General features: G+C 47.3%; 3 protein-coding genes and 1 pseudogene across 7 annotated transcripts; 3 read left to right on the top strand and 1 right to left on the bottom strand.

Annotated features, from left to right (window-relative positions):
* The first annotated feature begins 21,815 nt into the window (after positions 1-21,815).
* Positions 21,816-78,610, top strand: acap1 (ArfGAP with coiled-coil, ankyrin repeat and PH domains 1). Of its 2 annotated transcripts, XM_068023627.1 has the most exons (23): positions 21,816-21,986; positions 22,234-22,417; positions 33,414-33,471; positions 34,910-35,029; positions 37,102-37,155; positions 40,858-40,916; positions 42,212-42,395; positions 44,631-44,675; positions 45,583-45,678; positions 48,757-48,831; positions 51,852-51,964; positions 53,774-53,825; positions 55,525-55,625; positions 59,981-60,089; positions 63,766-63,971; positions 67,760-67,829; positions 68,544-68,638; positions 68,768-68,967; positions 69,213-69,409; positions 70,769-70,878; positions 75,008-75,118; positions 77,112-77,173; positions 77,796-78,610. In XM_068023627.1, exons 4-23 carry the CDS (start codon positions 34,931-34,933, stop codon positions 77,900-77,902), a joined length of 2,145 nt encoding a protein of 714 aa, XP_067879728.1. In that variant the 5' UTR covers positions 21,816-21,986; positions 22,234-22,417; positions 33,414-33,471; positions 34,910-34,930; the 3' UTR covers positions 77,903-78,610. The 2 variants fall into 2 exon arrangements, with proteins under 2 accessions (XP_067879728.1, XP_067879727.1); XM_068023626.1 differs by lacking the exon at positions 22,234-22,417.
* Positions 78,611-94,893: 16,283 nt separating this feature from the next.
* On the top strand, positions 94,894-138,641 carry LOC137357292 (monocarboxylate transporter 13-like). Of its 2 annotated transcripts, none has more exons than XM_068023519.1 (5): positions 94,894-94,971; positions 116,424-116,646; positions 119,793-119,936; positions 131,910-132,698; positions 138,075-138,641. In XM_068023519.1, exons 2-5 carry the CDS (start codon positions 116,442-116,444, stop codon positions 138,344-138,346), a joined length of 1,410 nt encoding a protein of 469 aa, XP_067879620.1. In that variant the 5' UTR covers positions 94,894-94,971; positions 116,424-116,441; the 3' UTR covers positions 138,347-138,641. The 2 variants fall into 2 exon arrangements, with proteins under 2 accessions (XP_067879620.1, XP_067879619.1); XM_068023518.1 differs by lacking the exon at positions 94,894-94,971 and adding an exon at positions 101,784-101,930.
* Positions 96,472-96,846, top strand: LOC137357575 (small ribosomal subunit protein eS12 pseudogene; annotated as a pseudogene).
* Positions 121,074-131,567, bottom strand: LOC137357294 (uncharacterized). Of its 3 annotated transcripts, none has more exons than XM_068023522.1 (2): positions 128,621-131,567; positions 121,074-125,617 (listed from the first exon to the last, which is right to left on the bottom strand). In XM_068023522.1, the coding sequence occupies exon 2, from the start codon at positions 125,275-125,277 to the stop codon at positions 124,048-124,050; it is 1,230 nt and encodes a 409-aa protein (XP_067879623.1). In that variant the 5' UTR covers positions 125,278-125,617; positions 128,621-131,567; the 3' UTR covers positions 121,074-124,047. The 3 variants fall into 3 exon arrangements, with proteins under 3 accessions (XP_067879623.1, XP_067879622.1, XP_067879624.1); XM_068023521.1 differs by having other exon boundaries at positions 121,074-130,238; positions 130,360-131,567; XM_068023523.1 differs by having other exon boundaries at positions 130,743-131,567.
* Positions 138,642-140,149: the final 1,508 nt, after the last annotated feature.

Below are 140,149 nucleotides of genomic sequence, written 5' to 3'. Positions count from 1 at the left end.
AAGACTTGCAGGTTGCTAGGTAAATTGGCCATTGTAAATTGCCCCTAGTGTAGGTAGATGGTAGGAAAATTGAGGGAAGGTGGGGATGTAGTAGGGAATATGGGATTAGTATAAATGGGTGGTTGCTGGTTGGCACAGAGTCGGTGGGCCGAAGGGCCTGTTTTAGTGCTGTATCTCTATAACGGAGTGGAAAGAGAAGCCATTCCAAATGTTACTTTGGCTATGAAACTAGGCTATCCTAATAAGAGAGCCTAAAAACAAATAGTGGAAGAGTTATTCGGATTAAAATTTAAACAATTTGAGATTGTATACATAACTAGCTGTGGCTCAGTGGGTAACACTCTTGCCCCCAAGAGGGAAGTTTCTGCATTCAAATCCCACTTCAGGGACCGAACACAAAAATCAGCTGCCACTCCAGTGTTGTATGCACCAGAGGTACCCATCTTTCAGCTGAGACATTACACCAAGGCCCCTTCTGCCTGGCACTATTTCAAAGGAAAATCAGCAGTTAAATTCCCTCAGTCAACATCACAGACCAGATGCTCAGGTCATTACCACATTGCTGATTGTGGGAGTTGCTATCAGCAAATTGACTGCACTTTTTGAAGTACAGTCACTGAATGAAGTAAAGTGTTTTGAAATGACTTTCTTTGGCCTCCTTGTCTCAAGAGACAATGGATAAGCGCCTGGAGGTGGTCAGTGGTTTGTGGAGCAGCACCTGGAGTGGCTATAAAGGCCAATTCTAGAGTGACAGACTCTTCCACAGGTGCTGCAGAAAAATTTGTTTGTCGGGGCTGTTACACAGTTGGCTCTCCCCTTGCACCTCTGTCTTTTTTCCTGCCAACTACTAAGTCTCTTCGACTTGCCACACTTTAACCCCGTCTTTTTTTTTAAGATTAGATTAGAGATACAGCACTGAAACAGGCCCTTCGGCCCACCGAGTCTGTGCCGAACAGCAACCACCCATTTATACTAATCCTACACTAACCCCATATTCCCACCAAACATCCCCACCTGTCCCTATATTTCCCTACCACCTACCTATACTGGTGACAATTTATTTTGGCCAATTTACCTATCAACCTGCAAGTCTTTTGGCTTGTGGGAGGAAACCGGAGCACCCGGAGAAAACCCACAGACACGGAGAACTTGCAAACTCCACACAGGCAGTACCCGAAATCGAACCCGGGTCCCTGGAGCTGTGAGGCTGCGGTGCTAACCACTGCGCCGTCTTTATGGCTGCCTGCCAGCTCTGGCGAACGCTGGCAACTGACTCCCATGACTTGTGATCAATGTCACAGGATTTCATGTCGCGTTTGCAGACGTCTTTAAAGCGGAGACATGGATGGCCGGTGGGTCTGATACCAGTAACGAGCTCGCTGTACAATGTGTCTTTGGGGATCCTGCCATCTTCCATGCGGCTCACATGGCCAAGCCATCTCGAGCGCCGCTGACTCAGTAGTGTGTATAAGCTGGGGATGTTGGCCGCCTCGAGGACTTCTGTGTTGGAGATACGGTCCTGCCACCTGATGCCAAGTATTCTCCGGAGGCAGCGAAGATGGAATGAATTGAGACGTCACTCTTGGCTGACATACGTTGTCCAGGCCTCGCTGCCATAGAGCAAGGTACTGAGGACACAGGCTTGATACACTCAGACTTGTGTTCTGTGTCAGTGCGCCATTTTCCCCACTCTCTTGGCCAGTCTGGACATAGCAGTGGAAGCCTTTCCCATGCGCTTGTTGATTTCTGCATCTAGAGACAGGTTACTGGTGATAGTTGGGCCTAGGTAGGTGAACTCTTGAACCACTTCCAGAGCGTGGTCGCCAATATTGATGGATGGAGCATTTCTGACATCCTGCCCCATGATGTTCGTTTTCTTGAGGCTGATGGTTAGGCCAAATTCATTGCAGGCAGCTGCAATCCTGTCGATGAGACTCTGCAGGCACTCTTCAGTGTGAGATGTTAATGCAGCATCGTCAGCAAAGAAGAGTTCCCTGATGAGGACTTTCCTTTTGAAATGACTAGGGGTTGTGAAAGTTTAGTAGGCTTGATACTATTAAGTTTAATGGATCAGAAAACATTAAGTGACAGGTGTGCAGAATCAGTGTATGCAGGGTGTGAAAAGGAATTATGTATTTGACTTCAACTGTTTGCCTCAGTGTGCAAGGGGTAGTAAAAACAAGTGCATTACAGAAGCAGCAGCCTTTTAATTAAGTTTTAAAAGCATGGCATTGCAGAGGACATCTGTCAGATTAGAGTCAATCTGGATCAGTCACCCCCATACCCCCAAAAAAGGAGCACAAGCCACAGTTTTCTTTGATGAAAAGCTCAATACAGCATTGCCATTCCACATAAAGCCTGACTGGGACAGGCAGGGCTGGTTGAGTGATGCCCCAATGACACCTCCTGCCATCATCAGGAACATTCTACACAGAATCATCTCCAGCAAACAGGCCCCCCATCATAATCTTGCAGCTAAATGGAGGGTTTGGCTAGCTTGTTGTACAGATTAAAGATAGTCAAAGCCCCACAGATTACAGCCCCTCCCACCACCAGCCCAGACAGCACAAGAGCCACAGCCCCCACAATCCCCACCAGGATCAGCAAGGTCTTCAGGTCCACACCATCTGAGAAAGGAAAACAGGAAAGGCTGGTTAGTTCTGTGAGTAGGGAAGATGTGAGCAAGCCAGTGATACTCCATCCTTACTGTGCTCAGAAGCCTCCTGCCCATTTGACACATTTTGGCTTGCGACCTGCACTTTAGGAGCTGGGTCTCTAGGAGCAGCTGTCAGGATTACCAAGGGTCCCATCTGAATCTCTCCTTCCTCCTTTAATTGGTCATCCTCAAATGGAGACACTAAACAACAACAGGCATTTATTATTTGTTTGAGGGATCTGGATATCATTGGCTAGGCCAGCATTTGTTACCCATCCCCAACTGCCCTTGAACTGAATGAAATGGCCGAGCAAGCCAGAGGGCATTTGAGAGTCAACCACATTTATACAGGACTTTTAACATTTACATTTGTATAAAAAAAAACTACTAGACCAATATCTGAAATGGGTGGATTGTCTTATGAGGAAAGGTTGGACAGGCTAGGCTTGTATATGCTGGAGTTTAGAAGAGTAAGAGGCGACTTGATTGAAACAAGATCCTGAGGGGTCTGGACAGGGTGGATGTGGAAAGGAGGTTTCCTCTTATGGGAGAATTTAGAACTAGGGGTCACTTTTAAAATAAGGGGTTGCCCATTTAAGACCGATGAGGAGAAATTTGTGAGGGTTGAGTCTTCAGGACTCTTCCTCAGAAGGCAGTGGAAGCAGACTCTTTGAATATTAAGGCAGAGGTAGATTTGATAAGCAAGGGGGTGAAAGGTTATTGGGATAGGCAGGAATGTGGTGTTGAGGTTACAATCAGATCAGCCATGATCTGATTGAATGGCAGGCTCAAGGAGCTGAGTGTTCTACTCCTGCTCCTAATTCATATGTTTGTATGTAAAAAATGTCTGTTTCAGAAGGAGTTAGACAAAAACAAACTTGAGCAAAACCTGAGATGTTAGGGCAAGTGAGCAAAACCTTGGTTAAAAGAGGTTTTAAAGAGCACAAGTATGAGGTAGAGGGGCTTCAGGAGGGAATTCCAGAGCTCAGGCAGATTGAAGGAACAGCTGCCAATCATGAAACAATTAAAAATCAGGGTGCACAAGAGTCCGGAATAAGAGCAAGAGTTCAGAGAGTTGTGGAGTCAATAAGCACATGGGTCATTATTCTATATTAACTCATCCTCCCTCCAGAAGGGCCTACCTACCAGCTGCTCTCCCAGGGAAGTCAACACTCCGCTGCCTTCTGCTACCTCTGCAGTTTCCATGGTCACAGCACAGACAAATCTCACTGGGTCCTTCTACTGGAGTCCACCTAAAAAAAGGAGAAAACAAACAGGAGGCTTGAGAAATTATCAAGTGATCTGCAGAAATGCTAGAGAGATAGAGGCACTTACTCATTGGCCTGTTTCTGGAAGAAACAAGCCTTGTTGACTGGATCTGGCACTCCATCTGATTCAGCAACTTTTAAATGGCAGGTGATGAAAATCTGAGATGCAGAAAAAGGAGGCCATTCAGTCCAACAAGACTGCACTGTCTTTATTCAATTATTCCCACTTCCCTTCTCAAATCCCTGAAAATATTTGCCCTTCAAGTATTAAGTCAACATAACACAAAAGAGGCCATTTGACCCATCAAGTCTATGCCAGCTTTATGGACAATCCAGACAGTCACATTTCCCTGCTATACCCCCATAACCCTGCAAGTTTATTTCCCTCAATTATCCATTCTTAAAATTATTACTGAATGTGCTTTCACTACCTTCAGGCAGTGTATTCCAGATCATAAAAATAAATTTCCTCATTTCTCTTGTGCTTCTGTTAATGATCTTAAATCTGTGTCCTCTGGTTATCAACACTCCTGCTAGTGGAAAGTTTCTCTATAGAAACTTCAATTTTGAGCACTTCTATTAAATCCCTTAACCTTCTCTACTTGGAGAACAATCCCAGCAATGTATTGGCATGACTGGAGGTGTTAATTAAGCTTCCAATACAACCTCCTTACCAAACTCCTGACATTCAAGAATCTGAATGCACCAAGCTTGATCTGGAGCTTGTCCTGACGAGTTCTCGGAGATACAAAAGATGAACTGGAGTCACCAGCTCTTCTGTCCATCAGGCAGCTGGAAGGAAGTGGACAGAATGAGTCAGTGTGCTGACAAAAGACTAATTAGCAGGTTATTTGCCCAATAATCAACTGGACAGGCCCTCACCCATTGAAGTCAATGAAGTGGTATCTGGGTGTGGAGTTCTTGTCTGGAGTCAGTGTCACCACACAGTTGTCAATGTAAAGCCTTAGTGGCACAGAACTCTCAGTCATGACAGAGGCCTCAATGTGGATGAATTCTCCCAGATAGTAGACATTGGAGTCACGTTCTGCATTCCAGTCATCTAGAATGGAGGAGAAAACCAGAGAACTACTTAACTAGTTAAAACTCCTTAACCAGCAACTACTCTGAAATTTCAGCTACAATTCAAACATCCATTTTAGTCCTTACCATTCATCTGGCGCAGGGAATAGGACGCAAATCTTCCTCCAGTCAGCAGAGAGCTAAATGGGGCCCAGGTGGGCCAGACAGCCTGGCTGTTGACATTATCCTCCCTGACAGAAGAGTTTAAAGACTAAAACTTCCCAATTTATACTTGGTGACTAGAATCCAATACTCACAGAAAGGGCAGTGAGATTACCTGGGATAACGGCACTCAATGAGGACAATGGCCAAACTGGTTCTCACAATGGCTGATCTAGGTGGCCTTGGCGTGTAGTACAGGTAGGTAGAGTAGAGGACGTGGTGCTCAGTTACCTGAAAAATACTCACTGTTAACCTACAGCAGCCAAAACCAACTACAAATTTAAAAAGTGGAGAGAGAATCAATCATTACAGCACAGAAGGCAGCCATTCGGCCCATCGTGTCTGCACTGGCTCTCCAATCAGCCTTCTCCCTGTAAGTCTACACATTTTTTACGAGTCTGATTCTCTTTTGAATGCCTCGATTGTGCCTGCCTCCACCACATTCAGGCAGTGCATTCTGGACCTTAGACACTCACTGCATGAAAGTTTATCACGTCACTTTTGGCAATTACTTTAAATCTGTGCCCTCATTCTCGATCCTTTCATGAGTGGGAACAGTTTTTCTGTTTACTCTGTCCAGACCCATGATCTTGAATACCTCTATCAAATCACCTCTCCACCTTCTCTTCAAGAGGGATGAGGAGGAGCAATTTCTCCAGTCTTTGTAAGTGATGTTCTTCATCCCTGGAACCATTCTTCAATGCTTCCACATCTTTCAAGTGTGGCACCCAAAACTGGACAATACTCCAGCCAAGGCCAAACTAGTGTCTTGTACAAGTTCAACATAACCTCCTTGCTCTTTTACTCTATGCCCCTATTAATAAAGCTAGGTTACTGCATGCTTTATTAACCACTCTCAACCTGTCCTGCCACCTTCAATGACTTATGTGCACACCCAGGTCCCTCTCCTCCTGCACCCCTGTTAGAGTTGTACCCTTTATCTTCTATTGTTTCTCCATGTTCTTCCTACCAAAATGAATCACTTCACATTGAACTTCATCTGCCCATTCCACCATCATGTCGATGACCTTTAAGTTTGACACTATTCTCCTCAGTTCACAATTGTGCCAAGTTTCATATCAACTTCAAATTTTACAATTGTGCCCTGTACACAAAGGACTAGGTCATTAATATACATCAGGAAGAGCAAGGGTCCCAACACTGACCTCTGGGGAACTCTAATACAAACCTTCCTCCACCCCAAAAAACATCCATTAATCACTGTTGCCTGTCAGTGAATTCCATATTTGCTACTGTCCTTTTATTCCATAAGCTACTGCTTTGCTCACAAGTCTGTTGTGTGGCATTGTATCAAATCCCTTTTGGAAGTCCATGTACATCAGATCAACAGCATTACTCTTATCAACACTCTTTCCTCTTCAAACAACTCCAGCAAGTTAAATACAATTTTCCCTTGACAAATCCATGCTGGCTTTCTTTAACCTGCATTTGCCCACGTGCTTATGAATTTTGTCCCAAATTATTGTTTCAGGAAATTTCTCCAAAGTTAAGCTGACTGGCCTGTAGTTGCTGGGCTTATCTTCACTTTTTTGTAAAAAAGGGTAAAACATTTGCAGTTCTCCCGTCCTCTGGCACCAGCTAAGTCCAAGATGGGAAAATTATGGCCAGTGCCTCTGCAATTTCCATTCACTTCCCCCAGTATCCTTGGATGCATCTCATCCAGCTTTGATGCTTTTTCAACTTTAAATAGAGAGAACCTATCCAATACCACCTCAAATTTAAAATCCTTCTGTATTAATTACCTCCCCTTTCACTGTGGCCCATGTAGAATCTCCCTCAGTAAATACAGATGCAAAGTATTCATTTAGCACATCAGCTAGTCCCCCTGCCTCCATGTGCAAATCCCCTTTTTGGTCCCTAATCCACCCTACTCTTACCACCTTTTTGCTATTTATATGCCTATACAAGACTTTGGGATTCCCATTTATGTTAGCTGCCAGTCTCTTCATACTCCCTCTGCTTCTCCCATTGGCTTTTTCACATCCCCTCTGAACCTTCTATATTCAGCCTGGTTCTCCATTGTATTATTCAGCCAACATCTGTCATAAGCCCTTTCCTTCATCTCGATCTCTTGTCATCCAGGGAGCTCTGGATTTGTTAGCCCCACCTTTCCCCTTTAAAGGGAATATACCTTGACTGTGCCCAAATTCTAAAGAGAGCCCATTGTTTAGTTACCTTTTTTCCTACCAACCCTTGATTCCAATTTCAATTCAGATCCATTCTTACCTCATGGCAGTTGGCTTTCCTCCAGTTAATTATTTTGACTCTAGATTTTGTCCTTTCCCATAGCCAACGTAAATCTTATGCTACAATAATCACTATCCCCAAAGTGTTTTCTTACTGATGTTTGATCCACTTCGCCCACCTCATTCCCAAGAGGGAGTCCAGCAGTGCCTCCCCTCATTGGACTGGAAAGGATGTGGTAGAAAGTTTTCCTGAACACTCGAGGAACTCTTGAACCCCCCCCCCCCTCCTTTTACACTACTAACCCAGTCTATATTTGGATAATTAAAGTCCTCCATTATAACTACTTAATTCTTACACTTCTAATTGCCTTGCAAATTTGTTGTTCTACACACTTTCCACTGGTTAGTGGCCTACAGACTACACTAAACAATGTAATTATACCTATTGTTCCTCACCTCTAGCTAAAGATTCTGTCCTTCATCCCTCCTGGATATCCTCACCAACTCAATACCACCACTCCCACCACACCTTTTTTCCTTCCTTTCCTAAACACCTCATATCCAGAAATTTAAACATCCAGTCCTGCCCTTCTTTGAGCCAAGTTTCTGTAATAGTCAGATCATATTTCCATGTCACTCTGTACCTGTAATTCAATCTTAACCACACTCCATACATTCACATTAACCCTGATTTAGACTTTATTTCTTTCTCCCTTACTGTGACCTCACCCAATAACTTACTATTCCCTACTCTAGTAGTATTTATCTCCTAGTATTGTGCATCTTAGTATTCCTGCTATTTCCTCCCAGTTCACACACCCCTGCCAAGTTAGTTTAAACCCTCCCCAATAGCACTAGCACCCTGCAAGGAACACAGTCCCAGATCTATTTAGGGGCAACCCATCTGGCCTTAATGGGTCCCATCTTCCCCAGAGTCAGTCCCAATGTCCCAAGAATCTAAAGCCCTCCCTCCTGCACCACCTTTCCAACCACACATTTATCTGCATTATCCTCTTTTTAATACTCAGTTGCATGCCATACTGGGAGTAATCTGGCAATTACCACTTTTGAGGTTCTGCTTGCTAATTTCCTACCTGCTCCCTAAATTGAATGTAGGACCACATCCCTCTTTCTGACTGACTGTCATTGGCAGAAGTGTGTACCACAACAGCTGGCTTTTCACCCTTCCACCCCCCTTCAGAGTGCTCTGCAGCTAGTGACATCCTTGACCCTGACACCAGCAAGGCAACACCATTCTGGCATCCCACCTGCAGCCACAGAAACACCCATCTAATCCCCTAGTTATCAAAGTATCTATCACTATTACTCTTCCAGTCTTCCTTGTACATTGCCCCACCCACCCCCCCCACACACACACACACACAGTTGAGCCACCCATGGTGGCATGGGCTTGGCTCTGGCTGCACTCAGATGAAATCAGAAGTGAATACTGACTGGAGAGTGGGATGTGTTCAGGAGACTGCTGCACTACTTGCCTGTTTCTACTGGACAGTCTGGTAGTCATCCATTCCCTCTCTCCATACATACTCTTGAGCTGCAGGTGATATCTATAAACATGCTATCCAAAGCTCTCAACCTCATGGACACACCACAATAATACTAGTTCCAAAACCTAGAGCTCAACCTGCAACTAACAGTTCCTGTCCATGGTTAGCCCCACACCACCTCCCCCAAAAGAGGGGAAGATAACCTCCAACCACCCTACCAAAAAAAAAAAAACAGGGACCCAAAAGAAAAAGGCAGAGATAAGAGGGGCCCCAAAGAGAAAAGGGTGGGGGGAAAGCTCCCCAATACACTAGTGTTCCACCAGACACCATCTTCTCACCATTACAGTAGTACCACATTCAGAGAGGCCACAGTGAAAGAGCACAGTGTTCATCCAAGTGTCAAGTTGAGTGAAGAGGCAACCCAGAGGCCCTAGAGTCAGGTCCACAGCCTTGTTCAGGTTGCCAGTTCCAGACAAGTCCAGCTTGGCAATCACCAACAGTGTCTCCTCCCCACACAGAGCAGTGACAGTCTGCACAGGGGAGGAGGGAGACCCTACAATAGAGGCAAGAGCCCAGCCACCAGCAATCCTGGCAGGGTCATGGGTGGCCCTGAACCTGGCCTTCAGAACCCCCTGATGCTTCAAGCGCTCCCAATAATTAGAGTAAACTGCTCCAACTAAAAGCAGCACTGAAACAAACAACCACATGATTAATCACCCTCCCCAACCACTGCTCAATGTAAACCTGTAATCAGCCTGCCTTATATAGTCAGGTCATCCCCACAAAACCCATTAGACCCTATCCAATAAGAAGCTGCTAAAGAACTCTCAGACCAATGGAACTATTCACAGCTCATACTGGGTGCATGAAGGGTGCAATTTATTCTTTCAGTTAATTGATAAGCATTATTAAATAGTCAAATGGGAACACTTAAGCACTTAAACCATTAAGTGATCCTTTTTAAAAGGCCACAAGTAATAAGTTCCAAATTATGACAAAACTAACTTCAAAAGCTTTTCAAATTATATTTCTGTTCCTTCTATCCACTATGCTCTCCATTCTGTCTGGAGAGAGCCTCAAGCAGACACAGCAGGCTCCCTTTCCAGGGACACATAGATGCAGACATAGCTGCAGCAGAGAGGCAGTCAGCCTGGCTAAACGCCCCTAATGACTGTCCTCCGTCTGGACCTGTGGGTGCCACCATTGCCAGGCTCAGGAGCAGACCCACAAAGTGGCTCTCTGACCTACCAACTCAGGGTAGCCAAACATCAGGAGCATGGTACTGAAGTGCAACCTCTAATAGAGGAGCAACTCTCCCCCCCTCAAATAATGAAAGAGACGCTGGACCCCTGACATTCAACATATACATAAAACCTGGACTTAATCAGGCTGCAAAAATTAAAGGCAGCATGGGACTACCTGAATCAGCTTAAAAGCCTATTAGACGCAACTGCTCCGGGCACCAATAAGGTGGCAGTCTGAAAGTGTGTAAATGGTGCATTCTGAGAGAAAGGATTTTCTACAGTTAGACTCAATGAATGAGAAATTCATCTCCACAGTGGTGTTTTGCAGGGGCATGCTGCCCTGCCAGCACAACACACCCTCTTGAGAAGGGTGCCTGTGCCAGTATCCCCAGCGTGCACTGGAAGGCTGTGAATACATATTATCCTGAAGTCACATATCCAAACGACTGTTGCGATGCCAGATTACCAAATTTGGACCACACAATTGCTGTGTTTATTTTAAGCAATACAGATACTGGTACAGTGTGGCACAACCTGTATGGGCACAACTCCATGGGTTTCTGTTTAACTCGTGACCAAACAATCACCGACTTCATGGCTCCAATCTTCATCTTTTTAAACAACCTTTCAAGTCCAATTAATTACTGTGTGTGTCCAACCTGGACCCGGCCCGACCTGGACCTGGCCCAACCTGGACCTGGACCCGGCCGAAGCCCGAAAGCCACACCAGGAAGAGCAACCCGATCCGAACCCGACGCATGTCGTCGGGTTCGGGTCGGGGAGCAGGCCTTTAGGCCCTGCACTCGTGTTCCTTAAAGGGCCAGGAACCAGAATTGCAGGTAAGGTAACTTTTAAGAATTTCTGCTATTGTAAAGTGTCTGGAAGTACCCTGGAGTGTTTCTGGAGATTCTGTGTTGATTTCCTGGATTTACCAGAGCAACCACATGCCTGCAGGGATGGCAGAGGAGTAGGTGACCTGTACACACAAAGGCTGCAACAGGTATGGGGGCAGCATTGACAGTGGTTCTGTGTCTGCACCATAACATGGATATTAAAGGAGCCTGGGGTATAAAGGCCACCTTGAAATAAAAAAAAAATAACAGGGAGATTGAGCAGAGACTGCAAAGTGGGCAAGCTCTGCACGATGCCCTTTGCCAACTTGGATCCGGATTCCTCCAAGCACCTTAACAGTGACAGGAGGCTGTCTGGCAGGCACAGAGGTCCTCAGCTGAGTCCTCCGTAGCAGAACTCATCTGTCACCTTGCTCTCCAGTGAACTACAAACAAACCATCCCTTCCCCTTGGCCTGGCTGCAGCTCACACGTGTCTGGATGGTTTACCACATGCTGATTCTAACTATATTTGCCTCTAAGGTACGTGCAGTGCCAGTATCTGAGCTGTGGCTGCGAGGGCCTCTTCATTAACTTTTTGTTATTCTTTCATGCGATGTGGGCGTCGCTGGCTAGGCCAGAATTCGTTGCCCATTCTCAACTGCCCTGAGAAGGTGGTGGTGAGCTGCCTTCTTGAAATGCTGCAGTCCTTGGTGTGTAGGTACACCAACAGTGCTGTTAGGGAGGGAGTTCCAGGATTTTGATCCAGTGACAGTGAAGGAACAGCTGATATAGTTCCAAGTCAGGATGGTGTGTGGCTTGGAGAGGAACTTGGAGGTGATGGTGTTCTCATGCATCTGCTGTCTTTGTTCTTCTAGGTGGAACAGGTCGCGGGTTTGGAAGGTGCTGTTGAAGGAGGCTTGGTGAGTTGCTGAATGCATCTTGTAGATGGTACACACTGCTGCCTAAGGAGCCCGGTGGTGGATGGAGTGAATGTTTAAGGTGCTGGATGGGGTGCCGATCAAGCGGGCTGCTTTGGCCTGCATGATGTCGAGCATCCTGAGTGTTGTTGGAGCTGCACCCATCCAGGCAAATGGAGAGTATTCCATCACACTCCTGACTTGTGCCTTGTGGACAGGCTTTGGGGAGACAGGAGGTGAGTTATTTGTCACAGAACTCCCAGCCTCTGACCTGCTCTTGTAGCCACAGTATTTATATGGCTACTCCAATTCAGTTTCTGGTCAATGGTAACCCCCAGGATGTTGATAGTGGGGGATTCAGTGATGGTAATGCCATTGAATGTCATGGGGAGATGGTTAGATTCTCTCTTGTTGGAGATGGTCACTGGACTTGTGGTGAGAATTTTACTTGCTATTCATCAGCCCAAGCCTGAATGTTGTCCAGGTCTTGCTGCATATGGACAAGGACTGCTTCAGTATCTGAGGAGTTGTGAATGGTGCTGAACATTGTACAATCATCAGCGAACATCCCCACTTCTGACCTTATAATGGAGGGAAGGTCATTGATGAAACAGCTGAAGATGTTTGGACCTAGGACAGTACAGTGAAGAACTCCTGCACCAATGTCCTGAGGCTGAGATGATTGGCCTCCAACAACCACAGCCACCTTCCTTTGTGTTTGGTATGACTCCCTTGATTCACATTGACTTCAGTTTTGCTAGGGCTCCTTGATGTCACCGTCAGTCAAATACTGCCTTGATATCCTGGGTAATCACTCTCACCTCACTGTGCTGTTGCTCTCCCTTTTTCTCCCTGGGCTGCTGTGGCTGTGCAGGCTGCAGTTCTTGGATGTCTGAAAGCAGGAAATCAGAAGGGAAGTTGTTGTGAGGGAAGGGAGGTGGGGTGGGAAGCAAGAGGCCCACAGTAACACCATCAGCTGCTTGCTCATCATGCCAAATCGCAAAATTAGGGTGTGCCAGGAGTTGAGAAAGAGCATAAGGCAGGAATATACCATCATCCTCAATGCTCTCAGCAACATGAGATGCCGCAGGCCCTGTCGCAGCATGCCCCATAATGCTGAGAGCCATCTCCCCCATGGGGTTCAGGAGTTGCAGGTGTCCTTGTCCCCTGCCAGTTGAGGATGCATTCACTGACCTTGACGACCCACGTAGGTAATTAGACTTCTTGCAGTAATGCTGCCAGGTCCTCAAGCTCAGACTCCGGATTTGACCTCCCTGGCCACCTACTCCTACTCACTTCTGAGGTTGGTCCTTGAGGACCTCCTGGACCCGTACAACACAAAAACAGGCCCTTCAGCCCATCGTGTCCATGCGGCCATCAAGCATCTAACTATTCTAATCCCATTTTCCAGCACTTGGCCCGTAGCCTTGTACGCTATGGCGTTTCACATGCTCATCGAAATACTTATTAAATGTGGTGAGGGTTCCTGCCTCTACCACCTCTTCAGGCAGTGTATTCCAGATTCCAACCACCCCCTGGGTGAAAAAGTATTTTCTCAAATCCCCTCTAAACCTCCTGCCCCTTACCTTAAATCTATGCCCCCTGGTTATTGATACCTCCGTTAAGGAAAAAAGTCTCTTCCTATCTAACCTATCTCTGCCCCTCATAATTTTGTGTACCTCAATCAGGTCCCCCCTCAGCCTTCTCTGCTCTAAGGAAAACAATCTTAGCCTATCCAGTCTCTCTTCAAAGCTGAAATGCTCCAGCCCAGGCAACATCCTGGTGAATCTCCTCTGCACCCTCTCCAGTGCAATCACATCCTTCCTATAGTGTGGTGACCAGAACTGTACACAGTACTCCAGCTGTGGCCTAACTAGCATTTTATACAGCTCCCATCATAACCTCCCTGCTCTTACATTTTATGCCTCGGCTAATAAAGGCAAGTATCCCATATGCCTTCCTAACCACCTTATCTCCCTGTGCTGCTGCCTTCAGTGATCTATGGACAACCATGGCATCTCTCCTCCTGCCCACCTCCTCTGCTAATGCCTCCAGCACCATATCCATCACCCTGGAGCCTTCTCTGTGCTTTGGTGTTCCATTTTCCAGCTTTCAAATTCCAGCAAAATTATTCAGTACAGCTTTCCTTTAAAAGGGACAGCCTGCCTTTAAGTAGAGAGTGCTAGCTGCACCATATGCTCAAATGATAATGCTGATCAGCCCCCAGCTGAGCACAGAGGTAGCCGGCAGCACCAACAGGACATCAGCTGGCAAGAACCCGCTCAACCCTACACTATAATGCCGTAAATGAAGTGAGAACACCACGTTTGTGTGCTGCCCATCTCCAACGGAACATGCGCTGGCAGGTCGTGAATCGCCACACCTTGCAAACAAAAAATGAGACAAATGAATTTTTAGCACCCCAATTCCCTGAGAGTGTTTGATGGGGACAGTGTAGAGGGAGTTTTACTCTGTATCTAACCCCGTTTTTTTTTTTTTTTTTATGGGGACAGTGTAGAGGGAGCTTTACTCTGTATCTATCCCCGTTTTTTTTTTTTGGGGACAGTGTATAGGGAGCTTTACTCTGTATCTAACCCCGTTTTTTTTTTTTTTTTTCCCACAAGGTGACCTTTATACCCCAGGCCCCTTTTATATTTTTTCAGATCGAGGGGGCCTTTATCCCTCAGGCCCCCTTTATGTACATATTTATATTTTTAAAATAACTTTATTAAAACAGATAAATAAACAAAAAACTCAAATTAAAATGCCATTCTCGGCGTCGACGATGCACTCCAGTCCCTGCGGTGCCCACCGGTCGCGGAAGGCCTCAAGCGTACCGGCGGACACCGCATGCTCCTTTTCCAGGGACACCCGGGCGCGAACGTAACCGCGGAAGAGGGGCAGGCAATCGGGGAGGACGGACCCCCCGACGGCCCGCAACCTGGACCTGTGAATTGCCACCTTGGCCAGGCCCAGGAGCAGACCGACGAGGAGATCCTCCTCCCGGCCCAAGCCCCTCCGCACCGGGTGCCCAAAGATCAGGAGCGTGGGACTGAAGTGCAGCCAGAATTTGAGGAGCAGCCCCTTCAGATACTCAAATAGGGGCTGCAACCTCGCACACTCCGTATAAACGTGGAACACGGACTCGTCCAGGCCGCAGAAAGTACAGCTGGCCTGGGAGTCCGTGAACCTACTTAAAAGCCTATTGCACGGGACTGCTCTGTGCAGCACCCTCCACCCCAGGTCCCCGATGTAAAGGGGGAAGACTCCCGCGTAGAGAGACCTCCATCGGGGTTTCCCCTCGCCGCCAGATGGCAACGCGGACCGCCAGGGCGTGTCCGGCCGGCTGACGAGGGCGAGGAAGTGGAAAGTGTGCAGGAGCAGCCCGTACAGGAAACCCCTCCGCGCCGATTGGAATGGCACGGAGGGCATTCCCGAGAGGCGGCTCGGGTTGTGCGGGACCGGCTCCCGAGGAGGGTTTCGGGGCCTGGGTCCGATGAGCAGTTCCGGCCCAGCGGGGGTCAGCTCGGCCGGGATCGCTCCGCACTCCCGAGCCCCCTCGCCACCCGCAGTGAGGGGCGTCCCGGGGGTTTCGGCTACTCCTCTGCCCGCCGGACCGTCCCCGGAGTCGGCCGCCCGGACAGCCGAGGCGCTCTCCTCCGCCGGCGGGGGAGCGCCCTGACTGGAGGCGACCATGTTCCAGACTCGGAAAAGATCCCGGTAAAAGACAGGCAACTCCCTCAGAGAGGCGCGGCTAACGGACTCCACCGGGAGCTGCGTGTCGTCTTGAAGGCAGTGACACTGGCGGAAAAAATACGTCGCCAGCGCACACCATCTGGGAGGACGCTCGACGTACAGGTATCTCTGCAGGGTCCGAAGGCGGAGAGTCGCAGCCTGGGTGCGGACGCACACCAGCGACTGACCGCCCTCCTCGATCGGGAGACTCAGGACCGCGGCAGAGACCCAGTGTTTCCTCTTGCCCCAGAAGAAATCGACGAGTTTCTTCTGGATCTTGGTGGCAAATACAGGGGGCGGGGCCAAAGTGACCAACCGGTACCACAGCATGGAGGCCACCAGTTGGTTTATGACCAACGCTCGGCCCCTGTAGGAAAGCACTCGGAGCAGTCCTGTCCAGCGCCCCAGCCGAGCGGTGACTTTCGCCTCCAACTCCTGCCAGTTTGCCGGCCAGGCTTCCTCAGCGGGGCTAAGGTGGACTCCCAGATAGAGGAGGTGCGTGGTGCTCCACGCAAAAGGTGTCATCTCCTCCGGCAGGGAGTCCACCCGCCACTGACCAACCAGGAGTCCGGAACATTTCTCCCAATTGATCCTCGCGGAGGACGCGGCAGAAAAGGTCTGCTGGCAGTCGCGCATCCTCCGCAAGTCAACGGGATCTGTGATTGCGAGGAGCACGTCGTCGGCGTAAGCCGAGAGGACGACCCGCATGGCCGGCTCGCGCAGAGCCAATCCCGTCAACCTCCTGCGAAGCAGGCACAGGAAGGGCTCCACGCAGATGGTATACAATTGGCCGGACATGGGGCACCCCTGACGCACTCCTCTCCCAAATCGAAGGGGCGCCGTCAAGGACCCGTTAACTTTGACTAGACACTCTGCGGCAGCGTATAAAAGTCGGACCCGGGCCACGAAATGCGGCCCGAGTCCGAAAGCGCGCAGAGTCCCGAAAAGGTAATCGTGATCCACCCTGTCGAACGCCTTCTCCTGATCGAGGGAGAGAAAGGCGACCGACTGACCAGTCCTCTGGGAAAGATGGATCAGGTCCCGGACCAGGTGGATGTTGTCCTGGATGGACCGGCCCAGGACCGTGTAGGACTGGTCGGGGTGGATCATGTGGGCCAGCACGGAGCCCAGGCGGGTAGACATAGCCCGGGCAAAGATCTTATAATCCGTGCTGAGGAGGGAGACCGGACGCCAGTTTTTAAGCAGGCGGAGATCGCCCCTCTTCGGCAGCAGGACGATGACCGCCCTGCGCCACGAGAGGGGCATCTCCCCGGTCGCCAGGCTTTCCCCCAGGACCCGCGCGTAATCGTCCCCCAGGACGTCCCAGAACGCCCTGAGGAACTCCACGGTCAACCCATCCAGCCCTGGGGATTTGCCCCTCGAGAGCTGGTGGAGGGCGCCAGTCAGCTCCGCCAACGTGAGCGGAGCCTCCAATCCTTCGGCGCCCTCCGGGCTGACCTGCGGCAGGTCCTCCCACAAAACTCTGCGCGCATCCTCGCTGGACGGATCCGGAGAGAACAACGCACTGTAATACGTCCGGACCAGGAGGCCCATTCCCTCCGGATCCGTGATGGAGGATCCGTCGTCGGCCAGCAGCTCGACGAGCTGCTTACGGACCCCCCGCCATTTTTCCAGCAAGTAGAAGAAGGGTGAGGCGCGGTCCAAATCTTCCAGGATCTGGATCCGCGACCTCACGTACGCGCCTCGGGACCCTATGAGCTGCAGGTTCCTCAGCGCGCCCTTCTTCTCTTTGTACGCCTGCCACAGGGCCGGGTCCGCGACGGCATGACCGAGGCGGGATTCCAAGTCGAGCACCTCCCTCTCAAGGCACCCGACCTCGGCTTCCCGCCTCTTGGTCGACCCCTTCGCGTACTCCTGACAGAAGACGCGGATGTGAGTCTTGCCCACATCCCACCATAGCCTCAAGGAGGGGAAGCCCCCCTGCTTCCTTCTCCAGTCGGCCCAGAATCGACAGAACGAGTCCCGAAATCGCACGTCCTCCAGCAGCCGGTTGTTAAAGTGCCAGTACGCAGACCCCGCCCGCGTGCGGAGCGGAGTGAACTCCGCCCACACCAGGCGGTGGTCCGAGCACGGCACCAGCCGCATGGAGGCCGCCGAGACACGGGAGACGTACGCCTGCGAAATGTAGAGGCGGTCGATTCGCGACCCCCCTCCTCCAGACCTCCACGTGAAGGCGCTGGAGTCGGGATGGAGATTCCGCCAGACGTCCACCAAGTTAAGGGAGCTGATCAGTCCCCTCAACTTCTCCACCGACGCTTGGCCGCGCTGGGGACCGGAGCGATCCCCCACCTCGAGGGTGCAGTTAAAATCCCCCCCGAGGATGATGCACTCGCCGCTATCGATGGAGCTCAAGAGAGCGGACACTTCTTCAAAGAAGCGCGCTTGCAAAGCGCCGGGCCTGGGCGCGTACACGTTCACAAAGTGGAGCGGCACGCTACCCAGGCGAACGGCGAGGTGGAGCAAGCGGCCCGGCACTAGCTCCTTGACCCCCAAGATCTCCGGCTGAAAAGTCGGGGCCAACAAGATAGCCACCCCACTAGAAATAGGGGTGAGGTGACTCATGTAGACCCCACCCTGCCACTCCAGGAGCCAGGTGGCTTCGTCTCCCGGAACGGTGTGGGTTTCCTGCAGAAAGCTCACCGCGTATCTCCCTTCCCTAAGGACTGAGAGATTGTGAAATCTGCGGTGAGCCCCTCTGCTGCCGTTGATGTTGAGGCTGGCTATGGTTATCTTCATGTCAAAGGTACGTAAAACCCGTCACCAACAGCTCACTGTGAGGAGGGAGTGGAAGTGCACCTGGCCCTCCACTCCCCCAGCAACCCATTGAGGAACACATTAAAACGGCGCCTCTCAACCAGTTTCACGTCCGCGCGCTTGCCCGCTATCTTAAGGGCGGCACGGACGGACTGGATGATCAGCGCCAGATTCGACCAACGGTCGAGGGCCAGCTGAACTTTATTGCGGCAACCTCTGCAAGCCGCGAGGAAATCCCGGAGCTCCGCCGTGGGGATGAGAGGAGATTCGGTGGGAGGCACGAGGGACTCCACCACCTCACTGGCGATGGAATCAAGATCATCCTCCGTGCCCCGCACCGAATCCCCATCCTCCTCCGGGTCGTCACCGCCAGCGGCCGACACATCCACCACACACTGTGGGGCGGACGTCCCGGCCGCGCCAGCTGGTCCCGCCTCCGTCACGATCCCACCCCCAGGATCGATGGCGGAGGAGTCCTCTCTGGGTTCTATTGTGAAACTGGAGCCTGTGGGCGCCAGCGGTTCAGGACCCCCCTCCACCTCCATCCCCAAGCCAATGACTGGTCCAGGGGAGACAGAAGTTCCGGACTCCGGGTAACCAGCCGGAGCCGAGACTGGAGGCGGCGAGAGGAGGCCATCTCCCGCTCCGCCAGCACCCACAGGCCCAGCAGATGGGGCAGCATTCTCAGTTATAACTGGGTCGGGTGTCTCCTGGTTGGTGGTGGACTCCGGCTGGGAGGCCCGACCCTCTGGGGCCTCGCCCTCCCCTTCATTCAGGACACCCGACCCAGTAGCAGTGGCGGAATGGGCGGTTTCCCCAGGCTCCCCCACCACAAGCAGGGCCCCACTTACTCCTTTAGGAGGGGCCTCACGTACCGGGGCCATCCCCTCCCCTCCATCCTGAGGAATAGGGAGCACCTGCCCGGACTTTGCAGCCTTGGTGGTGGCGGTAGGGGGCACCTGAGGACCAGAAACAGGAGGCAGCTCCCCTCCAACAGATGGGCCCTGCACTTCAGGGCCCTGTGTTATTTCTGTGGAGGGGTGCCTTCTCCTCTTTTTCGCACTTGGGCGCGGAGACTCAGAGACCTCCATGTCATCAGAGGCCTCCGCCTCCGCACCCTTTTTTCCTTTTTTAGTCACCCTGGGCCTGAGCCCAGCCCTGGGACAGGTGGATTCCATGGGAATGGGCTTTGGGCTGAGCTCAGGCTCGGGTTGAGTCAAAGTGTCCAGGGGACGCGCCTCACGATGTTTCTTTTTTCCCCGCGTCTTCCTTCCGCTCTGACGGACGCTCCCCTCCCCGCCAGAGGCTGTGAAAACCACAGCCTCCGGAACCGACTGAGCGGTGTCGGTTGGATGTGCGGGGGGAGTGGGAGGAGGTGCTGTGGAACCACTCTGGGCCGCCGAGGTGGAGCTGGCGGCCGGGAGGTTGGGGCAGTTCTTCCGAACATGCCCCACCCCCTTGCAGACGTGGCACCGCGCCCCGTCCGAGGTCCAAAAGACGCGGTAGGCCGTCCCCTGGAACTCCACATTAAATTGGCCCTCCGTGTCCTCCTCCCGCGCCAGCTGCATAAATAACTGGCGGCGGAAGGAGTAGACATGTTGGAGGCTGTGCTCCCGAAGACCAAGCCGGACTGGGGTGATCCCCGACCTCACCTCCCCCAGATGGTGCAGGTGGGGGAGGAGGAGCTCACTGGGAATGAAGGGTGGGACGTTGGACAACATTATCCGATGCGCAGTGGCCCCCAGAGGGTCCACTGGCAGGAAGGTCCCCCCCACAGTGAGCCCTTTACTCAGGGCCAGGGACACCGCCCGCTCGGTCTTCAAAAAGAACACAGCCTTCCCATACATCTTTGAGGCCGCAACAATGGCCGAGGGGCCGACAACCACGGCCATTGCCTTAACGCAGGCCTCAATAGACATGTTGGGGTGGGGATAGCTCTTCACCCCATGGCTGCATGTCAATAATTTAAAGGGTGACGGGGCCACGTGGGCAGCCACAGAAGCTGCAGCTGCGTAGGTAGTAGAGGGCCCCGCCACCGGTGATGAAGGGCTTGCCATGGGTCCAAGAGCTAAACCCACCCCAAATTGTGGACTTGCACACTAAATAACAGATTCACAGAAAAATTTGAAAAGACAAACAAACAAACAACAGGTTAGTGGAGAGGCTGAGGTAAGAGAGGAGAGGCAAAGGCAGGCTGGAAGGGATGACTTGCTTTCTGGAGGTGGTGCTCACAGTACACTTAAAACAAACAGTCTTTGAAGTTGATCTTCCGGTCTTCTGGTTGGGGGAGTCGTCTTCACCTGGGTCAGCTGAAGCTGCCCAGGCACTATCTATCCCCTTCCGTCTGTTTAGCTGGGCAGCTTCAGCTGACCCAGGCTTGGCAATTGGGGTGGGGAGGGAGCTTCCCTGTGTGCTTTTGCAGCAGCACAGACTCCTGTTGAATTGGCAGCCCCACCCCTTGTTGTTCCAGCCACTTGTTCCTCCCCCAACAGTCCAAAGTAAATTACTGGTGTTCAGCACCCACCTCCAGACAAAGCCTTGTTTCCAACAAAAAAAGAATGTCACTTTCTTCTCTTTTAAAGGTGATTGTTGTTGGAGTTTTCCTCTGCTTGTTTGTAGAAGCTCTCCCTTGCTCAGTGTAGCTCCTCTCTCCACCTCTGCAACCTCCAACTGCCACCAGCACTGTCAGCTGCACCTCGTTGATGCACTCAGGCTCCCAAATCAGTGGGCAGCCAATCCCCGTGCTGTACCTGTCCTGGGAGTGTTTGATGGGACAGTGTAGAGGGAGCTTTACTCTGTATCTAACCCCCGTGCTGTACCTGTCCTGTGAGTGTTTGATGGGGGACAGTGTAGAGGGAGCTTTACTCTGTATCTAACCCCCGTACTGTATCTGTCCTGGGAGTGTCTGATGGGGGACAGTGTAGGGGGAGCTTTACTCTGTATCTAACCCCGTGCTGTACCTGTCCTGGGAGTGTTTGATGGGGGACAGTGTAGAGGGAGCTTTACTCTGTATCTAACCCCGTGCTGTACCTGTCCTGGGAGTGTTTGATGGGGACAGTGTAGAGGGAGCTTTACTCTGTATCTAACCCCGTGCTGTACCTGTCCCGGGAGTGTTTGATGTGGACAGTGTAGAGGGAGCTTTACTCTGTATTTAACCCCGTGCTGTACCTGTCCTGGGAATTCTCGCTGTTGACCCTGTCCAAGTCTCCAGTACTGACATGTTCCACTTTGAGGAGCCCAGAGATGGATGTTGACTGACTAAACCCTAGTGGTATTGAGCTCCACATTGAGTGGCTGATTTCTGAGGCAGGTACGATAGGTGGCACTGTCTTTGTTCTATCTGAAAATGGTTTAGATCGTTTTACTAAATTGATTCTGTATTTCCAGGATGTGGTCACCAGCCCTGCTCCGCCCACACTTCCCTTCCTCTTGCAAGAAACTGATCAACGCCTAGAACCCACACTCTACAATCTCTCTCTGGAGAAGATGGACCATTAAAGACAGAAGACCTCCGCCATTGCCTCTTTGTCCCCACATAAGCTGGCCAAGATGACCATCTCCGTGGACTTCGAGGAGTGTCTGAAGGACTCCCCAAAGTTCAGGTAGGACCGAGTCGTATTAAGCATCAGGTTGACAGGCTGACAGCTCGGTAGTATGTCGCAACCTCAGCCACCCTCTCTACTGTCTGCTGCACTCTTTTTGTGAAATGCTGCTGTTAAAATTGTTTCTTTGCCCCACTCCAAAATCATTTAAAAAAATTTAGACCAAATATTTCAAGTTATTTGTATTTTAGTCCGACAACATTTTGTTTTAAAACTAATCACTTGGACAAACCTCTTTTTGGTTCAGGATGATCAACCAGGAAAGGGAATTAAGAACATCTTAATTATTGACTCTCTGACCTCAAAGAATTACAGAATAATTCCTCGCAGAAGGAGGCCATTCAGCCCATTGTGCCTGTAATAGCTCTTTGAAATGCCTGAATGCTAAGTCTTAACTAAATGACGTAGGAAGGTGCATTTCCCACTGTGTGGTGAGTAATGCAAATATCGGTCCACTTGTTTTGTTGCCTTATACTTTGCATCACACTGGCTTTATTTGAAGGAAGTGACAGACGCGTCACTGAATTGGTCTAAATTTTTAGCGGGTCCGATTGTGCTGTCGGTCAAAAGTGCAATAAAAATGCAAGTTTGTTCTTTTTTCTTCTTTTCTCGTTTGATTGGTCTTCTAGACAGCACTGCTCTGAACTCTCTCGTGTTCTTTCTACACTCCAGATATCCCATCTTGCACACTCCTTTTCCTCATTGCAGCAGCTTCTACTTTACCTCACACTTTTCCAGGATCTTAAAAGAGTGGAATTCTTCACCTCCCTCACTCTTTCAGTTCCTCAAGATGGTTAATTATGGCTCAGTTGGTTGCACTCTGGCCTCTGAGTCAGAAATTTTGGGGTTCAAATCCCACTCCAGAGACTTAAGCACAAAATCCAGGCTGACTCTCCCAGTACAGTACTGAGGGAATGCTGCACTGTCGCAGGAGCCACCATTCAGATGAGACGTTAAACCAAGGCCCAGTCTGTCCTTTCAGCTGGAGTTAAAATATTTCATGGCACTATTTGAAGAAGAGGGGAGCTGTTACACTGGTGTCCTGACTGTGATACCCTCTGTGCTGGTATATCCTGGCTGTTTAGGCTCACAACTAAAGAAGCAGTGATGAATGTACTCTCACGGAAATCAATGAATGTTATTTTGGTTATCTCCTTTAGACTGGAGCTAGAAGCAAGATCTCGTGAAAATTATAGGAACAATAGGGACATTAGGAGACCATTCGACCCTCGAGCTTATTGCGCCATTCAAATAGATCATGGCTGATTTGCATCTCAACTCCATTTACTCACCTTTGCTCCATATCCCTTGATACATTTGAAAGTAGTAAACAATGAGGTGTATAGTAACAGACACACGGAAGATAAAATTTACATAGAAACATAGAAAATAGGAGCAGGAGTAGGCCATTCGGCCCTTCGAGCCTGCTGCACCATTCATTACGATCATGGCTGATCATCCAACTCAGTAACCTGTTCCCACTTTAACGCAGAGAATGGTGAAATAATTCACTTTGGTAGGAAGAATGAGGAGAGGCAATACGAACTAAATGGTATAATTTTAAAGGGGGTGCAGGAACAGAGAGACCTGGTGGTGTATGTACTCAAATTTTTGACGGTGGCAAAGAGAAATTGAGAAGGCTGTTAGAAAAGTATATCAGATCCTTAGTTTTATCAATAATTAGACAACAAAGGTAAAGAAGTTACACACAGAAGTTTATGAATCATTGTTTCCAGTGGCAGAAGGGTCGGTAACTACAGGACACAGATTTAAGGTGACTGGCAAAAGAATCAGAGGTGACATGAGGAGACTTTTTTCTTACAGCGAGCTACTGAAGGGGTGAAGGAAGCAGATTCAATAGTAACTTAAATACTTGAAGGCAAAAAATGTATGGAGCTATGGAAAGAGTGAGGGAGTGGGATTAATTGTATAGCTCTACCAAAGAGCCATACAGGTGCAATGGGCTGACTGATCTCCTTCTGTGCTGTATCATGCATGAAAAATCTATCAATCTCAGTCATGAAACTTGCAATTGGCCCCAAGCCTGTACGGCTTTTTGAAGGAGAGAGTTCCAGATTTCCACTACAGTTTGCGGGAAAAAGTATATCCTAAGCTTCCGAATGTCCTAGCTGTAATTAAAATGTTTTCCCCTTGTTCTGGATTCCCCCACCAGAGAAATTAGTTTCTCTACCCTGTCAAATCCTTTGAGCATTTTAAACGCCTCGATCATATCGCTCCCTCGTTCGTCTGTTGTCAAGGGAATACTGTTACGACCAGGTGAGAAGGGGTCTAGGGATTCCCTCTCAGTCTTTGCCTGGTTCAACCATAACAGGGTTTAATTTTAGAAATACCGTGTTTTTAGCTCCCCCTCAGTGATTCCTTGTTCACTGCTCCATTTGTAAGGCAAAGGAATCAGACAGGTTTACTTAGATTTAAACAGGAAAGGTGGAAGTTTATTAATCTTAAACTCTAATCCCGTTAACGACTACAAATATGTGACACGACCACACTAGCATGCATATGCAAAAAACACACACGCAGATAGAGACAGAAAAGTAGAAAAGAATAAAGGGGAAAAGTTTGAGGCAATATCGGGATTATAATTACAGTCCTTTAAGTTCAATGTGGAGTCTTTGGTTGCCAGTAAGTCCTGCAATTCGTTGGGGCCCAGTGCACACTTCCACTTGTTTTGATGTCGGAGTCTTTTCTCTTTTGAGGTTTACGTGTCTCCCGTGGGTCCGGTGGCTTGGGAGAAAGTGAGAGAGAGAGACAGCCAGGAGAGAGGCTTGCTTGTTCCAGTTTCAGTTGCAAACTCTAGTCTGTTCCTTTCTGTGTGGCACAATTCAAAACTCCAAGTTGACCAGCAGGTTAGTCATGTGACTAACTGGCTTAACCACTCCTGCGTTTGTGGATTTCAAAGCTCTCGGTGGGGGTGGGTAGTGCTGTCTCTTACCAACAAGATGTGGAACCATTGCCCAGACTAATCTCTGTTAATTGAATCAGTGAGCAATTCTTTTGGCTCTCCAAGCACTGTCTCTTAGTATGCAAATGTTCTTCCAGCCAAGTGTCTGGTGATCTTCAAACAAGTCATTTCTTCACTCCAGCAACAGTTTAAAATCAATGTTCATATGACCAAATTAATATGCCTCATTCTTGGCAGGGTTTGGGGGTCTGCAGGACAATCCAAACTGAGTTTATGCAGCCTATCCTCATAATTTAACCTTTTTGGTTCTGGTATTGTGGTGAATTTGCACTGCATGACCTCCAAGGTCCCACGAACAACATTGAATAAATAAGCAGAATCTGTTTTAATCCCATTGCCCTGCTCTCTCCCCATAGCTCTGTATCAATCCAAACTAATCCCACTGCCCCGGTCTCTCCCTATTGCTCTGTATCAATCCAAACTAATCCCACTGCCCCGGTCTCTCCCTATTGCCCTGTATCAATCCCAAACCAATCCCATTGCCCTGCTCTCTCCCCAATAGCCCTGTATCAAATCCAAACTAATCCCACTGCCCTGCTCTCTCCTCATAGCTCTGTAACAAACCCAAACTAATCCCATTGCCCTGCTACCTCCCCATAGCCCTGTATCAAATCCAAACTAATCCCACTGCCCTGCTCTCTCCCCATAGCCCTGTATCAATCCCAAACTAATCCCATTGCCCTGCTACCTCCCCATAGCCCTGTATCAAATCCAAACTAATCCCATTGCCCTGCTACCTCCCCATAGCCCTGTATCAATCCCAAACTAATCCCACTGCCCTGCTCTCTCCCCATGGCCCTGTATCAAACCCAAACTAATCCCATTTCCCTGCTCTCTCCCCATAGCCCTGTATCAAATCCAAACTAATCCCACTGCCCCGCTCTCTCCCCATAGCCCTGTATCAATCTCAAACTAATCCCATTGCCCTGCTCTCTCCCCATAGCCCTGTATCAAATCCAAACTAATCCCACTGCCCTGTTCTCTCCCCATAGCCCTGTATCAAATCCAAGCTAATCCCACTGCCCTGTTCTCTCCCCATAGCCCTGTATCAATCCCAAACTAATCCCATTTCCCTGCTCTCTCCCCATCGCCCTGTATCAACCCAAAACTAATTCCACTGCCCTACTCTCTCCTCAAAGCTCTGTATTTGAAATATTTATCTGTTTTCCATGCTTGCTGTGTAAATAAAATTTTCCTAACCTCTGTTACTAACAATTTCCAATTGATGATCCCTCATCACAGATTCCCCAACCAGAAGAACAAATCTTTCCTCATTCACAACTACCAAATTATTATTTTAAAAACTGCCTTTTGGCCTTTTCTGCTCCAGTAGAAATAGTCCCAGTATCTCTAAAGAGAACTGGATAAATACTTTAAGGGAAAAAAATTGCAGGACTATAGGGGAATGAGCAGGGAGACTGGGACTAATTGGGTAGCTCTTTCAAAGGCACAATGAGCGGAAAGGCCTCATTCTGCACTGTATCATTCTATGATTCTATGAACTGTCTCTTCATAACTCGAGTTTCCCATCCCGAGCATCATCCTGGTGAATCTATACTGTACTCTCTCTCTCTCTCTTTCTCTCTGGCTTTAATGCCTTTTCTATATCCAGGTATCCATAGCTACACCCATGCAAGTGAAGCCTCCTTAAATCTAGTTAATTGTCACGTAGCACCGCTTCTAGTGACGCTACGCAGCTGTGTCCTCTGCCTGCGCCTGAACCCATTGAATTGTCACTATCGTGACATCCCATAGCCGAACTGGCTGATATGATGCCAGGATTCTAAAATTGGACAATGCAGGTCCTAGTCACACCTGCACTGTTCATTCCTGAAAAAAGAAGTGTGAAGCAGCAAGATGGGCCCTGCAGTAGTGTTATTTAAAGGGCCAGGCACCTTGATTGCAGCTCAGTAAAATTTATGGAACTTTTTCGATTTGAAAGTGTCTAAAAGAACTTTGAGTGTTTTCGGAGGTATTTTCATCCATCTGCCAGAGAGCGTTGACACATCCTCACAGGGATGGCAGAGGAGTAAGAGACCTTTCCACACAAAGGCAGTCACAAGTATGGGGGCAGCAGTGACAGGGCGATACAGTAGAGGTTGTAGGGAGGGCAAGCTTTGCACCATGCCCTCTGCCAAGTCGGATCCGGACTCCACCAAGCTCACTGACATTGCTCCCTCCCTTCCTACTTGGGCTGCTGTTGCAGTGCGGGCTGCAGTTCTTGGGTGTCTGAAAAAGGAACTCAGAAGGGGATGATTGTTGTCAGGTAGGGAGTAGTGGGGTGAAAAGCAAAAGCTCCAAGGGTAACACCATCAGCAGCTTGCTCATCATGCCAGCTAGCAGGATGAGGATGAGCTGGGAGTTGAGAAGGGGAATAAGGCAAGAAGATGCCCTCACTCTCAATGTTCTCAGCGACATCGGACACTGCGGGACACGTCGCAGCTGGCCCCATAATGCAGAGAGCCCTCTCCTCCATAGGGCTTAGGAGATACAGGAGTTCTTGTCCCCCGCTGGTTCTGCTCTGCACCCTTCTATTGTGTCCCACCTTGTCCTGCAAGAGATCAGGCAGAATGTCAGTGATTGTGTAGCACTTTGTTTGGATGATGTTCCTACCATTGCTGAATAGGTGAAGGTATGTGGAAGCAGTGAGATGCGGATGTGAGGCTGGCAGCATTGGTAGGTGTGTGAGGGTGAGGTGGAGTATCTGGATGTTAGGTGTGAATTCTGAGTGTAGCGAGTGCTGCTGGGTGAGTGATGGGAGTGTAGTGCATTGAGCAGCATGAGAGGTAGGTGTTGTAGCGGGTAGGAGATATCATGTGAAGATTCATTAACTGACCTTGACCACCACACATGAAGTCATTAAGCTTTTTCTGGCACTGCTGCCAGGTCCTTGGGGAGAGACTTGAGGGGTTGACCTTGCCAGCCACCAGCTCCCACTCCCATCTGAGGAGGGTCCCTGTAGGGTCTTCTGACCGCCTGCGGGACTACGACATACCTCCTCCTGCCCACCTATGCCACTAATGCCTCCAGCACTGCCTCTGTCAGTCTGGATCCCTCTATGTGCCCTGGTGATCAGTTTGCAACAATTTCCATTTTCATTTTTATTCCACTTTCCCTTTAAGAGGCAGCCTGCCACCTGTACTACGTGGTATGTAGCAAAGATGCCACACCCTCCTGCTGTGCGCAGAGCTCGCCAGCAGTGTGTTGAGAAGAGGAGATCAGTGCTAGAGGCTCAGGAACTTGTGCTACAATCATTCGGATGCTGGGGGTAGATGAATATTCTGTCTTACCCACCTTGATTTGAACGGGCGTTTGTACGCTGCAAATCGTTACCTCTGTGCCCAAAAAGCTGGGTAAATTAATTTCGTGCCCTAGGTAACTAGGTTGCCAATTCTGGACGGACATATTCCCAGAGATTTAATCACATGACACCCTGTCCTGTCTCCCAATGTTCCGCTCCCACTGCCCCACAGCCCCCTCCACCCCCACCAAAGCTCCCACCATTGGATGCCTGACACCTTCATCCTCACATTGCCTCGCCATCCAGCGGTCAATTGGAACGTGAACAGACTCTTCTTGATTTAGTTGACCGTCAGTCAAACAGCACTTTTTCCTGAACTCTAATATTTCTATAACCAATAAGTGAAAGCATTCAAAGAAACAGTGGGAAAACGCTTCTTTAATTCCCCCCTATGATTTTTCTCCTTTTTGCTCCAGTATGCTGGAGATTGATCTTCAAAGCTTGGAGGCTTCAGGATAATCCTGGAGAATTGGCAACCCTATACAGACTGGAAGGTCCCAGATTCAGTCCCTGGTCTGTCTGTGGTTACTTGAGCACAGCTGAGATGCAGTAGAGGCAGGATCACAGCACTCTTGGATAAAGGAGGGAAAGAAAATCATCCAGGCTTCCTGCCCCTAATCACCATTGAATGACCTTTGCTGAAAGGGGGCTTTGTGGGGAGAACAGGTTTGGGCCCGGATGTGATGCCTCTTACAATCAAGTAGCTCACTATTTCGTTGACCCATGAAGAGTGGCTAGTTGGGGAGATGGCAGCAGATGGAGCAGTGCAATGAATGTGTTCTGGAGAGGAGAGGAAGGAACGCCATTAGCAGAAACCAAACTGAGATGGAGTGATATTGGCCAGCCGTCCCGATCATTGCCCTGTCGACCTCGCTGAAATTCTGCCCTAGTGTGCTGTGTGCCGGTTGTAGACTGCGGTGGCCTTCAGTCAACCGAGCACGGCTGGAAGCTGTACTATTGGCTCCATGCAGATTCAATCACAGGATGTTGCGAGTTGCACTGCAGTGCTTCAGCAGTAAAACCACAGGCTGCCTTGGGTGAGTTTCTCGCACTTTGACAGAATCAGTGGGAGTTGTGCCTTTGTTTCCACTAATGCAGGTGCGGTGAACATTCTCCTCGGTATGGCAGCTGTCCATTTTCCATTCCTTTCTGAGAATACTCCCATTCTCTTTAAATTTAGTCTTAGTGTTCCCTTGGCTTGTTTTTCTCCATTCTGGTCTCCAGATCCAATGAAGGGAAATCAGGCTGTCACTTCACTAAGCTGACTCCTGAGATAGCTGTGGTTCAGTGGGTAGCACTCTCCCCTCTGAGTCATGAGGTTTTGAGCAAAAGTTCCACTCAGACACTTAACCACATAATCCAGGTTGACACTTCTAGTGCAATACTGAGGGTGCCACCTTTTGGATGGGATGCAAACAGAGGCCCTATTTGTCTTTTCAGGTGGACGTAAGAGATCCCACAGCCACTACTGGAACAGGAGCAGGGGAGTTCCTCCCAGTGTCCGGAGGCTATTATTTATCCCTCAATCAACATCAGGAAGAAAACAGATTATTTGGTCATTGTTGCACTGTTTGTGGGAACTTATATGCAAATTGTCTGCTGCATTTCCTACATTGCAACAGTGACTAGACTTCAACAAAAGTACCAAAAAATTGGCTGTAAAGCACTTTGGGAAGTCCTGAGCTGAAAGGCACTGTATAAATACAAGTCCTTCTTTCCATCTAATCTTGAATAGTAACAAGAAATGCTGGAACCACTCAGCAGGTCTGGCAGCATCTGTGGAAAGAGAAGCAGAGTTAATGTTTCGGTTCTTCCGAAGAAGGGTCACTGACCCGAAACGTTAACTCTGCTTCTCTTTTCACAGATGCTGCCAGACCTGCTGAGTGATTCCAGCATTTCTTGTTTTTGTTACTGCAGATCTATGTTGAGTTATTGCTAGCTCCATCAATTGTTACCAGTCTGTCGGAGCTGGGTTGATACTGCCCTAATATTATTTCATGTAGTACTTTGACAACATGATGTTGTAGGAGTTGGAATGCAGGTCCAGAGTGAAAGAACCTGGACTAACCCTCAGCCACAGGTTTGTTGCCTTGCCAGTGGAAATCACTGGACAATGACCAGGAGCGGGAACCCTGGCTTATTCTTCAGAGGTGTGCAAAGCGAAACAGAGGGCAACGGTAGCAGTGGAACGATTGCCCAGGCTGAGATCAGAACACTCAGCACTGAAAGAGGGACGGAAGCAGGGGCCTAGCTTGCTTGTGTGTCTCAGCTCCATGGCTCAGCACCAAGCTACGGCACTGGATGATATTTATACACAGGAGCCCATATTGGGCCAGACTCAATCAGAGCGTGTCTGAGCTCTGACACGAAGACAGCCACAGTAATTTTGATTTCCTGTCAACGAGGCCTTGTTCTACTGGCGGTTTTCAAAATGCTAATTTTGTCCTAATTACAACTGGCATATTCATCACATTCTGAGAATAAATTTGCCACTAAATAGACACCTGTCTCTTCCTCTGATTCTGTGTCGATTAAGTGTTTTGTTTTCTGTGGCTGAGATTTTTTTCCCATTTTTACCTCGGGGCTTAATATCACAAACACTCCAACAAGGAATAGAAAATGGTTAGATACAGAGTAAAGCTCCCTCTACACTGTCCCCATCAAACACTCCCAGGACAGGTACAGCCCGGGGTTAGATACAGAGTAAAGCTCCCTCTACACTGTCCTATCAAATACTCCCCAGGACAGGTACAGCACGGGGGTTGGATACAGAGTAAAGCTCCCTCTACACTGTCCCCATTAAACACTCCCAGGACAGGTACAGCACGGGGTTAGATACAGAGTAAAGCTCCCTCTACACTGTCCCATCAAACACTCCCAGGACAGGTACAGCACGGGGTTAGATACAGAGTAAAGCTCCCTCTACACTGTCCCATCAAACACTCCCAGGGCAGGTACAGCACGGGGTTAGATACAGAGTAAAGCTCCCTCTACACTGTCCCCATCAAACACTCCCAGGACAGGTACAGTACGGGGTTAAATACAGAGTAAAGCTCCCTCTACACTGTCCCATCAAACACTCCCAGGACAGGTACAGCACAGGGTTAGATACAGAGTAAAGCTCCCTCTACACTGTCCCCATCAAACACTCCCAGGACAGGTACAGCACGGGGTTAGATACAGAGTAAAGCTCCCTCTACACTGTCCCCATCAAACACTCCCAGGACAGGTACAGCACGGGTTAGATACAGAGTAATGTTCCCTCTATGCTGTCTGAAGCATGTTCCTCATCTTTAACCTCAGAAGTGACCATAATTAATATAATTTTTAAAGTTCCCTTTTGAGATTCACTTGTTGAGGTTCTGCATGGTTGAAAGCAGAATTGAAAGGCACTAGGAGAGACTGCCTAGGACAGACACCGTCTGTTTTCAAGAGCTGTTTTCATTTCAAAGACACATTCTGGCCTCTTCACATGAGGTACCATCGCAGCTCAAAGGAACTATGTCAGAGCATCGCCTCATTTGAATAAGCAGCTCACTAAGCCCAGCCTAGAGTATGCTGTCGGCCCTTACCACACACCATCATGATGCATTGCTAGGCAATGGCTGTGACAACAGGAAACTAGCACTGCTAGGTTGATTGATGGTAGGGAACGATAAAAGCACATAGGAAGTGGAGGTAACCACAAGCATAGGAGCTCAAAAGTCAGCCCAGGCACTCGACAATTTTGTTCTCATTCTGTTAAAAGGGGGGCTATAAAAGCAGGTAATAAAGTGCTCCCTTCAAAACAACCCTATCACCAGGGAATCACTTTAATTTATTGAGTGATTGGCTGCACATTAGATTAAAGGTAAAACTATGAAACAATTTCTGATTGGCTGGAAACCTTTATCATTCACACTTTATCATGCAGTCGGTCGTTTACAGCACAGAAGGAGGCCATTCGGCCCATCGGGTCCATGCTAGCTCGCCACAGAGCAATCCAGTCAGTCCCTCTTTCTAGCTCCATCCCTGTAACTCTGCAAGTCCGTTTCCTTCAAGTGTCCGTGCAATTTCCTTCCGAAATCATTGATCGCCTCCACCTCCACCACCCTTTGACCCCTTGACATCAGGTCTGGGAGGACATTTTTTTTATTCAATGTTTTGTAGTTCTATGCCTTCTCGAAAAACAAGTGAAATGGGGATTAAATTAGCAATGTTAAAACAAAATGAAAAATAAAAGAATTTGCATTTATATTATGCCTGTCACAACCTCAGGACGTCCCAGAGAGCTTCACATGCAATGAAGCATTTTTGAAGTGTAGTCACTGTCATAATGTCGGAAATGTGGCAGCAAATTTGAGCACAGCAAGATCCCACAAATAACAAAATGATTGTGACTAGCTAATGTTTTTTAGTAATGTTGGTTGAGGGATAAATATTGTTCAGGGCACTGTGCAGAACTCCCCTGCGCTTCTTCGAAATAGTGATGAGAGGGCAGATGGGGCCTCAGTTTAACGTTTCATCTTAAAGATGGTACCTCTGACAGGGTAGCACTCCCTCAGTACTGCACTGGGAGCATCAGTCCTGATTATGTTGCTCAAGGTCCTGATGTAAAACTTGAACCCACTTCTGACTCAGAGATTAGAGAGTGCTTTCCACTGAGCCGTTAGCTGACAGCTCAAAATGGTGAACGTAAGGGATTTAAAGCCTTTGGGAGGATCTTGCCAGAGACATAGAAAACAGGATTGAAAAGGTACTGCGTTAAACCAATGAGAGTGGAATTTAGGACTTATGGTAGGAATTCTTTACTGATGGAATGGGTTCTGCATTGGGTAATGGAGGGAAAAAGCCCTGGAGCAAGAGTGCTCCCCTCAGCTCCACAGTACTGTGGGGTGCTGCTTGTCGGTACTTGATCCTTAGCAGTAGAATACACATGACAATGGGGAGAACCTTAGGGAAACTGCTATTAGTTTAGGTTTTCTCTAGCAAAGAGCCACACAAGACACAATGGACTGAATGGCCTCCTTCTGTGCTGTTTCATGATTCTATACACTTTCCTGAGAGCTGGCACAATATGTGGTGCGCAATGGAACACAATAACGGGGTTTATATTCAGAAGAAACGTTCAATTCAGTCTTTAATCAGTCAATCTGTCTTCCAGAGCTTCGATCGAAGGGGTGGAGTCGGAGGTAACAGAGCTTGAAGTCAAACTTGAGAAGGTGAGTGTCGCGAGCAGTGATTGGTGAGGAGTGAAAATGGCAATAGGGCAGGGACATTGGAGTTGCCTTCCATTTGCCTGTGAACCCAACCTTCCTCCACTATGATCCCAATCAAAAGCTAGAGCCTCCTCTTAGAACTGAGAATGAGTGAATGTTCTGCCTGGTGGGAAAGTAAAACCAGGCCAGGGAAGGTCCTTGGTTCCATCCGCATCCCAGCACGAAGTACATCGATCTATACTGGAACAGTGGTAGTGGAACTACTGTTGTGTTTATGTAGGTTATTGTCATATATCCCTGTTGACCTTTTGAGGAGGTATAATAGGATACTGTCTTAACAACAACAACTTGTATTTCTATAGCATTTTTAACATAATAAAACAATCCAAGATAATTCACAGGGGCAATTTTAAAACAAAATATCATACTCTCTTTCTTAAATTAAATCAATCAGATAATAAAACACAAACCCTTAAACAGTGTATATGAAATATATGTAACAATTCAAACATTATAACTCATTATACCAGGGACATCAAAAGTGTGTCATCTAAACTGCTTTCTCTAGCCTCAGCAAGACTAGATCAAAAAACCCCAAGGAGCTCCAGTATCTACACCTTTACATGTTGAATTACGTCATCCTAACATAATGTTATTTATGTCAAAGCATTTCTAAATATATCTTTAGTTCAACTCCCTTCAACTTGTCTGGGTAATAAACTTTGCATGCAAACCAATTATGGCCTTCCTTTTATCTCTTCCCAATCCATTCATTAGACAAGCCTATTTATACCAGATTACCTCCCTACAGTCCCCTTGACTGGTTTACTATATATAACAACTACATGCCACTTTTTAGGGAGTAAAGCATTCCATGTTTGACACTGAGCAACATGAGGAGATATTAGGACAGGTGACCAAAACCTTGGTCAAAGAGGTAGGTTTTAAGGAGCGTCTTAAAGGGGGAGAGAGAGATAGAGAGGCAGAGAGGTTTAGGGAGGGAATTCCAAAGCTTAGAGCCCAGGCAACTGAAGGCATAGCTGCCAGTGGTGGAGAGATTAAAATCAGGGCAGCGTTAGAGGCCAGAATTGGATCAGAATATACCTACAATATTTCTGAATCACTCCCCATGTCTTCTGTGTTCAAAGCCTTGGATAGCCATTGTAGTATGAGTGCTAATATGTGGATATACATGTTAAAAGCTAACTATTGCTATTCTACCTGGTACACCTATACTTACAACTAAAATTAGCTTCAGCTCCCAACTGGGTTAGAGGACAGAGGGGGAATGAGCCAGGGTTCAACCGCACTCCACCACCCAGATCTCCATCCCACCTGACCACCAAAGCTTTTCCAGGAATTCTCAACCGGAAAGACCGCGACTGCTCCTGTAAAACATTCCCAAGTGATCTGATTGGTGCGTGGCCCACTCTCGTTGCAGCTGGTGAAATTATGCGGTGCCATGCTCGATGCCGGTCGAACATACAGTACTACCACCAAGCAATTTGTGAATGGACTCCGAGAGTTGTCAGTACACTGTAAGGGCGACGAGATGCTGAGTGTAAGTACTTATGTGTGTGCATCGATTTCAAAATCCTCCAGGCAGTGACTTGCCGTGTGTGTGTGTGTGTGTATGTCTCTGTGTGTGTCTGTGTCTGTATCTGTGTCTGTGTGTGTATGTCTCTGTGTGTGTCTGTGTCTGTATCTGTGTCTGTGTGTGTATGTCTCTGTGTGTGTCTGTGTCTGTATCTGTGTCTGTGTGTGTGTGTGTGTGTGTCTGTGTGTGTCTGTGTCTGTATCTGTGTCTGTGTGTGTGTGTCTGTGTCTGTGTGTGTGTGTGTGTCTGTGTGTGTCTCTGTGTGTGGCTGTGTGTATGTGTGTGTCTGTGTGTGTGTGTCTGTGTGCGTGTGTGTGTCTCTGTGTGTGTGTGTCTGTGTGTGTGTGTGTCTGTGTGTGTGTCTGTGTGTGTGTGTGCGCATCTATGTGTGTGTGTGTCTGTGTGTGTGTCTGTGTGTGTGTGTGCGCATCTATGTGTGTGTGTGTCTGTGTGTGTGTCTGTGTGTGTGTGTGTGCGCATCTATGTGTGTGTGTGCGCATCTATGTGTGTGTGCGCATCTATGTGTGTGTGTGTCTGTGTGTGTGTCTGTGTGTGTGTGTGTGCGCATCTATGTGTGTGTGTGCGCATCTATGTGTGTGTGTGTCTGTGTGTGTGTCTGTGTGTGTGTGTGTGTGCGCATCTATGTGTGTGTGTGTCTGTGTGTGTGTCTGTGTGTGTGTGTGCGCATCCATGTGTGTGTGTGCGCATCTATGTGTGTGTGCGCATCTATGTGTGTGTGTGTCTGTGTGTGTGTGTGCGCATCTATGTGTGTGTCTCTGCGGAAACTCTTCTCACCCAATGGGACAGCTCAGGTTCACATTTCCAGTACCAAGTTCTTTTGATTGGACAACTGGGATCCAAGATAGAAGGTACGACAGGAGATTATGGATTTACAGGGTGTGAGCAAACCGTGCAACCCCCATTCCTCCTTCAGACAAATTTGGTGGGGGCAGGCGGGGGGCGGGGAGGGAGGAGTGCAGAAGAGATCTAATCACCAGAATGGACCCTCACCAAGGGAAATTGCTGAATTTATGGTGGGGCCTTGTCTTGTAGATCATAAGGACATGATGAAAACCCAGAATGAGAAAAGGCCATTTAGCCCATCTATCTCACTCCATCCAGGCTTCAGGTCTAACTATACAATCATGGAACTCCCCAACCCTAACCATAGCTGTGTCAGATTATTCTATTGAGGGCACAATCCCTTGTACTGATTGCTCTGTAACCCTCAATCCCTGTTACTTGGTAGCAGTTTAAACAGAGTGGGGATAACAACAAGGCAATGACTTCAATCCCTCTTTCAATGAGGGTTTCACAGGATGTCGTTTTTGTTGTCCCATGACCTTCAAAGCTCCAAGGAATCCACTCCACCCAATTTCCATCCTCTTTTTGAAACAATGACTATTGCTGGGAGATGGCACGATGAATGACAACTATCCCCCTCCTCCATATCTGCATCACCCATAAAGCTATTATAGTGTGAGAATATCAGTAGGCTATTCTTCATGGAAGGCACCACAGCCAAATCCTGACTTTGCTTTATAACCAGGCCACAACTTGCTTTAATATGGAGCTTTTAATGCAGAAACAACATCCCGTGGAACTTCAGATAAAAATGATACCAAGCTAAAGAAGCAGATATTCAGACAGGTGACCAAAATAATCAGTCAAAGAGGTTGGCTTTAAGTAGGGTTTTAAAGGAAAGAGAGGCAGAGAGGTTTAGAGAGGGAATTCAGTTTTTCATTCAGCTTCCTTCGGGGGTGCATAGGGCACGGGACGTAAAGCCCCGAAATCAGTAGGCAATGTGCTCGTTCTACAAATGAAAAACAAGTACAGCGCCTACCAATTCCCCGTCCGTGAGTCCAACATATTGGAAGATCTGGAGGGTGCATTCTGTGCATTGTTTATCAAACTGTCGCTGCGTGTGATAAATCAGCACCACATAATGCTAGCAGTTGGTGTTAGTGAGATACTGGCTCCTTTGTCTCTCCCCCATTCTGAGCATTTCTCTTGATCTGTGGCTCTTTATTTAATAGGGATGTCTGGAGAAGTTTTCAAGCAGTCTGAATAATATGGTTGAATATCATGCGGTGAGTAATAGCATTGAATGTCTCTTGGATTGAACCCATTCCGCCTCCCCTCCGCTTTTTGGCGTTAGTTTGAGTGAAAGACATGGTTTCCCATTTGTAGCCACCTCCAACTCCGGTCACTGTCCAGTCAGTGTCCAACCAAGATCCAGATAGCATTAGCTGCAGACGCTGTTGAATATTTATTAGACAAGAGGGTGGAAATGGGACTAATGATGTTTGAACAGATGCAACAATGCGTGGGTGCAACTTCAGGAGCCCATACAGCCCACATGCACAGGGGCTGCAAAACAGGGACAGCAACCGGTCACCAAATGAGGCAGAGTAAGATGGAGACAGAGGCGGAGAGGGAGAAAGAGTGACAAGAGAACATAAGAACATAAGAAATAGGAGTAGGAGTAGGCCATTCAGCCCCTCAAGCCTGCCCCACCATTCAATAAGATCATGGCTGATCTGTCCCAGGCCCCAACTCCTCTTTTGGGCCTGCTCCGCACAACCCTCGACTCCCCGAGATTTCAAAAGTCTGTCTACCTCCTCCTCAAATACATTTAGTGACCTAGCCTCCACAACTGTCTGAGGTAGAGAATTCCAGAGGTTCACCACCCTCTGAGAGAAGAAATTACTTTGCATTTCAGTTTTAAATGTGTCCCCTTATTCTGTAACTGTGTCCCCTAGTTTGAGATTCCCCCACTAGTGGAAACATATTCTCAACATCTACCCTGTCAAGCCCCCTTAGAATCTTATATGTTTCAATAAGATCACCTCTCATTCTTCGAAACTCCAATGAATAAAGGCCTAACCTGTTTAGCCGTTCTTGATAAGACAACCCCTTCATCCCAGGAATCAGCCTCGTGAACCTTTTGTGAACTGCCTCCAATGCTAGTATATCCTTCTTTAAATACGGGGACCAAAACTGTACGCAGTGCTGCAGGCGTGACCTCACCAACACCCTGTACAGTTGTAACAAGACTTCCCCATTCTTATAAACTCTAACCCCCTCGCAATAAAGGCCAAAATTCCATTTACCTTCCTAATTACTTGCTGCACCTGCATGCTAACTTTTTGTGTTTCCTGTACAAGAACACCCAGATCCCTCTGTACTGCAGTATTTTGTAGTCTTTCTCCATCTAATTAATAATCTGCCTTTTTATTCTTCCTATCAAAGTGGATTACCTCACACTTTCCCACATTGAACACCATCTGCCAAGTTTTTGCCCACTCACTTAACCTATCTATATCCCTTTGCAGATTCTTTGTGTCCTCATCACAACATGCCTTCCCACCTATTTTTGTATCGTCAGCAAATTTGGATACACTACACTCTGTCCCTTCCTCTAAGTCATTAATATAGATAGTAAATAGTTGAGGCCCTAGGACCGATCCTTGTGGCACCCCACTAGTTACAGCTTTCCAACCTGAAAAAGACCCATTGATCCTGACTCTCTGCCTTCTGTGTGTTAGACATTCCTCAATCCATGCCAACATATTACCCTCAATACCCTGAGCTCTTATTTTGTGCAATAACCTTTTATGTGGCACCTTATCAAACGCCTTCTGAAAATCCAAATACATTACATCTACTGGTTCCCCTTTATCCACTCTGCTTGTTATATCCTCAAAGAACTCTAACAAATTTGTCAAACATGATTTCCCTTTCATAAAACCATGTTGACTCTGTTAGATTTCATTATGTTTTTCTAAATGTCTTCCTTAATAAAGGACTCTAGCATTTTCCCAATGACTGATGTTAAGCTGACTGGCCTATAGTTTCCTGCTTTCTGTCTCCCTCCTTTCTTGAATAGGGGCGTCACATTAGTGGTTTTCCAATCTGCTGGTACCCTACCGGAATCCAGTGAGTTTTGGTGTATTATGACCACTATCTCTGCAGCCTCTTCTTTTAAAACCCTTGGATGCAGGCCATCAGGTCCTGGCGACTTGTCTGCTTTTAGTCCCATCAGTTTGTCCAGCACCTTTTCCCTCGTGATAGAGATTGTTACAAGTTCCTCCCTCCCATTTATACCTTGTTCATCTATTATTGTTGGGATGTTTATAGTGTCCTCCACTGTGAAGACTGATGCAAAATATTGGTTTAAATTATCTGCCATTTCCCTGTTCCCTGTTATTAATTCCCCAGTCTCATCCTCTAAGGGTCTCACACTTACTTTAGTTACTCTCTTCCTTTTTATATACCCGTAAAAGCTTTTATTGTTTGTTTTTATATTTCTTGCCAATTTACTCTCATAATCAATTTTCTCTCTCTTTTTTAGCTTTTTAGTCATCCCCTGCTGGTTTCTAAAAAATTCCCAATCCTCTGGCCGACCACTAGTTTTCGCCACTTTGTACGCCTTTGTTTTTGATTTGATACTCTCCTTAACTTCCTTTGTTAGCCATGGGTGGTTCATCGTTCTCTTCGAGTCCTTCCCTCTGACCAGAATAAATGTTTGCTGAATGTTATGAAATATCTGCTTAAAAGTCTGCCACTGCTCATCTACTGACTTCCCCTTAGTCTATCTTCCCAGCCTGCTTTAGACAACTCTTTCTTCATACCTCTTTAATTGCTCTTGTTTAAGTTGAAGACACTGGTTTGTGACCCGAGTTGCTTTCCCTCAAACTGAATTTGAAATTCTACCATGTTATGATCGCTTCCCCCTAGAGGATCCTTAACTACGAGATCTCTTATTAATCCTACCTCATTACACATTACCAAATCTAAAATAGCCTGTTGCCTGGTAGGTTCTGCAACGTTTTGCTCTAAGTAACAATCCCTCAGGCACTCTACAAATTTATCTTCCATGCTACCTTTGCCAATTTGATTTGTCCAATCTACATGCAGATTAAAATCACCCATGATAATTGCAGTTCCCTTCTTACACGCCTCCATTATTTCCTGATTAATAGCTTGTCCTACAGAGAGGCAACTCTTCAGGGCCCTATAGACCACTCCCACCCGTGATTTCTTTCCCTTGCTATTCCTTATTTCCACCCAAACTGATTCTACATCATGATCTATTACACCTATATCATTACTCACAACTGCACTGATCCCTTCCTTTAATAACAAAGCTACCCCACCTCCTTTTCCTTTCTGCCTATTCTTCCAGAACGTCAAATATCCTTGAACATTGAGACTCCAGTCCTGGTCATCCTGCAACCATGTCTCTGTGATAGCTATCAAATCATATTCATTTATTTCTATCTGTGCCGTCAACTCATCCAACTTGTTATAAATGCTATATGAGAAAGAGAAAGGAAGCATGTATGTGAAAGAGGGAGGGAGAAAGGAATAGTGTGTAAGAGGGAGGAAGAGTGTGAAAGAGGTAGAGGGACATTGTGAGAGGAAGATATGAAGGGATAGAGGGAATGGAAAACAGGCTGAGAGATAGAGGAAGAAGCAAGGAGAGAAAAAAGTGATGAGAGTCCATTACTGGATTCTAGCCATGGGAGTGCTTGGTGCTGACAAAAAAGTTGTTTCAAACTCCAACACTGACATTGCTTGCCTCGATGTGCAAAAAAGTAGTTTTTCAGGGTTTGTACATGACTTGTTATATCCACGTACTGTTGCAATTAGAATCCTTAGTTGTCAAAGTATATAATTTGCACAGAAGTATCAGGGACAATGAGGAATGTACAAGGGATCTACTGGTGTTTTGTTCCAGCTTGCTCCTCTCACCAGCATTTCAGTTTATTGTTTCTTGTGTGTTTCAGACACTCATTGACATGACACAGAAATCAGTCAAACAGCATCTGTATAATTTCATCAAGGAGTGAGTACATCGTGCTGCATCCTATTTGGTGAATTTGTAGTTGTGTGCGTATGAAAGCAAGTGTCCAATTACACGGTGTGTGCACAGGTTTATGTCTGAGTGCGTATGACAGTAGGTGTCCAATTATTCACTTTGTTCACAGGTTTGTGTCTGTGTATCTACCTCTGGGCCTGTGTCTGTCTGTATCCATCTATCTCTCCCTGTCTGGCTGTCTCTCTTTCTGTGTCCTTCTCTGTCTTCTCCGTTTTTGTATCGGAATCCCAGCCCAGCCACTTTATTAAAATCAGATCTTTTCCTTCTTGGTTGAGCCATTACATGTGCTGTGAGATGAGGGGGATGACTGTGAAGATCAGTCCCATGTAAAGCTTATCCTCACAAATACATGATCCAAGTTAGAAGGATGACTGTAGTTTGGAAGTTATATTGTTTCGATGCTGTAAAGTAATTCAAGTACTGTAATCACGCAAAATCTGCTCTTTTTTAATGTTGTTTCTGTTAAATCACAGTTTTGGAAAAGTTCTGCTTCGAGTTTAAAAAAAAAATTCCATCAACAGCTGTTCACCAAAAACCTGCATTTATATAGTATCCCGACTTAGTAAAGTGTCCCAGTGAGGGGTGTTGTAGGGGGTGTTGTGAGGGGGAGGTGTTGTCAAAGTGGCTCTTCCTGATAATGAGGGCCTGGATTTTGTGTAGGAGGTGACGCTCCTGGCACAGAGCTGCAACGGGGTGGGGGAAAACCCCGATTCGGCCATTTTGAACCCCCTTCCCCCCCCCCCCCCCCGCCCTCCAGGTGCGATCCTCCGTTGTTCCGGAGGCGTAGTTTCCGGCGCCGGGATTCCTGTCCCTTTAAAGATGGGAATTCCACCTCCAAGAGCTGCCAGCCAATCACAGGGCTGGCAGCTCAGCAGCATTGGGTACTGCAGAGACCTCGGCCCTGGGACCAGACCCCTGGACCTCAGATAAGTGAGGCGGGGTCACCGGGGCCAGGCCGGAAGGCCCCGGCAAGGTGGGGTAGGGGTGTGGTTGTAAAGTCCAGGAGGAGGGGAGGTCATGGGAGGTGTGTTGTGTGTTTCCCAGTCAGGGCGCTTGAGGGGCAAAGATTGCCCCTGTGGACGGGAAGGCCATTTGTGGCCTATACCGCCCCCAGGAAAATCACTTGGCAATGGGGCAGCGACAGGCCCTCCACCCTGACACCCATCGCGATGCTATTGGTTCCCCCCACCTCCAACCCCAGCCCCAGGTGACTTTTTTCCTTCAGCCCCCAAATAACTTTGTTCATTTGTTTTCTGTCTCAGGGATGTGAGGAAATTCAAGGACACAAAGAAACATTTTGACAAAAGCAGTGAGGACCTGGAGAATGCATTGAATAGAAACGCTCAGGCACCCCCCAAGAAACAGCATGAGGTGGATGAAGCCACCAATGCCCTCCTGACGGCTCGGAGGTCTTTCCGCTACATATCGCTGGATTACGTACTCCAGGTGGGGTTCTTCCGAACATTCCCTTCTGGGAATAGGAGTAAGGCCATCCAGTCCCTCGAGCATATTCCGTCATTCAATGAAATCACTACTGATTTGTATCTTAACTCCATTTTCATCTTGGTTTCGTAACCCTCAACACCCTTGCCTATCCGAAATCTATCAATCTCAGGTTTGAAGTTTACAATTGACCCCCAGCCTCAACACCTTTTTGGGGGAGAGAGCTCCAGATTTCCAGTGCCCTTTTGTGTGAAGAAATGTTTCCTGACATTATCCCTGAACACCTCGCTCTAATTCACACTTTATCTTATAGTCAGGGTTATGTCACCTTTTCTGGGCTTCTCCCACCAGAAGAAAATGTTTTTCTCTATCTTTCCACCAATTCATGGCTGGATGTGGCAGGACTGCAAAGCTTAGATCTGATCCGTTCGTTGTGGGATCGCTTAGCTCTGTCTATCGCATGCTGCTTAGTGGAAGGGCTTGCCATAATCTTCCAATCTTTCCTAGATGTGGCGGAGGTGCCAGAGGATTGGAGAGTGGCAAATGTGACACTCTGATTCAAGAAAGGGTGTAAGGATAGTCCTAGCAACTACAGGCTAGTTTATTAAACATCAGTGGTGCATAGGTTTTAGAAATAATCATCAGGGAAGAATATCAACCGGCACTTGGAGAGGGAGAGGTTTGAGTTAATTGAGGATAGCCAGCACAGATTTGTAAAAGACAGATCATGCTTGACTATTCTAATTGAATTTTTTAATAAAGTAACAGAGAAGGTTGATGAAGAGAATGCGGTGGATGTCACTATATGGATTTTTAAAAAGCATTTGTTAAAGTACCACATAAAAGGCTGGTTAACAAAATTGAGGCTCATTGAATAGGAGGGTCAGTGTCTAATTGGATAAAAAATTGGCTTAAGGACAGAAAACAGCGAGTTGTAGTAAACGGTTGTTTCTTTCAGATTGCAGGATGATAGACAGTGTGTTCCCCAAGGGTCAGGGATAGGACCACTGCTTTTTTGCTATATATAAATAACTTGGATCTTGGAACACAGACTTGAATTTCAAAATTTGCCAATGACACCAAACTTGGAGGATTGTCAAACAGTGAGGATGATACAAACCGCATGCAACAGGACATAGATAAGACTAGTAGAATGGGCAGACAAGTGGCAGATGGAATTTAACACAGACCAGTGTGAGATGATGTATTTTGGCAGAAAGGATAGGGTTAGGTAATATAGACTTAATGGCACAGTTCTAAAGAGTGTGTGGAAACAGATGGACCTGGGGGTGCATGTGTGTCGATCTTTGAAGGTGGCAGGACATATTGAGAGAGTGGTCAGCAAAGCATATGGGATCTTGGGCTTCATAAATTAAGTCAAAGAGAACAAAAGCAGGGAAGTTATGCTGAAACTTTATAAAGCACTGGTTAAGCCCCAACTAGAGTATTCATTCCAGTTCTAGCCACCTTAGGGAGGTTGTGAGGGCCATTGAGAGGGTGCAGACGAGATTTACCAGAATAGTTCCAGGGATGAAGGATTTTAGTTACAAGGTTAGGTTGGAAAAGTTGGGGTTGTTCTCCCTGCAGCGAAGGAGATTGAAGGGAGATTTGATAGAGGGGTACAAGATTATGAGGCTTAGTTATTTATTTATATATACAGCACTGAAACAGGCCCTTCGGCCCACTGAGTCTGTGCCAACCATCAACCACCCATTTATGCTAATCCTACATTAATCCCATATTCCCTACCACATCCCCACCATTCTCCTACCACCTACCTACACTAGGGGCAATTTATAATGGCCAATTTACCTATTAACCTGCAAGTCTTTGGCTGTGGGAGGAAACTAGAGTACCCGGCGGAAACCCACATGGTCACAGGGAGAGCTTGCAAACTCTGCGCAGGCAGCAGCCAGAACTGAACCCGGGTTGCTGGAGCTGGGAGGCTGTGGTGCTAACCACTGCGCCACTGTCCTTAAGTTAAGACAAGGAAAAACTGTTCCCATTAACTGATTGTACAAGGACTAGAGGACATCAGATTGAAGGTTTGGGAAAGAGATGCAGGGGGAATCTGAGAAAGAACTTATATATGCAGCAAGTGGAAAACTCCTGGTGTAACTGGGAGTGTTTAATGGGACAGTGTAGAGGGAGCTTTATTCTGCATCTAACCTGCACTTAACCATCGATTCATTTTTACTTTTGCATTTTGATGTTCTTTGCTATATTTTTTTCTTCTAGATAAATGTTATTCAAGCAAAGAAGAAGAATGAGATGTTACAGTTTGTGAGTATGCTTTTGACTTTACTCCTTCACCCAACTTTTGGAGGGGGTGAGGTCCTTGGGGCTGTGTGACTACTACTCTCTAACCATGCCTGCTCCTCGGTCAACAGTTTATTATTTATTTTATTTATAGATACAGCACTGAAACAGGCCCTTCGGCCCACCAGGTCTGTGCTGACCATCAACCACCCATTTATACTAATCCTACACTAATCCCACATTCCTACCACATTCCCACCTGTCCCTATATTCCCCTACCTATACTAGGGGCAATTTATAACTGGCAATTTACCTATCAACCGGCAAGTCTTTGGCTGTGGGAGGAAACCGGAGCCACGCACACAGGGAGAACCTGCAAACTCCACACAGGCAGTACCCAGAATTGAACCCAGGTCACTGGAGCTCACTGGAGCTGTGAGGCTGCAGTGCTAACCACTGCGCCACTGTTCTGCCTTAGTATTTGATTGAAAGACTTTCCTAATCCTTGAGCTCTGAACCGTGCAGTAGCTCAGTTCCACAGGTGCCCTGTAGCATGCAGGCAGCCATTCTTCACCCATCCTCATATACAGTGCACGTCAGTGAAATTACAGCTCAGCTCCCACCTTCATCCAACAGGAGTCAATGGATAATGATTGGCCATTGGAAGTATGGTTACTTTCTCCCTTCAGATCTTAAACAAGGGGCTTTGAGGCCTGTTGTAGCACTCCAACTGAGATCAGGTATCAGCACAGAACATGGATTGAACAATGTGGTGTGCCTGTGGCTCAGTACCACATTGGATGGGTAGTGCCCACACTTACTGGGTCAAGTGTGCATCAATTATTTTATTATAAAAATACGTTTTGGCCTTTAGTGGTGTCTCAGACTGTTGTTTCCTGTGCTGCCTGAATTTCGATCTGATTGGTTGCAGATGGTGTCGTTCATGGATGCACAGTCCAGCTTCTTCACTCAGGGCTATGATACACTCAAGAGCCTCGATGCTTACAAGAAGCAGCTCGCAGAGCAGGTATGGTATGGAGCAAACCTTTGATGGTCTGTCACACTGCCTGTGTGGTGTGTCCCAGTGTTTTGCTCTTGGTGTTTCAGCAATAGAATTGCTTTGTAGTTACCTCACACTCCCTCTCACCCACCAGCAGATGTTTGATTACCTGTTTATATCTGTTATTATCCAGATCTGTCTGTCCCTTTCTTTGTGTATGCCTCTCACTCTCACTCTATGTGACTCTCTCTGTCACTGCGTGCATGTGTATTTGTGTCTCTCTTTTTCTGTGTGTCTGACTGTCATTAGTGGTTGTACAACTAATTGGATAACTCTTTCAAAGAGCCAGCACAGGCACAATGTACAGCCTGAATGGACTCCTTCTGTGCTGTAGGATACTATGAAATTGATGGACTGTGAGCACAATGCTGGGCCCTCTGGTCTGGATTTTCTTAAAATCAACATGGGTTTGGCTCCCAGCTCATTAATTGGGTGGAAATATATATCACAGAAGCTCTTTCTTTTTCTTCCCCCGTATTTTGTCCCAGTTCAAGACATGCGTCCTATTTTGGAGCGCAGCAGTCAGTGTGGGGCGTAGAACAACAATTTGCATTTATATAGTAAAATGTCCCAAGGCGCTTAACTGAGCTGGCTTCCTGTCTGAATGCAGATGAGGAACCTGGAATTGTATGGTGAGAAGATTGGGGATAACTGCCTGCTGCAGACAATTTCCGTATCTTTGTAATAATCCAGTAGGGGGCAGAGTTGGTCAGAAAGAGGCTCTAGATGGACACAGAGGCAGAGAGACATAGCCACACCTACTGACATACAGGGGCTGAGACAGAGAGAGAGAGAGAAATAGAGTTGCTTGATTTTTGTTTCCCTGTTTCTTGAACATTTGCCCTCTTTTTGCTGACTTTGAACAAACTGTGCTGGATTTGTCCTCCCGGGGTCACCCTGTTATCTGCCTGCTCACAATCCACAGCATGAGACAGGCAGGAAGCAGTCGCACTGGGCTGCAATCACAGTCTTGGCTCCTTAAAACAACAGGATGTTCCTGCAACTCTTAGTCCCAGGGATTCAGCACTTCTTGGAGCAAGGCAATGAACAGGGACAAGTGTTGGGAAGCATAGCCAAGAAGTCCACAGTATGACTGGGAGCAGTATCGGATCATCATGTTTCTGAATCAGGAATAGGCTGATCCAGGCTAGGGGCAGGGTCAGTATCCATCCTTTGTTGTTGCTGTTTGTGAAATGGTTGTGTGTTTTCTAACTGTCAGTGTTATTGTGGTGTCAGCCTTGCTTCAGTGGGTAGCACTCTCACCTCCGAGAAAAGATCATCGGTTCAAGACCCACTCGCACATTCCCAATGCCAGTATTGAGGGAATAAAAGCAAAATACTGCGGATGCTGGAAATCTGAAACAAACAGAAAGTGCTGGGAATACTCAGCAGGTCTGGCAGCATATGTGGAGTACATGAAACAGATTTAAAGTTTCAAGTTGATGACGTTTCATCAGTTTTGATGAAGGGTCACAGAGCTGAAACGTTAACTCTGTTTCTCTCTGCACACATACTGCCAGACCTGCTGAGTATTCCCAGTACTTTTTGTTTTTATTCCGGTATTGAGGGAGGCCTGCACTGACAGAGAGAGGTGCCGTCTTTTGGATGTGATACTAAACCAAGGCCCTGTCTGCCCTCTCAGATGGACGTAAAAGATCCCATGGCACCATTTTGAAGAAGGGGAAGGGAATAATCCGCCGTGTCCTGGGTTAATATTTATCCTTCAACCAATATCATTAAAAAATAGATTAAGTGGTCATTATCATATTGCTGTTTGTGGGACTAACTGCGCTCAAATTGGCTGCCACAAACACAGCAACAACAAAGGATGGATACTGACCCTGCCCCTACGGGACTACTACAAATGTACTTCATTGGCTGTAAAGCACTTTGAGACATCCTGAAGTTGTGAAAGGTACTATAGTAATGCAAATTATTTCTTTTATCAGTCTCGGAGCAGAATTATTGTGTAGTATTTACCTGATATTATAACATATTAGGGAAAATCTTGCACATTAAAAGATCCTTCTGCCTGTGATTGAAGAGGGAAGAGGGAAAATTTCGAAAAAGAGTCACTAACATTTGTAAACTGCTCACTAAATAGGGAGCTGAGCCTCGCCTCCTCCTCTAATTAAGTTCCATGATTTGATATTTTTCAATAATTTCCTTGAATTCTTCTCTGTAAATTGCAGCGTCCCAGCAACATATACTTTCCTGTTTTGATGTTGGGAAGCAGATCTGGTTACGACTTTTAACATCATTCGCTGAGTTTGTGCTGATTTCTATTAGATACAGATTGTGAATGTAAACAGCCTGGGAGAACAATGGGACTTCCAGTATTGTAAGTGTGGGACTGATCAAGAAGAGTGCAGGTTCCATCCCCGGCCTATGCTGAGTTAGTTGATCTCGCTTGGTGTGGGACTGCTGCGGCATGACCAGGGTATTACTACTGGTCTCAGTGACTCTGAGTTAAAAAGAGGAATAATCAGCCATGGTCCCTGCTTCTAATCGCTATCCAGTGACCCTCGCTGGGCATTAGACAGCCATTAACAAATCAATCAAGAATTTAGAAGGAATTTCTCTTACACAGAGAGTGGTGAGAATACGGAACTCACTGCATCACGGACTAAGTGAAGCAGATAGTATTGATAGATTAAGGAGGAGGCTTGATGCATAAGTGAGGAAGAAATGAATCGAGGGATATGGAGGCAGTTTGGGGATAGGTAATTCGTGTGAGAGGAAGCTTGTGCGGAACATGAATCAGTTGGTTTGAATGGCCTGTTTCTATAATGTAGATCCTATGCAGGTGTAGGAATCAGGTGAGGGCAGGATTTAGCTCAGCTGTGATGCCCTGCCCAGTCAAATATCCTGTCAACAAATATATGAAGTATGGGTCCTTGGGTGAGGTACCTGTACGAGGGAACCCGGAACCCACGGGAATCAGCACCTTCAGAGGGAAGGAGCACCTTTTTTTTTTAAAGGTGATGAATTCCCCATTTTCATGTGTTGTTTTCAATGATGTGTTTTTGTTTCTCCGTTCCGCAGTTGCATCAGCTTGTGCTGAACTCGGCACGAGATAAACGAGACATGGAGCAGCGGCATACCGCAATCAAGCAGAAGGTGAGGCATTAGCACAACAGATGGCTGTGTATTAATACCTCAGAGTAGAGTGGTTCACAACAAAGGAGCTGCACACTTGGGCAGGGAGCAGTGCTGTTCAAAGTTATTTTGTACGTTACTTCTTTGTGACATTGAGTGAAGGTGATTTTACCTCCTCGATAGATTCTCTCCTCTCCACTCCAATATTTCCAGCCCATTTTCCCATCAAACACTCCCAGAATGGGTACAGAACAGGCTAGGTTTAGAGCAAAGCTCCCTCCACACTGTTGTTGAGGGAGTGAGATACGAAATGACATAAAAATGAAGGTATCAGAACCTCTAATTGCAGGTGTGATTCTGCAAGGAAGTGAGGCAAGTCGCCCAGCGCCCGATTCTTGCTTAATGGCTGCTGAACAGGAGCTGGTGCTGCTTGATATGTTTGTGTTATGGCTTCCCCTCAGCAACATCCCATGGCAGCTCAGGCCAGCTTGGTGGTAGGCCAGGAAGTAGTTGTGCACAGACTGTGGGCTGGGGCTTCTGCTGCTGTCTCTGTCTGTGCGAGACATATTGACTGCAATTGCTGTTGCAGCAGACGTCACAGCTCTGCACCTAGCTCTCCACTGACCTAGACCTGCGAAGGTAGCTCCCCACATTTGGATGCAGATATATTTGGTGCCACCTTGGTGTAGCCAGTCAGGCTGTGCTGGCTGATGATCAGCCGGGTTTAACCTCTTCCATGCAGTAGCACTGAACACAACACATACCGTGGCTAAGCTGCTCCTGCAGAACCAACCAGCAGAATGCTTAACTCTTCACACTTATATATGGTATTGGGTCTGCATTCACAACCTACCTTGAGAGCTTGAGTCTCCACATGCATCAATGCGCTGAAACGTCTGTTAATGTCAGTATGGGGGGACATTCCTACTGGGAAATCCATTGGTCACATTAACTAACGGAGCTGGAAGGAAACAAACCAGCAGTTGAAATTTAATGCAGGAAAGTGTGAAGTGATGCATCAAGATGAGGAGAGGTAATATAAACTAAATGATATAATTTTACAAGGGGGGTTGGAACAAAGATTCCTGTGGGTGCACATACACAAATCTTTAACAGTAGCAAGACAAACTGATATGGCTGTTTAAAAAGAAAACAAGGGATCTTTGACTTTATAAAGAGGCATAAAATACAAAAGCAAGGAAGTTATGCTAAATCTTTATAAATCACTGGTTAGGCCTCTGCTGAGTATTGTCGCCAATTCTGGGCATCACACTTTAGGGAAGGATGTCAATGTCTTAAGAGAGGGTGCAGAGGAGATTTACTAGAATGGTACTAGTAAATCTAGTAAATCTAGGGATGAGGAACTTCAGTTATGTGAAGAGACTAAAGAAGCTGGGATTGTTTTCCCTCGAACAGAGAAGTTTAAAGGGACTTTTATGGAAGTGTTCACAATTGAGAGGTTTTGCAAAGTAAATAAGGAGAAACTATTTCCAGTAGCAGGAGGGTCAGTAACCAGAGGGCACAGATTTAAACTAATTTGCAAAAGAATCAGAGGCAAGATGAGAACATTTTTTTAATGATTTTATGAGTTGTTATAAATGATCTGGAAAGCACTTCCTGAAAGGACGATGGAATCAGATTCAGTAGTAACTTTCAGAGGGAACTGGATCAATACTTGAAGGGGAAACATTTGCAAGGCCGTGGGGGAAGAGTAGTGGGAGTTGGTCTTATTGGATAGCTCTTTCAAACAGCTAGTATAGGCATGATAGGCCAAATGGCCTCCTTCCGTGTGGTATCATTCTATGATTATTGCAGAGGTCCAAGAGACACTAAGTGGTAGTAGCAAAAAAATGCAACAATTAAGAAAACTGGTGTGGTAACAGCCTTAAAAACTGTTAGTTTAATCTTCTTACTTGACCCCTTTAATGAAATTCCGCTTGCTAGCAGATCTTTTGATGATTGATCCCCGAGCAACTCTGGGCACTCTTTATATCTGGATAGCATTTGGAAGTGACATTGCAGCAACATAATAACTTGAAAAGGAGCGGGAGATGTTATCATGCTCGGCTGTCATTCGAATATTATTATGAAGCTCATGCCAGGAACAGGCAGGAATTTCCTAAATCAAATTCCCTCTCCCCTTCCCACCCCACTCCTGCCCAGACCCAACAGAAATGTGTGTTACCCGCAAATGAGGCAATTCCCTGGCACTTTGGTTCCCCACCTTTTTGTTCTAGTCCACTACACCCCTGTGATATGATCGCATATAGGTCGTAACGTTACAAGTTTAACTCTCTCTCCTTGGAAGATTAAAAAAATCAACAGCTGTGGACAAATCATTTAAAAGGCTAATGGACTGTTGGCCTTTATCGCAAGGAGGCTGGAATACAAATGGGTGAAAGTTATGTTACAGCTGTATAAAGCTCTGGTTAGACCATATCTGGTCAGTTCTGGGCACCGCACCTTCGTAAGTCTTGAAGAGGGTGCACTGCAGATTCACCAGATACCTGGGTTAAAGGATTAAATTATGAGGATAGATTGCATAGACAAGGTTCGTATTCCCTTGTGTTTAGCAGATCAAGGGTTTATCCAACTGAGGTGTTGAAGATGATTAAATGAGTTGCTAGGGTAGATAGAGACAGACTATTTCCTCTGGTGGAGGAGTCCAGAACAAGGGGGCAAAACCTTAAAATTAGAGCCAGGCTGTTCAGGGGTGTTGTTAGGAAGCGCTCCTTCACACACAGAGTAATGGAAATTGGAAACTCTCTTCCCCCAAAAAAGCTGTTGAACCAGGGGATCAACTGAAAATGTCAAAACCGAGAATGATACTTTTACCGAAGGAAAAAATCTATCAAAGATTACGGAACCAAAGCAGGTAGATGGAGTTAAGATACAGATCAGCCGTGATCTAATAGAATGGCAGAACAGGCTAAAGGGGCTGAATGGCCTCCTCCTGTTCCTATTGAGTCAGAGGGGGTGGGGTGTCTATTTGTTGCAGTTGAAGTTTTGCCTGTTTAATTAAAGATTTCTACCTTCCACAGGATGTGTTTTATGATGATTCAGTGGTGGAGTTTAACATGGAGGCCCCAAATGGTGTTGTAATGGAGGGTTACTTGTACAAACGAGCCAGCAATGCCTTCAAAACCTGGAACAGGTGCTGTAAACCTCCGCCACTTGTCGTTTAAAGTATGTACTAAGGCATTTCAACTCTCTACTCTAAGTCCAAGTCCCTCCAAGACTTCAATCCTGCTTCCATCACTGGGGAGAGCCCTCTCTCACCACCACCCCCCCCCCCCCCCCACTCACCCCTGCATAGGGTCATGGAAAAGATTTTCTGTTGGTGTTCCCTCAGATCTTTGCAACATCTATCTGCAGTGCAACCTTTCGTGTCTATTTTATCCATAATATTCAAATCAGTGACCCTCTGAACTTATCTCACTGGGGTTCTTTTCTCTAGAAAAGAGGAGGCTGAGAGGCTATTAAAAATATGAAAGGATTCGATAGGGTAGGCGCACAGAGGGCGACCAAAACTACGAGCCATAGAATATAAGATCACTAATAAATCCAATAAGGAATTGAGGAGAAACTTCTTTACCCAAGAGTGGTGAGAATGTGGCAAATAGCATTGATGCATTTAAGGGGAAGTTAGATAAATACACGAGGGAGAAAGGATTTGAAGGTTATGTTGATAGGGTGGCGGAGGCTTGTGTGTTGCATAAACACCCGCAAGGACCAGCTAAGCCAAATGGCCTGTTTCTGTGTTGTAAATTCTATGCAGTTCCTCTTAAGCTCCAAGTCCCCCTGTTCTACACACTCTTCCTCCTCTATACATTCTGTATTCAAATCAAGATTCATCACACTGTCTCCTACTCTAACTCATTCTACTTAAGACTGATTTCTTCTGAGGGTTGTAAATCTTTGGAATTCGTTACCTGAGGGAACTGAGTCATTGAATATATTCAAGGCTGTGATAGCCAGATTTTTGAACTATAGAGGAATCAAAGGTTGGGGACTAGGCAGGAAAGTGGAGTTGAGGCCAAGATCAGATCAGCCATGGTCTGATAGGCCTACTCCTATTTCTTGCATTCCTCTGACTCGAAGCTCCTCACATCCCTCCATCTTCCCCTCTTCCTAAGGCTGACAGGCTTTCAAATCTCAAGCTTGCCGTCACTTAATGCACCCGCCACCCCCACCCCTGATTTACTTTTTCTGTTCTCAATTTTGCTGTTCTGCCATATTGGTTTTGGCCGTTCATTTAGGTCTCTCAAAAAACGTCGTTTTTCCCAAATCTGAACCTTTCTCCCACAGTGGGTGCATGGCTTACTGGGTTTGTAGGTATGGTTTGTGCTGGGTGTACTGGGACTGTGGGTCAGGTTTTTTTTATGGCTGTACTGGGAGGAAAGGTCAATGGTGTGTCGGCTGTACAGGGAGAGTAGGTCAGGTTTGTAATGGCTGTATTGGGAGGATACAGACTGAGGATCATCACTGGAAGGGGGAAGTTAGAAGGAAGAGTTTCACACTGAGGATTATAAGAACAGGAAATGATTTGCCATGAGGAGCTTTAAGGGAAAGACTAATGTAATGGGACTAGGATTTGGCTAATGATTTGAAAAGGAGGAATATAAAACTATTCGGGGTAAGGACAGAGGAATGGGAGTCGAATAAGCAGCTCCTGTTGAAGAGCTTGCATCAGAAAATGGCCTCCTTCCGTGCTGTAGTTTTGTGATTCTGTGTCTATTGGTGACATAAAAATAGAGAGGGAGGTGTTGCTGTTGCTGCAATCAGTGGGCAATATGGTGAGAGATGTACTCTTGCTCCTCCTGCATTGAGAACATCTTGGCTTTGTTGAAATTTAGTTTTGGCCGAGGTGATTTCTGGGTTTGGGTCTTCTAGGTTTTCACTGTTTGGTTGGCTGTGTCCCTTCCTGCTCTTTTCTCATCATAGTTCTGTTCTGTCCTCACAGGCGATGGTTTTCCATTCAAAACAATCAGCTGGTGTACCAGAAGAAGTTGAAGGTGAGAGAGCCCGACTGCTTGTGAGTTTGAGTATGAAGATTCTTACTTTTGTCCCCACCCGCTCCTCAGTTTAAAGGGTGGCAGTGAAACCAGTTCCAGGCATACATAATATAAAAGCAAAATACTGCGGTTGCTGGAAATCTGAAATAAAAACAAGAAATGCTGGAAATACTCAGCAGGTCTAGCAGCATCGGTGGAGAGAGAAGCAGAGTTAACGTTTCAGGCCAGTGACCCTCCTTCAGAACCTTCTGATGAAGGGTCACTGACCTGAAACGTTAACTCTGCTTCTCTCTCCACCGATGCTGCTAGACCTGCTGAGTATTTCCAGCATTTCTTGTTTTTATTCCAGGCATACATGTTGGACAAAACTGCTCCAACACTGGGCCAACAGTGCATAAAGAAAGAAAAGACTTTCTTCATACACCAATTCCGGACATTCCAAAGCTTTTTATAGCCAATAAAGTATTTGCAACAGTCACTATTGTAATGCTGCAGCCAATATACACCCAGCAAGCTCCCACCATCAGCAATGATATAATGAGCAGACTAATGTTGGTTAAGGGATAAATATTAGCCAGGACACCAGAGAGAATTCCACTTCTTCTTTAATACCGCCATGGGATCTTTTACATCCAACCAAGAGGGCAGATGGGGCATTGGCTTAATGTCACATCAGAAAGACGGCACCTCTGACAATGTAGCGCTCCCTCGGGACTACACTGGGAGCATCAACTTAGATTTTGTGCTCAAGTCTACAGCTTGGGGCTTGAACTCTCAACATTCTGATGCAGAGGGGAGAGTGCTTCCCACTGAACCACAACTGACATCTAAAATGGGGGGGATGCTTTATACATGATAAACACTGGGCTGAATGGCCCATTTCTGTGCTGTAGATTCTCTGAATGAGTTCATTTGTATTCCATACTGAATGGAAAGGAGTTTGAAACTGGGGCTGGCATTTAACGGTAAGGCAGTGTCCCCGTTATTTCGTGTGGCTCAGGCCCTTATTTGGCTTCAGACAGGCCCCACCCCTTGTGAGGCAGCAAGTCCCACCTCCAAGAGCTGCCAGCCAATCAGATGGGCCAGCAGCTCTTCAGTCCCAGCAACACCACCAGGAGCGCTGGTCACTGTTGGGACTGCACCAAGCAAGAACAGGACCATAGACGTCACCCTTGAAAAAGGTAAGTGGGGGTCAGGCCTCACCAGGGAGAATCGGCCAGGCCCGGTGGGGAGTGTGGTGGGAAGGGGTTGGTGTTGGAGTGTAAGATGGCATAGTTGTTTTAATGGGGCCTCCTGTGGCGCACAGGAAGCCCCCACCCCACAACCCATCAGGAGGCCACCATGTATTATTAGGCGGCTTCCTCAGGTGCCCAAGTGCTCATCCGCTGCTGATAAAATACCAGCAGCGGCGGGAAGAGGCCCATAATTGGCAAATAATTGGCCACTTAAGGGCCTCACGTGGCCTAAGACGGACGGGTCATTTGCCACCTCCCTCCCCGCTGGTAAAACAGCAGCGGGGGGCGAGTACGCAATGGGCATAGCACCCTCTGCTTTCCACCCAATTTTACATGCCCCTCCATCCACCCCCCACTACCCGCCTCCTAGCCTGCTCCCAGGGGGACAATAAATTCCGGTTCCGGAAATGTGCTAATCAATTGAATGAAACTCTATTTTCAATTCATTATTTTTGATGTTGCAGGATAATCTAACGGTTGTAGTGGAAGACCTTCGTCTGTGTACAGTTAAGAGTGGGGCAGACAGCGAGAGACGCTTCTGCTTTGAAGTAGTGTCTCCCTCAAAGTGAGTGTGAATTTGCCTTCACAGCCAACACAAAACAGGCCTTTAATACAGCTCAGAACGCTGACCAGACAAGGGCAGACGGAGCATGCAGTTCTCAGTCATGCCAGGCCAACAAGGGTAGTGCACTCGATCTTTGCTGCCATTCTCTCATTTCCGATTTTCAGACTTGTTGCATCATAAAAATAGAGAAAATAAAGTCTTTTTTTTTCCATTTTAAGAGTTTGGTGGCAATGTGGGGCTGGATTTTCACGGATGGGGGTCGCGACCTTGATAGCAACCTCAATTCCGGGTTGGGAACCCAGATGTGGCCGTGGCAGGATGTTGGACGCAATCTTTCCAGAGCCGACCAATTAAGAAACCACTTCCGGGATCTCTGACCAATTAGGGACGGTAGCCAGATTCCAAAATTGGGAGGTCAGTTTAATGTTGCCTGTGGGTAGGGCTACCAGTTGTCCTTGCAATGTGGGCACTGCTGAGAGGCCAGCAGCAAGAGCCACATTGGCGGAGTCTTCAGTCGCCGTGAAGTGGCTGCAGTGACGTGCCTTCTGCTTGGGGAGACCTCAATGCTACGATTTGATCTTGGCAACTGAATAAAAGGCCTCAAATGAGTTGCAGATTGGATCTCTGGCTGTGAAGCTGGGCTCCTGAAACAATGGAGGGGGAGGGGGCCTGTGCGCCATCAGACAAATAGCAATCCAATTCCACAATAATAGGGGCTAATTGACCCCTTAGTTCCCCTAAATGGCTACCCACTGCTGCAGAGCAAGGAGCTGTTGCTGCTGGGATCCCGCCTCCGGGAAAAGCGCACGGAAGCGGGAACATGTCGCAGAGCTGGCCGGCATAAGTCAATTGCATTTTCCTCACCCACTATCCCCCAACCTCCAAAGCCACCTGCACAGGTCTGGGAAAATTCAGCCCTGTGTTACTTGCAGGAACAGAGTAACAGAGGCCATTCAGCCCCTTGTGCCTGCTCTCCTATTCAATTAAGTCATGGCTGAAATACACCTCAACTCCATTTATCCACCTTGGCTCCATATCCCTTGATACCCTTAGCCAATAAAAATCTCGCGATCTCAGCCCTGAGAGTTCCAATTTTCCTTCAGCGTCCACAGACTTTTGGGAGAAAGTGTGCCAGATTTACAATAAATTTGCAACCCATCGAGCCTGCGCTGGCCCTTTGAACAAGCGATCCATTAGTTCCCCGCTCTTTCCCCACAGCTTTGCAAATGTTCACCTTTGCAAGTTTTGATCCAATTGCCTTTTGAAAGTTACTACTGAATGTGCTTCCACTGTCCTTTCAGGCAGCGCATTCCAGTTTGCCAATTATCTTAAATCTTTGTCCTCTGGTTATTAAACTTCCTGCCACTGGAAACATTTGCTCCCCATTTACTCTATCAAAACCCCTCATATTGTTTGAACACCTGTATTAAACCTCCCCTGAACCTTCTCTGCTCTAAAGGGAATAATCTCAGTTTCTCTAGTCTCTCGAGAATGAGTTACGATAGCAATGCCCTCCTCCCTACCCTGAATCGTCCAACATCAAACCCTTGCTGTATACAGTGAGAAACTGTTCCTTTAAACAGAAACAGGAAGAGACTGATGGTGAAAGGGTGCTGCTGCTTCCTGTCATAGTTCAATAACGAGAGTGTTGAGAACCCAGACACCACCTGATACTCTGCTCAGTGTCTATGAACAGAACTGGGGCATGCTAGTGTAATGGCTATGTTATTCAACTAGTCATCTAGAAAAGATGAGCTCAGATCCACACCATGGTAGTTTAAGGATTTAAATTCAGTTTAACACATCTGGAAATAAACCTCAGTACCAGTAAAAGTGACCACCAAACCATCAGATTATCATAATACCCCAACTGTTTCACTCATGTCCTTAAGGAAACATGGCATCCTTATCTGATCTGCCTGTATGTGACTTCAGTCCCACACCAGCTCTTACCTGCCCGAGTGCAGGACAATGTGTATGGAACTGTACCCCAGTGAGAGTCAGTGTGTGTGGAACTGTACCCCAGTGAGAGTTAGTGTGTGGGGAACTGTACCCCAGTGAGAGTCAGTGTGTGGGGAACTGTACCCCAGTGAGAGTTAGTGTGTGGGGAACTGTACCCCAGTGAGAGTCAGTGTGTGTGGAACTGTACCCCAGTGAGAGTTAGTGTGTGGGGAACTGTACCCCAGTGAGAGTTAGTGTGTGGGGAACTGTACCCCAGTGAGAGTTAGTGTGTGGGGAACTGTACCCCAGTGAGACTCAGTGTGTGTGGAACTATACCCCACTGAGAGTCAGTGTGTGTGTGGAACTATACCCCAGTGAGAGTCAGTGCGTGTGGAACTGTACCCCAGAGAGAGTCAGTGTGTGGGGAACTGTACCCCAGTGAGAGTCAGTGTGTGTGGAACTGTACCCCAGTGAGAGTCAGTGTGTGTGTGGAACTATACCCCAGTGAGAGTCAGTGCGTGTGGAACTGTACCCCAGTGAGAGTCAGTGTGTGGGGAACTGTACCCCAGTGAGAGTCAGTGCGTGTGGAATTGTACCCCAGTGAGAGTCAGTGTGTGTGGAACTGTACCCCAGTGAGAGTCAGTGTGTGTGTGGAACTGTACCCCAGTGAGAGTCAGTGCGTGTGGAACTGTACCCCAGTGAGAGTCAGTGTGTGGGGAACTGTACCCCAGTGAGAGTCAGTGTGTGTGGAATTGTACCCCAGTGAGAGTCAGTGTGTGTGTGGAACTGTACCCCAGTGAGAGCCAGCGTGTGGGGAACTGTACCCCAGTGAGAGTCAGCGTGTGTGGAACTGTACCCCAGTGAGAGTCAGTGTGTGTGGAATTGTACCCCAGTGAGAGTCAGTGTGTGTGGAACTGTACCCCAGTGAGAGTCAGTGTGTGTGGAACTGTACCCCAGTGAGAGTCAGTGTGTGTGTGGAACTGTACCCCAGTGAGAGTCAGTGCGTGTGGAACTGTACCCCAGTGAGAGTCAGTGTGTGTGGAACTGTACCCCAGTGAGAGTCAGTGTGTGTGTGGAACTGTACCCCAGTGAGAGTCTGTGTCTGTGGAACTGTACCCCAGTGAGAGTCAGTGTGTGTGGAACTGTACCCCAGTGAGAGTCAGTGTGTGTGGAACTGTACCCCAGTGAGAGTCAGTGTGTGTGGAACTGTACCCCAGTGAGAGTCAGTGTGTGTGGAACGGTACCCCAGTGAGAGTCAGTGTGTTTGGAACTGTACCCCAGTGAGAGTCAGTGTGTGTGGAACGGTACCCCAGTGAGAGTCAGTGTGTGTGGAACTGTACCCCAGTGAGAGTCAGTGTGTGTGGAACTGTACCCCAGTGAGAGTCAGTTTGTGTGGAACTGTACCCCAGTGAGAGTCAGTGTGTGTGAGACCCATACCCCAGTGAGAGTCAGTGTGTGTGGAACTGTACCCCAGTGAGAGTCAGTGCGCGTGGAACTGTACCCCAGTGAGAGTCAGTGTATGTGGAACTGTACCCCAGTGAGAGTCAGTGCGTGTGGAACTGTACCCCAGTGAGAGTCAGTGTATGTGGAACTGTACCCCAGTGAGAGTCAGTGTGTGTGGAACTGTACCCCAGTGAGAGTCAGTGTGTGTGGAACTGTACCCCAGTGAGAGTCAGTGTGTGTGGAACTGTGCTGCAGTGAGAGTCAGTGTGTGTGGGAACTGTACCCCAGTGAGAGTCAGTGTGTGTGAGACCCATACCCCAGTGAGAGTCAGTGTGTGTGGAACTGTACCCCAGTGAGAGTCAGTGTGTGTGAGACCCATACCCCAGTGAGAGTCAGTGTATGTGGAACTGTACCCCAGTGAGAGTCAGTGCGTGTGGAACTGTACCCCAGTGAGAGTCAGTGCATGTGGAACTGTACCCCAGTGAGAGTCAGTGTGTGTGGAACTGTACCCCAGTGAGAGTCAGTGCGTGTGGAACCTGTACCCCAGTGAGAGTCAGTGTGTGTGGAACTGTCTCCCAGTGAGAGTCAGTGTGTGTGGAACTGTACCCCAGTGACAGTCTGTGTCAATGGAACTGTGCTGCAGAAGGCCTAAAAAGCCTCCATGTGCAATAAAACATGTCACGCCAGTGGGGCTCAGACCCAAAATGAATAATAATCTTATTTAAAGTTAGCATTGCAATTGGAGCCTTGGAAACTCCCTGAAGGACGACGTTCAAATGACATCCACCCCATGAAAGGGAGCTATTCATTTGTGGATGGTACGATGTTTACATTCACACGGGTACACAAAATGAGTACTGGTATCGGAACATATAGGGTTTGAAATGTTGCACTGTGTACAAATTGTTTTAAATGCCTTCAGCACTGATATATGTACCCTATTTTTATGCTTTTGTTCTGTTTCCCGGCAGGAGCTGCATGCTTCAGGCCGAATCTGAGAAACACCAGCAAACCTGGATCCTGGCTGTACAGTCGAGCATTGCAACAGCATTTAATGAGAGGCGAGAGGACAACTACTCGGTACTGTCACACTCAACACTGGTGCATGTATGGTCTTAGTCACCCTCCTGAGGCACTGACTCTCACTGGGGTACAGTTCCACACACACTAACAATCACTGCGGTACAGTTCCACACGCACTGACACTCACTGGGGTACAGTTCCACACACACTGACTCTCACAGGGGTAGTTCCACACACACTAACAATCACTGGGGTGCAGTTCCACACACACTGACACTCACTGGGGTACAGTTCCACACACACTGACTCTCACAGGGGTAGTTCCACACACACTAACAATCACTGGGGTGCAGTTCCACACACACTGACTCTCACTGGGGTACAGTTCCACACACACTGACTCTCACTGGGGTACAGTTCCACACACGCTGACTCTCACTGGGGTACAGTTCCCCACACGCTGACTCTCACTGGGGTACAGTTCCACACACACTGACGATCACTGGGGTACAGTTCCACACACACACTGTCACTGGGGTACAGTTCCACACACACTGACTCTCACTGGGGTACAGTTCCACACACACTGACACTCACTGGGGTACAGTTCCACACACACTGACTCTCACAGGGGTAGTTCCACACACACTAACAATCACTGGGGTGCAGTTCGACACACACTGACACTCACTGGGGTACAGTTCCACACACACTGACTCTCACTGGGGTACAGTTCCACACACACTGACTCTCACTGGGGTACAGTTCCACACACGCTGACTCTCACTGGGGTACAGTTCCCCACACGCTGACTCTCACTGGGGTACAGTTCCACACACACTGACGATCACTGGGGTACAGTTCCACACACACTGACTGTCACTGGGGTACAGTTCCACACACACTGACTCTCACTGGGGTACAGTTCCACACACACTGACACTCACTGGGGTACAGTTCCACACACACTGACTCTCACTGGGGTACAGTTCCACACACACTGACTCTCACTGGGGTACAGTTCCACACACACTGACTCTCACTGGGGTACAGTTCCACACACGCTGACTCTCACTGGGGTACAGTTCCCCACACGCTGACTCTCACTGGGGTACAGTTCCACACACACTGACAATCACTGGGGTACAGTTCCACACACACTGACTGTCACTGGGGTACAGTTCCACACACACTGACTGTCACTGGGGTACAGTTCCACACACACTGACTCTCACTGGGATACAGTTCCACACACACTGACTCTCACTGGGGTACAGTTCCACACACACTGACTCTCACTGGGGTACAGTTCCCCACACACTAACTCTCACTGGGGTACAGTTCCACACACACTGACTCTCACTGGGATACAGTTCCACACACACCGACTCTCACTGGGATACAGTTCCACACACACTGACTGTCACTGGGGTACAGTTCCACACACACTGACTCTCACTGGGATACAGTTCCACACACACTGACTCTCACTGGGGTACAGTTCCACACACACTGACTCTCACTGGGGTACAGTTCCACACACACTGACTCTCACTGGGATACAGTTCCCCACACACTGACTCTCACTGAGGTACAGTTCCACACACACTGACTCTCACTGGGGTACAGTTCCACACACACTGACTCTCACTGGGATACAGTTCCCCACACACTGACTCTCACTGAGGTACAGTTCCACACACACTGACTCTCACTGGGTTACAGTTCCACACGCACTGACTCTCACTGGGGTAGTTCCCCACACACTGACTCTCACTGGGGTACAGTTCCCCACACACTGACTCTCACTGGGGTACAGTTCCAAAGACACAGACTCTCACTGGGGTACAGTTCCACACACACTGACTCTCACTGGGGTACAGTTCCCACACACTGACTCTCACTGGGGTACAGTTCCACACACACTGACTCTCACTGGGGTACAGTTCCAAAGACACAGACTCTCACTGGGGTACAGTTCCACACACACTGACTCTCACTGAGGTACAGTTCCACACACACTGACTCTCACTGGGGTACAGTTCCACACACACTGACTCTCACTGGGATACAGTTCCCCACACACTGACTCTCACTGATGTACAGTTCCACACACACTGACTCTCACTGGGTTGCAGTCCCACACGCACTGACTCTCACTGGGGTACAGTTCCCCACACACTGACTCTCACTGGGGTACAGTTCCCCACACACTGACTCTCACTGGGGTACAGTTCCAAAGACACAGACTCTCACTGGGGTACAGTTCCACACACACTGACTCTCACTGGGGTACAGTTCCAAAGACACAGACTCTCACTGGGGTACAGTTCCACACACACTGACTCTCACTGGGGTACAGTTCCACACACACTGACTCTCACTGGGGTACAGTTCCAAAGACACAGACTCTCACTGGGGTACAGTTCCAAAGACACAGACTCTCACTGGGGTACAGTTCCACACACACTGACTCTCACTGGGGTACAGTTCCACAGACACTGACTCTCACTGGGGTACAGTTCCAAAGACACAGACTCTCACTGGGGTACGGTTCCCCACACACTGACTCTCACTGGGGTACAGTTCCACACACTGACTCTCACTGGGGTACAGTTCCACAGACACAGACTCTCACTGAGGTACAGGTTTCACTGGCTACTACTGCCCACCAATACCTCACCAAAATGCCCTTTATGACCCTCGAGATTGTTGGCAGGATATCTGAACTTGCAGTCCATCACAGCCAACATGATCGTGCGCAAACACAAATTGGGTGACCAATTTGCAGAACTCCTCTGCTGAATCCGAATAAATAACCCAAGCTCCCATTGCCTGCCATTTCAGCACACTCCCCTGCTCTCATATCCATATGTCTGTTTGACCTGCTCCAGTGTTCCAGTGAACATCAACACAAGCTCGAGGAGCAGCACCCGATCTTTCGATTAGGCCCTCTACAGCCTTGTGAACTCAACTTTGCGTTCAGCAATTTCAGAGCATGAGTGGCCTTTTCTTCTATTTTTATTATTATTTTATTGTTTAACCATGTGCTGTATTTCATCTGGTCAGAGCTGCTCATTATTCTGTCATTAACTCTCTGGACTAATGCTTTGTCTTTCACCACAAGCACTAACACGTCTTTTGCCTTTGTCCCATGATAGCATTGTTATTTAATCCCTCCTGCCCTCTGCCCTATTACACACCTTCCCTTTTGTTCTTTTCCCCACCAAACCACCCCATCCCTTCACTTAAAACCTAATTATTTTCTAACCTTTGCCCGTTCTGATGAAAGGTCACGACCTGAAACATTAACTCTGTTTCTCCCTCCACAAATGCTGCCTAACCCGCTGAGTATTACCAGCACTTTCCATTTTTATATATAATCGTGTGACTGCCTGACATCATACAGCTGCACATTCCCACAGGGGCTATTGGACAGTTACTAGGAGCAGGTGCCTTAGCTGATTTTTAAACCTCCCTAATCCAGGTCACAAAGTTAATCATGGCCCCTTATTGCCCTCTCCCAAGTTGAAATCAGAGACCAGACTGAGGATGGAACTTGGTCTGTGTGGTTCAACACAAGGTGCCTTTACCCAGGGAAGCCATGAGAGAACTTAGTTAGTAGCCCTTCTGAAACTCATCCTGACCCTGCTGACCTATGGATTGTACCTTTAAGAGCCTTTCTCTTTGCTGTGATCTACATTTGTTAAAATGCAGCTTGGTGTCTTTTCAGAAGTTGGAACGGACTTCGTCTACTATGTCTGCAGCAGGAGTCTTCGATTTCGCGGATGAAGCTAGACCAGGAAAGGAAAAGGGTCTGGAGCAGGTGCAAAGCATCCCCGGGAACGCTCAGTGCTGTGATTGCAATGAACCACTGCCAGAATGGGCTAGCATTAACCTCGGCATCACCCTCTGCATAGAATGTTCTGGAATCCACAGGTAATGTGCAGGAAAGGGGTGCAGTTGCCAGCTATCCCAAATTAAGTAGAGCATTTGGTACAGTCTGAATGCATCTTTTGATGAGGTGGCTAAAGTAGTGGACAGGGGAATGTCTATGGATGTTATTTATATAGATGTCCAAGGGCATTGGATAAAGTCCTTCATAACAGAATGTTAGCTAAAGGTGAAGCTCATGCAATTGAAGGCAAATTGTTGGCTTGGTTATGAAAATGGCTGAGCGGCAGGAGACAGAGTCGAGATAATGGTCAGATGCTTTAATTGGCAGCATGCGACTCGTGGTGTCCTGCAAGGATCTGTGTTAAGCCTCATCTACTCACTGTATTCATTGATGACTTAGGTGATGAGATAGAAAGCACATATCCAAATTTGCCGATGACGCAAAGATAGGCGGTTTCGCAATAGGAACACAGGAAGAGGAAGAGGCCATCCAGCCCCTTGACCCTGTCTACCATTCAGTTAGATTATGGCTGATCTGCATCTTAACTCCATTTACCCACCCTGGTTCTGTAACCCTTAATACCCTTGCATAACAAAAATTTAACAATCTCAGTTTGAACAAACCATAACCAACCAGCCCATGTTTCTAAAACTCAAAACACGGTGTCCAACATTAGATGTGATTCTGCAATTGGACAACATTTGTTAAATAATCCTCAGTGTGCTCAGAATTACACTGACAACCAATTTAAGATTGTCAGTCGGACTCACAATGTGGCGCTTTTGTGCGTACTGGAAGCTACGTATATTAATACACAGAGCCCTATTCTTTGCTGACAGAAAGAACATGTACACACATTGCGCCTGTTTCAGCTAAACAAGTGACAGTCATTCGCTGGTTCAATCCTCAGGGCAATGCCTTGACCAATCAGAGTCAAGCTGCCTGGTTTAAATTTCAAACAAAGCTTGGCAGTTAACTGTCAGTCACCATAAACTGGTGCATTCTCCATGGCAACACCTCTAACAATCAGAGTCCACTTGCCAACCAATCAGTACTCTCTTCTCATGTAGTATAAATTCATTGCTTCCCTTACATTGGTATCCTTGTGAATTGTCCTGATGAGTGTAAGATGAAAAGCTTCGACAAAATGTCTCTGTTTTCAGCAATACTTAAGTTCTGTACTACCAACCAACTATTTAATTCTATAACTTTTAGTCAGGATGGTTTTGAGGATGAGAATGGCTAGGGTTACTGAATGACAGTGTAACAGAACGGGCAGAGACTGCTTGAGTTATGTACCTATCATAACCTCTGCATCACCAACTCGTTCTTTCACACTAAACCCTGTCACCAGGTTTCATGGAGGCACCCAAGATCGCGTCGTTGGCACCAGCTAGACCTCATTGTCACAAGGCGAGCCGCCTTAAACAGTGTTCAAATCACACGCAGCTTCCACAGTGCGGACTGCGACACCGACCACTCCCTGGTGTGCAGCAAGGTTAGACTCAGACCAAAGAAGTTGCATCATTCCAAGCAGAAGGGCCACCCGCGCATCAACACGAACAGAATTTCTCACCCACAGCTGTTACAAAAATTTCTAAATTCACTTGTAACAGCCCTTCAAAACACTCCCACAGGGGATGCTGAGACCAAGTGGGCCCACATCAGAGACGCCATCTATGAGTCAGCTTTGACCACCTACGGCAAAAGTGCGAAGAGAAATGCAGACTGGTTTCAATCTCATAATGAAGAGCTGGAACCTGTCATAGCCGCTAAGCGCATTGCACTGTTGAACTACAAGAAAGCCCCCAGCGAGTTAACATCGGCAGCACTTAAAGCAGCCAGAAGCACTGTACAAAGAACAGCCAGGCGCTGCGCAAACGACTACTGGCAATACCTATGCAGTCGTATTCAGCTGGCCTCAGACACCGGAAACATCAGAGGAATGTATGATGGCATGAAGAGAGCTCTTGGGCCAACCATCAAGAAGATCGCCCCCCTCAAATCTAAATCAGGGAACATAATCACTGACCAACGCAAACAAATGGACCGCTGGTTTGAGCACTACCTAGAACTGTACTCCAGGGAGAATGTTGTCACTGAGACTGCCCTCAATGCAGCCCAGCCTCTACCAGTCATGGATGAGCTGGACATACAGCCAACAAAATCGGAACTCTGATGCCATTGATTCTCTAGCCAGCGGAAAAGCCCCTGGGAAGGACAGCATTACCCCTGAAATAATCAAGAGTGCCAAGCCTGCTATACTCTCAACACTACATGAACTGCTATGCCTGTGCTGGGACGAGGGAGCAGTACCACAGGACATGCACGATGCCAATATCATTACCCTCTATAAAAACAAAGGTGACCGCGGTGACTGCAACAACTACCGTGGAATCTCCCTGCTCAGGGAACTCCTCTTTGCTGACGATGCTGCTTTCACATCTCACACTGAAGAGTGCCTGCAGAGTCTCATCGACAGGTTTGCAGCTGCCTGCAATGAATTTGGCCTAACCATCAGCCTCAAGAAAACGAACATCATGGGGCAGGACGTCAGAAATGCTCCATCCATTAATATTGGCAACCACGCTCTGGAAGTGGTTCAAGAGTTCACCTACCTAGGCTCAACTATCACCAGTAACCTGTCTCTCGATGCAGAAATCAATAAGCGCATGGGTAAGGCTTCCACTGCTATGTCCAGACTGGCCAAGAGAGTGTGGGAAAATGGCGCACTGACACGGAACACAAAAGTCCGAGTGTATCAGGCCTGTGTCCTCAGTACCTTGCTCTATGGCAGCGAGGCCTGGACAACGTATGTCAGCCAAGAGCAACGTCTCAATTCATTCCATCTTCGCTGCCTCCGGAGAATACTTGGCATCAGGTGGCAGGACCGTATCTCCAACACAGAAGTCCTCGAGGCGGCCAATATCCCCAGCATGTACACACTACTGAGTCAGCGGCGCTTGAGATGGCTTGGCCATGTGAGCCGCATGGAAGATGACAGGATCACCAAAGACACATTGTACAGCGAGCTCGTCACTGGTATCAGACCCACCGGCCATCCATGTCTCCGCTTTAAAGACGTCTGCAAACGCGACATGAAGTCCTGTGACATTGATCACAAGTCGTGGGAGTCAGTTGCCAGCGTTCGCCAGAGCTGGCGGGCAGCCATAAAGGCGGGGCTAAAGTGTAGCAAGTCGAAGAGACTTAGCTGTTGGCAGGAAAAAAGACAGAAGCGCAAGGGGAGAGCCAACTGTGCAACAGCCCCGACAAACAATCTTATCTGCAGCACCTGTGGAAGAGTCTGTCACTCTAGAATTGGCCTTTATAGCCACTCCAGGCGCTGCTTCACAAACCACTGACCACCTCCAGGCGCTTACCCATTGTCTCTCGAGATAAGGAGGCCAAAGAAGAAAAAAGTCAGGATAGTTTTGTGGATGAGAATGGCTAGGGTTACTGATTGACAGTGTAACAGATGTCACAGTGAGTGGGGTGTTTATTCTTTCAGTGACCCAGGGGCCTCAGTTATTTTCTTTCATTCCCCTTGGTGTCATATTCCAGAGATTTATATTCTTCTTATTGCCAGATATTTATTCTCCTGAGGTTTTGTATTGATGCAAGGTTGGACAAACAGAACTTTGAGCTGAGTACTAGGAGTAAGCAACAGAGTTGAATGCCAGGAGTAAGCCCCAGCAGTGAGCATCAGGAATCTGTCCTGAGAGTGAATGCGAGGAACGGGCCCCTGGAATGAGCTTCAGGAATTAGCAGGAGCAGTAGGCACATGGGGCTGAGCAGAGGAGAGCTAACTCTGGATCTCTATTTCTTACAGGAGTCTAGGTGTCCATTTTTCCAAAGTCCGATCACTGACTCTTGATTCCTGGGAGCCTGAATTGTTGAAGGTGAGAACTGTTCAGGGTTGGTATAGCTGCACCCAATGATGTGGGGTATCCTGCATATTGTACTTCCCTTTTCCCCCTCCCCTTCCCTTTCCCTCTCTCCCCTTTCCCTCCCATCTCACTACATCTCTGCTCCCTCCCCTTTATTCCACTGCCATTCCTTTTCCCCCTCCCTCCCTCCCCGGTCTATTCCCATCCCTCCCTCTCCCCTTCCCCCCTTTTACTCCACTCCTGCCCATTCCCCTTCTCTCTCCCCCTTCCCTTTCTCCACTTTCCATCCCCTTCCCTCTCTCCCTTTAGCCCCGCCCCTTTCCCCTTCTCTCTCTCTCTCTCCTCCCCTTTCTCGCTCCCTTTCCCCTTCTCTTCTCCCCATTCCTACCTCTCGCTCCCCCTATTTTCCCCTCTCTCTGTCCCATTTGCCCCTCTAGTTCCCATCTCCCCCAACATTCATCTCCCCCCCCCAACACCTGGCTCTTCCCCTTTCCTCCAGTTCTGCCCCCTTCCCCCCCAGCTGTTCCCCCCCTCATTCTCCCCTTTCCTCTCATTCTCCCCCATTGCAGCTCACTCTTTCCCTTCCCCCTCACTCTCTCTCTAATCACTGTATCTCCCCTCAATCTCTGTACCTGTTCGTTGAGCATCTCTCCCCTCACTCCCCCGCTTTAATTTCCCCCTCACATTCTATCCTCCTCTCACTCCTTCTGTCTTTCTCACAAACAGCTGATGTGTGAATTGGGAAACTCCACCATTAATCGGATCTACGAAGCTCGAATTGAAGAGATGACGGTGAAAAAGCCTCACCCTGGATCTCCTCGGTAAGGATCGCCAGTGTGGGGATAACATCTGTCTTTATATTGGAGAGGTCCTGTTTTACTTTTATTCTGAAAGTTGAAATGTATCAGGCACAGTAAAAGACAGCCTCTTTCATTTCTTTCCTTACTTAGGCAAGAGAAAGAAGCCTGGATTCGGGCCAAGTATGTAGAGAAGAAATTTATTCACAAATTACCAGAAAGTGGTATCAGACTGCGTAGATGCAGCTTAAAGCGAAATCAGTGTACCAACACAGTGGAGAAAACCCAGAAACCAGAAAAACCACCAAAACCTTTCCTGAAGCCCAGAGGGAAAACATTGCCCACGAGCCCAGGTAGGATTGGAGCTCCCTTTAGTTAAATACCACTGACTCCTGGAAATGTAACTTCAAACTCCTGTGACCCAGAGGTCAGGTTCAAATGCTCTCTGATCCACATGCAGGGTGACTTTCCTCAACTAAGTCAATTTCATCTTCCACCCAAATCTGGAGAGGTCCCAGTGTAGATCGAAGTTGTTGATTGTGATCTTGGGTCTGGTTCACTGTCACGGTTTCTCTTTCTGAAATTTTCCTGTTTGCAGGCATGAATGACAAAGGGACTTCTGGCACCGAAAGCAGTGAGGAGCTGCGAGACCTCCACCCAGGGGCGCTGCTTTACCGAGCTGCCGCCCTCCAAAACCTCACGGTCATGGCCGATGCATTGGCGCACGGGGCCGATGTCAACTGGGTGAATGCGTCAGATGAAAATAAAACTCCACTTATCCAGGCAGTGACACTGGTAAAAAAGGAATTCATTATGTTCAGTGGAGGGAACATTATCCCTCCACATAGAAAGATTAATCCGCTCAGTACAGCTCAGCCCCTAATGAACGTGTGCATTGTTTGCCTCTACGGTTTATGTTGCTTTTACCAGGCTTTGTATAAAGGAAGGCTTTAAAAACTTTTGTAGTGCGGCCAACCTAATGTTCCCTGGCAAGATGTGGAAACAATGAACAAATGCAGGCATCACCCAATGTTTAACATGCCGAAGCCACGCAGAATGCTTTGCAGGCTATGTATAACAAGATCACGATGACTGTTGAAGGATGTGTTACGTTGATGTTCCAGACAGAAACGCAACATGTTTACAGCACAGGAGGAGCCCACCATTTTGGCCCCTCGAGCCTGAGGTGGCCCTTTGCTAAGGAAGAAATTGCATTTATACAGTGCCTTTCATATCCACAGGGCATCCCAAAGTGCATCACAGCTAATTCACTACTTTCGCAGTGTAGTCACTGTTTTAATGGAGGTAAACATGAAAGTCAATTCTGCGCACAGCAAGTTCCCACAAACAGCAATGAGATAAATGACTAGTTAGTCTGTTTCTGGTGGTGTTGTTTAAGGATTGTTGATCAGGACATCAGGGATGTTCTTCCAATGGTGCCGTATGATCTGTAACATCCATCTGAGAGGGCAGACAGGGCCTTGGTTTACTGTCTTATCCAAAAGACAGCACTACAGACAATGCAGCACTCCCTCAGTGCCAGCCTGGATTGCGCAGTCAAGTGTCTGACATATCTGACCCCAGATTTTTGACTTGGAGGGGAGATTGCTACCCAGAGCCACAGCCGAACAAGAGCAATCCAAAACTAATTCCCTTGCCCAATATTCACCCATAGCCCTGTATTTCCTTCACAAAATCACTATCTAATATTTCTGTTTTAAAAAAAATGTAATGGAGGTTGCTTCAGTATATAATGTAAGTGAGTGTGATTTTCATCATTGAAATCTGCTTAATGAGAGTGAATGGGTAGGAGGGGTCCAGTATGATGTAAGGGAATGGGTCCAGTGGAATGGTACACAGAAAGGACTGGATTCCTTGGAATTCTGTTCCTACTAATGTAAATGCAATGAAAATTGGACAAGTTGTATGACAGGACGGTGATCTGTTCAGCCAAATTATCAACCAGGTAGTAAAGAAAAAAACCTAACCCTATTGTGCGTTGTTATCTGTAGTTGACAGGACTGACGTGTTCTGTGAAGACCCCATTTCTTGATATCTTTACGAAATGTGACTCCAGTCCCAGTTAATTGGACTAACCATTGATTTTTACTCCCTCTGCATCTTTTCTCCTCGGCTCCACGATGTGGTTTCCAGGGTTCCTTGGTGGCTTGCGAGTTTCTGCTGCAGAACGGAGCCCACGTGAACCAGATGGACATCCACAGTCGCGGTCCACTCCACCACGCCACCATTCACGGGCACACCGGGTAAGGCTAACATGGTATCGGATGCACCTAATGCCTCAAAATTCATCACGCCACCAGATTTGATAGTGTAAATCAGGCTGGTAGTCATTTAGCTCATTCAAAAAGGAAATGCATCTATTCCTAAATCAGAAGCGAGTAAGGGTATTGGATTCACAGTGGGAGGACCGGCATTTGCTCTCTCTTGTCCGGCATTTTCTTCTTCATTGTTCAAAAACTTCTTCTGAGGGTTTGTGCCACATGTTACCAGAGCAGGTGCAGCATGGTTTAGATACAGAGTAAAGCTCCCTCTACACTGTCCCATCAAACACTCCCAGGACAGGAACAGCACGGGGTTAGATACAGAGTAAAGCTCCCTCTACACTGTCCCCATCAAACACTCCCAGGACAGGTACAGCAGGGGGTTAGATACAGAGTAAAGCTCCCTCTACACTGTCCCCATCAAACACTCCCAGGACAGGTACAGCACGGGGGTTAGATACAGAGTAAAGCTCCCTCTACACTGTCCCATCAAACAATCCAAGGGCAGGTATGGAACAGGTTAGTTACAAATTAAAGCTCCCAAACATTTTTCATCCAGGATCTTTCATCCCATCTCTTTCAAAACATAGGAACAGGAAGAGGCCATTTAGTCTCTCAAGTTTGTTCCACCATTCAATTAGATCTTGGCTGATCTATATCTTAACTGCAGCTACCTGCCCTGGTTCCATAACACATAATACCCTTACCCAACGAAAATCTATAAATGTCAGATTTGAAATTTACAATTGACCCCACAGCCTCAACAGCTTTTTAGGGGTTAAAGTTCCAGATTTCTACTATCCTTTATGTGAAGGAGTGCTTCCTGACATCCCTGAACTTTAATTTCAAGGTTATGCCCACTTGTTCTGGACTTTCCACCCCTCACCCTCAGCAGAAAAAATTGTTTCTCTCCAATGACCCTATCAAATCCTTTAATAATCTTAAACTCCTCAATCAGACCCCACTTTAATATTCTATAATCAAGTGGACAAATCACCAGGGCCAGATGGATGATATCCCAGGTTGTTAAAGGAAGCCAGGGAGGAAATAGTGGCTGCTCTGTGGATCATTTTCAAGTCCTTACTGGATACAGGAGAGGTACCAGAGGATTGGAGGTCTGTGAACGTTGTACCATTGTTTAAATAGGGTGCAAAGGATGAACCAAATAATTATAGGCCGGTCAGTCTGACCTCGGTGATGGGCAAATTATTAGAATTAATCTTGAGAGATAGGATAAACTGTCACTCAGAAAGGCACAGATTAATCAGGGATAGTCAGCATGGATTTGTTAAGGGAAGGTTGTGTCTTCCTAACTTAATTGAATTTTTTGAGGAATTAACAAGGATTGATGAAGGTAGTGCAGTGGATGTTGCCTACATGGATTTTAGTAAGGCATTTGACAAGGTCCCACATGGCAAACTGGTCAGAAAAGTAAAGGCCCATGAGATTCATGGGAATGTGGCAGGTTGGAGCTAAAATTGGCTCAGTGACAGGAAACAAAGGGTAATGGCCGATGGATGTATTCGTGAATGGAAAGTGGTTTCCAGTGGCGTTCCACTGGGCTAAGTGTTGGGTCCCTTGTTGTTTGTGGTGTATATTAATGATTTGGAATGTGGGAGGCATGATTGGGAAATTGGCACAAAAATTGGCCGTGTAGTTAATAGTGAAGAGGATAGCTGTAGACTCCAGAATTACATCAATGGTTTGGTTGAGTGGGTGGAAAAATGGAAAATGGAATTCAATCTGGAGAAGTGTGAGGAAGGCAAACAAAGCAAGAGAATACACAATAAACAGGAGGATATTGAGAGGGGTAGAGGAAGTGAAGGACCTTGGAGTGCGTAACCACAGGTCCCTCAAGGTGGCAGGACAGCTAGATAAAGTGGTGAAGAAGGCATATGGAATGCTTTCCTTTATTGGCCGAGGTATAGAATTCAAAAGCAGGGGTGTAATGCTGGAACTGTATAAATATTGCATACAGTTCTGATCACCACATTACAGGAAGGACATAATTGCTCTGGAGGGAGTACAGAGGAGATTTACAAGAATGTTGCCAGGGCTTGAAAGTTGCAGCTGAGGAAAGATTGGATAGGCTAGGGTTGTTTTCCTTAGAACAGAGGAGGCTGAGGGTGAGTCAATTGAGGTGTGCAAAATTATGAGGGGCCTAGATAGAGTAGACAGGAAGGACCTGTTTTCCCCTAGCAGAGAGTTCAATTACCAGGGGGCACAGATTTAAGGTGATTGGTGGAAAGATTAGAGCGGACATGAGGAATAACTTTTTCACCCAGAGGGTGGTGGGTGTCTAGAATTTGCTGCCTGGATCAGTGGTGGAGGTAGAAACCTTCAACTCATTTAAAAGGTACCTGCACCTGAAGTGCTGTAACCTTCAAGGCTACGGACCAGGTGCTGGAATGTGGGATTAGAATGGGCAGTTAGTTTTTTTTCAGCTGGTGCAGACATGATGGGCTGCATGGCCTCTTTCTGTGCCATAACGTTAGGGTTGTACAAGTCTATGCAGATTTTTAGCCCAGGTATCTTTCTGAGGTGCCTGTGGATGCAGATCCCACAGCCACTGGCTCATTTATTCTGCACTGCAGAACACTGAGCTTGAAATCTAATAGAATTAAGCTACTGATTCAAATGCTTGTGAACTGACCTATTTAAGGAGGGTTTGGTCTGGCATGACTCTGCTGTGTTTCACTGATGACTCTCTAATGAGCAACATTTCTAGAATGTACCTGCAGGAGTTTTTAGATCTTTTTTTTTCGGTTCTCTGAATGTAATTACTATGTAAACTAGATGGCAACAGACAGTTCCTGAATATAGCTAGTTTGTGTCTCCATGCCTTTGATTTGCAGCATTATCATTCAGCAAGTGGCTGGACCTTGTCTTCTTAAGTCCACACGCTTCGAGCTTTCACTCTTTTATTGTGCTGTCAAATCCCTCCATGACCTCGCCCCTCCCTTTCTCTGTAATTTCCTCCAGCCTTACAAGCCTCTGAATTCCCTGCCCTCCTCCAATTCTAGCCTCTTGAGCATCCCCAATTTTAATTAGATAGAAACATAGAAAATAGGAGCAGGAGTAGACCATTCGGCCCTTCGAGCCTGCTCTGCCATTCATTATGATCATGGCTGATCATCCAACTCAGTAACCTGTTCCCACTTTCGCCCCATATCCTTAGATCCCTTTCGCCCCATGAGCTATATCTAATTCCTTCTTGAAAACATACAATGTTTTGGCCTCAACTGCTTTCTGTGGTAGTGAATTCCACAGGCTCACCACTCTCTGGGTGAAGAAATTTCTCCTCATCTCAGTCCTGAAAGGTTTACCCTGTATCCTTAGACTATGACCTCTGGTTCTGGACTCACCCATCATCGGGAACATCCTTCCTGCATCTACCCTGTCAAGTCCTGTTAGAATTTTATAGGTTTCTATGAGATCCCCCCTCACTCTTCTGAACTCCAGCGAATATAATCCTAACTAACTCAATCTCTCCTCATACGTCAGTCCCGCCATCCCAGGAATCGATCTGGTGAACCTTCGCTGCACTCCCATTATAGCAAGAACATCCTCCATCAGATAAGGAGACCAAAACTGCACACAATATTCCACCATTGGCAGCCATCCTTCGGATGCCAGGCCCAAAGCTCTGGAATTCCCTCCCTAAACCTCTCTGCTTCTCTCTCCTCCTTTTTGATGCTCCTTAAAACCTACCTCTTTGACCAAGTTTTTGGTCACTTGCCCTACTATCTCCTAATATGGTTCGGTGTCAAATGTTGTTCAATAACACTCCTGTGTAGTGCCTTGGGACGCTTTACTATGTTAAAGGTGCTATATAAATGCAAGTTGTTGTCATGTTTACATTGTATTTGGGTTTGCACAAATTGTCTTTCTTTCTACCCCATGTGCTCAATGCGCAACTACACTCGCACGGAACTTGACCTATTTGCAATTGCAAGCTTCATTGAAGATGATGCAGTTAATTATTAGTTAATTGAAGATAACGCACGTTTCATTAATTATTCAGTGAACACCTATTAAAGTGTCGTCAATGATACCCCCTTAATCTGTGTTTTTTATTCTGCTGTTTATTACAATCTGCGATTTATTATAGGCTAGTATGTCTATTCTTGAAACGAGGAGCAAGTCAAACTGCAGTAGATGAAAACGGCAAAAATCCGATTACAATTGCCATCGATACTGCGAATGCAGACATTGTCACACTGTGAGTGCCAGCAATATTCTGGATGACTTTTTGATCCTCTATTCCCAGCCTCCCTCTTTCCCCCCACCTCTTCCAAACCCCCACCCCCTCCACCTCACCCACTCCCAAAGGTGCTCACATTTGCTGCGTTATGGTTTAACAGCTTCTGTCGCGTCCTGGTGCCTCACCCAAGGGTTCTTTATTGTGTCCACCCAGGCAGTGAATGTTGACAGGAATAAAAACAGAAAGTGCTGGAAATACTCAGCCGGTCAGGCAGCATCTGTGGAGAGAGAAAGAGAGTTAACGTTTCAAGTCAATGACATTTCATCAGATGCTGCCTGACCTGCTGAGTATTTCCAGCACTTACTGTTTTTATTTCAGATTTCCAGCATCTGCAGTACTTTGCTTTTATTTGAATGTTGACAGGATATTTGTTCGTGGCGAGTTGATCTCCACATCTGAATCATTGGCGAGTGACTGAAAGGCAGAAACCCTCGCTGACTTTCCCTTCTATAGTCTGGGTGGTGGGGTGGTCCTAAGATCATTTACAGCACCTCATGCGTTTCACTGTCAAAAATCAACTAAGTCAGCACAGACTGGAGACCGAACGTGAGGCATTCCTGCTGTCTATGGTATAGTGACACAGAAGGCTTACAAATTAAAACAACAGTGAGATGGGGTGGGGGAGTGTTCTGATGACAATTTCCGCTATTAAATGATCACTTGGCCTTCCTCTGGTAAACCAAGCTTGGGAAGATTGGACCTTGTTCTCAGGGAGGCTTCCAAATGGATCATCTGTAAAGTGAAATTGATTTTAATTATCAGGCAAAGAAAGAAGGCCAGCTATCTGCCCATTCCCCCTTCCTCCCCCACTGAAACAGCTTGTCTATTCCAAAAAATTAGGTCACATTACTGTAGCACTGGCAAGCTGCCTGCTGCAGCTCACTGTCTCCGGGCAGGCGCAATATCAGGTAGCCAAAAGGCCAGCAGGAATGTCGGTCTGCGTGGGGGGGAAACATAGAACATAGGAACAGGGCAGACCATTTAGCACCTCAAACCTCTTGCGCCATTCAATAAGATCATGGCTGCTCTGTGATCATATCCATATATCCATCTTTGCCCCTTATCCCTTTAATACCTTTGGTTAACAAAAATCTATCAACCTCAGATTTAAAATTGACAAGTGATTTACCATCAACTGCTGTTTGTGAAGAGTGTTTCAAATTTCCAGCACCCTTTAAGTGAAGAATTATTTCTTAACTTTGCTCCTGCAGGATCTGGCTCGAAATTTTACACTGTGGGTTGTCGGGGGGGGGGGAGGTGGGGGGTGGGTGGAGGATGGGGCATGGTGATTGTGAATGGAAGATTGGAGGAAGGGATTGTGGCATGGAGATTGTGAATGGCAAGGGAATTTGCCTCAGCAGCACTGGCCCATATCATTCTAATAGAGCCCAGCGGGAGCATTCCTGTTCTCCCTATCCCACCAAAATTTATTTTAGATCTGCTGTTTTTTAGATCTTCCGCTTATCCCCTCAAGGTTTTACTGAACATAGGGTCGGTCCTGTTAATTTCATGAGGGTCCTATGTACATCATGGTAACTTTCAAAAGGGAACTAGATATATTTTTTCTGATGAGATGTTAAACCAAGGCCCTGTCTGCCCTGTCAAGTGGATGTAAAAGATCCCACTACACTATTCGAAGAAGAGCAGTGGCCTGAGCAATATTTATCAGTCAATCAACATCACTAGAACACTTTGGGACATCCTGAGATCATGAAAGACACTGTATAATGCAAAACTTACTTCCTTTACTTGAAAGGACAAATTTTCTGGGCCATTGGGAATAAGTGCAGGAATGGGTCTAATTGGATGGCAATTTCAAAGAGTTAACATAGGCACAATGTGCCAAATGGCTCTTTCCGTCCTGTATGATTTTATGTTTCTACATGAGGGAGTGCTCGTGAGATGGATTCCCCTGAGCTAAACCTTACTGATCTACACATTGAATTTTCAGGCTTCGATTGGCTAAGATGAACGAGGAGATGCGGGAAGCAGAAGGAGTCTTTGGACAGGCGGGTCAGTATCTTTGAGTCCAATGTTGCATGCCATCTATCAAGGGTTTAATTGTTTTAATTATTGTAGACCTTCTCCTTAGAGACTCTGCCCTCTGATCTCTAACCTGCTTCTACTGACAGGCCACATACCATAGTGATTATTTCAGTGCAATTCAGCAACCTATGTTTTGATTTGCAGTTGCTGTGAAGTGTTTTTCAGTGTTCTCCCCACTACTCCAGCCACACATGGACATCATTCATGTGTTAGCCCAGACAGTGAGAGTCAGTGGGCTCTTCAACTTTGGAGCGCATGACTGCCAAGCTCAGTCCAGCCCTCATCTGATCTCCATGCACACTTAACAGCAGGCGGTACTGGATGGTGATTAGGAGCAGGGTTCATCAATCTATCCCTGCATAGGGACGTTGAGGGTGAATGTAGCCAATGAGCTAACTCAGCGCATACCTGTGATGCTCCCTGGCACCTTCTGCTTGTGTGATTCAGTCACAGCAGGGATTCCCTCATCGAGCCTCTGCAGACCTGCATGCTTCCGACTATGCTTGATTCTGAGGAGTGTGGGTCAGTTGGTTTGAGTATCTACCCTTTCTGATCCTGTGTTCTCCCTCTCTTTTTCTTCTCCTATCAGGAGACGAAACCTACAACGATATTTTCCGAGATTTCTCGCATATGGCTTCAAACAACCCGGAGAAGTTAAAACGCAAGAGCCACGAGCTTAGAACCTCGACGCTTTAATGTTACCCACAGCAGTCACCCAGAGATACCCTTGAGGATGGCTGTACAATGCCCCTCCATTTCCTCCCCTCCCCCAAACCAAACTGTACAGCGCACATAGCGAAAAACAAGCAAGACTGACCACACAAAGCAGGGAAATCGCTTTAAACGATTTGATGTTACAGCAAGGAGCCCCCCTTCCCTTTTCTAATCCCACGGGAGCATCGGCGCCCGCTCCCTCCATCCTCACTCTATTGAAATCAAGACTCATTGCACCTTCTCTCTGAACCTCCAGACTCTGGAACGCCATATTACCATCCTCAGTCTTCCTACATTCTGACACAGCTCTGGAGCATCTCATCATAGAAGTTTCCAGATAAAGTTTCAATCCCTGCTCCCATTAATTACCAGATATATCAAGCTACTGATCCAAACAGATCTTGAGATTCTGATTCAGAATTAAATTAGGGGCAATTTTTTACTCTGAGCTCCTGTGCACTGTGTTAAGGATGTCTAACTCATTCGTACCAACGCAGAATCTGTTAGATTCAGGAAAGAACATCAGGATTCAAAGGAAATTATTGGGAATTTGAGGCTAAATTTTAAAGTGTGATATAGTTTACTTTGAAAGATTTTTTTAAAAATTTATAATGTGTTAGTTAGTAATATATTTATATAAAGTAGAGCTTTGCTTGAGGATTTGAAAAAAATAAACTTTTTTTTTAGGAAGTGTATAGTTTACTTTTTTTATTGAAGTGTTCCGTGGTTACCGAAACAACAAGGCAGGATAGACAGCCTTAACTCCATGGGTTTTGTTTGTACGGTGCTGAGTCAAAGACCAGACATGATCCACACTTCTCCCAGCTGTGCTAAAACTGTAACTATCGCTGGTCTCAGTGCCCCTTGGTTAGAGAAGGGGGAAGAAATAAATCAGCCACAGTCCCTGCTTCTGATCACTACCCAGTGATTTTCTACTGTAAGTGACTGAGCACATATGAATTAGATACAGAGTAAACTCACTCAACACTGTCTCATCAAACACTCCCAGGGCAGATACAGCACAGGTAATGTACAGAGTAAAGCTCCCTCTACACTGTCCCCATCAAACACTCCCAGGGCAGATACAGTACGGGGGTTAAAAAAAAAGAAAAGAAAAAAAAAACGGGTAAAATACAGAGTAAAGCTCCCTCTACACTGTCCCCATCAAACACTCCCAGGACAGGTACAGCACGGGGTTAGATACAGAGTAAAGCTCCCTCTACACTGTTCCCATCAAACACTCCCAGGACAGGTACAGCACTGGGATTGGCTGCCCACTGATTTGGGAGCCTGAGTGCATCAACGAGGTGCAGCTGAGAGTGCTGGTGGCAGTTGGAGGTTGCAGAGGTGGAGAGAGGAGCTACACTGAGCAAGGGAGAGCTTCTACAAACAAGCAGAGGAAAACTCCAACAACAATCACCTTTAAAAGAGAAGAAAGTGACATTCTTTTTTTTGTTGGAAACAAGGCTTTGTCTGGAGGTGGGTGCTGAACACCAGTAATTTACTTTGGACTGTTGGGGGAGGAACAAGTGGCTGGAACAACAAGGGGTGGGGCTGCCAATTCAACAGGAGTCTGTGCTGCTGCAAAAGCACACAGGAAAGCTCCCTCCCCACCCCAATTGCCAAACCTGGGTCAGCTGAAGCTGCCCAGCTAAACAGACGGAAGGGGATAGATAGTGCCTGGGCAGCTTCAGCTGACCCAGGTGAAGACGACTCCCCCAACCAGAAGACCGGAAGACCAACTTCAAAGACTGTTTTAAGTGTACTGTGAGCACCACCTCCAGAAAGCAAGTCATCCCTTCCAGCCTGCCTTTGCCTCTCCTCTCTTACCTCAGCCTCTCCACTAACCTGTTGTTTGTTTGTTTGTCTTTTCAAATTTTTCTGTGAATCTGTTATTTAGTGTGCAAGTCCACAATTTGGGGTGGGTTTAGCTCTTGGACCCATGGCAAGCCCTTCATCACCGGTGGCGGGGCCCTCTACTACCTACGCAGCTGCAGCTTCTGTGGCTGCCCACGTGGCCCCGTCACCCTTTAAATTATTGACATGCAGCCATGGGGTGAAGAGCTATCCCCACCCCAACATGTCTATTGAGGCCTGCGTTAAGGCAATGGCCGTGGTTGTCGGCCCCTCGGCCATTGTTGCGGCCTCAAAGATGTATGGGAAGGCTGTGTTCTTTTTGAAGACCGAGCGGGCGGTGTCCCTGGCCCTGAGTAAAGGGCTCACTGTGGGGGGGACCTTCCTGCCAGTGGACCCTCTGGGGGCCACTGCGCATCGGATAATGTTGTCCAACGTCCCACCCTTCATTCCCAGTGAGCTCCTCCTCCCCCACCTGCACCATCTGGGGGAGGTGAGGTCGGGGATCACCCCAGTCCGGCTTGGTCTTCGGGAGCACAGCCTCCAACATGTCTACTCCTTCCGCCGCCAGTTATTTATGCAGCTGGCGCGGGAGGAGGACACGGAGGGCCAATTTAATGTGGAGTTCCAGGGGACGGCCTACCGCGTCTTTTGGACCTCGGACGGGGCGCGGTGCCACGTCTGCAAGGGGGTGGGGCATGTTCGTAAGAACTGCCCCAACCTCCCGGCCGCCAGCTCCACCTCGGCGGCCCAGAGTGGTTCCACAGCACCTCCTCCCACTCCCCCCGCACATCCAACAGACACCGCTCAGTCGGTTCCGGAGGCTGTGGTTTTCACAGCCTCTGGCGGGGAGGGGAGCGTCCGTCCGAGCGGAAGGAAGACGCGGGGAAAAAAGAAACATCGTGAGGCGCGTCCCCTGGACACTTTGACTCAACCCGAGCCTGAGCTCAGCCCAAAGCCCATTCCCATGGAATCCACCTGTCCCAGGGCTGGGCTCAGGCCCAGGGTGACTAAAAAAGGAAAAAAGGGTGCGGAGGCGGAGGCCTCTGATGACATGGAGGTCTCTGAGTCTCCGCGCCCAAGTGCGAAAAAGAGGAGAAGGCACCCCTCCACAGAAATAACACAGGGCCCTGAGGTGCAGGGCCCATCTGTTGGAGGGGAGCTGCCTCCTGTTTCTGGTCCTCAGGTGCCCCCTACCGCCACCACCAAGGCTGCAAAGTCCGGGCAGGTGCTCCCTATTCCTCAGGATGGAGGGGAGGGGATGGCCCCGGTACGTGAGGCCCCTCCTGAAGGAGTAAGTGGGGCCCTGCTTGTGGTGGGGGAGCCTGGGGAAACCGCCCATTCCGCCACTGCTACTGGGTCGGGTGTCCTGAATGAAGGGGAGGGCGAGGCCCCAGAGGGCCGGGCCTCCCAGCCGGAGTCCACCACCAACCAGGAGACACCCGACCCAGTTATAACTGAGAATGCTGCCCCATCTGCTGGGCCTGTGGGTGCTGGCGGAGCGGGAGATGGCCTCCTCTCGCCGCCTCCAGTCTCGGCTCCGGCTGGTTTCCCGGAGTCCGGAACTTCTGTCTCCCCTGGCCCAGTCATTGGCCTGGGGATGGAGGTGGAGGGGGGTCCTGAACCGCTGGTGCCTACAGGCTCCAGTTTCACAATAGAACCCAGAGAGGACTCCTCCGCCATCGATCCTGGGGGTGGGATCGTGACGGAGGCGGGACCAGCTGGCGCGGCCGGGACGTCCGCCCCACAGTGTGTGGTGAATGTGTCGGCCGCTGGCGGTGACGACCCGGAGGAGGATGGGGATTCGGTGCGGGGCACGGAGGATGATCTTGATTCCATCGCCAGTGAGGTGGTGGAGTCCCTCGTGCCTCCCACCGAATCTCCTCTCATCCCCACGGCGGAACTCCGGGATTTCCTCGCGGCTTGCAGAGGTTGCCGCAATAAAGTTCAGCTGGCCCTCGACCGTTGGTCGAATCTGGCGCTAATCATCCAGTCCGTCCGTGCCGCCCTTAAGATAGCGGGCAAGCGCGCGGACGTGAAACTGGTTGAGAGGCGCCGTTTTAATGTGTTCCTCAATGGGTTGCTGGGGGAGTGGAGGGCCAGGTGCACTTCCACTCCCTCCTCACAGTGAGCTGTTGGTGACGGGTTTTACGTACCTTTGACATGAAGATAACCATAGCCAGCCTCAACATCAACGGCAGCAGAGGGGCTCACCGCAGATTTCACAATCTCTCAGTCCTTAGGGAAGGGAGATACGCGGTGAGCTTTCTGCAGGAAACCCACACCGTTCCGGGAGACGAAGCCACCTGGCTCCTGGAGTGGCAGGGTGGGGTCTACATGAGTCACCTCACCCCTATTTCTAGTGGGGTGGCTATCTTGTTGGCCCCGACTTTTCAGCCGGAGATCTTGGGGGTCAAGGAGCTAGTGCCGGGCCGCTTGCTCCACCTCGCCGTTCGCCTGGGTAGCGTGCCGCTCCACTTTGTGAACGTGTACGCGCCCAGGCCCGGCGCTTTGCAAGCGCGCTTCTTTGAAGAAGTGTCCGCTCTCTTGAGCTCCATCGATAGCGGCGAGTGCATCATCCTCGGGGGGGATTTTAACTGCACCCTCGAGGTGGGGGATCGCTCCGGTCCCCAGCGCGGCCAAGCGTCGGTGGAGAAGTTGAGGGGACTGATCAGCTCCCTTAACTTGGTGGACGTCTGGCGGAATCTCCATCCCGACTCCAGCGCCTTCACGTGGAGGTCTGGAGGAGGGGGGTCGCGAATTGACCGCCTCTACATTTCGCAGGCGTACGTCTCCCGCGTCTCGGCGGCCTCCATGCGGCTGGTGCCGTGCTCGGACCACCGCCTGGTGTGGGCGGAGTTCACTCCGCTCCGCACGCGGGCGGGGTCCGCGTACTGGCACTTTAACAACCGGCTGCTGGAGGACGTGCGATTTCGGGACTCGTTCTGTCGATTCTGGGCCGACTGGAGAAGGAAGCAGGGGGGCTTCCCCTCCTTGAGGCTATGGTGGGATGTGGGCAAGACTCACATCCGCGTCTTCTGTCAGGAGTACGCGAGGGGGTCGACCAAGAGGCGGGAAGCCGAGGTCGGGCGCCTTGAGAGGGAGGTGCTCGACTTGGAATCCCGCCTCGGTCATGCCGTCGCGGACCCGGCCCTGTGGCAGGCGAACAAAGAGAAGAAGGGCGCACTGAGGAACCTGCAGCTCATAGGGTCCCGAGGCGCGTACGTGAGGTCGCGGATCCAGATCCTGGAAGATTTGGACCGCGCCTCACCCTTCTTCTACTCGCTGGAAAAATGGCGGGGGGTCCGTAAGCAGCTCGTCGAGCTGCTGGCCGACGACGGATCCTCCATCACGGATCCGGAGGGAATGGGCCTCCTGGTCCGGACGTATTACAGTGCGTTGTTCTCTCCGGATCCGTCCAGCGAGGATGCGCGCAGAGTTTTGTGGGAGGACCTGCCGCAGGTCAGCCCGGAGGGCGTCGAAGGATTGGAGGCTCCGCTCACGTTGGCGGAGCTGACTGGCGCCCTCCACCAGCTCTCGAGGGGCAAATCCCCAGGGCTGGATGGGTTGACCGTGGAGTTCCTCAGGGCGTTCTGGGACGTCCTGGGGGACGATTACGCGCGGGTCCTGGGGGAAAGCCTGGCGACCGGGGAGATGCCCCTCTCGTGGCGCAGGGCGGTCATCGTCCTGCTGCCGAAGAGGGGCGATCTCCGCCTGCTTAAAAACTGGCGTCCGGTCTCCCTCCTCAGCACGGATTATAAGATCTTTGCCCGGGCTATGTCTACCCGCCTGGGCTCCGTGCTGGCCCACATGATCCACCCCGACCAGTCCTACACGGTCCCGGGCCGGTCCATCCAGGACAACATCCACCTGGTCCGGGACCTGATCCATCTTTCCCAGAGGACTGGTCAGTCGGTCGCCTTTCTCTCCCTCGATCAGGAGAAGGCGTTCGACAGGGTGGATCACGATTACCTTTTCGGGACTCTGCGCGCTTTCGGACTCGGGCCGCATTTCGTGGCCCGGGTCCGACTTTTATACGCCGCCGCAGAGTGTCTAGTCAAAGTTAACGGGTCCTTGACGGCGCCCCTTCGATTTGGGAGAGGAGTGCGTCAGGGGTGCCCCATGTCCGGCCAACTGTATACCATCTGCGTGGAGCCCTTCCTGTGCCTGCTTCGCAGGAGGTTGACGGGATTGGCTCTGCGCGAGCCGGCCATGCGGGTCGTCCTCTCGGCTTACGCCGACGACGTGCTCCTCGCAATCACAGATCCCGTTGACTCGCGGAGGATGCGCGACTGCCAGCAGACCTTTTCTGCCGCGTCCTCCGCGAGGATCAATTGGGAGAAATGTTCCGGACTCCTGGTTGGTCAGTGGCGGGTGGACTCCCTGCCGGAGGAGATGACACCTTTTGCGTGGAGCACCACGCACCTCCTCTATCTGGGAGTCCACCTTAGCCCCGCTGAGGAAGCCTGGCCGGCAAACTGGCAGGAGTTGGAGGCGAAAGTCACCGCTCGGCTGGGGCGCTGGACAGGACTGCTCCGAGTGCTTTCCTACAGGGGCCGAGCGTTGGTCATAAACCAACTGGTGGCCTCCATGCTGTGGTACCGGTTGGTCACTTTGGCTCCGCCCCCTGTATTTGCCACCAAGATCCAGAAGAAACTCGTCGATTTCTTCTGGGGCAAGAGGAAACACTGGGTCTCTGCCGCGGTCCTGAGTCTCCCGATCGAGGAGGGCGGTCAGTCGCTGGTGTGCGTCCGCACCCAGGCTGCGACTCTCCGCCTTCGGACCCTGCAGAGATACCTGTACGTCGAGCGTCCTCCCAGATGGTGTGCGCTGGCGACGTATTTTTTCCGCCAGTGTCACTGCCTTCAAGACGACACGCAGCTCCCGGTGGAGTCCGTTAGCCGCGCCACTCTGAGGGAGTTGCCTGTCTTTTACCGGGATCTTTTCCGAGTCTGGAACATGGTCGCCTCCAGTCAGGGCGCTCCCCCGCCGGCGGAGGAGAGCGCCTCGGCTGTCCGGGCGGCCGACTCCGGGGACGGTCCGGCGGGTGGAGGAGTAGCCGAAACCCCCGGGACGCCCCTCACTGCGGGTGGCGAGGGGGCTCGGGAGTGCGGAGCGATCCCGGCCGAGCTGACCCCCGCTGGGCCGGAACTGCTCATCGGACCCAGGCCCCGAAACCCTCCTCGGGAGCCGGTCCCGCACAACCCGAGCCGCCTCTCGGGAATGCCCTCCGTGCCATTCCAATCGGCGCGGAGGGGTTTCCTGTACGGGCTGCTCCTGCACACTTTCCACTTCCTCGCCCTCGTCAGCCGGCCGGACACGCCCTGGCGGTCCGCGTTGCCAACTGGCGGCGAGGGGAAACCCCGATGGAGGTCTCTCTACGCGGGAGTCTTCCCCCTTTACATCGGGGACCTGGGGTGGAAGGTGCTGCACAGAGCAGTCCCGTGCAATAGGCTTTTAAGTAGGTTCACGGACTCCCAGGCCAGCTGTACTTTCTGCGGCCTGGACGAGTCCGTGTTCCACATTTATACGGAGTGTGCGAGGTTGCAGCCCCTATTTGAGTATCTGAAGGGGCTGCTCCTCAAATTCTGGCTGCACTTCAGTCCCACGCTCCTGATCTTTGGGCACCCGGTGCGGAGGGGCTTGGGCCAGGAGGAGGATCTCCTCGTCGGTCTGCTCCTGGGCCTGGCCAAGGTGGCAATTCACAGGTCCAGGTTGCGGGCCGTCGGGGGTTCCGTCCTCCCCGATTGCCTGCCCCTCTTCCGCGGTTACGTTCGCGCACGGGTGTCCCTGGAAAAGGAGCATGCGGTGTCCGCCGGTACGCTTGAGGCCTTCCGCGACCGGTGGGCACCGCAGGGACTGGAGTGCATCGTCGACGCCGAGAATGGCATTTTAATTTGAGTTTTTTTTGTTTATTTATCTGGTTTTAATAAAGTTATTTTAAAAATATAAGTGTGTATATAAAGGGGGCCTGAGGAATAAAGGCCCCCTCGACATAAAATATATAAAAGGGGCCTGGGGTATAAAGGCCACCTTATTTAAAAAAAACAGAAAAAAAAAAAAAAAAAAAACGGGGGTTAGATACAGAGTAAAGCTCCCTCTAAACTGTCCCCATCAAACACTCCCCGGGACAGGTACAGCAGGAGTTTTGGAATGTGGGAGAGCGTCGGAATGGTCGAGTCTAGAGGGGAACGAAGGCACGGATGAGGGTTTCAGCGGCCGATGAGCTGAGAGAGGGGGGCGGAGTCGGGGCGACGTTGCAGAGGTGGAAATGGGTAGCCCTGGTAAAAAAAAAAAAGAAAAAAAAAAAAAAAAAAAAAAAACGGGGGTTAGATACAGAGTAAAGCTCCCTCTACACTGTCCCCATCAAACACTCCCAGGCCAGGTACAGTACGGGGTTAGATACAGAGTAAAGCTCCCTCTACACTGTTCCCATCAAACACTCCCAGGACAGGTACAGCACGGGGGTTAGATACAGAGTAAAGCTCCCTCTACACTGTCCCCATCAAACACTCCCAGGGCAGATACAGCACGGGGGTTAAAAAAAAAGAAAAGAAAAAAAAAAACGGGTTAGATACAGAGTAAAGCTCCCTCTACACTGTCCCCATCAAACACTCCCAGGGCAGGTACAGCACGGGGGTTAAAAAAAACGAGAAAAAAAAAACGGGTAAAATACAGAGTAAAGCTCCCTCTACACTGTCCCCCATCAAACACTCCCAGGACAGATACAGCACTGGGATTGGCTGCTCTCTGATTTGGGAGCCTGAGTGCATCAACGAGGTGCAGCTGACTGTGGCTGTGTGCAGAGGTTGGAGGCTGCAGGCTGTGTGACTGCTGCAAGAGGGAGAGACTCAAACTGAAACAAAAGTTTTTTCCAAATTTCAACAAAGGAAGGAAGGCAGAGAACTGGAAGCTCTTTTTTGTGAGTTTGCTTGGTACTGAAAGTCTTTTTCATTGATTGTTGGGGGTGGGGAAAGAAGAGACCTGAAGACCTTGGGTGGGGCTGTATTGTTCAATAGGGAGCTCCTGTGTTTAACATCTTTGGATAGGGAGCTCCTTCCCCACCCCAACTATTAAGCCTGGGACAGCTGGAGCTGCCCAGGTGAAGAGACTTATTATCTGAACATCGAAGGAGGCGTGTGCCTGGGCAGCTTACAGCTGACCCAGGTGAAGACATCACCCCACCCTCCCAACTGGAAGACCAGCTACAAGACTTGTGCAATACTAACAAAGACTGATTCCTCTTGGCCTTCCTCTCCCTCAGCCTCTTCCCCTGTGCTACATCCTTTAAGTGTTACATTTTTGATTTATTGTATTTGCTCTTTTCTTTTTTTTTCTCTCAGCAAAGTGCCTGTAACTCTTCCACCCCATGACTTCTCAGTCCTCTCCGGTGGCGGGGCCCTCCTATGCTGCAGCAGCTGCGACAGCTGCTCCTGTGGCCCCGTCACCATTTAAAATCTTAACATCAAAGCATGGGGTGAAGAGTTACACCCATCCTAATATGACTATTGAGGCTTGTGTTAAGGCAATGGCCGTGGTTGTCGGCCCCTCGGCCATTGTTGCAGCCTCAAAGATGTATGGGAAGGCTGTGTTCTTCCTGAAGACCGAGCGGGCTGTGTCCCTCGCCCTAAGTACGGGGCTCACAGTGGGTGGGATTTTCCTGCCAGTGGACCCTCTGGGGGCCACTGCACATCGGGTAACCTTGTCGAACGTCCCACCCTTCATTCCTGATGAGCTCCTCCTCCCCCATCTACACCATCTGGGGGAGGTGAGGTCAGGGATCACCCCAGTCCCGCTTGGTCTTCGGGAGCACAGCCTCCGACATGTCTACTCCTTCCGCCGCCAGCTATTCATGCAGCTGGCGCGGGAGGATGTCTTGGAGGGCCACTTCAGTATAGAGTTTCAGGGGACGGCCTACCGCGTCTTCTGGACCTCGGATGGAGCGCGGTGCCACGTCTGCAAGGGGGTGGGGCATGTTCGTAAGAACTGCCCCAACCTCCCGGCCGCCAGCTCCACCTCGGCGGCCCAGAGTGGTTCCACAGCACCTCCTCCCACTCCCCCCGCAGATCCAACAGACACCGCTCAGTCGGTTCCGGAGGCTGTGGTTTTCACAGCCTCTGGTGGGGAGGGGAGCATCCGTCCGAGCGGAAGGAAGACGCGGGGAAAAAAGAAACATCGTGAGGCGCGTCCCCTGGACACTTTGACTCAACCCGAGCCTGAGCTCAGCCCAAAGCCCATTCCCATGGAATCCACCTGTCCCAGGGCTGGGCTCAGGCCCAGGGTGACTTAAAAGGGAAAAAAGGGTGCGGAGGCGGAGGCCTCTGATGACATGGAGGTCTCTGAGTCTCCGCGCCCAAGTGCGAAAAAGAGGAGAAGGCACCCCTCCACAGAAATAACACAGGGCCCTGAGGTGCAGGGCCCATCTGTTGGAGGGGAGCTGCCTCCTGTTTCTGGTCCTCAGGTTCCCCCTACCACCACCACCAAGGCTGCAAAGTCCGGGCAGGAGCACTCTATTCCTCAGGATGGAGGGGAGGGGATGACCCCGGTACATGAGGCCCCTCCTGAAGGAGTAAGTGGGGCCCTCCTTGTGGTGGGGGAGCCTGGGGAAGCCGCCCATTCTGCCACTGCTACTGGGTCGGGTGTCCTGAATGAAGGGGAGGGCGAGGCCCCAGAGGGTCGGGCCTCCCAGCCGGAGTCCACCACCAACCAGGAGACACCCGACCCAGTTATAACTGAGAATGCTGCCCCATCTGCTGGGCCTGTGGGTGCTGGCGGAGCGGGAGATGGCCTCCTCTCGCCGCCTCCAGTCTCGGCTCCGGCTGGTTTCCCGGAGTCCGGAACTTCTGTCTCCCCTGGACCACTCATTGGCCTGGGGATGGAGGTGGAGGGGGGTCCTGAACCGCTGGTGCCGACAGGCTCCAGTTTCACAATAGAACCCAGAGAGGACTCCTCCGCCATCGATCCTGGGGGTGGGATCGTGACGGAGGCGGGACCAGCTGGCGCGGCCGGGACGTCCGCCCCACAGTGTGTGGTGGATGTGTCGGCCGCTGGCGGTGACGACCCGGAGGAGGATGGGGATTCGGTGCGGGGCACGGAGGATGATCTTGATTCCATCGCCAGTGAGGTGGTGGAGTCCCTCGTGCCTCCCACCGAATCTCCTCTCATCCCCACGGCGGAACTCCGGGATTTCCTCGCGGCTTGCAGGGGTTGCCGCAATAAAGTTCAGCTGGCCCTCGACCGTTGGTCGAATCTGGCGCTGATCATCCAGTCCGTCCGTGCCGCCCTTAAGATAGCGGGCAAGCGCGCGGACGTGAAACTGGTTGAGAGGCGCCGTTTTAATGTGTTCCTCAATGGGTTGCTGGGGGAGTGGAGGGCCAGGTGCACTTCCACTCCTTCCTCACAGTGAGGTGTTGGTGACGGGTTTTAAGTACCTTTGACATGAAGATAACCATAGCCAGCCTCAACATCAACGGCAGCAGAGGGGCTCACCGCAGATTTCACAATCTCTCAGTCCTTAGGGAAGGGAGATACGCGGTGAGCTTTCTGCAGGAAACCCACACCGTTCCGGGAGATGAAGCCACCTGGCTCCTGGAGTGGCAGGGTGGGGTCTACATGAGTCACCTCACCCCTATTTCTAGTGGGGTGGCTATCTTGTTGGCCCCGACTTTTCAGCCGGAGATCTTGGGGGTCAAGGAGCTAGTGCCGGGCCGCTTGCTCCACCTCGCCGTTCGCCTGGGTAGCGTGCCGCTCCACTTTGTGAACGTGTACGCGCCCAGGCCCGGCGCGTTGCAAGCGCGCTTCTTTGAAGAAGTGTCCGCTCTCTTGAGCTCCATCGATAGCGGCGAGTGCATCATCCTCGGGGGGGATTTTAACTGCACCCTCGAGGTGGGGGATCGCTCCGGTCCCCAGCGCGGCCAAGCGTCGGTGGAGAAGTTGAGGGGACTGATCAGCTCCCTTAACTTGGTGGACGTCTGGCGGAATCTCCATCCCGACTCCAGCGCCTTCACGTGGAGGTCTGGAGGAGGGGGGTCGCGAATCGACCGCCTCTACATTTCGCAGGCGTACGTCTCCCGCGTTTCGGCGGCCTCCATGCGGCTGGTGCCGTGCTCGGACCACCGCCTGGTGTGGGCGGAGTTCACTCCGCTCCGCACGCGGGCGGGGTCCGCGTACTGGCACTTTAACAACCGGCTGCTGGAGGACGTGCGATTTCGGGACTCGTTCTGTCGATTCTGGGCCGACTGGAGAAGGAAGCAGGGGGGCTTCCCCTCCTTGAGGCTATGGTGGGATGTGGGCAAGACTCACATCCGCGTCTTCTGTCAGGAGTACGCGAAGGGGTCGACCAAGAGGCGGGAAGCCGAGATCGGGCGCCTTGAGAGGGAGGTGCTCGACTTGGAGTCCCGCCTCGGTCATGCCGTCGCGGACCCGGCTCTGTGGCAGGCGTACAAAGAGAAGAAGGGCGCGCTGAGGGACCTGCAGCTCATAGCGTCCCGAGGCGCGTACGTGAGGTCGCGGAGCCAGATCCTGGAAGATTTGGACCGCGCCCCTCCCTTCTTCTACTCGCTGGAAAAATGGCGGGGGGTCCGTAAGCAGCTCGTCGAGCTGCTGGCCGACGACGGATCCTCCATCACGGATCCGGAGGGAATGGGCCTCCTGGTCCGGACTTATTACAGTGCGTTGTTCTCTCCGGATCCGTCCAGCGAGGATGCGCGCAGAGTTTTGTGGGAGGACCTGCCGCAGGTCAGCCCGGAGGGCGCCGAAGGATTGGAGGCTCCGCTCACGTTGGCGGAGCTGACTGGCGCCCTCCACCAGCTCTCGAGGGGCAAATCCCCAGGGCTGGATGGGTTGACCGTGGAGTTCCTCAGGGCGTTCTGGGACGTCCTGGGGGACGATTACGCGCGGGTCCTGGGGGAAAGCCTGGCGACCGGGGAGATGCCCCTCTCGTGGCGCAGGGCGGTCATCGTCCTGCTGCCGAAGAGGGGCGATCTCCGCCTGCTTAAAAACTGGCATCCGGTCTCCCTCCTCAGCACGGATTATAAGATCTTTGCCCGGGCTATGTCTACCCGCCTGGGCTCCGTGCTGGCCCACATGATCCACCCCGACCAGTCCTACACGGTCCCGGGCCGGTCCATCCAGGACAACATCCACCTGGTCCGGGACCTGATCCATCTTTCCCAGAGGACTGGTCAGTCGGTCGCCTTTCTCTCCCTCGATCAGGAGAAGGCGTTCGACAGGGTGGATCACGATTACCTTTTTGGGACTCTGCGCGCTTTCGGACTCGGGCCGCATTTCGTGGCCCGGGTCCGACTTTTATACGCCGCCGCAGAGTGTCTAGTCAAAGTTAACGGGTCCTTGACGGCGCCCCTTCGATTTGGGAGAGGAGTGCGTCAGGGGTGCCCCATGTCCGGCCAATTGTATACCATCTGCGTGGAGCCCTTCCTGTGCCTGCTTCGCAGGAGGTTGACGGGATTGGCTCTGTGCGAGCCGGCCATGCGGGTCGTCCTCTCGGCTTACGCCGACGACGTGCTCCTCGCAATCACAGATCCCGTTGACTTGCGGAGGATGCGCGACTGCCAGCAGACCTTTACTGCCGCGTCCTCCGCGAGGATCAATTGGGAGAAATGTTCCGGACTCCTGGTTGGTCAGTGGCGGGTGGACTCCCTGCCGGAGGAGATGACACCTTCTGCGTGGAGCACCACGCACCTCCTCTATCTGGGAGTCCACCTTAGCCCCGCTGAGGAAGCCTGGCCGGCAAACTGGCAGGAGTTGGAGGCGAAAGTCACCGCTCGGCTGGGGCGCTGGACAGGACTGCTCCGAGTGCTTTCCTACAGGGGCCGAGCGTTGGTCATAAACCAACTGGTGGCCTCCATGCTGTGGTACCGGTTGGTCACTTTGGCCCCGCCCCCTGTATTTGCCACCAAGATCCAGAAGAAACTCGTCGATTTCTTCTGGGGCAAGAGGAAACACTGGGTCTCTGCCGCGGTCCTGAGTCTTCCGATCGAGGAGGGCGGTCAGTCGCTGGTGTGCGTCCGCACCCAGGCTGCGACTCTCCGCCTTCAGACCCTGCAGAGATACCTGTACGTCGAGCGTCCTCCCAGATGGTGTGCGCTGGCGACGTATTTTTTCCGCCAGTGTCACTGCCTTCAAGACGACACGCAGCTCCCGGTGGAGTCCGTTAGCCGCGCCTCTCTGAGGGAGTTGCCTGTCTTTTACCGGGATCTTTTCCGAGTCTGGAACATGGTCGCCTCCAGTCAGGGCGCTCCCCCGCCGGCGGAGGAGAGCGCCTCGGCTGTCCGGGCGGCCGACTCCGAGGACGGTCCGGCGGGCGGAGGAGTAGCCGAAACCCCCGGGACGCCCCTCACTGCGGGTGGCGAGGGGGCTCGGGAGTGCGGAGCGATCCCGGCCGAGCTGACCCCCGCTCGGCCGGAACTGCTCATCGGACCCAGGCCCCGAAACCCTCCTCGGGAGCCGGTCCCGCACAACTCGAGCCGCCTCTCGGAAATGCCCTCCATGCCATTCCAATCGGCGCGGAGGGGTTTCCTGTACGGGCTGCTCCTGCACACTCTCCACTTTCTCGCCCTCGTCAGCCGGCCGGACACGCCCTGGCGGTCCGCGTTGCCATCTGGCGGCGAGGGGAAACCCCGATGGAGGTCTCTCTACGCGGGAGTCTTCCCCCTTTACATCGGGGACCTGGGGTGGAGGGTGCTGCACAGAGCAGTCCCGTGCAATAGGCTTTTAAGTAGGTTCACGGACTCCCAGGCCAGCTGTACTTTCTGCGGCCTGGACGAGTCCGTGTTCCACATTTATATGGAGTGTGCGAGGTTGCAGCCCCTATTTGAGTATCTGAAGGGGCTGCTCCTCAAATTCTGGCTGCACTTCAGTCCCACGCTCCTGATCTTTGGGCACCCGGTGCGGAGGGGCTCGGGCCGGGAGGAGGATCTCCTCGTCGGTCTGCTCCTGGGCCTGGCCAAGGTGGCAATTCACAGGTCCAGGTTGCGGGCCGTCGGGGGGTCCGTCCTCCCCGATTGCCTGCCCCTCTTCTGCGGTTACGTTCGCGCCCGGGTGTCCCTGGAAAAGGAGCATGCGGTGTCCGCCGGTACGCTTGAGGCCTTCCGCGACCGGTGGGCACCGCAGGGACTGGAGTGCATCGTCGACGCCGAGAATGGCATTTTAATTTGAGTTTTTTTGTTTATTTATCTGGTTTTAATAAAGTTATTTTAAAAATATAAGTATGTATATAAAGGGGGCCTGAGGAATAAAGGCCCCCTCGACATATAAAAAATATATAAAGGGGGCCTGAGGAATAAAGGCCCCCTCGACATAAAAAATATATAAAAGGGGCCTGGGGTATAAAGGTCACCTTAAAAGAAAAAAAAAAAACGGGATTGGCTGGAGAGTTCAGAGCACCTCCTGTGTGCAATTAGGTGAACCAGCTGCACCTGAGCAGGCTGTGGGAGCTGGAACTGGAGAGGAGAGAGCAGAGTGAAGAGAGCTGCAACTTACAACTTTAACTGTGGGACGGTTTCTAATTTGTAAGAACAAAAGGTGACCGATAAGTCATTTTGGAGAGGTAGGTGTTGGAGCACCAAAGAACTGTTTTTTTGTTTGGACTGTTGGGGGAGAGAGGAGGCACCAGAAGATCCAGGGGTGGGGCTATCAAATTGTTTTTGAGAACAATACATTGCAGAACCTACCAGGGAACAGGCTATTTTAGATTTGGTAATGTGTAATGAGGTAGGATTAATAAGAGATCTCGTAGTTAAGGATCCTCTAGGGGGAAGCGATCATAACATGGTAGAATTTCAAATTCAGTTTGAGGGAAAGCAACTCGGGTCACAAACCAGTGTTTTCAACTTAAACAAGAGCAATTAAAGAGGTATGAAGAAAGAGTTGTCTAAAGCAGGCTGGGAAAATAGACTAAGGGGAAGTCAGTAGATGAGCAGTGGCAGACTTTTAAGCAGATATTTCAAAACACTCAGCAAACATTTATTCCAGTCAGAGGGAAGGACTCGAAGAGAACAATGAACCACCCGTGGATAACAAAGGAAGTTAAGGAGAGTATCAAATCAAAAACAAAGGCGTACAAAGTGGCGAAAACTAGTGGTAGGCCAAAGGATTGGGAATTTTTTAGAAACCAGCAGGGGATGACTAAAAAACTAATAAAGAGGGAGAAAATTGATTGAGAGTAAATTGGCAAGAAATATAAAAACAAACAATAAGAGTAAGACAGAAACCAGGAGACAAGAGTTAGTTTAACATCTGTCAGTGGGAAAATGCTAGAGCCCTTTATTAAGGAAGAAATAGCAGGACATTTAGAAAAACATAATGCAATCAAACAGAGTCAACGTGGTTTTATGAAAGGGAAATCATGTTTGACAAATTTGTTAGAGTTCTTTGAGGATATAACAAACAGAGTGGATAAAGGGCAACCGGTAGATGTAGTGTATCTGGATTTTCAGAAGGTGTTCGATAAGGTGCCACATAGAAGGTTATTGCACAAAATAGGAGCTCAGGGTATTGGGGGTAGATTGAGGACTGGCTGACACACAGAAGGCAGAGAGTCAGGATCAATGGGTCTTTGTCAGGTTGGAAAGCTGTAACTAGTGGGGTGCCACAAGGATCGGTCCTAGGGCCTCAACTATTTACTATCTATATTAATGACTTAGAGGAAGGGACAGAGTGTAGTGTATCCAAATTTGCTGATGATACAAAAATAGGTGGAAAGGCATGTTGTGATGAGGACACAAAGAATCTGCAAAGGGATATAGATAGGTTAAGTGAGTGGGCAAAAACTTGCCAGATGGTGTTCAATGTGGGAAAGTGTGAGGTCATCCACTTTGGTAGGAAGAATAAAAAGGCAGATTATTAATTAGATGGAGAAAGACTACAAAATACTGCAGTACAGAGGGATCTGGGTGTTCTTGTACAGGAAACACAAAAAGTTAGCATGCAGGTGCAGCAAGTAATTAGGAAGGTAAATGGAATTTTGGCCTTTATTGCGAGGGGGTTAGAGTTTATAAGAATGGGGAAGTCTTGTTACAACTGTACAGGGTGTTGGTGAGGTCACGCCTGCAGCACTGCATACAGTTTTGGTCCCCGTATTTAAGGAAGGATATACTAGCATTGGAGGCAGTTCAGAAAAGGTTCACGAGGCTGATTCCTGGGATGAAGGGGTTGTCTTATCAAGAACGGCTAAACAGGTTAGGCCTTTATTCATTGAATTTTCGAAGAATGAGAGGTGATCTTATTGAAACATATAAGATTCTAAGGGAGCTTGACAGGGTAGATGTTGAGAATATGTTTCCACTGGTGGGGGAATCTTGTACTAGGGGGCACAGTTATAGAATAAGGGGGCACACATTTAAAACAGAGATGCGAAGGGATTTCTTCTCTCAGAGGGTGGTGAACCTCTGGAATTCTCTACCTCAGAGTTGTGGAGGCTAGGTCACTAAATGTATTTAAGGAGGAGGTAGATAGATTTTTGAAATCTCGGGGAGTCGAGGGTTAGGCGGAGCAGGCCCAAAAAAGTTGAGGCCTGGGACAGATCAGCCATGATCTTGTTGAATGGTGGGGCAGGGTTGAGGAGCTGAATGGCCTACTCCTGCTCCTATTTCTTATGTTCTTATGTTAAATTCTATAGGGCGCCCCTGTACTTGCTCTTGTGTTTTTCTTCCATCGTGCACAAAGGGGGCTCCCTCCCCACCCCAACTGCGTGGCTCAGGACAGCTGGAGCTCTCCAGCTGAAGAAAGTCCTTACACGACAGCAGGGAAAGGAGAGAACAAGACGGCTCCAGCTGACCCAGGTGAAGAACCCTCCCCTGACTAGAAGACTTGACTTTGGACTCTGCAGTAAGGTGCTCCAACCACCGATCATAGAGCAACATCCTGGCAGTCTTTCTCTCCCTTCCAACACTCGACCACCTATCCTCTCCACTCCTTTTCCTTTCCTTGGTGATCCGTGCTGCCATCTGGCGGCGAGGGGCAACCCCAGTGGAGGTCTCTCCACGTGGGAGTCTTCCCCCTTTACATCGGGGACCTGGGACGGAGGTTATGCACAGGGCAGTCCCGTGCAATAGATTTTTAAACATGTACTTTCTGCGGCCGGGACGAGTCTGTGTTCCATGTACGTATGGAGTGTTTGAGGTTGCAGCCCCTGTTTGAGTATTTAAAGGGGCTGCTCCTCAAGTTCTGGCTGCACTTCAGCTGCACGCTCCTGATCTTTGGGCACCCGGTGCGGAGGGGCGTAGCACAGGAGGAGGATCTCCTCGTCAGTCTGCTCCTGGGCCTGGCTAAGGTGGCAATTCACAGGTCCAGGCTGCGGGCCATTGGGGAGTCCATCAGCCCTGATTGCCTGCCCCTTTTCCGCAGTTACGTTCGTGCCCGGGTGTCCCTGGAGAAGGAGCATGTGTTGTCTGCTGGTAGGCTTGAGGCCTTCCACGACTGGTGGGCACCGCAGGGACTGGAGGACATAATCGATGCTGGGAATGGCATTTTAATTTGAGTTTTGTTTTATTGATCTGTTTTAATAAATTTATTTTATAAAATGTATATAAGGTGGCCTGAGGAATAAAGGTCCCCTCGACATGAAATACATAAAAGGGGCCTGGGGTATAAAGGCCACCTTCAAAAAACAATGGCAGTTTTGTCCAGGGCCCCGCTCCTGGAGGAATCAGCCATCTTCTGGGAAAGTAAGCAGTACCATGGCCAAGGAATGCATAACTGCAGGTGGTGTCATGCATGTTAACACTGCACTTTAAGAAGTGCTGAAAACTGCATATATCCACAATGGGCTCCAGGAGGCTGTCAAGGTGCTAGACAAATGACAAGCTCACTTGTGTGGCCTGCCAGGCAACTGTGATGAGGCACAGTATGTTAAGTTGGGAGAGGCACACTGTGCTGAGCATCAGATCCAATTGATTAAGGTTGGTGACAAAAAACTTGGTGAGTGGGTAGGCCTGTGCAAAAACAGACAGAGAAGGGAAACCTGTACAGTTGTAGGCTGCATTGTTGTCAAGGATTATAGCAAAGACTCACAAGCCAAGGATGTCACTGACAACTATTTCAGAGTAAAGTGATGTTTCATAAATTTAAAAAAATGGGTTAGATACAGAGTAAAGATTCCTTTACATTGTCCCATCAAATACTCCCAGAGTTGGTACTGCACAGGTTAGATGAGACGTTACACCGAAGCTCCGTCCAGTAGGTGTAAAAGGTCCCATGGCACTATTCAAAGATCGGCAGGGAATTTCTCCCCAGTGTCTTGACCAATATTTAACCCTCAACCAACATCACTTAAAAGAAAACAGATCTTCTAGTCGAAAGGGAGGAAATATTAGCGGTTTTAGCGGGCTTAAAAGTGGATAAATCCCCAGGCCCAGATGAGATGTATCCCAGGCTGTTATGTGAGGCAAGGGAGGAGATAGCAGGGGCTCTGACACAAATTTTCAAATCCTCTCTGGCCACAGGAGAGGTACCAGAGGACGGGAGGACACTGAATGTGGTACCATTATTCAAGAAGGGTAGTAGGGATAAACCAGGTAATTACAGGCCGGTGAGTCTAACAGCAGTGGTAGGGAAACTATTGGAAAAGATTCTGAGGGACAGGATTAATCTCCACTTGGAGAAGCAGGGATTAATCAGGGCTAGCCAGCATGACTTTGTCAGGGTGAGACCATGTCTAACAAACTTGTTTGAATTGTTCGAGGAGGTGACGAGATGTGTAGATGAGGGTAAAGCTGCTGATATAGTCTACATGGACTTCAGTAAGGCTTTTGATAAGGTCCCACATGGGAGATTGGTTAAGAAGGTAAGAACCCATGGGATCCAGGGCAATTTGGCAAATTGGATCCAAAATTGGATTAGTGGCAGGAGGCAGAGGGTGATGGTCAAGGGTTGTTTCTGCAAGTGGAAGCCTGTGACCAGTGGTGTACTACAGGGATCGGTGCTGGGACCCTTGTGGTTTGTAGTGTACATTAATGATTGAGACAGGAATATAGGAGGTATGATCAGTAAGTTCGCAGATGACATGAAAATTGGTGGTGTCGTAAATAGTGAGGAGGAAAGCCTTAGATTACAGGACAATATGGATGGGCTGGTAAGATGGGCGGAGCAGTGGCAAATGGAATTTAATCCTGAGAAGTGTGAGGTGATGCATTTTGGGAGGACTAACAAGGCAAGGGAATATACCATGGATGGTAGGACCCTAGGAAGTACAGAGGGTTAGCGGGACCTTGGTGTTCTTGTTTGTAGATAACTGAAGGCAGTAGCACAGGTAGATAAGGTGGTTAGGAAGGCATATGGGATACTTGCCTTTATTAACCAAAACATCGAATACAAGAGCAGGGAAGTTATGATGGAGCTGTATAAAATGCTAGTCAGGCCACAGCTGGAGTACTGTGTACAGTTCTGGGTACCATGCTATAGGAAGGATGTGATTGCATTGGAGAGGGTGCAGAGGAGATTCACCAGGATGTTGCCTGGGCTGGAGCATTTCAGCTATGAAGAGAGACTGGATAGGCTAGGGTTATTTTCCTTGGAACAGAGAAGGCTGAGGGGGGACATGATTGAGGTGTACAAAATTATGAGGGGCATTGATAGGATAGATAGGAAAATACCTTTTACCTTAGTGGAGGGATCAATAACCAGAGGGCATAGATTTAAGGTAAGGGGCAGGAGGTTTAGAGGGTTGGGTTGGAATCTGGAACACACTGCCTGAAGGATTTAAGAAGTATTTAGATGAGCACTTGAAACGCCATAGCAAACAAGGCCACGGGCCAAGTGCTGGAAAATGGGATTAGAATAGATCACAGACACGATGGGCCGAAGGGCCTGTTTCTGTGCTGTATAACTCTATGACTATGATAGTCATTAGCACGTTGCTGTTTCTGGGACCTTGCTGCAAGCAAATGTGCTGTTGCTTTTCCTACATTATAATGATAACTACATTTCAAAAGTACTTCATTGGTTGTGAAGCATTTGGGATGTCCTGAGAGATATTCAGGTCATTCCTTCAATTTCTGTACTTACTGTTAGTTCCTAGCATCCACCATGAGTTTTGTTTCTAAATTTGTTTAATATCCCAAATCTCCTACCACAGCGGCACAGTGGCGCGCACCGCAGCCTCACAACTCCAGGGACCCGGGTTCAATTCTGGGTACTGCCTGTGTGGAGTTTGCAAGTTCTCCCTGTGTCTGCGTGGGTTTTCTCCGGGTGCTCCAGTTTCCTCCCACATGCCAAAGACTTGCAGGTTGATAGGTTAATTGGCCATTATAAAATTGCCCCTAGTATAGGTAGGTGGTAGGGAAATATAGGGACAGGTGGGGATGTGGTAGGAATATGGAAGTAGTGTAGGGTTAGTATAAATGGGTGTTTGATGGTCGGCACAGACTCGGTGGGCCGAAGGGCCTGTTTCAGTGCTGTATCTCTAAACTAAACTAAACTAAACATATTCCCGCCAGACCAGCTCTGGCATATGTACAGTGCAGACAGGTTCAAGGGAGCAATTCACTTCCATCTAGTCTTGTGTGTCTCAGTATCGTCACCTTTATTCCCTTCTTACTTGTTTAAAGGAACTTTTTTTGACACAGGAAGCAGAGAGGAGAGTGGTTATCTTAAATTATTGTCAAGGGACAAGAGAAGCTGGGATTGTCCTCCTTAGAACAGAGTGAGTTAAGGAGATATTTAACAGAGCCATTCAAAAAGCTCAGTATCACATGTTTAGGATAATGCTTTCAGCCACTCTGTCGTAGGATGAGGCAGCTGGAGGGATAACAAAACAGTATGTTAAAAATAAAGCCTTGCATTTCGATAGTGACTTTCATGACCTCAGGACATCCCAAAGTGCTTTACAGCCAATGAGGTATTTTTGAAGTGTAGTCACTATTGTAATGTAGGAAGTGCAGCAGCCAATTTGTGCACAGCAAGCTCCCAAAAACAGCAATGTGAAAATCACCAGATAATGTGCTTTTTGTGATGTTGATTGAGGGATAAATATTGACCAGAACACTGGGCAGAACTCCTCTGCTCTTCTTCGATATGGTGCCATGGGCTCTTTTACATCCACCTGAAAGGGCAGACGCAGCCTTGTTTTAACCTCTTATCCGAAAGACCCAGAATTTGCTGTCAAAATAATGACAAACTTAATGGCACTCAACATTATTAATGTGTCAATCTTTCAGTAACATTTTAAAAAAATCGTTTCATGGGATGTGGTCGTCGCTGGCAAGGCCAGTATTTATTGCCCATCCCTTATTGCCCTTGAGAACGTGGTGGTAAGTTGCCTTCTTGAACCGCTGCAGTCCATCTGGGAGGGTACACCCACAGTGCTGTTAGGAAGGGAGTTCCAGGATTTTGACCCAGCGACAGTGAAGAAACAGCGATATAGTTCCAAGTCAGGATGGTGTGTGACTTGGAGGGGAACTTGCAGGTGGTGCTCTGCAGCCCTGGTCCTTCTAGGTGGTAGAGGTCGGGGGTTTGGAAGGTGCTATTGAAGGTGAGTTGCTGCAGTGCATCTTGTAGATGGTACACACTGCTACTACTGTGCATCACTGGTGAAGGGTGTGAATGTTGAACGTGGTGGATAGGGTGCTGATCAAGCGAGCTGCTTTGTCCTGGATGGTGTCGAGCTTCTTGAGTGTTGTTGGAGCTGCACCCATCCAGGCAGGTGGAGAGTATTCCATCACACTCCTGACTTGTGCTTCTTAAATGGTGGACAGGCGTTGGGGAGTCAGGAGGTGGGTAACTCACCACAGAATTCCCAGCCTCTGACTTGCTCATGTAGCACAGCATTTACGTGGCTGGTTCAGTTCAGTTTATGGTCAATGGTAGCCCACAGGATGTTGATAATGGGGAATTCAGTGATGGTAATGCTGTTGAATGTCACTGGGAGATGGTTGGATTCTCTGTTGTTGGAAATTGCCATTGCCTGGCACTTGTGTGGCGCGAATGTTACTTGCCACTTCTCAGCCCAAGCCTGAATGTTGCCCAGGTCTTGCTGCATCTGGACACTTTCTGCTTCAGTATCTGAGAAGCTGTGAATGGTACTGAACACTGTACAATCAGCGAACATACCCACTTCTGACCTTATGATGGAGAGAAGGTCATTGAAGATGTGAGGAAATCCTGCAGTGATGTTCTGTCAAGGAAGAGATACCCTGTGAATTACAAATCATCACCAATTACTGGATGATTTGCACTGATCTAACGACAGCCTTACAAAAACGGCAGCTCAGCCTCAACCTCCCTGTGAGTTTCATGAAATTGCTGCATTTGTGCATTACGTGCCAATTAAACTCACTGTAGAAAGTTAGGGCTGATACTTAACAGCATAATTAGCTTTTGAATGAGGGTGTATATAATCCTGCAATTCCCCTCAATCTCTCCGACTCCGAAAGGGAACAACTGAAACTGACTCATTCCAACAGGTAGTAAATTGTTCTCAGATTTTTTTTAATGTAAAATTTTAACTGTTTTAATTTTTCTTATTTTTCTTTCGTCTTTTTATCTCTCTCTCTTTTAATCCAATCTTCCTTTCCCTCTTTTTATTTCTTTCCTAACCTGATTTAACTGGGCCCAGGTCGCCATAAACATAGGTGTGATCTTGTCCTCCAGGTGTGCGAAGGGAGCACCTCCAGGTTGCCACCTCCGTCCCTCAAACCTTCCAGGTACTACGCCCTCAGGCGGTCAATCTGAGTTGCTTCAAAGTGAACTCAGCGCATGCGAGTGATTTTCTGACCAGGAACAGGCTGAAGTGGAAAAAACAGTATAAACATAGGTTGAGCAGGAGACTAAAGTCTCTAAACCACAGCAGTGTGGGGGAAGGGAAGTAAAATGATCATAGTTACTTTAAACATCACAAAAGAGCAGCAGAAGTTGGGTCTTACGTTATAACCAGTGTAGTCCAGAGCAAAACGGTCTTCTTGATGTTGAAATAAGTCCTGAAATTTGAAGCCAAGTCTGAAAGAAGATCTAGATCTAGATTTTTCAGGTCTTTTCCACAGTTCATTGATCAGGAAATAAAAGGCAGCAGATTATCGACGGATTACAGTTTTCCAGTGTAGTGCAGAGCAGAAATGTGATCTTGATGTCCAGGAATTTGAAGCCAGGTTTGTGAGAAAGACCACATCCAAGTCTTATCCAGATCTTTACCACAGCTCACAAGGTAAGTTCGGGGTTGGGGTTTGTGCCATCAGACAGAGGCAGTTTAAACTAACAGTTAACTTGAAGTTTGGGCTAAAAATGCACCCGCTGTTAGAATCAGGGGAACTTAAACAGCAGAAGAGAGGATTTAATGGGGAGAAAGAGCAGCAGATGGCCACAGTGAGGAGATCGAGGGAGCTGACTGCCCAGGTGCCATCTTGGTTAGGCACTGGGCCTTCAACATTAACACCAACATCAACAGCTAACGGCTAAAGGAGTAAACCCAGCAAAATCTGGAGTGGAGTGTCTTTAAGCGTTTGGTGTTTCCCTCAAGCTAGCACCTTCCAGCAACTCCTGCAACCGAATAGGCCCCAGACGTATAGGCTTTCCTCTGGACACTAGCCTACGAGGTCGAAAGGGGGGTGCAGATGATAGGCAAATCTGCATCTCTTAAAACCATGCCTAGGCCAAGCAGCAAACAAAGAAAGGTAACCTTTTGGCTTGTAAACTGGATTGTGAGGATGTGTCCCAGAATGAACAATGATCCACACTCCACAGCTAGTGCACAAGACAGCCCCGATTGACTGTGAGCTACACAAGCTTGGTGTCAACATTGCCGCTCGACAAGAAACAAGATTAGCCGAGACAGGCTCCATTCAATAGGCTAATTACACCACCTACTGGCATGAAAAGAGTGCTGAAGATTGCTATGAGCATGGTGTAGGCTTCGCAGTTAGCAACCGGCTGATGCAGTCAATTAAGCCACCAGTAGCAACGTCGGAGCGTCTCATCTGCCTGTGGTTGTCATCCAACAGAGGCACAGTTAACATCATATGCGTCTACACACCAACTCTGAACGCCAGCATCTCAGATAAAGAGCATTTCTATGACTCCCTAGGTGAGGTTCTGATGAACAACCCAAATGGCGAGCAGCTATTCATCCCGGGTGACTTCAAAGCACGTGTTATGGCAGTCAGTGATTCATGGTCACCATGCCTTGGTTGTCATGGGATAGGCAAGATCAATGATAATGGACAACGCCTTCTTGGGCTTTGTGCCCTGAATGCACTCTGCATCACCAACACCTTCTGAACAAAGGAAACAATGAAGGTATGAGGGACCTCCGAAGAAGGGTCACTGACCCGAAATGTTAACTCTGCTTCTCTTTCCACAGATGCTGCCAGACCTGCTGAGTGGTTCCAGCATTTCTTGTTTTTATTTCAGATTTCCAGCATCCGCAGTATTTTGCTTTTATTTTAAGGTATGAGGGACAAGTTGGCTTTGGTAGATTGAGAAAATACATGAAAAGGTTTGACAGTAGACAGGCAATGGCTTGTATTTAAAGAAGTATTACACGGCCCACAACAAATATACATTCCTCTAAGACACAAAAACCCAACAGGAAAGCTGAATCAACCATGGCTAACAAAAGAAGTTAGATTGCATTAGATCAAAGGAAGTGGCTTATAAGGTCGCCAGAAAAAGTGGTAAACCCGAGGATTGGGAGCAATTTAGAATCCAGCAATAGAGGACTGAGAAACTGATAAAGAAAGGGAAAAGAGAATATGAATGCAAGCTAGCAAGAAACATAAAGGCAGGCTTCATTAAGTATGTACAAAGGAAAAGATTAGCAAGGACAAATGTGGGTCCACTACAGGCGGAGACAGGAGAACTTGTGGTGGAAAATGGAGAAATGGCAGAGAGACTAAACAATTACTTTGAGTCCGTCTTCACAGAGGACAATACAGAAAATCTCCCAGAAATACCAAGAAACCAAGGGACTTGTAAAAATGAGGAACTGAAAGAAATTAGTATTAATAAAGAGGTAGTACTTGCACAATTAATTGGATTGAAAGTTGGTAAATTCCCTAGACCAGATAAGCTACATCCCAGTGTATTGAAGGAGGTGGCTACAGAGTTTGTGGATACATTGGTGGTTATCTTTCAAAATTCTACAGATTCTGGAAGGGTTCCTGCAGACTGGAAAACAACAAATGTAATCCCACTATTTAAGAAGGGAGCGAAAGAGAAAACTGAGAACTACAGACCTGTTCGTCTGACGTCACTAGTAGGGAAAATGTTAGAATCTATTATAAAGGATGTGATAACTGGACACTTGGAAAATAATGATATGATGGAACAGAGTCAACATGGATTTATGAAAGGGAAATCATGTTTGACAAATCTGTTGGAGTTTTTTGAGGATGCTACTTGTAGCATTGATAAAGGAGAACCAGTAGATACGGTTTGGATTTTCAGAAAGCTTTTGCTTAGGCCCTACACAGGTTAGTAAACAAAATTAGAACACATGGGTTTGGGGGTAATATACTGCTATGGATTAAGAGTTGGTTAACAAACAGAAAGCAGTCAGTAGGAATAAACGGGTCATTCTCAGGATGGCAGACTGTTACTAGTGGGGTACCGCAAGGATCAGTACTGGGGCCATAGCTGTTCACAATCTATATAAATGATGTGGAGGTGGGGACCAAATGTAATATTTCCACATTTTCTGATGAGACAAAACAACGTGGGAATGTAAGTTGTGAGGAGGATGCAAGGAAACTTCAATGGGATTTGGACAAGATAAGTGAATGGGCAAGAACATGGCAGATGGAATATAATGTGAGTAAGTGTGAAGTGATCCACTTTGGTAGAAAATAAAAACAGAAAGGCAGAGTATTTCTTAAATAGCAAGAGGTTGGGAAGTGTTGATGTCCAAAGAGACCTGGGTGTCCCTGTTCATGAGTCACTAAAAGCTAGTGTGCAGGTGCTGCAAGCAATTAGGAAGGCAAATAAGGGGCAGGCCATTTAAGATTGAGATGAGGAGGAATTTCTTTACTCAGAGGGTTGTGAATCTTTGGAATTCTCTACCCCAGAGGGCTGTGGAAGCTCAATCACTGAGCATGTTCAAGACAGAAATCGATAGACTAATGACATCAAGAGATATGGGGATAGTGGGGAAAAATGGCACAGAGGTAAATGATCAGCTTTGATCTGTTTGAATGGTGGAGCAGCCTCAACGGGCCGAATGGCCTACTTCTGCTCCTATTTCCTATGCTCCTATCTTCCTAAAAACACATTGCGTCCTGACAGAGATGCCCTCTACGCTGATGATGCTGCGCTAGTTGTTTTCCTTGACTATAAGCATCAAGAAAACCGTGGTCATGGGACAATGTGTTGTATCTCTGCCCCTGATCACACTAAATAACACCCCACTGGAAGTGGTTAGCAAGTTCTGCTACCTTTGGTCCATGGGGAGAGACAATCTGTCCTGTGATGCAGAGCTCAATACACGCATGGGAAAACAGCTATCACCTTTGGCAGACTTGCAAAACACATATGGGATAACACCAAGGACCAAGCTGATGGTTTATAAGGCCTGTGTTCTCAACACCTTGTAGAATGGCTGTAAAATATGGGTGATTTACCACTACCAAAAAAAATTAGCTCAATAATTTCCAGGTTTGCTGTTTGCAGCAAATTATGGGTATATCCTGGCAAGACAAAAATCACAAATGCAGCAGTCCTTTCAAAGGCAGAGCTCCCAATTGTGTTGACACTAATCAAACAGAGGCTACTTCAGTGGATCGGACATATCCGCAGGATGGAAGACAGTCGCATACCCAAGGACCTTCAGTATGATGAGGTAGCTGGGGCCAGACGACCAGTGGGGCGCCCAAAGCTCCACATCAAGGATGCTTGTAAGCATGACATGAAGGCCCTACATGTCGACTATCAAACCTTGGAGTCACTAGCTGCCAGAAGAGGGAAATGGCGACACATCTCGTGGACTGGTGTGCACTCTCACAACGACCAGTTGCTACAGCAGCTTGCCACAGGTGCCAATGTAAAAAACAACAACTCACAGCATAACTTGGCAGCTTCACGTGCAGCACTTGTGGCTGAATCTACCTCTCTAGGATTGGCCTTCACAGCCATCAGCAAAGGTGCACCAAGAGAAGACACCCCGCCAAAATGGATTGTTTGCTACGTCTTTTGTAGATGGAAGGATGACAACCAATCTGATTTAAGTCTAATCCATTCTCCTTCTCCATCATTCCTCTGTTTATTTCTCACTCCTTATATCTCACTGGTTGAGGAGACAGAATGTTATCCCCGTTGTACACTAAGGTCAAAGATGTCCCATTGCCCTCACCATGTCACTATCAGGTCACACTTCCTGCAACTTACAAAGCAAAGAATTTTCAAGCTGAAGTATGTGGGGGAAAAAACCTACTATGCTCCACCCCAGCAAGTTCAGGGCCAAGATATGCAGCCTGTACTGTACAAAAACAGGGTGTGCTACAACATACTGATTATTACCTCATCGGTTTATCAGCTCCGTTTAATTCCTAATTCCATTGGTAGGACAGATTAATTGCATCCAATAACATTCACATTTAACACCACTCTCTCTCTTGTACAATCCTGAGCTGCAATAAAAGCTTGTTGACCGACCAATTGGAAAATGCAAAACTCTTAATCTAGCCCTTAATGACCTTGAAACATTCAATTGCTTTGCTGGGTTTTATAATGCAGAGCACAGGTCACAAGCCCATAAGCTGGGCTATGAGGAAGCTTGCTGTTGCAGTTCTGCTATAAAAATGTAAAGAAACAAGAAACCTGTTTGTCAAGTGTGTCGTAGAAATTCGTGATCTAAGGTACGATTCTGGCAATTTTTGCTTACAATCTGAGGTGCGTCTCCCAGTGATGAGACTGACTGGTACCTCAGTGGGTAAAGGCAGAGTTTAACTCAGCCATACAGACTAGAAGGTCTCAGCATCCATCCCCAGTCTGTGCCCCTGGGTTAGACAAAAGAGCAGTCAGATGGGGTGCCTGCTCCTGATTCCCATCCAGTGACCCAGAGTGGAAAGCATGTTTGCAGATGGTGACATGAGAGATCAGGAGGATCAGATGTTTAAGCAATCACACATGAAGAATGGCCTTTTGCATGAGGTAGTGGACGACAACTGGTCCCTTAAACAGACTGCACAGTGTTTGTTTAAAAATGCATCAAAACTGTGTTTGTGAACGTCGAGTGAAGACAGGCTGGAATGCTGAATTGATCAAAAATTAGTCAGATTTCAAAGACACAAAGAAGGAACCCCTGCTTCATCCCCACTCAGGGGACTTCAAAGTGTCATTCCAGCCAGAATGGGTCAGGGGCTACCAGGCACAAAAACAAAACTCCCTGGAGTTGACCTGTAAATGTTAACTATCCTGTCACATACACCAATTCAGATCCACAAAGGTGGCAGGGCTATAGACTGACAGCAACTGGGACATATCTAAGAGTCTAGAAGGAGAGTTTGTCTTTCAAAATGCCGACCTGCCTCATCTCCCTTTTTCTTATAGTTGATGGGTTGTGGAGCTGCTGCTGCTTCTAGCTACTCCTAACAGATCTGCTGTCATGGTATGTCACATTCGTCTATCTTGCGCCATCCTCACACATCCACTGTAGCTAAACTGTAAAGGTTCTATGACATCCATCATCCAACTACACCTAGGTTGACCTCTCTTTCTGCTGCCCTCTACTTTGCCCTCCAGAAGAAATCTCTGTAGCTTTTCAGCTCTGATCAAATGGCTGAAATACTGACATTTTATTTTCTGGTTGTCACTTTTTAGAGTTCTTTTTGCTCTTGTAATTTCAAGCACCTCTTCATTTGTCTTAAGGTCTGTATAAGGAATTTTACACATACATCTTAGCATCCACCTTTCAAAGGCCTCTATTTTCTTCCACAGATCTTTACTTCTTTTCTTCTTTTGGGCCTCCTTATCTCGAGAGACAATGGATACGCGCCTGGAGGTGGTCAGTGGTTTGTGAAGCAGCGCCTGGAGTGGCTATAAAGGCCAATTCTAGAGTGACAGGCTCTTCCACAGGTGCTGCAGAGAAATTTGTTTGTCGGGGCTGTTACACAGTTGGCTCTCCCCTTGCGCCTCTGTCTTTTTTCCTGCCAACTACTAAGTCTCTTCGACTCGCCACAATTTAGCCCTGTCTTTATGGCTGCCCGCCAGCCCGTCAGATCTTTACTTATTGTCTAGGTTTCTGAGGAATACAGGAATGTAGCATCTTATGAGTTTTTCCCTTGCTAAAAGCTTGAGCTTCCTTGTTAACACATCCTTCATTTTCACAAAATTACCTCTGGCAGTGTTTGATACAGTGCCAGACAACAGACCTGTGAGCAAACTTATAGCTCATGGAATATGAGGGACGGTAGCAACATGGATACGGAATTGGCTGAGTGACAGGAAACAAAGAGTTGTGGTTAATGGATGTTTATCAAGCTGCAGGAAGGTTTGTAGTGGAAGTAGAACATTACAGCGCAGTCCAGGCCCTTCGGCCCTCGATGTTGCGCCGACCTGTGAAACCATCTGACCTACACTATTCCATTTTCATCCATATGTCTATCCAATGACCACTTAAATGCCCTTAAAGTTGGCGAGTCCCCAGGGGTCAGTATTGGGACCATTGCTTTTCCTGATATATATTAATGACCTAGACCTTGGTTTTCAGAGCACAATTTCAAAGTTTGTAACTGATACGAAACTTGGAAGCATTGTGAACTGTGAGGAGGATAGTGTAGAACTCCGAAAGGGCATAGATAAGCTGGTGGAATGGGCAGATAGGTGGCAGATGAAGTACAATGCAGAGAAATGTGAAATGATTCATTCTGATAGGAAGAACATGGAGAGACAATATAAACTAAAGGGTACAATTCTAAAGGGGGTGCAGGAGCAGAGGGACCTGGGTGTGTATGTGCATAAGTCATTGAAGATGGCAGGGCAGGTTGAGAGTGGTTAATAAAGCATACAGTGTCCTGGGCTTTATTAATAGGGGCATAGAGTACAAGAGCAAGGAAGTTAGGTTGAACTTGTGTAAGACACTAGTTCGGCCTCAGCTGGAGTATTGCGTCCAGTTCTGGGTGCCACAATCTAGGAAAGACGTGAGGGCATTGCAGAGATTACAGAAACAAGTCAAGAGAATGGTTCCAGGGATGAGGAACTTCAGTTATTAAGATAGATTGGAGAAGTTAGGACTGTTTTCCTTTGAGAAGGCTGAGAGGTGATTTGATAGAGGTGTTGAAAATCATGAAGGGTCTGAACAGACTTGTGAAAGGATCAAGAACGAGAGGGCACAGATTTAAAATATTTAGTAAGAGAAGCAAAAGTGACATGAGGAATGACTTTTTCACGCAGCGAGTGGTTAAGGTCTGGAATGCACGCCTGACCGTGTGGTGGAGGCAGGCTCAAATGAAGCATTCAAAAGGGAATTAGACTGCCGAATGAAAAGGATGAATGTGCAGGGTTACAGGGAGAAGGAAGGGGAATGGAACTGAGTGAATTTATCTTTCGGAGAGCTGGTGCAGACACGATGGGCCGAATGGCCTCCTTCTGCACTGTAATAATTCTGTGATTCTGCTATCTCTATTCTTCTGACTTCGGCATTGCATCTAACATCTTTTGTTATCATTTGTCCTAAATAGACAAACTTGTTTACTTGTTCCAGTGTGACACCATCCACTTCAATCTGGTTTCCTCTAATATATTCCTTCTAACTATCATTGTTTTTGTCTTTTTAGTGTTCATACTCAATCCATATTCTAAATTTCTAGAATTTGCTTGACCTACGATACTCTGCAGGGCCCCTTCTGATTCTGCAAGTAGCGCTGTGTCATCAGTGTACCGCAAGTTTATTATATTCTTACCTCCAATTTTTACACCTAGAAGTATATCGAATTCTCTGAATATTTGTTCTGTGTACACATGAAATAATTTTGGCAACAGTACACAGTCTTGTCATACTCCTCTCTTCACTTGAAACATATCTGATTGTTCATCTTCTAGCCTAATGCTTACTATTTGGTCCCAATATAGGCTCTGGAAAATCTCACATCTTTACTATCAATGTCACATTTCAACAACAAGTCTATTAGCTTTTGGTGATATACACGATCGAATGCTTTTTCATAATCTATAAAGCATATGTAAATGTTCTTGTTTACTTCTGGATATTTATCAAAGATTGTTCTTAGGTTAAATATTCCCTCTCTTGTTCCTATTCCAGGTCTAGATTTAGATGTGGAGCTACAACTATAATTTTACATTCAGCTGGTTAAGCCAGGTAATTGTGTCAGGAATAGCGGAGAGCATCACTGTGATGCCTCCTTCGTATTTGTGAATCGAGCAATCGGTCGTTCAATGTTCCATGGTCTGTTCTGGGTGGCCAGAATCACACAATGGAGAGTTTTTAATTTCCCATTCGTGCATCAAGTATCTGCATCTGCCGTAGTTTTGTTTTTATTCATTCATGGGATGTGGGCGTCACTGGCTCAGCCAGCATTTATTGCCATCCCCAATTGCCTTCTCGAACCGCTGCAGTCCTTAGGTGTAGGTACACCCACAGTGCTGTTAGGAAGGGAGTTCCAGGATTTTGACCCAGCGACAGTGAAGGAACAGCAATGTAGTTCCAAGTCAGGATGGTGTGTGGCTTGGAGGAGAACTTGCAGGTGGTGATGTTCCCATGCATCTGTTGCCCTTTTCCTTCTCGATGGTAGAGGTCTCAGGTTTGGAAGGTGCTGTTGAAGGAGCCTCGGTGAGTTGCTGCAGTGCATCTTGTAGATGGTACGTAGATTGTGCAGATGTGACTTAGGGTTGCCCATGAGCTTTGCATCGCATCTTTCAAGAGGTGTTGAAGTGGCACAGTTGAAGGTTAAGCATGTGGGTCCAAAAGGGATTGTGAAACCTCAAGCAATGTTGGGGGATGTTGCTGAGACCCTGGTGGATGGGGAGACCTGCCCCATGAAAGAAAGACTGTTCTGTCAACATCCCCCCATGAGAATTGCGAGCTCATTGTAATAGGTCACAGATTTTGGAGGGATCAGAAGCCTCAAAAGCCAGAAACTAGACTTCATCCAGAAGCACTTAATAGATCATATATCATCACAACTATATATCAGTGGTTCATGTAATAGTGCTAATTAAAATGAAGTAATGCCATTGTGGGATGAATTCTGAACTTGCCCATGTTTGGTTAATGCACAGCAGATGTTACCTCTATCTGATGAGTCAGCAATCGTCTTGTTTAAGAAATTTGTAAACTGCATATTACATTCATGTTTCTTTAGTGGTTCAATTTCTTTTGAGTTGTTGAAGAAAGGAAAGTAAAAATAGTTACTTTCTGAATGGCAATGGTGAAGCGAGGAAAGATTCAGAAATGTGATTGTTTTAAAGATTTTTAAGAAAGGCACATTTACAAATTCTAACAAAACCACACCTCCTTGTTAATGTGGGGTGCGAATCTGAACTTGGTTTCCAAACTCTGTTCTCTTATTCATTCATGGGGTGTGGGCATTACTGGCAAGGCCAGCATTTATTGCCCATGAAAAGGTGGTAGGAAGCCAACAACTTAGTGACTTGCGAGATCATTTCAGAGGGCAGGTAAGAGTCAACCATGCTGCTTTGGGTCTGGAGTCACGTGCAGGCCAGACCTTTCCTGAAGGACATTAGTGAACCAGATGGGTTTTTATGGCCATCTGATACTTTCATGATCATCATTACTGAGACTAGCCTTTTATTTGAATTCATGCCTCTGGAGCATTAGTCTGGCCCTCTGGATTACTAGTCCAGTACCATTACCCCAATGCTACCGGAGAGGGCGGAAGCAACTCGCTACAAGCTATATGACTGTTCTTGTACTCACTGCGATTCATGTAAGTACAGTAAATCAAACAGTGGCATATTTTCAGAGTTAAAGGGTCAGTCCATTTATCTGGGGGGGTGGGGTGGGAATGCTCGTAATGGGGACTTTCTACTCAAGCTCCCACTAGCAGGAACAGGAGCATCGGGAGTGATGTGGTTCAATAGGATAGTTAGGGTACAGGATGATGTGCTTCAATGGGAGAGTTAGAGTACAGGGCTTCGGTGGGAGAGTTACAGTAAGGGGGATGGGCTTCAATTGGAGAGTCAGGGTACAGGGGAAATAGCCTTTAATGGGAGAGTAAGCTATAGGAAGGATGGTCATCAATAGGGGATTTAGCATACAGGAGGGATGAACTTCAATAGGAGAGTTAGGGTTCAGAAGAAATGGCCTTCAATGGGAGAGTAGTTACAGGAAGGATGGTCTTCAATAGGTGAGTTAAGGTACAGGAGGGATGGGTTTCAATGAGAGAGTTAGCATACAGGAGGGAAGGGCTTGAACGGGAGGGTTAGATTGTAAGTGGGATGGGCTTCAATCAAAGTTAGGGTATAGGAGGTAGATTCTATGTTAGACCCATCGTTTCAGCCTGTTCTTTCCCCACAGAACTGACTTCTTCCTATCTCAACTCTATATTTTTCTCCCTTTGTCCAGTCTCTTCCCACCTACATTCGCAACTGTTCCAACAACCTCTTCTACTTTAACAGTTTCCCTAACCGTATCCTTTTCAATGTGGAAGTCCAATCACTCTACACCTCCACCCCCACCAGGAAGGTCTGAGTGATCTCGGTTTCATTCTTGAATAGAGTCCCAACCAGTCCCCAACCACTACCACCTTCCTCTCCCTGGCTCAGCTTGTTCTGACCTTGAACTTCTCTTTTACCTCCACTCACTTCCACCAAATAAAAGGTGTGGTTATATGGCTCCAAGCTATGCCTTTCTTTTAGTGGGATATGTGGAACACTTTTTTCCAGTCCTACTCAGGTCCCCTCCCTCAACCCTTTTTCCAGTACATTAGTGACTGCATCAGTGCTATTTCCTGCTCTCGCCCTGAATGGAAAATTTCATAAATTTTGCTTCCAATTTCCACCCTTCTCTCACCTTCACATCTCTGACTCTTCTCTTCCCTTGCTCAAATTCTCTGTTTCCATTGCTGGAGATAGTTATCAACCAATATCCACTATAAACCCACTGACTCCTCACCTACCTCAACTGCACTTCCTCCCACTACTCCCTGTAAGGACTCTATTCCATTCACCTAGGTTCTCTGTCTCCCTCATATCTGGTGTGATGAGACCACCTTCCATACCAGTGCTTCCAATATGTCTTCCTTTTACCTCAGTCGAGGATTCCACTCCACCATGGTTAACATGGCCTTCCCTAAATCCATTTCACGTCCCACACCTCTGCTCGCACTCCTTTCCCTCCATCCCAGAACCACGATAGGGTTCCCATTGTCCTCACCTTCTACCCCATCAGCCTCCACGTTCAATATATCATCCTCCATCATTTCCACCACCAAACACATCTTCCCCTCCCTTCCCTTTGCAGCATTCCAAATGGACCATTCCCTCCACAGCACCCTAGTCCATTACTCAATCACCCCCAAATACCTCCTCCCCTTCCCACAGCACTTTCTCATGCGAGCACAGGAGATGCCTGCCCTTTTATCTCCTCCCTCCTCACCGTCCAAGGCCCCAAACAATCCTTCCAGGTGAAACAGCAATTTACATCTACTTCTCTCAGTTTACTACACTGTATTCACTGCTCACTGTGCTGTCTCCTCTACACTGGGATGACTAAACTCAGATTGGCTGATCGCTTTGCGGAACACCTCCACTCTGTCCGCAAGCATGACCGTGAACTTCTGGTTGCTGTCATTTTAATTCTCCGCCCCACTCCCATTCTGACCTGTCTGTCCTCAGCCTCCAATACTGTTCTGATAAAGCTCAGCGTAAACTCAAGGAACAGCAGCTCACCTTTCGAATAGGTACTTTACAATCTTCCAGACTCAACATTCAATTCAACAATTCCAAATCATAATCTCTGCCCCCATTTTTGTCCTTGAACTGCAGCTGTTAATGGTGACTTTGCTATTCCCATTTACACCTCTCTAGACCCAGCTTTTGTTTCTTTACTTGTCCCATTACCATCTCTTTTTGCCTTGCATCATCACCCCTTTTGTCATTTAATCTCTCCTGCCTTCTGCCCAATCACAGACCTTCTCTTTTGATTTTTCCCCCACCAACTCCCAGCACCCAATGCACCCCCCACCACCGCACTGCCCCTCCCCCCTTCCCCTGCCTCTGTACTTGCTTAAAACCTGTTACATCTTCAATGTTTCCCCATTCTGACGAAAGGCCATTGGCCTGAAACGTTAACGTTCTTTCACTCTCCACCTGGTCAGCATTTCAACATTTTCTGTTTTTATTTTAGGTACAGCAGGAAAGTGCTTCAATGGGAGAGTTAGCTTACCAGAGAGATGGGATTCATTAGGAGGGTTGGGGTATCAGGATGTATGGGCTTCAATTGGAGAATTAGGGTACTAGATGGATGGAATACAATGGGAGTGTTAGGATACAAGAGTGATGAGCTTCAATGGGAGAGTTAGTGTACAGGAGTGATGAGCTTCAATGGGAGTGTTAGGATACAAGAGTGATGAGCTTCAATGGGAGAGTTAGGGTACAGGAGTGATGAGCTTCAATGGGAGTGTTAACATACAAGAGTGATGAGCTTCAATGGGAGAGTTAGGGTACAGGAGGGATAGACTTCAATGGACTAAGTGGCCTCTTCTTGTCTTTGATGTTTCTTATGTCCTTACCCCAAAAATGAGCTGAAACCAACAGAATCCAAAAAGAACAAATTCTACCATGTTATTTGAGTTCCTGATTTCAACTGGCTGACGATCAAAGGTATGTTGACAGAGTTGGTGTTTACCAACTGAGACTAAGCAGAAATCCGGAATTTCATGCAGCCACCAGTACGGCAAATACTGTAAAGGTAAGGGCTTTGACCTGCTGCCCTGTTAAGGGAATGCTGAATGACATTACAGTGCTATGGAAAGAAGGGAAGAAACTATAAAATCCTTTTTACTCTGCCCAAAGATGTTTTATCAGTACATTAAGAGCAAGAGGATAACTAAGGAAAGGGTAGGGCCTATCAGAGATGTACAAGGGAACTTATGCATGGATGCAGAAGATATGGGCAGGGTTCTTAAAGAGTTTTTTGTCTCTGTCTTCACAAAGGAGAGGGTTGATGTAGACATTTTAATTAAAGAGGAGGAGTGTGAAGTATGAGATCTGATAAGCATAATGAGAGAGGAAGTACTAGAGGGTCTGACATCCTTGAAAGTGGATAAATCACTAGGGCTGGATGAATTGCATTCCAGGTTGTTAAAGGAAGCCAGGGAGGAAATAGCAGATGTGCTGAGGATCATCTTCAAATCCTCACTGGATACAGGAGAGGTACCAGACGATTGGAGGTTTGCGAACATCGTACCATTGTTTAAAAAGGGTGCGAGAGATAGGCCAAATAATTATAGGCCAGTCAATCTGACCTCGGTGGTGGGTAAATTGTTAGAATCTATTCTCAGGGACAGGATAAACTACCACTGAGAAAGGCACGGATTAATCAGGGATCGTCAGCATGGATTTGTTAAGGGAAGGTCAGGTCTTACTAACTTAATTGAGTTTGTTGAGGAAGCAACAAGAAGGATTGATGAGGATAGTGCAGTGGATGTGATCTACATGGACTTTAGTAAGGCATTTGACAAGGTCCCACAGGGCAGACTGGTCAGTAAAATAAAAGTCCATGGGATACAGGGGAATGTGGCAGGTTGGATCCAGAATTGGCTCAGGGATAGGAAACAAAGGGTAGTAGTCAACGGATGTTTTTGTGAATGGAAAGCTGTTTCCAGTGGCATTCCACAGGGCTGAGTATTGGGTCTCTTGCTGTTTGTGTTTTATATTAATGATTTTGGACTTAAATGTGGGAGTCATGATTGGGGAATTTGCTGATGACACAAAAATTGGCTGTGTAGTTGATAATGAAGAGGATAGCCATAGATTCCAGAAAGGTGTCAATGGTTTGGTTGAGTGGGTGGAAAAGTAAAAAATGGAATTCAATCCAGAAAAGTGTGGATTTGGGGATGGCAAATAAATGAGGGAATACACAATAAACAGGAGAATATTGAGAGGGGTAGAAGAAGTGAGAGACCTTGGAGTGCATGTCCACAGGTCCCTGAAGGTGGCAGAATAGGTAGATAGAGTGGTGAAGAAGGTATATGGAATGCTTCCCTTTATTGGCCGAGGTATAGAATGCAAAAGCGGAGATGTAATGCAGAAACTGTATAAAACACTGGTTAGGCAACAGCTGGAGTATTGCATACAGTTCTGGTCACCACATTGCAATAAGGACATAATAATAAAAGCAAAATACTGCAAATGCTGGAAATCTGTAATAAAAACAAGAAATGCTGGAAATACTCAGCAGATCTGTGGAGAGAGAAGCAGAGATAATGTTTCAGACCAGTGACCCTTCATCAGAACAGAAAGGAGATAATTGCTTTGGAGGGGGTACAAAGCAGATTTACAAGAATGTTGCCAGGGCTCGAAAGTTGCAGCTATGAGGAAAGATTGGATAGGCTAGGGTTGTTTTCCTTAGAACAGAGGAGGCTGTCTACTTAACTTACATTACAACAGTGACTACACTTCAAAAGTGCTCATTGGCTGTAAAGCGCTTTGGGACATCCTGAGGTTGTGAAAGTCTTTTGTTCTTTATGCCCCCATGTCAACTCTTTCATTGTCTTCTTGCCTAACGCAGGTGTCGCACCAGTCTAGAATGGCCCAACCTGTCTACAGCGAGCCGCCAGATGGGGGCTGGGGCTGGATAGTGGTTCTGGCGGGATTCCTGAAAAGCTGTTTGGTGTTTGGAATCATACGTTCTTTTGGAGTCTTTATCATCCAGTTCATTCAATACTATGAGGAGTCATCTAGCCGTGTTTCCTGGATCATTTCAATCTCGGTGGCCATACAACAGTTTACAAGTAAGCATTTCTTTGTCCCTTCCCTTTTAGGCCTTTAGTTTGAAGCTAAACTCTGAACCAACAAATCTCTAATTGCGGGCACTCTTTGGTTCAACAGATAACTGCACTGTGTGGTATGGCACTGAGATAGACAGATCAGCAAGGTCTCAAATTTTAACCCTAAATTACCTCATCTCGGCCCGGACAACATTGAGAACATTACAACTGGCCTCAGTGCCCCTGGAATAGGGAGAAGGGGGAGAATCATCCAGGGCTCCTGCACTTGACTGCCGTACAATGATTCTTGTTAAGAAGTCAATATTGGAGGAGGAATGGTTGTGTTGAGCGGTGATGCCCTCTAGCATTGACCAGCCTTCCAATGGTCACTGTTTCGAAGCGCTACTGGGAAGCCTGGACTTGGGAGTACTGTGAACAGTTCTGGTCTCCATATCAGAAATATAGGGGCACTAGGGGAAAGGAAAAAAGATTCACAAGAATGATATCAGAACTGAGAGAGCAGACCTATCAGGAAAGGCTGAACAGCCAGGGGCTCTTTTCTCTATAAAAGAGAAGGCTAAGGGATGACCTGATAGACGTCAGTAAGATTATGAAAGGGTTTGATAGGGTAGATGAGGTAAAAATGTTTACGCTTGTTGGGGAATCCAAAACTAGAGGCTAAAAGATAATACAGTCACTAATAAATCCAATAGGGAATTAGGGCAAACTTCTTTACCCAGAAGTGGTGGGAATGTGGAACTCGTTGGCAAGGGAAGTAGTTGAGGTGACTAGGAAGCTAGATAAACACGAGAGAAAGGAATGGAAGAATTCTATGAGATGAAGAGTGGTGGGAGGGGCTTGTGCAGCATAAATGCCAGCAAAGACTAGTTGGGCCAAATGGTCTGTTTCTGTGCTGTAGATTCCATGTAACTCTGTGATTCTACGAAGGTACCTTCCTGTTTAAACAGCTCAACATGAAAAAGAGAAACTAATTGTATACTCCATGTTCTTCAGTTCAGGGAGGGGCTTTTAAATTGTGAATGAGTGAGCCGTATTGGATGAAGCCGGAACTGTACAAGGTGTATCACAGCTGCACACACATTTCTAGAGATGTCACTAGCGATGAAAAGTGGCTGATTTGTTTTTGCTGCTTCTCAAGCCCAGCAGTACAACTTGCATTTATATAGTGCCTTTAACATAGTAAAACATCCCAAGGCTCTTCACAGGAGCATGGTCAAACAAAATTTGACACCGTGCCAAAGAAGGAGATATATGAACAAGTGACAACAAGCTTGGTCAAACAGGTAGGTTTTAAGGAGTATCTTAAAGGAGAGGAGATTGTAAAGAGGCAAGGAGGTTTAGGGAGGAAATTCCAGAGCTTAGGACAACTGAAGGCCAAAGGCTGCCCATGGTGCAGCGATTAAAATCGGGCACGGGCAAGAAGCCAGAATTGGCAATCTCTGAGGATTGTGAGGCTCAAGGAGGGCAAATTTACTGCTGCCCTGTTTGGAATCTAACTCAGTATTAAACGGGGATTAAATCTGGGACAATAACAACTTGCAGTTATAAAGCACCTTTGATGTAGAAAAAAGTCCTAAGACACTTCAAAGAAGCATAATCAGAGATCAATGGATGCTGAGTCAAAGGTGATATTAAGAGAGGTGAGCTAAAGCTTGATCAAAGAGCTGGGTTTTTAAGGAAGGCAGTGAAGCCAGAGAGGGAGATAGAGAGGAGGAGGGAGGGAACTCCAGAGTCTGAATCCAAGTTTCTGAATACATGGACACTAATGGTGGGATGAAGAAGGGAGATGCATAAAAGGCTACAGTCAGAGGAATGAAAAGTTTGAAGGATAAGCATAGAGCTGGATGATGTTCAATGGGGAGGAGTGAAGGATTCACATACAAGGATGAGAATTTTAAATTGGAAACATTGGAGTCAATATAGTGTTACGACCAAGGTTGGAGAAATGCACTGTTAATTCAGTCCCACTTCTCCACGGGTCACAGCATATTAATGAATTTTCCCACCTATCGAAGAATAGCCAATTAAAACTCTATTTGTCCTGCAGAATAAAGCACACCAACCAGGTTTCTTTAAATAACAACAACATTAACTATTTATTAGAGATAAATCTATACATATGAAAGCTCCTTTTTTCCCTAGTCCTCATGCACATCACACATACTTTTTTTTAAAACGGTTAACCGGGGAAAAAGAAGTTTTCATTTACAGCAGTTTCTTAGGAATAGAAAGAATAATAAAATAAATCAGTTTGTCACGTTCTGGTAGGAAATTCTTCGGTTGGGTGAGGTGTCCCAGACTTGAATAGTTGGATGCCACTCGAAGTCTCTACAAGCGAGGTTGATGAACAGTCTCTGATGGGTAGGCGTTCAAGGCAATTCGGCTACAGCAGGCATCACATGGGTCTTTCAGCAGGGGTGTAGCAACAGGTCTGCTTAGGACTCACAGCAGCAGTATAGCAGTAGAAGCTTTCTTCTGGTTCTAGCATTTCCGAAAACATAGGAGGAAACAGGAACCCCACTGGATGCAGGAATTCTTCAGAGACAGGAGGCAATAAGAATCTGCCACCATTCATATACAGGGTTTCTTTTCAAGAGATGCAAATTTCCTTTACAGAGAGAGGTCTTTTCTGGGTCCTTCCACTTTAATCTCCAGGCAGGTCAGAAACCAAATTTCAAATGCCTGCTCTTTGTCCAACTCAGTTCTTCAAAAGGATCCAAAGTGAAAGTAAATGTTCCTGAGCCGATCACACAGCATCTCCCCTGTCATTTAAAGTGTTGCTCTGAGGACGTCAAAAACCCCTGGCTGGCTTCCTTGAAACTGCTTGCTTTTCCTATTCTTGTATACAGAGTCAACATCCAAAGATTTCAGCAATTTCAGGTATCTATTTCCACTAAAAATCCTTTTTTCAGTTTTTTTAAAACACACAGAATTCAAAGATTTTAGTACTAAAAATTAAAACCTCTTGTAACAATAGGTTAGCAAGGAAAGAATGCCTGGAGCAGCATGAGATACAGGCAGCAGAATTTTGGGTGAACAACAAGTTACAGAAGGTTGAGAATGAGGGGTCAGCCAAACTTTTCCACATTGTGCTACTTTTAACCACTGAGCCATCAAGAACATCACTGACCAAGGTTTTGCATTTATAGGTCCAATTGGGAGTCTATTTGGGACACGTTATGGAGCCCGCCCTGTGGTGATGGTCGGTGGGGTTTTAGCATGCCTGGGGATGCTTACAGCCTCATTCGGACAGAGTCTTCTGCATTTGTACCTCTCCATCGGACTCTTAACAGGTCAGCCCAATGGGTTTAAGATAAGATAAAAGCAAATACTGCGGATGCTGGAAATCTAACATAAAAACAAAGTGCTGGAAATACTCAGCAAGTCTGGCAGTATCTGTAGAGAAAGAAACAGTTAACGTTTCAGATCTGTTACCTTTCCACTAGGTTTAACTGGGTTTAAAATAAGGCTCTTTTCCTTACACTGTGTATGGGATGGTGCTGAAAGGGTGGAAAAGTTTACCTCATCAATAGACAACATGAGGTGGAGCTGAAACTGGGGGGTAAGATAGTGATGAGGAAAGGCACTCCACCCCATCTGCTTCACCCCGTCATTCAGGTCCATTTACTGAGATCCCACAGACAGCAACTAGCTCTTTGTCAAACTTGTATCCCTCTGTATGAATGAACTGGCAACCTCTCAACAGTCATGACTTTATCCAGGGAGTAGCTGAGTCATACAGCCCAAAAAGTTCCAGCATTGATCCCTGGTCTGTACTGGGTTAGCTGATCTCTGTCATGAAAGCAATTTGAGGGCTGCAATTAGTATTCAGTGGGCCCTAGAGGGAAAATGAACTAGGGTTCCTTCTTCTAATCAACCTGCGTGTCTGGATATCGGGGTTGAATGAGATGCCCTCAGTAGTCAAATGGACTCACTGTCAAAGCGTAGACACAGCAGTTTATCAAGGGGAGGAGTGGGCAAGTTGGTCCCAAACCTCAACAAAAAGCTATTCCGTATCAACAGATTGGAGCCAAGCAAGAGGGTCCTGAGGTCAACTCTACTTCTATTTTCCACTTCTCCCTTTAAGGCGCTATCATCTGCTTGCTTCCCCATAACAGGGTAGGCGAGATTGGGACATCAGCGGATTTGAACATAAACCATCATTCAATGGCATCCATGAATTGGTCTTACCATGGATTTCACAATGACCTTAAGGGACATCCCCATCCCCTCAGAGCAGATGAACTGCTTTGAAGAGACTCATTTAAGAACTGGAATGCATTGTCAGCTGGGGCAGTGGGTGCTGATACTCTGCACTGTAGTCAAGAGGGAGCTGGACTGGTTCTTAACTAGAGCAGCGATCACATGGAAATGTAAATCTGAGTTCTTTTTGCCTTCAGTCTGGTTCAGTAAATATACCGAGTCGGATGTGTAGGTAAAATCAATTACTTTATTTGCGCAGTCGCCAGCGGACTTACTCTGAGAACAGCGGCACTGACTCCACCAGAGTCTGTCGGGTCCCCCCCCCAGAGTAAGTGAAGTTTGTGATACAGGTACTACTGTTTATACATTAAGATTCATGCTACACCTCCTTGTTTAACCAATCAGTGCGGTACAATTCGACTTCACCCACGTGGTGACATGCAGTACATCTGGTACTGAAGTTACAATACACTCCATTCTCAATACATACTTGTTACTAATAAAATATTGTTTTGTACCAGCAAGATTAAAAGAAAACAGACATTAAGACAATTAGCAAAGGAAGAGGAGTTAGAAACAAGATACTGATTTTGATTCCCACAGATACTGATTTTGCTTCCCACAATTGTCATAAGTCCTGTGATCCTGTAATCTCTATCAAGTCACAGCATGAAGTAACACCAAGCAGCAACAGTATACAGTGATAGTGTGGCCTTTCATTCTTTATCATCACTCACACAGGGATGGCCAGCATGTCTCACAGGAATCCATTTGTTCCAAACCACAAGGAGTTACACAATCAAGTCATGAATGAACAAATGTCCTTGCAATTACCAGTGCCTGTAAGTTTATACGATCTCACACTCTCAGCCTTTACTTTTAACTATTTCATTGCAGTTTCTCAAGCTTTAAATCATTTCATCAGAGCTCAGCAAAGTGACTACTCCTAACTTGGCTATATTTCCCATCTAGCATAGTGCCATGTCGTTCTGCTCACTTCCACATTCCCCCCTTTTATCATTCTATGATAACCTCTCTACTGATCAACTTATATATGATTATATATATTCACTAGGATTATATGGATCTATTTACTCAAATAACATTTAAACAGTATAATATAAAAGCAAATATAAAAAACTCAGCAACTGCTGAATCTGAAGGGTAGGCTGAGCCACCCTCTAACAAGGGGGTGTGTATTAGCCTGGTCGGTATGTTTTTCATTCTAGCCTTTCCCTAGGATTGTCATGTCTGGGTGATAAGAAGAGTGCTGTTGAAGTACAATGTCTCTCTCTCTCGCTGTACCAGCTGCAAGGCCAAGTTGCCTCTGCAGCCCTGAAGTTATGAAGTCATTTCTGATAAGCTGTCCCTCCTTACAGCACTGAAGCTAGCTTGTTAGCAATACATGACTGATTAATTGTTTCATCTTAAATGTTCCCATGTAATTCTGTTCTTAAAAATTCTAAAATCTAAATTCTGTTCTTACAGTCCCCCCTTCGATTCTTCAAAACATTTTTAAAAGTCAATCCCTTGATCCCACCTAGGTGCCTTTAATGGTCTCTATTTGTCTAGAAACAGCCTTCAACACCCAGAGGGGTCGCACTCAATACGTTGCCTGCTTGTGCCATAATCGGGGCCTGCGGGAATTCTGTAAAGGCATAAGTTTTGCAGGGGCTTCAACTATCTGCTTACAAAATAAAAGGTGGTACACTTGTACAATTACAATTTCATTTGCAAAGCAAAAGCATAAGCAATGTAATATTGAAGAAAGCACAATTTAAACATCACTATTACATAATCAATCAATTGTGTGAACATAATACAGTCGCAATTTCATTCTTAGAGTATACTGATCATTCACTAATTCATTTTAACAATATATGAATAGGTTATACAATTACCCTTTTATGGCATAACTAATTGTCCCTCCTTTTACAGAACAAGTTCGAACACTAATTGCTTTTTCGGGTAGCTGTCCAACCTGTGTTCATACATCCTCTTACATCGCCTAATTAATTTCTAAAGTTGCCAAATTAAGTAGGTCACATATAACACCATGATACCCAAAACCACTATCAGGACATGAGAGATAATTCTAAACCAGGGGTGTATCTGCACGTCTGACCCCCAGTTCCATAAGTCCTCCTGCCAAGTAGAATCATTTATCTCATCAATCTCATCTTGTCGCATCTTCGACTGTTGTTCCAAATTGTATTACACTACAGCAATGACTTCTAGCTGCTGTCTCTCTTTACCCAAGCGTGTGGGCAATGGCTGAATAGTCAAATCCTCCTTAATACTTTCTGTCACAGTTATTGTTTCTGTCTTTTGCTTATGTATCTGTACCAACTCCATCTTCCCTACTCGGGTTGGTATTTGTGGGTTGAACCAAAATGTACTGTTGCTCACTGGACAAGTCCGTTTATGTCCATACTGGTACTCCTTCGCTGTGGTGGTTAAGCAATATCTCCCCTTTCCCATATAGGCCACATGGGTTAGCTCTGACAATGCTTTCCTAGTCTCCATGGTGTAATTTACAGTGGCATTAAACCCACATTTTGATTCTGCCGTTTTATATTTAGGATGAGGACGTATGACCACCTGGTTTTCCAGACTACACTCAGACAATGGACAATATTGTTCCAATTACCTCTTTTCCAATTTCCATAACATAGGGTAAAATATCAGTTAAGTATTCCAACTGGGTGTCATTGATCCAAACTGGCACCTGTCTTGCATCAATTTGCCTCGAATTTTCTCAAATTTGTTCTCACATTCACGAACTGTATGTACTACAAACACTCTCATTATTTGAAATGTCACTGTTCACTAATATTATATGTTACTGGTTATTCAAATAATATTTAAACAGTATGATACTTACTGCAGGTGCCTCTGCGCTTGGGAATACCCTACAACAATCCCCCCTTTCGGTAGGAGACTAACCCTAGTTTTCCCAACCGACACTATTTATTATTGTTGTTTTTTTTTTAACATTAATGTGATCCAATTAATGTGACTTATTCCCCTGGATAGACAAATTGTCTGTCTTGCTTTTGCTCTAGTTTTCACCCTCCTTCGCTACACATATCGCCTGTATGATTGGCAGGCCAGTATCAACTGTACTCCGACTAGCACATGAGAAACTATCCGAATCTAGGGGTGGATATTCACATTCATCCCCCAATCCCAAATCTTCTCCTACCAACTCCGGTCCTGCAATTCTGTGTCCGTATCTTTCTCTAGCTTTTTGATTTTTGTCTGCAGTTGGTAGTAGAGTTTTACGGATTGGCCCACCCTGAGCCTTAATTCCCTTAGCACTTCGGCCAGGTGTGGGATGTGGACTGGTTCTGGTTCCTTGTAATCCTGTAGGTGGTCATGGAGATGATCAGTGACGTTAATGATCTTGGTACCTCTACGCCGAACCTGGATAATTCGGGCTTGTCCTATATTGACTGGCCGTAAGGGCGTAAAGCAAAAATTAGAAAATGGGATAGGGCATTGTAGATTATTGTAGCGGTAGGAACTTCCTGTGGTGGAAACGCAGTATTTCCCTTTACCTCCGTAGCCTGTTCTTGCAAAATGCTTTGGGGCAGGTATGATCTCTATGACACAACCGTCGGTTCGATAATGTCTCCCCTCTGCTTGCATCCCATGAGGGATGGCAGAGGTTTCAGTTAAATAGTAGCGGAGGGAGGTATTACCCCGTAGGACCCCAATATTTTCCAACTGGTAAGCTTTGCCCATTTCACAATCTGGGATCACTGGGTATACTCTGGTGGGTCCTTTCGGAGTACAATTGTCCAGTGTCCCTTTTCTCCCGGCTAGCCGAGCCAGATGTGGGGTATCTATCCAATCGGGCACCTCCCCCCTTTGGATCTGATCGAGGTTGTGTTGTGTCTGTCCCACCATCCACAAGCCATAAGCGTGACTGAGTTGTCCCTGCCTTAGCTTTGCGGCATCTTCCTTTTCTCTATCTATGAGGTGGTTGACGGTTCTGGCATGTGCCTCTAATATCGTAATTCCGTCTAATTGTATCTCCGTGCCCTCTTCTCCCAGATTGGTCTGATCTTCCTGATTTTTCTCTGCTCTCTTTAAGAGTCCCTTCATTCCTCCTTTAAGGTGTTCCATCTTTTCAAGTATATCTAATGAGTTTACAATGGAGGCACCGGTATTGAATCTGGTAGCAACGTCATTAACTATCCCCCTCTTTGTTCTGTAAAGCTGATCCTGGCCTCTAAATCTAGTTGCACCCATGGCATCGGCAGCCTGCTGCATTACAATCTTACTTAATACACTATACATATTTCTTGCCTGTTCCGTACAATATCCTGGCATTTTCATCCCTGAGATATTGACCAGGACAGGCACAATCTCATGTTTAACATTATCATACAACGCTTCCTCTGGGCTCGATGTACCCACACACATCCATGTTCCTTTCAACTTTCCTTATGATCTGTTGCCCAATGGGAGGGGCACAAACAATTCCAAAGACACAGCTCTCAGTTACCCCTTCCCCTTTCTGTCTGGTCACGCAGTTAGCACAGTCATCTATGGAACACCGTACACACTTCCCATCCAACATGTTGTGCAATGCCCCATAGTTCATATAGTCCATATTAATATTCCTTTCATTAATCTGTTGTGCATCCATTACCGGGTCTTTGTTCTTCCTCTCCGGATATTAGCATCAGGCCCCACAGCCACTGCAGTCCGGTTCTTTCCCATTCACCACTAGTGGTTATATCTGTAATTTAAACACACTGACCTGGTGGTCACCAGGTGTTAGTACTTGTCCATGTTATGAGTATCCCCTGATGAGGGATACATGTCTACCTGTGGGGACCGAACATGTCCTGGGGAATCCAGGAGTTAATTTATATTCTTATCATCTCTACTCTTTTGAAATTATCTATATGGTCCCGTTGTACTCGGGTTTTGTTCCCCACAATCCTTGCCCAGTTAGTAACCCATCTAATAATAATCCAAATGCCTATCAATACTACCATTATTCCCTTGATTATATTTTTTCAGTTGGGACCATGTATTTCTATGGGTCCTATTCCCTTTACCATTACTTTGTCTCCCACAACAGGCACCTTTGTCTGTTCCTCTATCATGTTTCTATAGAACCTCCTGCCTCACCTTGTGCAGTTGTCTGCACAGCTCCTTCACAAATCTTTAACTCTTTCTCTTGCGGGTCCTATTTCCTCACCACCTGCTATGTCATACCTTGGCAGTCTCATCACCCTTCCTGTCACCGTATTCATCAAGTCTTTCCTACTTTAGCTACACCACTCTGTCCTTTTTGTTCCTTTTTCAAAATATCCTTTACTAGCTGACTAAGTGTTCTAACATTCTGGTCCACATTTTCCAAATCTATAGTATTGACAATTGAAGTTCCCGTATTAAGGACTGTGGCTGCGTTATTCACTAAGCTATGTTTATGTCTCTTTCCCTTTATTATTCCCTCATTACCAAATTCCTGTCTCAGCAATTGTTACAGTAATACCTTGTACAACTCTCGGTTCTTAGGGCACCAGCCAGGTAGCTGGATATCTGAGATATTCAATATTACCGGTACCAACTCAAGTTTTATGTTATATACAATTTTATTAGTTTTTATTATCGCAAGTCCATTCTGTAGTCAAGGCTGGGCAAGGGAGACCAGTCACTTGTGGCTGTTGGGTCGTAACCTTACTTGTTAGTAATTAAAATGTGGGGGTAATTGTGGTGATTGGAGCTTGTTGTCCGTTTAATAAATTTTGAATGCTGGTTTGATTGTTAGCTCTTTCCCTTGTACACCCCCCACCAATGATTTTGACACAAAAGGTCCCTTGAGGGCCTTTGCTGTCAAAAGCTGACACACCTGGTAGATTAAATTGTCTACTAAAATAAAAGCAAAATATTGCAGATGCTGAAAATTGTCTCATTGATAAAGATGCTGTGATATTTGATGTCTGCAATTAAGGTCTTAAATTCTCAAAGCTGCTGGATCTTTTGCCGTGGCATCAATTGTCACATGGTCTGTCGTCACCTGCTTAAAAACAACCCACAAAGAATCCACTGTGGCTCTGCCCCTGAGCCCAATGGGTTAATTTGTCCAATTCTATCTGTCAATTTAGAAATTTAAAATTTAACAATGTCCAATATGTATAAATTTTACTCTCAGCAATGCAAAATTGTGTGGTGGGTTAAATGGAAAAACAGCAGCTGCAGCGGGGGTTTTTTTTCCAAGGGGCGGAGCAAAATCGTCTCAGCTGCGTCACTTTACAAAAGCTTTTCCTTCTCTGATCGGGAACAAAAACCACACTCCATTTTAATCTATTTTTTTTCAATCCTTTTGGTATCCTTAGGGTTGCTCGCCTTTGAAGTTGAAAATGCCACAAATGCTTCCGTTACTTTCCAAATAACAAATCACATCTGCACACTTACACTGGTATTCCACTGTCATGCCACATATTCTGAACTCTCAGGTGATGTTATCAAAAGATCAAATATCAGCGGTGATGAAAAAGGGGGGGCGGGGGGGGGGGGGGGGGGTGCTGGTGGTGTCTATCTGAGATCTTTGCTTACCTCCCCCAGCAGGGTCCTGATGTCTCAGGTTATGGCCAGACTTTCAAATGTAGCTCTCTTGAAAACTCATATCTCCAAGAGAAAACTATCAATTGCTAGTCTTATCTACACTTTCCTGACTTTCACTGGAAAATTCGAGGCTTCTTGGAAATTAGCTGTTTACTTCACTATTTGTTTATCCCCAGAATTCCTTTATTAGCGCTTGCATCAGCCAGATCTGATTGCCAATTCCCATTAATTATAATTCTCTCTCATTTTGAGCCCTGGAGAACCTTTACAATTAATATTAATAATTCCTTAAAACAGAAATCAAACATTTCCATTTGATTCCAGACATTAGTGTATATTGTTTATGTTTTTTTTTACCTTCAATGACATTTTAATTCCTTAAATAACTTGCCAAATTAAACTGGATTTTTGACATCTCAGATTATTCCAAATTCAAATAACAGTAAATTTCCCTTTGAGTGCTTTAAATAACCATTCATATCAATTAAATTTTGTTTATTGATTCCAATTTCTTATGCCCAGACTTGGTTGTACTTTTTGTACCTTAAAGACAGAAGTGCTTGCAACTATCTCTCCTTCTCAAGCACTTTGTCTCATTGATAAGGATGGTTGCAGCAGGGTTAATTTCTTGCTTGTCTCCAAGGGGACGGAGCAAAGCATTCTCCGCTGTGTCGCTTTACGTAACCTTTTTTTAATGGAAAAGAACTAAACTCCTTTTTAAATGTTTTTTTTATCCTTAGGATTTTCAAACAACAAAATCTTTAGTAACATTATCAACTTCAAAGGAAACCATCTCCATCAGGAAAGACAGCATTTTAGATTAAACTCCAATTGTTTCCAAACTTATTTTTTTGCATCTTTTATAAGAGGTTTCTAATCCAAGGATGATTATTTTTTTTTAACAAAGATGATTCCAAATTCCAATTCACTGCAAAAATATTTAAAATCAAAATTGCCAATGTTATATGAGTGAGTCCTCTGTCCGGAACCGAAGACTCCTCCAAAACATGACATAATAAACTTGAAAGTTCATTGTGGCAACAAATTAAATTTCCAGTTCTTCAACTTAAACAGGTCAATTAACCTTAATAGTATTAATTCAATTCAGACTTATTAACTTATACTACTTACTAACTACACACAGAACAGAATAGCATGTGCTTATTTTAAAAGATAGGTAAATTACGTCATTTTCTTGTTCTTCAGGCGCCTTTTCAAATGACTGTAATAAAACCAAAAACTAAAGTAAAAGTTATTTAACATTCTTAACACAAAATATTTAACACCAGCTTCTTAAACAAACTTTAAACAGACAGAATCTTTCCTATATCTCCTTTGTTTATCCTTCTCTCCCTTAGACCAATATCCAATTCCTAACATTTGCTACTTAAAACAGTCAGTAAAACATGTCTTTAATTTAAACTCCAAAAAAAAAACTAGAACAGATTTTAAACTGGAACTCCAATTACAGCAGGAGTTGTAAACTTCAAATTGGATTTCTGCCAAACATCTTCAGACCTTCAAGGCTGAAGCTTATCTCTTAGAAAATTGTTCATTGCCTTTTCAGTTGCAAAACCAGCTTTTAAAATCAAAATAAAATTTTAACTTAAAATATAATTCAATTTTATATCCCATTCCTGGGTGCACAACACTAAATCGAAATGAACACACTCAACAATCACTTTTCACACTCATTCAATTCCAAACAACTTTGAAAATTGATTTCTGTAATGGGGTACGAATTCAAAATACCAAATCTCTTTCAAAATTCCCTTTCCCGATGTCAAGGAACACACAGGTTCAACTAATTCACAACCAAAACATGACTCAAGGTTCCCACAAAATATACACTTGTAAAAATAGAAAAAGTAACAGATTCATTCTCTCATCATTAAGGCCAGACAACAAAGAGTTAACGACAGTCAGTTTTACAGAACACAAGTTGTACAGAACAAAGACACAGTAACTTGTTTTTACTCTAAAACATACCTATCTTTAAAACACATATTTACTGTGGCGCTTCTGCGTCTTTCTCAAGGGGGCAAACGGACGTGGGTCGCCTTTCTCCAGAGGACATGATTTACTTGTCCCCGGGGGCAACCCTTCCTCCTTAACAGCCGTCAAGCCCATTCTTCCTCTACTTTCTCAAACCCTAGTTCTTTTCTATGAATCAAGCAGCATTAAAACGAAAGAAAACAAACAAGACACAAGAAAACGAATAGACACAGTAACACAAACAAAGGACGAACCACACACAAGGAGACGAACATGGGACAGGGAATTTTTAGAGTCTTTTGGTTTCCCCCTTCACTAATCGGTATTCCTAATTTGAGGGCGTTTTCGTGCCAACTTGATAGGAGGATTCTATTTTTTTTTCTCCTGACAATATTGTATCCATAATCCAATTAATTCTTTGGCCCTATTGCCTTTATTTTGTTTCCAGATTTTTTCTTGGGTTTTTTTTAGTCACTTCCAAATCTTTTGTCCCCCCTAAGGGCCATTGGTCTATTAATTTCTTATTTAAGGCTGCCGATAATTGTCTGAAGTCTTTCCCTTTATCCGGATATTTATCACACAGTACTTGTAATGGGCAGGATCACTTGTATTATCTAAACAGTTTCCCATATTCACAACTATTATCACAAACTATAATTACAACTATTATTACAAACTATTATTACTTACAAATTATCTAAACAGTTACTCACAATAAAAAATAAAACCTTAATCTCAGTCATTCTAAAACAACCTCGCATAACCTTCAGTCGCGACCTACTTTAACCTTCAGTCGTAGTCAATACGACCTACTTTAATTCTACCTCAGTCCCCATCAGCCGTCCTCTAAAGAAACAGACTGAACCTGAGCGTCAGCCGTTCTAAAACGACACTGACTTTAATCAACCTTCAGCCGTAGCTTAATACGACCTACTTTAACCTTAACCTCAGTCGTACCTACTTCGACTGACCCTTATCTTTTCTAATCCGCCAGACTGATTATTGATCTCGTCCATACGATCTTACCTGACCATAAGCGAGTGATCAAACTTTTATCGGACTACGAGACAGGGGAAAACCGGCGTGGTCACACATCAACTACTCACATCGGGGGCCCATTTCCTCTCTCTCCGTCCTCTACTAGTCTGATTCTGATTTCGCTGATGATCGGCGGTCGTCTGTTGAGATCCCACTTCTGACACCAAAATGTAAATCTGAGTTCTTTTTGCCTTCAGTCTGGTTCAGTAAATATACCGAGTCGGATGTGTAGGTAAAATCAATTACTTTATTTGCGCAGTCGCCAGTGGACTTACTCTGAGAACAGCGGCACTGACTCCACCAGAGTCTGTCGGGTCCCCCCCCCAGAGTAAGTGAAGTTTGTGATACAGGTACTACTGTTTATACATTAAGATTCATGCTACACCTCCTTGTTTAACCAATCAGTGCGGTACAATTCGACTTCACCCACGTGGTGACATGCAGTACATCTGTTACTGAGGTTACAATACACTCCATTCTCAATACATACTTGTTACTAATAAAATATTGTTTTGTACCAGCAAGATTAAAAGAAAACAGACATTAAGACAATTAGCAAAGGAAGAGGAGTTAGAAACAAGATACTGATTTTGATTCCCACAGATACTGCTTTTGATTCCCACAATTGTCATAAGTCCTGTGATCCTGTAATCTCTATCAAGTCACATGATGAAGTCACACCAAGCAGCAACAGTATACAGTGATAGTGGGGCCTTTCATTCCTTATCATCACTCACACAGGGATGGCCAGCATGTCTCACAGGAATCCATTTGTTCCAAACCACAAGGAGTTACACAATCAAGTCATGAATGAACAAATGTCCTTGCAATTACCAGTGCCTGTAAGTTTATACGATCTCACACTCTCAGCCTTTACTTTTAACTATTTCATTGCAGTTTCTCAAGCTTTAAATCATTTCATCAGAGCTCAGCAAAGTGACTACTCCTAACTTGGCTATATTTCCCATCTAGCATAGTGCCATGTCGTTCTGCTCACTTCCACAGCTTCATAGTTAACCTTGGTCCATGAGATCTCCTTTCCTGGTTTGATCACCTGATGGGGTCAGAGAGGAAATTTTCAGAATACTTTTTCTCTCATTGGCCATGGGTTTTTTGTTTGTCTCAGGTGATTACACGACTGCAGAAAGAGTGACTGGTGGGGTGGGGTGGGGTGGGGAGGGAGGGTTTAATCATGATGCTCCAGTCATTATAAGGCTGGCTTGATGGACCAGCTGGTCTTTTCCTGCCCATAAAATTTACATGCTTTGTTCCCATATAAACCAGGGAAACAACCCAGTGGACGAGGAATAGTTAGATCAAATGTAACCTTTGACAACACATACCCTGAGCTATGTAACAGCACCAACATAGTACACACATCATCTATAAAAGACGCACCTAATGAGAAGATGGCCTTCATTGTTTCTTGTTTTGCTCTCCAGGTTTTGGTTGGGCTTTGGTCTTCACTCCCACAGTGGTTATGATCTCCAGATACTTCAAGAGACGCAGAGCCTTGGCAACTGGTTTGGCATTTACTGGAGTGGGAGTCGCTTCTTTCATCCTCTCTCCACTGTTTCAGCTCCTGATCGATGAATATGGTTGGCGTGGAGCCCTCCAGATCCTGTCTGCATTAATGTTGAACCTCTGTGTCTCTGCGGCCCTGCTCAGACCCATCACACTCCGAGAGGACTTTCTTATTCCCTCAAGAGGGCATCCTGATGATGGAATGAAAAATAATGAGTTTTGGGGCAAAGTAACCTCTGCTTTTGATTTGACCCTTTTCCTGCACCGTGGCTTTATGGTGTATACTTTCGCAATAACTCTGATGACTACAGGCTACTTTGTCCCCTATGTCCATCTGGTAGCCCATGGAAAGAACCTTGGATTAAGCGATTATAAGGCTGTATTCCTGTTGTCTGTTACTGCCATCTCTGACACTGTCGCTCGGCTGTTTTCTGGTTGGGTTGCTGACCTCAGGCTGATCCGGACAATCCACATGTTATTCGTCTGTGGTGTTCTCACTGGAGTCAGTCTTCTCCTCATTCCTTTGGGGAAGACATACTTCAGTCTAGTGGGGCTCAGTCTCTTTTATGGCTTCTGTGCTGGAGCCCTTTCCCCACTCATCTTTGCCAATCTCCCAGACATCGTAGGAATTGGTCGGATTCTCAATGCAACTGGGCTCTTTCTGATGATAATGAGTATTGGCAGTCTACTTGGGCCTCCCCTATCAGGTAATGGAGGCTACTGGATTCAATATGATTGCAGTAGATAAAAGTATTAATGAAATTGTGAGATAGAGAGGAACAATGTGGCAAATTGCAGCAATTGGTGATGTTAGAGTTGTATGTCAATTCATGTTGATGTAAGAGATGGTCACTGAAATACTTGGGAGTTGGGGCTACAATAGACCTAGGTTAGGAGAATGGAAAAATCAGCCAGGATTCCCACCACTCATTACCTACCAGAAGTGTGTGTGTCCAGACTAACGGTCAGACTCCATGCTGAAGATGTCTATGCCTATGTCATGACTCGCACATGAATAATATGTACTGGAGTGAGGTATGATAAGGTGACACATGGAACCCAACCCACTGAGGCGACGCAGAGAATATTCCAGGCAAATTAGTTTTAGACTGTTTAAATGTTCAAAGGACAAATGGGACAAGGAAAGGGCAGTCAATAGTGTTGGTTCTGAGTCAGAATATTGTGGGTGCACATTCCCACTCTACTGAGCTGAGCACAAGATCTAGATTGACACCCCAGTGCAGTACCAAGGGAGTACTGCACCATCAGAGGTACCCATCTTTCAGAGGAGACATTAAACCGAGGCTCTGTCTGCCCTCTCAGGTGGATATAAAAGATCCGGTGGCACTAGTTTGAAGAACAGCAGGGGAGTTATCCCCAGTTTCTTGGCCAATATTTATCCCTCAACCAACATCACTGAAACAGATAATCTGTCCATTATCACATTGCTGCCTGTTGGAGCTTGCAGTACACAAATTGATTACAGATTTTCTTACATTGCAACAGTGAATACATTTCAAAAAGGTACTTCATTGGTTGCGTAGCACTTTGGGACATCCTGAGGTTATGAAAGATGCTGCATAAATACAAGTTCTTTTTTTTCTTTACTTCTTATTGGATAGCTGTAGCTGACATTTTGTTAGCGCACTGACAATATGGGAGAGAATCAGAGCATTTAGATCACTGCTGGACTGCAGAAGCAAGAGTAATATTTAATGTTTTGAATCAAAAACAGTATAATTATAGGAATTTGGATGTTAAAACCAATAAGAAGAGTAAGCATTACACTGTAAGATCCGTATAGAACCAAAGGTTGTAGGTCATACCCTAGTGCCACTGACCCAGTAAGGTTGCTGTAATTGACCTCAGCGATCTTGGAGTAGGATGTGAACATGTTTCAGGGTTCCTCCTCTAGACTGCATTCTGGTGACATCTGCTGGAAAGTATGTGGATGACAGGTAAGGAGAGGATCAGACACAGCCCCGATGACTGTGCCCAAATACCCCACCAACACACAATGCCTACACCTGTACATGAAGATTCGTCACTAGGGTAAGGTAACCAATGAGTAAACCAACGCAGCTGTACCCCAGTAAGAGCCGGCGCCTTCAGGTGATAATCAGAAGAATCGCAGTAAAGCCCAAAACTCAAAACAACACAGAATTTCTGAAAAGCATATCCCATCTAATGAATGAACTAGAATATCTAAATATGAAACAGATATTGTCTGGCCTTTCATATGACAGTTAGCCAGAGACTTTCTGCTAAATCTGTGAGTGCAAAGAGAACAGCAAGAAGTAAATAGAGGGAATTTGGCTCAATAACAGCAGTGATTAACAAAGTACACAGGAATCAGACCTGTGATATGTTTATATAAATAATCTGCAACATCTCAGAAGCTAGTGCAGAATATTGAAACATCTACAGTATCTGAAAACAAATCTGCAGCTAACAAGTATAATTACACAGTGCTCAGTCTCTCCTTAGATAAGGTCAGGCTGAATAAATGAATACTTAATTTAGTCTCACTCAGAACAGCCAGTACAGAGAGAAGTGCTATTTTCTTGTTGCAACAATGTACAGGGAGCTTTACTCTGTATCTAACCCCGTTCTTTTTTGTCTGCATCAATGATGTACTCCAGCCCCTGCAGTGCCCACCAGTCGCGGAAGGCCTCAAGCGAACCAGCAGACACCGCATGCTCCTTCTCCAGGGACACCCGGACGCGAACGTAACTGCGGAAGAGGGGCAGGCAATCAGGGCAGACGGACCCACCGACGGCCCGCAGTCTGGACCTGTGAATTGCCACCTTGGCCAGGCCCAGTAGCAGACCGACGAGGAGTTCCTCCTCCTGGCCCACGCTCCTCCACATCGGGTGCCCAAAGATCAGGAGCGTGCGACTGAAGTGCAGCCAGAACTTGAGGAGCAGCCCCTTCAAATACTCACAGGGGCTGCAACCTCGCCCACTCTGTATATATGTGAAACACGGACTCGTCCAGGCCACAGAAAGTACAGGCGGCCTGGGAGTCCATGAACCTACTTAAAAGTCTATTGCATGGGAATGCCCAGTGCAGCACCCTCCACCCAAGGTCCCCGATGTAAAGGGGAGGACTCCCGCATAGTGAGACCTCCATCGGGGTTTCCCCTCGCCGCCAGATGGCAACAGACCATAATGGCGTGTCCAGGTGGCTGACGAGGGTGAGTAAGTCGAGAGTGTGCAGGAGCAGCCCGTACAGGAAACCCCTCCGTGCCGTTTAGAATGGCACGGAAGGCATTTCCAAGAGGTGGCTCAGGTTGTGCGCGACCAACTCCTGAGCAGGGTTTCAGGACCTGGGTCCAATGAGCAGTTCCAGCCGAGCAGGGGTCAGCTCGGCCGGGAGCACGCCCGAGCACCCTCGTCACCCGTAGTGAGGGGCGTCCCGGTGGTTTCAACTACTCCTCCGCCCGTCGGTCCATCCCTAGAGCCGGCTGCACGGACAGCCAAGGCGCTGTCCCCTGCTGGCGGGGTAGCGCCCTGACTAGAGGCGACCATGTTCCAGACACTGAATAGATCCCGGTAAAAAATGGGCAACTCCCTCAGAGCAGCGCAGCTAACGTTCTCTGCTGGGTGCTGCGTGTCGTCTTAGAGGCAGTGCCCCAGCGGAAAGAATACGTCACCAGCGCACACCATCTGGGAGGCTTCGAAGGAGGAGAGTCGCAACCTGGGCATGGACGCACACCAGTGATTGGCTGCTCTTGTCAACTGGGTGACTCAGGACCGCGACAGAGACCCAGTGTTTCCTCTTGCCCCAGAAGAAATCAACGAGCTTCTTCTGGATCTTGGCGGCAAATGGAGGAGGCGGGGCCAAAGTGACCAACCAGTACCAAAGCATCAAGGCCACCAGTTGGTTTATGACCAGCGCTCGGCCCCTATAGGAAAGCACTCAGAGCAGTCCTGTACAGACGTTTACCTCCAAGTCCTGCCAGTTTGCCGGCCAGGCTTCCTCAGGTGGACGGGAGGTGCGTGGTAAAGGCCGACTCAGGTCTGCAAATAAAACCCGATCCAAGCCCGACAGAACCACATCCGGCTTGAGCCCGATCCAAGTCCTTTTATTTTTTCCAGCACCCGACCCGACATCAGTTAACCTACCTTCCGTTTTTCACTTTGTTGCTTATCTGCACAAGCTTTAAATAGCTGTAGCAAAACCACCTTTCAAGTCCAAAAAATATATTAACATTGGAGCCACTTACCGGAGGTGGTGATAGAGCGTGTCCGAACCAGCCCAACCCGAACCGAGCTGAATGCCAGACCCGGAGTGCGACCCGACCCAATCTAAGCTGAACCCGGCGCATGTCGTCAGGTCCCATTGGGTTTGGGTTGGGTAGCCAGCTTTTAGTGCGTGGTGCTCCACGCAAATGGTGTCAACTCCTCCGGCAGGGAATCCACCCGCCACTGACCCACCAGGAGCTCAGAACATTTCTCCCAATTGATCCTCGTGGAGGACGCAGAAGAAAAGGTCTGCTGGCAGTCACGTGTCCTCTGCAAGTCAATGGGATCTGTGACCGTGAGGAGCACGTCACCAGCGAAAGCCGCGGCCCGCGCAGAGCCAAACCCGTAAACCTCCCACAAAGCAGGTGCAGGAATGGCTCCACGCAACTGGTATATAATTGGCCGGACATGGGGCGTTCCTGACGCACTCCTCTCCCAAAGCGAAGGGGCGCCGTCAAGGACCCATTAACCTTAACCAAACACTCTGTGGTGGCGTATAAAAGTCGGACTCGGGCCACAAAATGCAGCCAAGTCCGAACACACGCAGAGACCTGAAAAGGTATTCGTGATCCACCCTGTCGAATGCCTTCTCCTGATTGAGGGAGAGAAAGCAACCGACAGACCCCCTTTTTTTATGATGGGGACAGTGTAGAGGGAGATTTACTCTGTATCTAATCCCCTGCTGTAACTGTCCTGGGAGTATTTGATGGGGACAGTGTAGAGGGAGATTTACTCTGTATCTAATCCCCTGCTGTACCTATCCTGCGAGTGTTTGATGGGATGGTATAGAGGGAGCTTTATAGAATAGAACATTACAGCGCAGTACAGGCCCTTTGGCCCTCAATGTTGCGCCGACCTGTGAAACCATCTGACCTACACTATTCCATTTTCATCCATATGTCTATCCAATGACCACTTAAATGCCCTTAAAGTTGGCGAGTCTACTACTGTTGCAGGCAGGGAGTTCCACGCCCCTACTACTCTCTGAGTAAAGAAACTACCTCTAACATCTGTCCTATATCTATCACCCCTCAACTTAAAGCTATGTCCCCTCGTGTTTGCCATCACCATCCGAGGAAAAAGGCTCTCACTATCCACCCTATCTAACCCTCTGATTATCTTATATGTCTCAATTAAGTCACCTCTTCTCCTCCTTCTCTCTAACGAAAACAACCTCAAGTCCCTCAGCCTTTCCTCGTAAGACCTTCCCTCCATACCAGGCAACATCCTAGTAAATCTCCTCTGCACCTTTTCCATAGCTTCCACATCCTTCCTATAATGCGGTGACCAGAACTGCATGCAATACTCCAGGTGCGGCCGCACCAGAGTTCTGTACAGCTGCAGCATGACCTCGTGGCTCCTGAACTCGATCCCCCTACTAATAAAAGCTAACACACCATATGCCTTCTTAACAGCTCTATTAACCTGGGTGGCAACTTTCAGGGATTTATGTACCTGGACACCAAGATCTCTCTGCTCATCTACACTACCAAGAATCTTCCCATTAGCCCAGTATTCTGCAATCCTGTTACTCCTTCCGAAGTGAATCACCTCACACTTTACTCTGTATGTAACCCATGCCATACCTGCTCTGGGTGTGTTTGACAGTACAATGCAGAGAATGCCTTACGTTGCATCTAATTTGAGTTGTCCATGCCCTGAAAGTGTTTGATGTTGACATGGAGTGTCTGAAATGGAAAGTATTTGCTTCCAGAAGTGAGGTCTCTTAGCATTCTGAGAATACAATGTTCACAAGAAAGTAATTTCCTACAGTAGGAGCTCCAGGGATGAAATAAATCTTGAAAAAAGTAACTTGCTTCATCTTTCTCCACTCAGGGTTTCTGGAAGACCTAACAGGAAGTTTCACCATCTCCTTTATGACTGCGGGCGGCTTCCTCCTGGCGGGATCTCTCGTCCTCTTCTTCCTTCCAAGCTTTTTTGTCCACTCGACAATCCTTTCTGAGCAGTGGACTGCCAATCCTGTCAGCAGTAGTGGTAATGGAATAGAAGGAGAGCACTCGGCTCCAGAGAATGAAGGGCTGATGTCCGATAAACAGGCACGAAAGGAGCTGATCAGTGACTTGCAGGAGGATTTGGAATGCAGCTGATAGGCATGGTCGCCTTCAGCACCCCCTCATCAGCCCTGAGCGTTCACAGAATCATAGAATAATACAGAAGGAGGCCATTCGGCCCATCATGCTTTTGCTGGCTCTTTGGTACAGCTATCCAATTAGTCACACTCCTGCTCCCTTTTATCATAGTCCTGTAAATTTTTTCCCTTCAAGTATTTATCCAATTCCTTTTTGAAAGTTACTATTAAAACTGCTTCTACCGCCCTTTCGGGCAATGCATTCCAGATTACAACAACTTGCTATGTCAAAAAATGTTTTCACGTTTCTCCCGGTTCTTTTGCCAATCACCTGAAATTTGTGTCCTCCGGTTACCGATCATTCTGCCACTGGAAACAGTTTCCCCTTATTTAAAACTGTTATCAGGTCAAGTTACAGATGAACCGTGGGATCCAAAGAGCTAGGACAGATGTAAAGAGCAGCAAAGGAAGACAAGAAAGACAGGAAGAGCTGCAAAAAGAAATACAAAAAGAAACTTGAGAGGATTATCATGATTTATAAGGTTTTTACAATTACATTAGAAGAAAAGATGTAGTCAAGGGTAATGTGGGCCCTTCACAAACAGATGTAATATTGCAAATGAAAATAAGGAAATGGCAGAGTTGTTGAATAATGACTTTGTCTCAGTGCAGCAGAGATCTTTCCAGTTTTTACCTGCACATCTCTTGTGCCATTGCTCTCAGATACTTGTTTATGAATAATATAAAAGCAAAATACTGCGGATGCTGGAAATCTGAAACAAAAACAAGAAATGCTGGATTCACTCAGCAGGTCTGGCAGCATCTGTGGAAAGAGAAGCAGAGTTAACGTTTCGGGTCAGTGACCCTTCTTCGGAAACTTGTTTATGAAGCTGAGTGCACTTGAGCAGCTTATCCCTATTATAGTCTTACCAGGTTTGCTTATAAAAGTAGTACCAGCCTTCTCCCAGAACTTACCTCTCCAGCATTAATTTTGTTGAAGTATCACTGACCTCACTACCAGGCACTGCCTTCTTGTTCCACTTCCATTTCTGGCCCAACCACTGTGGGAATGGAAAAGTGCCTCATTTTTGTTTGGATTGCCTTCTGGCCACCTCCATTGGTTGGACCCCTGTAATAACTGCTACCTCATTGGTCAACGACCTGCCAATGAAACACAATGGACCAGTCAGAAAGCTCAGGTCATGGGCTGTGTTACATCTCCACCTCATTGGTCGACTACACTGTCAATGAAACAAGGTGGACTGATCAGAAATGACTCGGAGAGACAGCAATAATGCTGTATCCGGCATGATGTTTCAGTTGTACATTTTGTTTGCTCATTATGTACAGAAGTAGCACACCTTAAAGTTTAATCAGCAGGGAGCTTCCCTCCAGATGTGTGCAGGGTGAATGCCAGTGCTAAAGCCTGGACCATGCCCCACACTCGCCTCCCAATGACAGAAACTCACTGCTGAAAACACATCATTGTGTGTTATACAATTCAGCACTGGAAAGGTGGAAAAGGTGTTGATTGCAGAGCAGGTGCCTTGTCTGGGAGATTTATTCGATCAGCTTCCTTCTCTCGTATTGTGCCCTTATTCCCTCTCTCCAGGGCCATGTTTGATGAGATGTGATTTATTTTAACATACCTATTTCAAGAAGGGGGTTATTGCAGCCTGGCACACATCACCCACTCTGAGTGGCATATGGCTGGCAGGTGCTTGATCCATATTCAGTTTCTAATGACCCTTCTTTTCCCCTTCATTCTCTGTGTTCTGCCCTCTCCCTCACATCGCACAACAGCTGTTGATCAGTCAGCATG

The sequence above is a fragment of the Heterodontus francisci genome, chromosome 48, assembly GCF_036365525.1.
Source record: "Heterodontus francisci isolate sHetFra1 chromosome 48, sHetFra1.hap1, whole genome shotgun sequence".
Classification (NCBI taxonomy): domain Eukaryota; kingdom Metazoa; phylum Chordata; class Chondrichthyes; order Heterodontiformes; family Heterodontidae; genus Heterodontus; species Heterodontus francisci.
The sequence above is the reverse complement of the archived record's forward strand: the minus strand, read 5'-3'. Positions and strand labels throughout refer to the sequence as shown.

Excerpts from the sequence above, each read along its gene's own strand:
- acap1 (XM_068023626.1), top strand. The coding sequence starts at position 21,934 with ATGACCATCTCCGTGGACTTCGAGGAGTGTCTGAAGGACTCCCCAAAG. Across the intron at positions 40,917-42,211 it reads CTGTATAATTTCATCAAGGA|GGATGTGAGGAAATTCAAGG; the intron begins GTGAGTACATCG and ends TTTCTGTCTCAG. Across the intron at positions 70,879-75,007 it reads ACCATTCACGGGCACACCGG|GCTAGTATGTCTATTCTTGA; the intron begins GTAAGGCTAACA and ends GATTTATTATAG.
- LOC137357292 (XM_068023519.1), top strand. The coding sequence starts at position 116,442 with ATGGCCCAACCTGTCTACAGCGAGCCGCCAGATGGGGGCTGGGGCTGG. Across the intron at positions 116,647-119,792 it reads GGCCATACAACAGTTTACAA|GTCCAATTGGGAGTCTATTT; the intron begins GTAAGCATTTCT and ends TTGCATTTATAG. Across the intron at positions 132,699-138,074 it reads ACTTGGGCCTCCCCTATCAG|GGTTTCTGGAAGACCTAACA; the intron begins GTAATGGAGGCT and ends TTCTCCACTCAG.
- LOC137357294 (XM_068023522.1), bottom strand. The coding sequence starts at position 125,277 with ATGTGTGTGGGTACATCGAGCCCAGAGGAAGCGTTGTATGATAATGTT.